Source organism: Chanodichthys erythropterus, chromosome 17, assembly GCF_024489055.1.
Source record: "Chanodichthys erythropterus isolate Z2021 chromosome 17, ASM2448905v1, whole genome shotgun sequence".
NCBI classification, from domain to species: Eukaryota; Metazoa; Chordata; class Actinopteri; order Cypriniformes; family Xenocyprididae; genus Chanodichthys; species Chanodichthys erythropterus.
Window position 1 is genome coordinate 40495717 of NC_090237.1, and position 106201 is coordinate 40601917.

At 42.0% G+C, this 106201-nt stretch overlaps 1 protein-coding gene across 2 annotated transcripts; it reads left to right on the top strand.

Moving 5' to 3' along the window:
* Positions 1 to 33421: 33421 nt before the first annotated feature.
* LOC137005455 (interferon-induced very large GTPase 1-like) lies at positions 33422 to 94269 on the top strand. Of its 2 annotated transcripts, XM_067366377.1 has the most exons (4): positions 33422 to 33526; positions 33918 to 34024; positions 87670 to 87755; positions 88058 to 94269. In XM_067366377.1, exons 2-4 carry the CDS (start codon positions 34012 to 34014, stop codon positions 92795 to 92797), a joined length of 4839 nt encoding a protein of 1612 aa, XP_067222478.1. In that variant the 5' UTR covers positions 33422 to 33526; positions 33918 to 34011; the 3' UTR covers positions 92798 to 94269. The 2 variants fall into 2 exon arrangements, with proteins under 2 accessions (XP_067222478.1, XP_067222479.1); XM_067366378.1 differs by lacking the exon at positions 33918 to 34024 and having other exon boundaries at positions 33473 to 33526.
* Positions 94270 to 106201: the final 11932 nt, after the last annotated feature.

Consider the following 106201-nt stretch of genomic DNA (forward strand, 5'->3'; position numbering starts at 1 on the left):
AATGAATTATTTTTACATTATAAGTAATTTACCTTGATAACCACAATTTTCAAAGTGTGTGAGTGTGAGAGAGAGTGAGAGAGATTTTCAATTTGTGAACACAGAGCAGGATAGAGTACAAGAGGAAAAAAAAGTCAACGACTTTATAACATCAGATTTATCAGAGATGCATCACAAGAAAAATGACAGATGACATCAAATACAGCATTTTACATTATAGTATGCCATGTGATACTGTAAACAGAGGAGTTACCATGATAGAGACTGCCACATTACTGTAGTTCACCCTTATAAAGGTTGACTGCAGTAGGCTATAAATTCAGTCATATGGTACTGTGAGAAAATTTACTGTATTGGAATCAAATTCAGCATTTTACATTACAGTATTGTTAGATCATAATCTCAATCATAGGTAGAATATTTGTAGTCTCAGTCATCAGTTAGAAACAGGCGCCTCAACCCCTGTGATGTGCGGCAGCAGCAGCGCGAGAGCAGAGAATGACCAAGCAGACACAGATCAAGTGCGGTACAAAGCATTCTCAGATTTATTCAGGAAGAAGGGTCATATATATAGACATAGGTCAAACAACAATCTCCAGGATGGCTTGAGCATCCAATCATACGTTTTAAGAATCAAACCTTACCATGTATGGCATTTAAAGAAATATAATAACAAATAAGAAAAGTATGTGTGCAAATGTGTGTGACACTCTCACTCGTAACCAGAAGTTGAAGACAGTGTGTCCAAGGACTACTACTTCTTGTTTTGTCTAGGTAGGTACATGAGCTGCACAATGGAAAAATCCCAAGACACAGAGAAAGTCAAAAAGTGAAGCCCAAGAAACAAGAAATTATTTAAAGATATGTGCTATGTGATACTGTAAACGGATTACCATGGTGGAGACTATTACTCACCCTCCATCTGTAAAGATCAACTACAGTATTAATTCAGTCATATGGTACAATGAGAACATTTACTGTATTGGCAGCAATCTCTGTTCTACACAAAACCTCATGACTGTATCATACTTCACACCTTTTGATAACACACTGAATAGATATTATTACAAACATTATGGCAATATTATATCTCGGTGATTAAACGAAATGTTATCATTACATATCACAATGATCTTGTGATTTGAAACAGTGATTATGTAGAATGAAAATATGTACAACTAGAATGAAAGCATCAAGTTTTGAAAGAATGACTAACTGTTACTAGTGTGATCAGTCTTGAAAGAGTTTTGAAAGAGTTTTGAAAATGTACACCTTGTGAAAATAGTACCAAAGCGAATATATATAAAAAAAAAAAAAACTTTAGATGCTACATTTGCATTTAGAGTTCAGTGCTGTTGTACTCGAGTCTGGACTCGAGACGTTTTTCTATTGTCTCGGACTTGTCTTGGACTCATTGCATTTACACTCAGACTTGTTCACTGGTCTCGACTGAGTCCAACAATATGCTTTTTGCTGATATGAACATGTTATTTAGCGATAGACAACGAAACGTGCCTGGTGGATCCAAAATGGTCAATATTCATATTCATCCATTTATTCATATTTTATGTTAATCATTTATGGACGTTATCATTTATCAGATTTCAACATTTTTGTTGACAATTGAAATATATGAAGTAGAGAAGTTCATTTTGGATGTTTTTTTTCCTGACTGACAGCAGATGCCTTTTAACCAATCATTATCTGTTAACCGAAAAGATTAGAAGGTTGTATTAGAATTAAACTATAATGGATGAGTGTCTGTGACCCATTAAAATACCACAAAGGTTTAGTTTTACATGTGCAAATAGCAGCATAAAGCAGCATTTTTTATTTTTATTTTATAAAATAGCATATTATGTTTGATGTTCATTTGTAAACAATACATATTTTACATTTCTGAATGTTAAAATATGACATACACAACTTACCTGTTTTTTTCTCTCAAAAACACAATTTTGACTGATATGTGTAGCATATATTACTTTACTTTTAAAATTACTTAAATTGTTTACTACAGGTATTAATCAGTCAAAAGTCTTACTGTCATTTAATTAAGGTCATCCCTAATATTAAATTTTTTTTTTTTTTTTTTTTTTTTTGAACGGGCACTTTAATTGAACCAACTGAAGCTTTTCAATGAAATAATCAACATAAAACTGAGTTTTGATCCAAAATAAAGGCAAGGTTTTAAAGGTTGTAAAGGCAACCAAACAGGTGTTGCACTTTACCATCTAACAGAGGACCAGTGTCCTTTTGTGTAATGAAATCACTATAACATGCACATGCTGCTGCTTCTGAATTGTACCATGTACACTTTAACTTGTATGGAATTGGGCATTGAATGATGAATAAAAAATGCTAACCTAAAATGGTAAATTAACTTATTTTGTTCAAGTCAAAAATAATTTTTAACATCAATAAACCAATCATGGTCAATAAACCAATGTACATACATCAGTATATACCAACAAAACAAAGTTTTATGGGTTAAATCAAGCAGAAATAGCACTTTAAGGTAACAATTGCAATAATTGTTACATTATATAATCAATAGTCATTCTGTTAAACAAATTGACCCCTGTTAGATGGTTAAGTGGGACAACTGTTTGATTGCTTTGACATTTCTTTCCATCACATACACACTGTAAAGATTTGGGAGGTCAGATCTCAAAATTTTATGTTGACTTGCTGCATTGCTGTAAAATTGTTATTTGGCTTAATTAACTTTTATTTTCAGGTTAACTTTAAATTTAAGTTGAACCAACTGTTTAATGTTTAGATGCAATGATCAACATAAAACTTTTTGAATTTTGATCTTCTAACAGCAGGCTTTATGTATTGTCTGCTTTTTACAATTTAGATAAACTAAATATTATCAGATTATCTCTGAGGACATGAGTACATTATCACTGATGTTCAGCAACATCTAATTGTTTTGATAGTATTTTGATAGATCAGATTCTGAAAATATTTCAATATGATATTTCTGAAGAAATATAGCAAATTGATGTCTTATTTAATGTAATGTTATGTTTGGTTTTGAACTTAAGTTGAACAGTTTTGAAAAGAGCATGTATGTATAGACAGGGCCTAAAATTAATACTTGCCAACCGCCAAATGTGAGTAAAAATTGGTGTTGGTGAGCGTATAAAATGGTGTCACATGCCAGTTGGCTGGTAACATTTTTATGAATTCTAACAAAGCATGAACGTGAACAAACATAAGCAACAATTGGGACAGTTGACGGGCCAGCACTGCATCATCAAGAGAGTTTAAGCCTTGACCATTTAAATATTCAAGTGCAAGAAGGCACAAAAGGGAGCTCATTTTGTGTGCTGTGAGGAAAGTTTTGTGTGCGCAAACAAGCGCATGCCCAAAAATCAGCATCTCTTGACAGCCCACAAATATTAAACTGAGCTGTCTTTCATGACATTTTGCTCTTAAGTGGACAAATTAATAAAAAAAAAAAAAAAAAAGCGAGTTGGAAATTGAGCCTATTTTCAAAAAAAGTGGAGTGTTTCTTTTAGTCACCGGCCATAGGCAGATGTGGCACAAAGTTAGTTTTAGGCCCTGTATATAGTTTTGGCAGTGGTTGTGTCTAAGGGAAAGATGTATTCATGTAGTTTAAAAGATTGAACACATTATTACGACATTGAATAAGACAGAAATTTGCAACATTTCTACCGTAAAGCATATTGGAATATATTCCAAAAACTAAAAAAACTATCAAAAAAGGGAAAATATTTGCTGTAACACAGACATGGACCATGTAACAAATTGCAGTGAATTCTGAACAGCAGAAAACAGCAAAAAATATTGTATAATGCCTGTCGATAGTCTTTTTAAGTCTGTGTTTTATGAGTGACAAAGTGTGTTTGTTGGGTGTTCTGGAATGATGACTTGATTTGAGAAATTAATTATGTGTTTTGGTAGTTTCAGTGCATTTGAATATGAAATTAACTGCTATGGAGCTAAAAAGTTTGTTTGGTGAACTGGGTGAATAAGACACTACAAATTCTGTAGTGTTACAGTGCTGCAAAAATGACAGTTTCTTTATGAAATAGCAACAATGTTTCTTTATGAAATAGCAGACATGGTAGCATACATATTTTTTGAAAAAGCTCCAAATCAACTTCATGGTTTGGATGCAAACTAAAAACTTAATGAGTCAAACAAACTTTTTTTTGTTTAAGAGACCATTTAAAACTGTAGTCTAAAATTTGAATGGTTTGGCCATAACTCATTATCCTTGATATTTTAATGTCATGTGTATTCAGGATTGGGTTTGGATTGTGTTTGCTGCACAACCCCCACTGCTGATCTACATTTCAATACAGGAAGGCTTCTCACAGGTGAAGTACAGACAAACGAGCTCACTAGCTACCAATACTGTTACCAATGGTGTGCAGTCTGTACGTGTCACCTGTTTTTAAGATTTAGGGGGGTAACAACAATTACAGAACAAAAATAACATTACAACCCACATGGAAAGAACCTATATGTGGATATATGCGCATATATGAAACCTATATGCAGTGTATATGTACATATATACTGCATATATGCACATATATGATAATATATATGCTGCATATATGCGCATATATAATGCATATATGCTATATATATGCTATATATATGCTGCATATATGCGTATATATACTGCATATATTTGTATATATGCCACATATAGGCAAAATTGAGGTGCATATACAGCTCTGGAAAAAATTAAGAGACCACTGCAAAATTATCAGTTTCTCTGGTTTTACTATTTAAAGGTATGTGTTTGGGTAAAATTACCATTTTTGTATTATTCTATAAACTACTAACAACATTTTTCCCAATTTCCAAATAAAAATATTGTAATTTAGAGCATTTATTTGCCGAAAGCAACAACTGGTCAAAATAACAAAAAAGATGCAGTGTTGTCAGACCTCGAATAATGGAAATAAAATAAGTTCATATTCATTTTTAAACAACAAAATACTAATGTTTTAACTTAGGAAGAGTTCAGAAATCAATATTTGGTGGAATAAACTTGATTTCGAATCACAGCTTTCATGTGTCTTGGCATGCTCTCCACCAGACTTTCACATTGATGTTGGGTGACTTTATGCCACTCCTGGTGCAAAAATTCACGCAGCTCGGATTTGTTTGATGGCTTGTGACCATCCATCTTCCTCTTGATCACATTCCAGAGGTTTTCAATGGGATTCAGGTCTGGAGATTGGGCTGGCCATGACAGGGTCTTGATCTGGTGGTCCTCCATCCACACCTTGATTGACCTGGTTGTGTGGCATGGAGCATTGTCCTGCTGGAAAAACCAGTCCTCAGAGTTGGGGAACATTGTCAGAGCAGAAGGAAGTTTTCTTCCAGGACAACCTTGTACATGGTTTGATTCATGCGTCCTTCACAAAGACAAATCTGCCCGATTCCAGCCTTGCTGAAGCACCCCCAGATCATCACTGATCCTCCACCAAATTTCACAGTGGGTGCGAGACACTGTGGCTTGTAGGCCTCTCCAGGCCTCCGTCTAACCATTAGACGACCAGGTGTTGGACAAAGCTGAAAATTGGACTCATCAGAGAAGATGACCTTACTCCAGTCCTCTACAGTCCAATCCTTATGGTCTCTTGCAAACTTTAGCCTGGCTCTTCTTTGCTTCTCATTGATGAAGGGCTTTTTTCTAGCATTGCATGACTTCAGCCCTGCCCCTAGGAGCCTGTTTCGAACAGTCATCGCCGTGCACTTCACCCCAGCTGCCTTTTGCCATTCTTTTTGTAGGTCACTTGATGTCATCCTACGGTTGTTGAGTGACATTCGAATGAGTTGGCGGTCATTCCGGTCAGTGGAGAGTCGTTTTCGCCCTCTGCCGGTCTGTAGCTTTGTTGTCCCCAATGTCTGCTGCTTGACCTTGTTCTTATGAACCGCCGTCTTTGAAATTTTAAGGAAGGAAGCAACCCGACGCTCACTGTATCCCTCTGCCAGTAAAGCCAGAATTGAACCCTTCTTTTCCTCACTTAAAACTTTCCTTTTAAACTTTTTTGGCATGGTCAATAGTTATCTTTTGATTCCAATTACTTTTTAAGTACTACTAGCACTGTTTTTGTCATCCAGCTGGTCCCACTGCAAGAGGGTAGTGATGACCACAGTGTTTTTTTATACTTTTCCTTATTAAATAAGATTTGGTTAAGGTGATCACCCTAATCAGCACCTCATTCAGTAGAATGAGGTGTGCCTGTGTTGGAATTCAACAGACATTGGAATGGAATGGCTTCCATACTTGTAGAGATGCTAATTTAAGAAAAAATTGCAGTGGTCTCTTAATTTTTTCCAGAGCTGTATGTGCATATACAGGAAATATAGGTCTCCTGTATTGCTTCTTCATATCCACATATAAGCCCTATACATACAAGATATGTCTTCTATATAGCTAATGGCAGGATCTGGTCATTTTGTAGCTCATATCTCATTTTTGACTGCCATACAAGATGCCTAGCTCATATTTTCTATTATCAAGGCAAAAACTAAGAATTAACGAAAAAAATTATGCAAGAACTTATGTATGTGCGAATGTAGCAGTTATGTATTTAGACAATTATTTTGTGATTCCACTTGCCATGACCATATTTGGGGTTTCCTGCCGCCATGCTGACTTGGGTGTTGACGCACTTTGCTGCTTCCCAGTCTGCATGAGACATCACAGCGGTAGGTCCCACATGGAAAGAACCTATATGTGGATATATGCGCATGTATGAAACCTATATGCAGTGTATATGCGCATATATGCTGCATATATGCGTATATATGCCACATATAGGCAAAATTGAGGTGCATATAAGCCCTATACATACAAGATATGTCTTCTATATAGCTAATGGCAGGATCTGGTCATTTTGTAGCTCATATCTCATTTTTGACTGTCATACATGATGCCTAGCTCATATTTTCTATTATCAAGGCAAAAACTAAGAATTAACGAAAAAAGTTATGCAAGAACTTATGTATGTGTGAACACGTGAAATTGGTCCCACATGGAAAAAACCTATATAAACATATATGTTTCAATATAGGTTTTGATATAGGTTTTGCATATATGTGACATATATAAAATTGGCCATTTTCCTATATTATATGTACATATATGTGAATATTATGTATGTGTTCATATATGTGTACATATATGTGTATATATTTGTGTACATATATGTACCTATAATATAGGAAAACGGCCAATTTTATATATGTCACATATATGCAAAACCTATATCAAAACCTATATTGAAACATATATGTTTATATAGGTTTTTTCCATGTGGGTTTACAGGTTCTTTATAAGGTAGTGGTGCTATATCGCACCTTAACCACCCCAAAGAACCGCTGAAGAACCAATTTTTTTTAGAGTGTAGTTAAATTCCATAACATGCCAATTAAATGTTATACCAATTTCACGTGTTCACTTCGCACATACATAAGTTCTTGCATAATTTTTTTTCATTAATTCTTAGTTTTTGCCTTGATAATAGAAAATATGAGCTAGGCATCATGTATAACAGTCAAAAATGAGATATGAGCTACAAAATGACCAGATCCTGCCATTAGCTATATACAAAACATATCTTGTATGTATAGGGCTTATATGTGGATATGAAGAAGCAATACAGGAGACCTATATTTCCTGTATATGCACATACTGTATATGCACCTCAATTTTGCCTATATGTGGCATATATACGCATATATGCAGTATATATAGGGCATATATGCAGCATATATGCAGTATATATACGCATATATGCAGCATATATATTATCATATATGTGTATATATGCAGCATATATGTGCATATACACTGCATATAGGTTACATATATGCGCATATATCCACATATAGGTTCTTTCCATGTGGGCTATAATACAATTAGTCCCGAAATTGACCTTTGCATAGACCCGCCCCCCTTTAGTTACTGTTTCTTTGCCAGACAAGCCATAGCGCTGTCACGCCACACATCATGATCTCACAGAATGAAAAATACACTGTCAACACATCAACAGACAAGACAGAGCAGGTTACTTTTGGTATGAAACAAAGTCTCAGCTTTTAAATTTTGTAATTTTTTAAAGAAATTCAAACAATAAATACCGTTTTATGGCTCATTAATGTGTTGTGACAGATCACTGCATTTCAGTTCAAGCAGCATGTGAACCGATCATCTCTTCCTACTAGTAATAAACATGAATTAAAATCAGTACACACCATTTCTTAAGTTAACTGACGTTAATTTATTAATTCTCTTGTATGGTTTGTTTGTTAGACAAACTCAGTGTCATGTTTCACGTCAGTGAATAAATACATAATGACATAAAATGCTTGTCTGTGTCATGATCACCAGTGAGAGTGCCCTATCAGCCACTAGAGGGCACTCCATCTTGGACTCTTGTTTTCACCCCTTGGACTACAATACCCATACTCACTCCTGGACTCATTATCTCATTGTCTTTGCACCCAGCTGTTTTGTGTTTGTTCATTAGTGTCTGTCTATTTAATCAAGGATCCAGCAGCAGAAGACTCCGGTCATCAGTGGGGGCTGAGGAGGCTCAGGCCCTTTTGGCAACTCTCCGCCAGAGGAGAATGGGAGTGCGGGTATTTGTCCAGAAGTTCTGGTCACGGGCGGAGGGGTATGATCTCTCTGATACGGTCCTCAAAGACACAATTAATAACTGTCTGGATAAACCTCTGCCGCAGTGGGAGATGGAGCTGGTAAGGGGGTTAAACTTTTGGAATTTCTCCAATTACCTGCATCTGCGAGGGAATGGGCTGCTTCGACTACCTCCAGAGCCCGCTCCAGCCCGTGACTCCGCTCCAGTCCGTAAGCCCGCTCCAGCCCGTGTGTCCTTTCCAAGGCCTGCTCCAGCCCATGAGTGCGTCCCAGCCCGTGAATCCGCTTCAGAGGCCTCAGAGGAGGTTGGCACTGAGTCTCCGCTTCACACTCGTAAAAGGAGGAGGAGGAGAAAGGCTTTAGTCATCCCTCAAGGCCTGGAGGCTTTCCCAGAGCCCGCTCCAGCCAGTGAGTCTGCTCCAGTCAGTGAGTCCGCTCCAGCACAGCATGCTCTCCCTATCAGTCCGGTGATGGCCAAGAGGGCTGTCCTCACGTTCTATGTTTTGGCGGTCTTGCATGCCTGGAGGATGCTCTCAGAGCAGCCCCAGCCTGAACACGCTGCCATCCCGGAGCAGCCCGAGCCCGCTGCCGCCTCGGAGCAGCCTGAGCCCGCTGCCGTCCCAGAGCAGTTCCAGCCTGAGCCCGCTGCCGTCCCAGAGCAGTTCCAGCCTGAGCCCGCTGCCGTCCCAGAGCAGTTCCAGCCTGAGCCCGCTGCCGTCCCAGAGCAGTTCCAGCCTGAGCCCGCTGCCGTCCCAGAGGAGTTCCAGCCTGAGCCCGCTGCCGTCCCAGAGCAGTCCCAGCCTGAGCCCGTGGCGTCCCAGAGCTGTCCGCTCTCCCTGATACGGCCACGAAAGCCGTCATCGAGCTGTCCGCTCTCCCTGATACGGCCACGGAGGCCGTCATCGAGCTGTCCGCTCTCCCTGATACGGCCACGGAGGCCGTCACCGAGCTGTCCGCTCTCCCTGATACGGCCACGGAGGCCGTCACCGAGCTGTCCGCTCTCCCTGATACGGCCACGGAGGCCGTCACCGAGCTGTCCGCTCTCCCTGATACGGCCACGGAGGCCGTCACCGAGCTGTCCGCTCTCCCTGATACGGCCACGGAGGCCGCCACCGAGCTGTCCGCTCTCCCTGATACGGCCACGGAGGCCGTCACCGAGCTGTCCGCTCTCCCTGATTCGGCAACGGAGGCCGTCACCGAGCTGTCCGCTCTCCCTGATACGGCCACGGAGGCCGTCACCGAGCTGTCCGCTCTCCCTGATACGGCCACGGAGGCCGTCACCGAGCTGTCCACTCTCCCTGATACGGCCACGGAGGCCGTCACCGAGCTGCCCGCTCTCCCTGATATGGCCACGAAGCACCCTTGGCCAGCCCTGTCGCCGCCGTCCAAGCCTACTGCCCTGCCGCCGTCCAAGCCTTCTGTCCTGCCGCCACCGCCCAGATCTTCTGTCCTGCCGCCATCATCCAAGCCTTCTGCCCTGCCGCCACTGCCCAGGCCGTCTGAACTGTTGGAACCAGCCTGGTCAGTTCCTCCAGCACCACCCTGACACTCAGCCAGGACTCCAGACCCGCTGGAACCAGCCTGGTCTGTTCCTCCAGCACCGCCCTGGCACTCAGCCAGGATTCCAGACCTGCTGGAACCAGCCTGGTCAGTTCCTCCAGCTCCACCCTGGCACTCAGCCAGGACTCCAGAACCACTGGAACCAGCCTGTTCTGTTCCTCCAGCACCGCCCTGGCTATCAGTTGGGCACCCTGGATCTGGCCCACCATCCCTCCCCCGATCCTCCTCCTGTCCACCTCCCTCCTGAGTTTTGGTGTTGTTGTTTTGTCTGGTGGAGCGTCTGGTAGTCGCTCCTTTGAGGGGGGGTAATGTCATGATCACCAGTGAGAGTGCCCTATCAGCCACTAGAGGGCACTCCATCTTGGACTCTTGTTTTCACCCCTTGGACTACAATACCCATACTCACTCCTGGACTCATTATCTCATTGTCTTTGCACCCAGCTGTTTTGTGTTTGTTCATTAGTGTCTGTCTATTTAATCTCAGTTGTTTCTGTCCTCAGTTGTGGTTTGTTGTATTGTTACGTGCACCGTTGTATCTCTGGCCTTTTGTTTATGTGGACTGATATTCTGGATTTTGACCCCTGCCTGTTTTGGATTTACGATTGTGGATTGCCCAAATAAATGCTGCAATTCGACCTTTTACATCTTGTTCTTGTGCACCCATGACAGTCTGACTTAATGGACTGCTGGTAGAATTTTTAAGTGATAACTTTTCAGTGATTAAAGCGTTCTTCTGTGTGGACTGTGCACGAGCGCCAAGAGAGCACAGTTGCATGCCACTGATAACAGCAGCAACATCAACGAATGCTCAGCATGATTTCAAAAACAACACATATCAGTACTGTATTAATGGCAGTTTGGCCTTAATTATTGGCTTATTCTGGTCAATAAACTTGAATATCACTCAATAAGTGCCATAATTAATGAGGATTTAGCTTTCACTTTAGAATAGGGGGTCAAATTGCCTTTATTAGTACTGTATTAATGGCAGTTTAGCCATAATTATTGGCTTATTCTGCTCAATAAACTTGAATATCACTCAATAAGTGCCATAATAGAGTACCTCAGGGATGACGTGTTTTTGTAGGCCAACCCAGAAGTTAGCGGCGCATGGGTTCCCTCAATCGAAAGCCTATGCATTTTCCCCATAGACTTTTGGAAAATCATAAAAAATAAGCTCTGTGTTTAAAAAAGGGTTATGACACTTACATGTTTTGTCTATGAAGATAATCTTTTCAAGTTAACACAACATTTATACATTTTGAAGCCTAAATAAAGTCGTCAGATATAAAAAGCTAACAGTAGGCTATGAACGGACTACAGCACACCATGGTTGCGGATCAACGTCACCACCACCAAGCTTCCTCAAACTTTATTTAAAAAACAACTTTATTTAAAAACATGCTGGCTGATTATGATCTGTGCTATGTGTGAATACTTATCCACTTTTTCATGAGAAATGCTGTCCAAATGTCCTGTTTGTCATTACGTCGTCTAACGTCCCTGCCAAAGGAAGTAGTCCATTTTAGCAACTTGTTAGCAACTGCCGTTTTTAAGACACAATAAAGGTTTAAAAATCACAAGTGGGTTATAACTGGTGTGTTTTATGTCATAGATCAAAACATGAAAATATTTAGAGGCTATGTTAACCACAGACCTTATTTCAGGTGATTTAGCAAAAACCCATTCAAAAAACCCATTGACTTCGAGACGATGGAAATGGAAGTCTTAAAATGCTAACTCGCTTCTGGGTTTCACCTACAAAAACACGTCATCCCTGAGGTACTCTATTAATGAGGATTTAACTTTCACTTTGGGGGTCAAATTGTCTTTATACTATTTTAGCAGTTTATAACTGTCATGTCTTGTTTTGGTGTTTCATGTTCACGTTTCTTGGTTTATGTTATAGTTATGCTTTGTTTCATTGCTTTGTTTGTTTTCCTTGTTTTGCCATGTGTGTTGTCATGTGATTCCCTTTGCCCTCATGTGATTATGTCATGTGCTTCCCCTGTCTCATGTGTCATGTTCTCATTGGTTGTTCTAGTCATGTGATTTCAGTTCTGTCCTGTCATTGGTTCTTCCAAGCCAAGCCAAGCCAAGCCAAGCCTCTACCTACACTTGCCTCCAGTGGACTTTCATCGGTTACAGAAAGCTAGACCGACCATGAATACTCTCTTGAGCCTACGTCAAGGTGAACGTTTGATTGAGGACTAGGGCCGGGATTTTTGTGATGCGTGCCATTGTGTCGATTTTAATGATGTGGCACTCAAAGACATTTTCCGCCATGGACTCAATGAACCTTTGCCTTCTCACTTGCCGGGTCCTCCCAAGCTGTTTCATGTTCACGTTTCTTGGTTTATGTTATAGTTATGCTTTTAATTCATTGCATTGTTTGTTTTCCTTGTTTTGCCATGTGTGTTGTGTCATGTGATTCCCTTTGCCTTCATGTGATCATGTCATGTGCTTCCCCTGTCTCATGTGTCATGTTCTCATTGGTTGTTCTAGTCATGTGATTTCAGTTCTGTCCTGGCATTGGTTCTTTGTCTTGATTTGTTCACAGGTGTTCCTTTTTTGTCATTAGTCTCTTTGTATAAATAGCCCTCATGTTTCATTGTTACCTGGTCTAGCTTTGTTGTTTGTATGTAACCTGCTAATGGTGAGTGATCTGTTTTCAAGTCACGCCACGCCACGCCACGCCACGCCACGCCACGCCACGCCACGCCACGCCACGCCACGCCACGCCACAATAACTGAAAACCATCAGTAATTAAACATAATAACTAGCTTATTGTTCAGTTAACTAAATACAATGGCACAGAAATATAATTACATCACTACACAAAAGTAATATATGACTTAAGTTGTAGATAATGACTAAAAATGTGTACATTCAGTTATTCATTAATTACTAGGTTAAATGTTTTGTTTATTTAATGCATTTCTTTCAAATGTTTAATAATTTGTAAATAATGGTTAATATGCCCTACTATATGTTAACTTAATTACTATTGTGTCCATGCTTAACTTATGCATAATTGTGAACAAGTAAATCATTAATTTCTAGTTTATTTATGCTTAACTAATGCATAATTCAGGACCCTTAAAATGTAAAGTTAATCATTAATTACTAGTGTGTTTATTCTTAACTAATGCTTCATTTTGAACATGTTAATCATTAATTAATGATTTAATAATGCATTATTCTGGACCCTTAAAATAAAGTGTTACCCTTTTTTCACCAGGGAATGTGCGTGTCCGTGGGTGGGGCTGTCTGGGTGTGGTAATGTGGGCTGGTGTGGCTACAGTGGCAAGGCTGAATTTTTGTCCCAGTCCGCCTCTGATCCCCCCCATTAAAACCGGTGTTCAGTGATAAAGCACTCTTCTGTGTGGACTGTGCACGAGCGCCAAGAGAGCACAGTTGCATGCCCCTGATAACAGCGGCAACATCAACGAACGCTCAGCATGATTTCAAAAACAACACATTCCAGTGCCAGATCACCTCTTATTTAACAAACGAATGAAATAAATGCTTTGCTATAGTCAACTGGTGATGTTTCATGTGTATTAGGTACATCCATGCCACGAGATGTTTCAAAAAGTGGTAGGGACAATATCGACCCTAGTGAAAAGTGGTGGGGATGTGTCCCACCTGTCCCACCCATAAATTACACCTATATATAATGCAACAAAGATTGCTAACGTCAACAGATTTAACTAACAGGCCTACCAATCTCTGTCTAAATATAAAATAATGTTGTTCTAAAGTCATTTTACCCTCCTGTCAGTCAGTTTCAGTTTTCAAGGACTTTCAGTTTGTTTTCTATTGTCACATTTTCTGTCTGTTTTTTTTGTTTTTTTTTGTTGTTTTTTTTTAGGTTTTTTTTCCATAATGTACCAAACAAATAATACAAGAACAACCTTAATAACATAAAAAACAAATAAATAAATAAAAAGGAAAAGAGGAGGGGGTAATAATAATCAAGACATAACTACAGGTTCAGTACATCAAATTATTACAACAAAATGAAGCGCAATATTGCTACATTAATCGGCCTTGAGGAAATCCAGGAAGGGCTGCCACGTGGTTTTGAATAGACGATGCGATTTAAATTCAATGGAACGTATGTCCTCTAGTTGTATGACGTGAAACAGTTCACACAGCCAAGCTTTAAAACATGGAGGGTCTGAGGATTTCCAGTTTAAACGAATTATTTTTTTTAGCAAGAATCATGCCCATCATTAGTGATATTTGCTGGAAGATTGGAAAATTTTTCAGTGTCTGAAGATCCCAGAGTTGCAATTCCATGGTCCGGCTTAAGCTCATTTTGGAAAACTTTTGAGAAGTCCAATATAGCAGTCCAAAAATTAAACAATTTAGGACAAAACTAAAACATGTGTGACAAGGAAACCTTCTTCTGTTTTACATCTATCACAAATTGGTTTAGTTTTGGAGTAATATAATATGTGCACCACTTTAAATTGTATTAGCCTATATCTTGAATTTCTTGAACAATCTTGAATCTTCCTAAGACTTTCATTCCAAGTTTCATCAGATATTTCTTCATCAAAATCCTTGGCCCAGGCTTCTTTTATATACTGTGTGTTCACAGGCAGTTGGAAAACATTAACACAGCATGAAATCAAGTGTCTAGAGCTTGGACTCAATGAAAAACATTGGTCAAATACATTAAACTTTGGCTTGTTAATAAATTGTGGAATGACTGAACATAATGTCTCACTTGTAAATACAGAAAAAAATCAGAACCCGGGAGATTGAATGTAGATTGTAATTGACTAAAAGATGCAAATTTATCATCTACATAAAGGTCCCCAATACACCCCAAACCTTTACTTCCCTTTCAAGGGAATTCGCGTTGCGTCGAGAATGACGCTGTGGGAACGCTCTGCGTAATTGCGTCGTGAAGCACCTATGAAATCAGTCCAATGGCGTGACGGAAGGTGGGTGACGTCATGACCAGGAAACTATAAAGCAAACCCAGACCAAACAATGTTAGCTTCTGTGCCTTCAGCAAGCGCTCTATGTGAAATTGTCTCTGTCTATTTATTGTTGTTTGTCCACAAGCTTAAATTTATCTAGACAGGAGTATAATGGCGAGCAAACAGCAGTTTGTCATGTGTTTCTCCCTGCACTCGCTGGGATACACGTGATTTATGTGTTGTTTGTATGGGAGTGGAGCATGTGTGCACGTCAGCTCTCTTTTGGGCTGACAGAATTAAAAGCATTCATAAAAATGTCCCGAAGTGTAAGGAAAGCATGCACTATCAGGAGTTTTTAGGTCCGCTCCCGTTGGCTTTATTCTCGAGGGAATAAATGTCTAATGCAAGGCTCAGATCTCGCGTTTGCCGAGGCAACGCGTGGATTACGGTCTGCAATAAGAATATAGTGGCTCGGATCTCGCGTTTGCCGAGGCAGCGCGCAGATTACTGGTCTGCAATGAAGCATGGCTCGGATCTCGCGTTTGCCGAGGCAGCGCGTAGATTACGTGCCTGTAATGTATATATGTACTTTCGGAGGGAACTGAGCAGACGGGAGTTTCCCTTTCTCGCTTGTCCCTATGATCGCTTGCAAACTATTTCGAGCTACAATTCTTTTTGTGTTTAATATTTCAGCTAGGACATTCAGCATGTATTCTTGTGTGTTTGTTTACTGGCTGCATTTAATTTGAGAATGAAAATTTTAAATGTATATTCAGCCTTTCATCCAGACCGTTTTTACTTGTCTGTTTGATTTTGGCTACATTAAATTCTGAGGAATTAAATGTTAATTACTCATCTGTTTGGGGGAATCAGATGTATGTATTAATACACTATATTCAGCCTCTCATCCAGACCGTTTTTACTTGTCTGGTTGATATTTGGCTGCATTTAATTTTGAGAAATTAAATGACAATTACTCCTCTGATTTTGGGGAAATCAGATGCCTGTTTTACTCACTATTTTCTGCCTTTAGTCCAGACCGTGTTTACTTGTCTGGTTGATTTGGCTGCTTTTTAATTCTGAGGAATTGAATGGTGAATTCCCGGGGGGAAATGGATAACACCTCATTATACGGTGCCCATCTCCCTTTGGCGCTATTAGCTGAAGTCTCCTCTGGGTAAGACGAATCTGAGGATCATCGTTATCGCGAAGAAGGCTTCGGTGAAGAGGTTCTGATATCAGTGGTGTCAGACCTCTGAGGGCATCCCCTCCGGGGTAAATGGGTTACACCTCACTTCACGGTGCCCATCTTCCTTCAGTGCCCTCAGGGGGCATTTCTGCCAACCCCACCACCTCGGTGCTTTGGGGCGCAGAGGTCCCCAGTGAGTTCTAGTTCGGTTGTTCCCTGCCGGTCTCCCGTTTCAGGGCACCGAATTGGCTACTCACGTTATGTCAGAGCCCAGTCTCGAGAGGCTGGTTCTCTTAGTACGAAGTCTTTTCGGGGTAAGATGGATCTGAGGACCGTCATTATCTTCAAAAAGGCTGTGAGAGGGCAGTCCCCTCCGGGGGGAAGTGTTCGACACCTCATGACACGGTGCTCATTTCCTTTCAGTGCCCTCAGGGGGCCATTCTGCCAATCCTGCCACCTTGTGTGCTTCGGGACGCAGTGGTCTCCACTGAGCCTATATCTCAGTGTCCGCCTGGAAATGTAGCCACACTGGGATGCTCGCCCCCTCTACGGAGGGTCTCACAGCAATCAATTTGGCTGTTCCCTGCCGGTTCGCCGCTTCAGGGCACCAAATTGGTTGCTTGAGTAATACCAGAGACCAGTCTTGAGAGGCTGGATCTCTTGGCCTCTGGGGCAATATGGTTAACACCTCACTATACGGTGCCCATTTCCCTTCAGTGCCATCAGGGGGCCATTCTGCCAACCCTGCCACCTTGTGTGCTTAGGGGCGCAGCGGTCTCCAGCAAGTTCTAGTTTCGGTTGTTCCCTGGCGGTCATCCACTTCAGGGCACCGAACTAGCTACTCGAGTTATGCCAGAGACCAGTCTTGATGGGCTGGTTCTCTTTGTATAAGTCTCCTGGTGATAAAATGGATCCGAGGACCATCATTATCTCCAAGAAGGCTGCGGGAGGGCAGTCCCCTCCGCGGGGAAGTGGTTTACACCTCATTACACGGTGCCCATTTTTCCCGTCGGTGCCCTCAGGGGGCCATTCTGCCAACCCTGTCACCTCGTGTGCTTCAGGGCGCAGCGGTCTCCAGTAAGCACATATCTCAGCGTCTGCCCAGAAACGTAGCGGCACTGGGATGCTTGCTCCCTCTGAGGAGGGTCTCAGAGCAAACAATTTGGCTGTTCCCTACCGGTTCGCCGTTTCAGGGCACCAAATTGGTCGCCTGAGTAATACCAGAGACCAGTCTCGAGAGGCTGGCTCTCTTGGCCTCAGAGGGAAAGTGGTTAACACCTCCTAATACGGTGCTCATTTCCCTTCAGGGCCATCAGGGAGCCTTTCTGCCAACCCTGCCACCTTGTGTGCTTCGGGGCGCAGCGGTCTCCAGCGAGTTCTAGTTTCGGTTGTTCCCTGCCGGTCATCTGCTTCAGGGCACCGAACTGGCTACTCAAAAACTCCGGAGGCCAGTCTCGAGAGACTGGTTCCCTTAGTAGATTTTTGACAGCATGAAAGACTGCCAATATATATCAATGGGTCCTGCACTTGGGGGTTCCTGTCCTCAGTGGTAGGCCCTGAGCAGGCTTTGGTTATGGAACAGGAGATAAACTCTGCTAGGGAAGAGGATCTTTAAGATGTGTTCATCATCCTCATCATATTTTATTGTTCCATAAAAGGATGGGGGGTTGTGTCCAGTTTTTGATCTGTGCGCTGAGGCGATTCGGGACATAATCAGATCCGAGGACTTGGTTTGTCACGATAGATCTCTGGACGCATACTCCCATATTCCATCCTTCCTTTCGGCCTAGTCTTGTCACCCTGTGTTTCTGGCTCAAAGTGTGAGCAGATGGCGGATAGGCATTGAGATGTCATCCTTGCCGCATGAAAGTATGGGGGGTTAAGGCTGAGTGCAACGAAAAGTGTGCTTTCTCCATTTCAGAGGACCACTTTTCAGGCGTGGTGTGGGATTAGATGACGATGCAGGCATCATTTTGATCCACAAAGCTTAAGCAAGATAACTAGGCCAGTCACTCACTCTCAGACAGTTGCGAGACTGTTTGGTCTGATGGCAGCTGCGTCCAACGGGATACCTTTTGGCCAGCTGTACATAAGACCTTTGCAGTAGTGGCTCAAGACCAAGGGGTTTCCTTGAGGGGCAACCCATTCCGCATGATTAAGTTTTACGCGCAGGTGCTTCGTACTTTGGTTTTGTGGAAGAGGTCTTGGTTCTTGTCCCAGGGTCCTGTGCTTGGGAGCTCCTTGTCGTCGCGTAACGCTTACGACAGATGCTTCCCTCACGGGCTGGGGAGCGATCATGGATGGTCGCTCAGAGTCTGTGGATGGGTTATCATTTCTCCAGGCACCTGCCTGTTGATGATGACTCAGGCTCTACATCCCTGGGCACCAGATTTAGGGAGTAGACATCCTGTCGAGACAGGGGCTGAGGCCTGGGGAATGGAGACTCCACCCTGGGGTGGTGGAGCTCATATCGAGGTGCAGACTTGGCTGAGGCTGTGTCTGTACACGGTTTCCCTGATCGTTCTACTCTCGGGAGTTCTGGAGAGCAGAGTTATGGATATGGGTTTGGCCTCTGAGGAGGCCCAACTCGTAGACTCAGGTCTCTCAACTGAGGTTGTAAGACCATGCTAACTCCAGAGCTCCCTGCACAAGGAAACTGGTAGAATCATCAGCGGGATCCAGTTACTGCCCGGCTGGTAAGGGCTGGAATTCTGCAGAATCGATTCTCTGCAGGGTTATCCCCCTCCACTCTAAGGGTTTACGTGGCGGCCTAGCTGCTTACCACGCACCTTTGGGTGGTGTCTTTGGGGAGAAACCCCTTGGTGTTTCCTGTGTGGTGCGTCGGATCAGGAGTATGGCGGCTTTGGAAGCCTTTTTATAGGGGTATCCCTACAAGAGGTCTGTGATGCGGCGGGCTGGTCCTTTCCACACACATTCTTCAGGTTTTACTACCTAGATTTGGGCTTCACCCCTGGGTCCCAGTTGCTTTGTCTTAGTTGTGCTCGCCTGTTTTCACACAAGACAGGCACTGGTCAGTATGGCTGCGTGGGTATAAACGTTCCCACAGCGTCATTCTCGACGCAACGCGAGTTCCCTTGAAAGGGAACGTCTCGGTTACGACTGTAACCTTAGTTCCCTGAAGAGAACGTTGCGTCGCCCTGCCATACTTCCGGCATGCCTGTGATCGACTTGCTTCGGGCTATCAGAAGCTAACATTGTTTGGTCTGGGTTTGCTTTATAGTTTCCTGGTCATGACGTCACCCACCTTCCGTCACGCCATTGGACTGATTTCATAGGTGCTTCACGACGCAATTACGCAGAGCGTTCCCACAGCGTCATTCTCGACGCAACGTCTCGTTCCCTCTTCAGGGAACTAAGGTTACAGTCGTAACCGAGACGTTTTCCAGTCAGTAAAACCTCAGTCTAGCTGAGATGGCTTAAACAAATGATTATTAGCAATGGGTGTAAGGGCAGAGACGTCAGGTGATTTGAGGTATTTCCTTATTTGATTTAGTATTCTTATTGAATTTTTAATTATCAAATTATTAGGGGCCAAGCACCGAAGGTGCGGAGGCACCTATTGTTATTGTTGGCGTTCCGTACGCTTCTTCTTCTTCTTCTTCTTCTTCTTCTTCTTCTTCCGCTCTTAAAGCCTATGGCAGCCCATAGAACCGCTTGCGGGAAAGTTGTGAAATTTGGCACACAATTAGAGGACAGTCTGATCTATGTCCATAGCAAATTTGGAGTCTCTAACTCAATCCCTCTAGCGCCACCAGCTGTCCAAAGTTGCACTTATGTTTATGTTAATAACTTTTGAACCGTAAGGGCTAGAAACAAAATTCCTTTTTTCCTCTGATTCCTTGGCTCAAGCCGAATCGATTGCATCCTATGACGTCATTTTCCGTCATGAAAATTTTTCTGCCATTTTGAATTTTCTGAAAAACCTACTTTTTCGAACTCCTCCTAGGCCGTTACTCCGATTTTCACGAAAATTGAACCAGATCATCTTCAGACCATGATGACAAAAAGTTATGGAATTCAAGTCGATTCCTCAAAGCGTTTTCAAAAAACACACGAACGAATTGTACGTAGCGCTTGCAAAAATAGAAGTAAGGCTGTATCTCCGCAACACTTTATCGTATTCAGACCAAACTTGGTACATGTCATCACAAGCATGACCTGAGGCACCATGCAGTGTTTCGGCACAGCGCCACCTACAGGTGCGGAGATATGAAAAATGGATATTTTTGCTTATAACTTCTGATGAGTTTGTCCAAAAATCATAAATTTGGTCTTGTTAGATTCAGGGCATCATGGCGAGTCGAATGATATCCAATTTTCCCATATCGGCCATTTAGGCCGTCGGCCATTTTGAATTTTGTGCAAAAATGCTGTATTTTACGAATGCATTAGCGTATTGTTATGAAACTCGCTAATAACTCGCTAAAAAATGCTAATAACTTTTGACTATATTAACCGATTGTAATGAAACTGGTTAATATAGTCAAAACATAGATATCAAATTTGCCATAGTCAGCTAAACTTCCTGTCCGCCATATTGTTTTTCTTTAAAAACCTACTTTTTCGAACTCCTCCTAGACCGTTGCTCTGATTTTCACCAAAATCGAACCGTATCATCTTCAGACCATGCCGACAAAAAGTTATGGATTTCAAGTTGATACATCAAACAGTTTTCATATACCGAAGCAATGAATTTGAGGCATGATGTAAAACACACTCTTGAAGCTGTATCTCTGCACTGCTTTATCATATTCAGACCAAACTTGGTACATGTCATCACAAGCATGACCTGAGGCATCATGCAGTGTTTCGGAGCAGCGCCACCTACTGGAGTGGAGATATGAAAAATGAATATTTTTGCTTATAACTTCTGATAGGTTTGACCAAAAATCATAAATTTGGTTTTGTTAGATTCGGGGCATCATGTTGAGTCGAATGATATCCAATTTTTCCATATCGGCCATTTTGGCCATCATCCAATTTGAATTTTGTGCTAAAACACTGTACTTTACGAACGCATTAGCATATTGATACAAAACTCGGTATGGGTCATCAGCACAATGCCCTGAAGGAGCCTGACAAGTTTCGGACCAGCGCCACCTTGTGGTCAAAAGTTATTATGAAATTTACAAAAATGTTAATAACTTTTGTCTATATTAATCAATTGTAATTAAACTGGTCTCAGTAGATTCCTTGGGTCATACCGAGAACATGGATATAAAATTTGCTATAGTCGGCTGAACTTCCTGTCCGCCGTATTGTTTTTCTTTAAAAACCTACTTTTTCGAACTCCTCCTAGACCGTTGCTCCGATTTTCACCAAAATCGAACCGTATCATCTTCAGACCATGCTGACAAAAAGTTATGGATTTCAAGTCGATAAGTCAAACCGTTTTCGCATACCAGAGCAACGAATTTGAGGCATGATGCAAAAATGACTCTTGAAGCTGTATCTCTGCTATGCTTTATCATATTCAGACCAAACTTGGTATGTGTCATCACAAGCATGACCTGAGGCATCATACAATGTTTCAGCACAGCGCCACCTACTGGAGTGGAGATATGAAAAATGGCTGTTTTTGCTTATAACTTCTGATGGGTTTGACCAAAATTCATAAATTTGGTATGGTTCATCAGGACAATGCCCTGAAGGAGCCTGAGAAGTTTCGGACCAGCACCACCTTGTGGTCAAAAGTTATAACAAAATTTACAAAAATGCTAATAACTTTTGTCTATATTAACCAATTGTAATGAAACTGGTCTCAGTAGATTCCTTGGGTCATGCTGAGAACAAAGATATCAAATTTGCCATAGTCAGCTGAAATTCCTGTCCGCCATATTGTTTTACTTTAAAAACCTACTTTTTCGAACTCCTCCTAGACCGTTGCTCCGATTTTCACCAAAATTGAACCGTATCATCTTCAGACCATGCCGACAAAAAGTTATGGATTTCAAGTTGATAAGTCAAACCGTTTTCGTATACCAGAGCAAAACATTTGAGATATGATGCAAAAATGACTCTTGAAGCTGTATCTCTGCAATGCTTTATCATATTCAGACCAAACTTGGTACGTGTCATCACAAGCATGACCTGAGGCATCATACAGTGTTTCGGCGCAGCGCCACCTACTGGAGTGGAGATATGAATAATGGCTATTTTTGCTTATAACTTCTGATGGGTTTGACCAAAATTCATAAATTTGGTATGGGTCATCAGGACAATGCCCTGAAGGAGCCTGAGAAGTTTCGGACCAGCGCCACCTTGTGGTCAAAAGTTATAACAAAATTGACAAAAATGCTAATAACTTTTTTTTCTAATTGCTCACTGCTGCTGTTGGTCTGATGCTCCCAGCCATGTTGGCTGGCTTCTTCTGCCGTTTTTGTGCTTGGCCCCGTAATGGCTGCTTGCAGCTATATTTCTTCTTCTTCTTCTTCCGCTCTTGAAGTCTATGGCAGCCCATAGAACCGCTTGCGGGAAAGTTGTGAAATTTGGCACACAGTCAGAGGACAGTCTGACCTTTGTCCATAGCAAATTTGGAGTCTCTAACTCAATCCCTCTAGCGCCACCAGCTGTCCAAAGTTGCACTTATGTTTATGTTAATAACTTTTGAACCATAAGGGCTAGAAACACATTTCTTTTTTCCTCTTATTCCTTGGCTCAAGACGAATCGAACGCACTATATGACGTCATTTTCCGTCATGAAAATTTTTCCGCCATTTTGAATTTTCTGAAAAACTTACTTTTTCGAACTCCTCCTAGGCCGTTACTCCGATTTTCATGAAAATTGAATCAGATCATCTTCAGACCATGCTGACAAAAAGTTATGGAATTCAAGTTGATTCCTCAAACCGTTTTCGAAAAAGTAACGAACGAATTGTACGTAGTGCTTGCGAAAACAGAAGTAAGGCTGTATCTCCGCAACGCTTTATCGTATTCAGACCAAACTTGGTACATGTCATCACAATCATGACCTGAGGTACCATGCAGTGTTTCGGCGCAGCGCCACCTACTGGTGCGGAGATATGAAAAATGGGTATTTTTGCTTATAACTTCTGATGGGTTTGTCCAAAAATCATAAATTTGGTCTCGTTGGATTCGGGGAATCATGCCGAGTCGAATGATATCCAATTTTCCCAATTTGGCCATTTTGGCCGTCGGCCATTTTGAATTTTGTGCTAAAATGCTGTATTTTACGAACGCATTAGCGTATCATTATAAAACTCGGTATGGGTCATCAGCACAATGCCCTGAAGGAGCCTGAGAAGTTTCGGCACAGCGCCACCTTGTGGTGAAAAGTTATAACAAAATTTACAAAAATGCTAATAACTTTTGACTGTATTCACCAATTGTAATGAAACTGGTCTCAGTAGATTTCTTGGGTCATGCTGGGAACATAGATATCAAATATGCCATAGTCATCTGAACTTCCTGTCCGCCATATTGTTTTTCTTTAAAAACCTACTTTTTCGAACTCCTCCTAGACCGTTGCTCCGATTTTCACAAAAATCGAACCATATCATCATCAGACAATTCCGACAAAAATGTATGGATTTCAAGTCGATACGTCAAACTGTTTTCGTATAACGGAGCAATGAATTTGAGGCATGATGCAAAACACACTCTTGAAGCTGTATCTCTCCACTGCTTTATCGTATTCAGACCAAACTTGGTACATGTCATCACAAGCATGACCTGAGGCATCATGCAGTGTTTCAGTGCAGCGCCTCCTACTGGAGAGGAGATATGAAAAATGAATATTTTTGCTTATAACTTCTGATGGGTTTGACCAAAATTCATAAATAGGCATGGGTCATCACGACAAAGCCCTGAAGGAGCCTGAGAAGTTTCGGACCGGCGCCACCTTGTGGTCAAAAGTTATAACAAAATTTACAAAAATGCTAATAACTTTTGACTGTATTAACTGATTGTAATTAAACTGGTCTCAGTAGATTCCCTGGGTCATGCTGAGAACATAGATATCAAAATTGCCATAGTCAGCTGAACTTCCTGTCCGAAATATTGTTTTTCTTTGAAAACCTACTTTTTCGAACTCCTCCTAGACCGTTGCTCCGATTTTCACCAAAATTGAACCGTATCATCTTCAGACCATGTCAACAAAAAGTTATGGATTTAAAGTCGATAAGTCAAACCATTTTCGTATACCAGAGCAAAGAATTTGAGGCATGATGCAAAAACGACTCTTGAAGCTGTATCTCTGAAATGCTTTGACATATTGACACCAAACTTTGCAAATGTCATTGTCACCTCACTCTGACCATACCACATTAATTTGGTCACAGCGCCACCTATTGGCCGAAAGTGATGAACCAGTAAATCATAATTTTTGATCATTTTTCAGCTCTTTTGCCTAAAATCATCTTAATAGGTCTTTAATTGTTCACGGCCGTGTTGGCTGGCTTTTTGTGCCGCTTTTGTGCTTGGCCCCGTAATTGCTGCTTGCAGCTATATTTCTTCTTCTTCTTCTTCTTCTTCTGCTCTTGAAGTCTATGGCAACCCATAGAACCGTTTGCGGGAAAGTTGTGAAATTTTGCACACAGTTAGAGGACAGTCTGACCTATGTCCATAGCAAATTTGGAGTCTCTAACTCAATCCCTCTAGCGCCACCAGCTGTCCAAAGTTGCACTTATGTTTATGTTAATAACTTTTGAACCATAAGGGCTAGAAACAAATTTTTTTCCTCTGATTCCTTGGCTCAAGCCGAATCGATTGCACCCTATGACGTCATTTTCCGTCATGAAAATTTTTCCGCCATTTTGAATTTTCTGAAAAACGTACTTTTTCGAACTCCTCCTAGGCCGTTACTCAGATTTTCATGAAAATTGAATCAGATCATCTTCAGACCATGCTGACAAAAAGTTATGGAATTCAAGTCGATTCCTCAAACCGTTTTCGGATAACTCGCAAACGAATTGTACGTAGTGCTTGCGAAAACAGAAGTGAGGCTGTATCTCCGCAACACTTTATCGTATTCAGACCAAACTTGGTAACTGTCATCACAAGCATGACCTGAGGCAACATGTAGCGTTTCGGCGCAGCGCCACCTAGTGGTGTGGAGATATAAATATAAATATAAATCATAAATTTGGTCTCGTTGGATTCAGAGCATCATGCCGAGTCGAATGATACCCAATTTTTCCATATCAGACATTTTGGCCGTCGGCCATTTTGAATTTTGTGCTAAAATGCTGTATTTTACGAATGCATTAGCGTATCTTTACAAAACTCGGTACAGGTCATCAGCACAATGCCCTGAAGGAGCCTTAAAAGTTTCAGACCAGCACCACCTTGTGGTCAAAAGTTATAACAAAATTTACGAAAATGCTAATAACTTTTGATTATATCAACCGAATGTAATGAAACTGGACTCAGTTGATTCCTTGGGTCATGCTGAGAACATTGATATCAAATTTGCCATAGTCAGCTGAACTTCCTGTCTGCATATTGTTTTTCTTTAAAAACCTACTTTTTCGAACTCCTCCTAGACCGTTGCTCCGATTTTCACCAAAATTGAACCGTATCATCTTCAGACCATGCCGACAAAAAGTTATGGATTTCAAGTCGATAAGTCAAACCGTTTTTGTATACCGGAGCAATGAATTTGAGGCATGATGCATAAACGACTCTTGAAGCTGTATCTCTACAATGCTTTGGCATATTCAGACCAAACTTTGTACGTGTCATCACAAGCATGACCTGAGGCATTATACAGTGTTTCGGCGCAGCGCCACCTACTGGAGTGGAGATATAAATTTTTTTTATTTTTGCTTATAACTTCTGATGAGTTTGACCAAAATTCATAAATTTGGTATGGGTCATCAGGACAATGCCCTGAAGGAGCCTGAGAAGTTTCGGACCAGCGCCACCTTGTGGTCAAAAGTTATAACAAAATTGACAAAAATGATAATAACTTTTGACTGTATAAACTGATTGAAATGAAACTGGTCTCAATCTCTGCAATGCTTTGACATATTGACACCAAACTTTGTAAATGTCATTGTCACCTCACTCTGACCATACCACATTAATTTGGTCACAGCGCCACCTATTGGCCGAAAGTTATGAACCAGTAAATCATAATTTTTGATCATTTTTCAGCTCTTTTACCTAAAATGATCTTAATAGGTCTTTAATTGTTCACGGCCGTGTTGGCTGGCTTTTTTTGCCGCTTTTGTGCTTGGCCCCGTAATTGCTGCTTGCAGCTATATTTCCTTATTGGTTTTGATGTAGGAGAAGTTTTGGAAAAAAGTAAAACTGGGATGTTAGAGAGATTGTCTCCATCCTAAGCCACAAAGGATCAGTCACAAAGAAAATCTGGCCCGGAATACCCCTCTGCCAATAAAGTAGAGCCCTGGCATTGGCAGCCCAATAGTACAATTTAAACACTGGGAGGCCTAGGCCCCCCAGCTGGGTAGGTTTCTGTAAGTGGATTTTCGTTATTCAGGGAACCTTATAGCCCCAAATAAATGGTATAATGAGTGAATCCAAGAGTTTAAAGAAAGATATAGGTAAATAGATGGGCAAATTTTGAAAAAGATAAAGGAACTGAGGCAAAATAACCATTTTAATTGCATTAATTTTACCAACCATTGATAAAGGAAGGAGCCTCCACCTGTCTATATTCTCTTTCAGGTTTTCAGTCCTAGCTAAAAAATTCAGTTTGAATATATGCTTAGGGTTCTTAGGAATTACAAGACCAAGATACGTAATGTGGTCTTCAACTATTTTGAAAGGTAAAGAGCCAACTTGGCTAGAATTATTATGCCTAGAAAGTGACATTCTCCGACCCTCCACCCCTACGGCTCCATTGGGCTCCGCCTTCCCTCAGACTCCGCCTCGGCCCTCAGTCGTTCCAGCTCCACCTCAGCCCTCCGGTACACTGCTGCCTCGGGGGGCCGTCACGAGGACGTCGTCGCGAACTCAGGGGTCATCGGCATCACTCCGCTCCTTCGGCTCTCTGTCTTCTCCTAAGGGTCCCTCTTCATCGGCGGCGCTGCTTCCACGCCTCCCCAAGGTGGTTTGGAACGCTTCACCACCTCGGCTCCTCCCTTCAGCAACGCCGCCTTGGGTCGCCGTCCTGGTTGTGGCCTGGAGCAACATCTGGTCTACTCTACTCAAGGCCATTCACTGGACTTCACCACCATCGGCACCTCCCTGGACTTCACCACCTGTACTTCCCTGGATTTCTCCTCCATCAGCACCTCCCTGGACTCCTGCACTTCGCCTCCTCCCAGATAGCCGTCCGCCTCCCGAACCGCCTCTTACACCATCAGCACCATCCATTTCTTCTTCCCCTCTCCACGGCGCGAGGACGCGCCTTTCCGGGAGGGGGCGATATGTTACATGTGCACTCTGTTTCGGACTCACTCTGGACTTGTTGTTGTTCTATTTCCTGCCACTAGTCATTCGTCATAGCAACTAATCATCACACCCAGCTGTTCCTTATCACCCTGCTTGTTATCCCTTGTATATAAGCCTTTTGTCCACAAATGCCTGCTAAAGAAGAATAGGCAATCCAGGAACTAACCGAACTAACAGAGGCCAGAGATCGCTAACTATGGCTATTCAAAACACTAGACAATAAATACACGATTGAAACGATGTATGCATGTATTGACTGAATTTGCATCTGAATAGCGCTCCCTCCATGGGCGTGGCCGCATTAGCGGATAATGAGCTGAATCATGGACTTCTGACATGGCTCTCTTTTCATACAGATTACATAAACACAGAATATTTGTTTTCGATTTGACTTACACGATTTAAAACCTGACATTTCAACGTTTTTTAGACATAAGTCTAATTTTTTTGTGAATAGTATTCACTAAGTTACAGTTCATTTTCTGAGAACTATCAGATTGGAGTTCGTTCAGAGGGAGACGAGAGATCACGCATTATGTTAGTTTTCTTTATTTTACAAAAAGCACAAAATTTTGTTGTTACTCTGAGTGTACACAAATAAAAGAAGATATTTCATAGATTAAAATGGTGTATAACTCTTGATTGTATGTGCAACATTGACGGAGTATTTTGAGTCTCTTTCACACTAGTTAGAAAAAAAAAGCGGTGATCACGCCGGCGTGACCGCCGACCCGAGGGAGTTAACATTGTTATCTGTAAAGGGCCAAGCCAACCTCAGATCATGACATATCTGCCATGTGAATCGGTAGTCATTGAATCAAGTTGAAATGAAATTCCCTTCTGAAATAGAATTGCTACCCCCCTTGCTTTACTACTAAATGGGGCCTGATATACCTGGGATATCCAGCTAGCCCTAAGCTTGCATTCTTGTCCAGCTGCTATATGTGTTTCCTGAAGGAATATGATATCTGCCTTCAGAGATTTTAGATAACTAAACACTTTACCTCTCTTGATGGGGTGGCCAAGCCCTTTAACATTCCAAGATGCTAAAGTTAAAGTATAATTTCCTTTAGTCAGGTCAAGTCAAGTCACCTTTATTTATATTGCGCTTATTACAATGCAGATTGTGTCAAAGCAGCTTTACATTGATAAGTGGTACATAATTTTTGCTGCACAGCAGCTCTTTAAGAATAGTTGTCAATGCAGGCAGATCAAAGCACTATTGAATAAATGTCAAGAATACTGTTGAATATCAAATGTCAAGTCAAATGTCAAGTGTCCCCAACTAAGCAAGCCAAAGGCGACAGCAGCAAGGAACCCAAACTCCAACAGGTGACATCAGGTAGCAAACAAGTGGCAAATAGGTGTTAAAATGGAGAAAAAAACCTTGGGAGAAACCAGGCTTAGCCAGGGGGCCAGTTCTCCTCTGGCGAACAGTGCTTTGTTACGAATCAGGTTGCTATCATAAGTCTGATAGGATCACAACAATCAAAGTATTTATTTCAGTTCCATCCAGTTGAGGATCGTATTCATCACGCTGGTATGGACGGTCTGTTGAGGAACTGTGGCACTGGCTGTCGTGTTGATGATGTCTTCACAATGGATAATCTAGTTGACTCGATCTCTGCTGATACTTCAGGGCTGCGTTGTGGTCATGTCAAGGTGCAGGTCCTTGGTCTCAGCTGGATACGGCCCGGATCCGGTTGACTACGGTAAACCTCGGGATAAACAGAAACAGTATTAGCGTAGATGCCATTCTTTTTCTGATGTAACGGGTACATCTGGTGTTATAGGAAGTGTTTCCGGTTCCGGCTGACCTAATTTATGCAGCCTAATAATCCTTTAACGGATTTGAAAATATAAATATATAATGTGTTATGTGTATGCCAGGTTAAAGAGATGCGTTTTTAGTCTACATTTAAACTGACAGAGTGTGTCTGCATCCCGAACAATGCTAGGAAGATTGTTGCAGAGTTTGGGTGCCAAATAGGAGAAGGATCTACTGCCTGCGGTTGATTTTGATATTCTAGGTATTATCAGCTGGCCTGAATTCTGAGATCACAATAAACGTGAATGATTATAATGATTTAAGAGCTCGCTCAGGTACTGGGGAGCTAAGCCATTTAGGCCCAATCCCAATTCTACCCCTTACCCCTTCCCCTTTCCCCTTCCCCTTTGTTTCGCGCGTTCAAGTGAAGGGGTAGGGGTGTCCCAATTCTCATTTGGTTGGAGGGGAAGGGGTAGGGGGAAGGGCCAGGCAGCCCTTCAAACGAAGATTTTTCGGGACCACACTTCAGACGAAGGGGTATGATAAATTTCCAACATGGCCGACCGAGCGAGCTGAGAGACCCATAAATGTAAGTATTTTTTTTACGGTAAACAGTATTTTAGTAATAAATAATCACTTGTTTTATGTTGCCTTTAATCTTGTGTTCATATACGGTTATGTTCTTCGAAAAAAGATTTGTTAAAATTGCTATGAAAAAAGTTTGCTAATGTTTTTTACTTTATGATAGTTCCACAACATATTTTTTTTATATTTTATTAAAAAACCCGCGTTAATTTGACAACATAAATTCAAATCCGGTGGCAGCTAACTTTTCTTTTTGCCGCATGCCTGATTAATATATTGTTTTGTTGTGGTTACGGCCATAAATACATGTACGTTACATGATATAACAAAAAGTGCATTCAGTTTGCGTGCTTATTCATCAGTATTGTATGTTCTGTATCAACCAGGGACTCCTGAGGAAACACACAGGCTCGTCTCCTTTGTCTTATGCGAAGAACTGAAGACAAATGCAAAAAAATAGCTGTCGCCCAAGCAACAGAGATCACTACAGCTATCGATGGCATCTTAAAAGGGCAATTCACACCGCACCAACAAACAATTTTTTAAAACTAATTATTAAAAACGAAACTGAAGGTAAACCTGCGTTGCTCTCATAGTGGTTAACGTTACCTCTCTCTTTTGGTGAAGTGGAGCAGCTGCTCTTGCTCAATGGCACGGATTGCACTGTGGACTATTGTACCTTTTGTATATTTTATTTTTTTAACAGCATTTTATTTTTTATAATGAACAAGCTGCGATGTCAGGTTTCCACTGCTTTGTTGTGTGTGCGTGAGCCGGGGCGCGATCAAACAGCTGTCTTTGCAGGGGACTTGCTTCATCGTCATGGCAACGTTTCACACCGCGCAGACATTCCACGACCCAACAAACGCCGATTAAACATGTTCAGTCGGGTGAAAACCGACTCTGACCAAAGCCAACAGACCCCAACAGGGGTATCACACCGATCCAACAAACTCCAACAGACGAGTTTGTTGGCTGTTGTCGGTGCGGTGTGAATTGGCCTTTAGAAGTGTGTGATAAACATCGGCGCATCTATGACGTAGGAGCTAGCGACGACTTATGATGACATGTAACGGACACATCATCATAAGTAGTGGTGTCCCATTTCTTAGGGGAACAGGGGTAAGGGTAAGGGGAAGGGGTATAAAATAGAATTGGGATTGGGCCTTAGTGCTTTGTAAGTAATTAGCAAGATTTTAAAATCTATATGATGTTTAACAGGAAGCCAATGCAGTGATGACAGAACTGGGCTAATATGGTCATACTTCCTAGTTCTAGTAAGAACTCTAGTTGCTGCATTTTGTACGAGCTGTAGTTTATTTATCAAGCGGGAGGAACAACCACCCAGTAGAGCATTACCGTAATCTAGCCTTGAGGTCATGAACGCATGAACTAACTGTTCTGCATTCTTCATTGAGAGCATATGTCGTAGTTTAAATATATTTTTAAGATGGAAGAAAGCGGTTTTACAGATGCTAGTAACATGGCCTTCAAATGAAAGATTGGTATCAAAGAGCACACCCAGGTTCCTAGCTGACAACGAAGACTTAACAGAGCAGCCATCAAGTGTTAGACAGAGTTCTAGATGATTGCGTGAAGTAGTTTTCGGTCCAAAAATTAGAATCTCTGTTTTTTCTGAATTTAGTAGTAGGAAATTACTGGTTATCCAGTTTTTTATATCAGCTATACATTCTGTTCAATTTAGTGAATTTGTGAGTTTCGTCAGGGCGTGAAGAAATATAGAGCTGAGTATCATCAGCGTAACAATGAAAACTAACGCCATGCTTCCTAATGATATCTCCCAACGGTAGCATGTACAGAGTGAAAAGCAACAGTCCTAGTACTGAGCCTTGCAGTACATTTTTAACTTGCGATTGATATGACATCTCATCGTTTACTACTACAAACTGATAACGGTCAGATAAGTATGATTTGAACCATGCCAATGCAATTCCACTAATGCCAACATAGTTTTCGAGTCTATTTAGAAGAATATTGTGATCAATAGTGTCAAATGCAGCACTAAGATCCTATAGATTTGAGATCTTCAGAGTCTGGCCAGGCTCTTCTCCAGAGCGTCGATGTCAACGTCTATATATATATATTATATATATATATATATATGTGTGTGTGTATTTATATATATATATATATATATATATATATATATATATATATATATATATATATATATGTGTGTGTATTTATATATATATATATATATATATATATATATATATATATACAGCTATGGAAAAAATTAAGAGACCATTCCAAGTTCAGAAATCAATGTTAAGTGGTCTCTTAATTTTTTCCATAGCTGTATATATATATACACCATAGCTCTGGGATCAAAAACATCGACCTGGACTACCTTACTCCTTTTGCCTCATCCTGCATTAAAAACGTAGGTGTTTTTTGGGACCAGAACCTCACATTTGAAAAACAAATAAACTCTGTAATTAGTTCTTGTTTTTTTCTAAGATTAGATCCTCACTCTCCGAAAAAACCTTACAGATTGCGATCCATGCGCTTATTACATCTCGCTTGGATTACTGCAATTCTCTTTATTATGGTATGTCCAAATCTTCTATTGCCCGTCTTCAACTAGTGCAAAATGCTGCTGCAAAATTTCTCAAAAGAAAACGCAAATTTGATCATGTTACCCCAATTTTAAAATCATTGCACTGGTTACCTGTACACTTTAGAATTGAATTTAAAATTCTTCTTTTTGTTTTTAAATCGTTAAATAAACAGTCACCAAGCTATCTGTCTAGGCTACTCCACCCTTACAATCCCACTTGAAATCTGAGATCTGGTGATAAGAGAGTTCTCTGTGTCCCCAGATCGCGATTAAAGCAGAGAGGTGATAGAGCCTTTGCTATCGCTGGCCCCAGGCTGTGTAACAGTCTACCAGCCTATATCAGATCGGCACAGTCTATAACTATTTTTAAATCTTCTCTTAAAACTTACTTTTTTTCTATAGCTTTTAATTCAGTATGAGTATTTTGTGTGAATGTATGTATCACTTTCTATTTTCTTTTGTTTTTTTTCCTTCACCTTATTGTTCAGCACTTTGGTCAGCCATGCTTGCTGTTTTTAAATTAAGTTATATAAATAAACTAACCTTGAACCTTGATATATATATATATATATATATATATATATATATATATATATATATATATATATATATATATATGTGTGTGTGTGTGTGTGTGTGTATGTATATATACACACACACACACACACACACACACACATATTTTATATATTTCTTCAAATGATAGCAACCAATTAGAATGGTCAAAAATGTATCAAAGAACAGTCAAGTAAGGTAAGGAAGTCTATCAAGCACCATTTGAAAGCGGAATTTCCTTTTCTGACACATGCTCACAGGAGCAGATGGTGTGAGAAGAAGAAGGTAAGATAATTTGCTTTAGTAATCTTATTTAAAATGACAAACTTTACACACAAAAAATATATGTTTGTGTATGAAGGTGTAGAGAAGCCTTTTGTCAGGTTTTATGAAGTTTTTTTTATTTTATTTTGCATGATCAGAAATTCAGTTTTTTTTATTTTCGTTTCCTCAGGGCAACATTGTATAAGGGGTACTTTTCAAGGATGTCTTTGCTGACAATGTGTTTGGATGTTATCACATATTATCACATGTATTAGTCCGCAATATAAGCTCTAAATATATTGTGTATATAATATAATGTGTGCAGAACAGAATGCCACTGAAAGTTCTCTTACAGAAAAGTTTTTGTCAGACTGAAAGACTTTGTGGTCAGCTGCTGTTTTCTCATTTACAGAGGAAGTTCAACGTTAGCAGAACCTTCCTGTTCAGATTGACTGAGTGCATAAACAAATTATTTGCAGCAGCATGGAAAGAACCTTTTGAACATAATGGAACAAACAGGTATATATTTCAATTATACGTCATCTTTAATTATGATATTTTATTTTTATCTTTTTGTCTTGTGCCTTTAGCTTTTCCTCTTGAATTACATCACAGTATGTCACAGGACAATTTCAAATGAATGTGAAGATAATTTGCATCTCAAAACCATATTAATCTAAGCATTTATCTTTTTATATTTTTATTATCTTTAAATATCTCAAAATAACATCCATTCAAACAAACAGGGAAGGGAAGGGAAGGGAAGGGAAGGGAAGGGAAGGGAAGGGAAGGGAAGGGAAGGGAAGGGAAGGGAAGGGAAGGGAAGGGAAGGGAAGCAACAGACATATCAATAATTTTATAATTAAAAAAAAAAAAAACTTTATAAGTATACAGTGTCTGAATTTTGGTGCGGGTATTGCACATAATTGTACTCATTCTCGCAGGTTTTTCAGGAAATTACTGCAAATGTTTATTAGTACATTAATCAACACAGATTATCACATCAAATCAGTAATTTGAAAACTTTCTTGTGAGAAGTTTCTCTATTCTCTATATCAAAATAAGCAAATAGCTTCTGTCCTCAAAAGACATGACTATAAATGTGAGCTGCGAACTGCGAGCTGCGAACTCTCTTGCAAGAGACTGTTTCTTTGCGCTTATACCAACAATTCACACGCAAACTGCCTATATAGAGTTTGCCCATTCAAAATTGATTTTTTTTTTTTTTACTTAAATGGTCAAATACACACAAAAGAAAATGCATCAAGTGACCAGAGGTCCATTCTTCATAGGTTGCTTAATTTATCTGAGATGTTTCGACAGATGCCAGATCTTCTAATCGTGATATCTGATCTCTGGCTGATTTGGTTGATTAAAATATCTGGATTAATTTGTCTGAGATTATTGCACATTCTTGTGTTAATTGGAATGAGCATATATATATATATTAATACTCAAAACCATGATCAGCAATGCAGCGATTGGCAGGTGGCAAGTCAAGCAACGTAATGGCATCATATTAAAAGCAAAGCATCACACACCTGATTAAAAAATGAATGGACCTTTATCCACCTTATTATTCAGTTAAGAGCAATTTGTAAGGCCATTTGTAATTTTAATGTGTCTGGCTTCCAGGGTTGTTCGCTTCCGGTTATTTTTAGCTTTACAAAACAGCTTGTTTCCTTATGCTGCTTGATATTGCAACCTGGTATTTCTTAACATACCATTTTAACCCTCTGTGGTCTAGGCTACAATAAAATGTGAGGAACATGTATGTACATGTTTGTGTTTTTGAAGGAATAACGTTTATGCGTGGTTATTAGGGGTGTCACAAGATCTTGCGAGACTAAATTGTGACGAGATTTCTCGTCGAGGTGAAAAGCAGTCTCGTGATAGTTTAAGGGTGAAATTACGATATAATATGCCACCGTTACATTTACATTATGCCTCCTGTCAGACACAGACGAGGACACAGATGAGGTAAGTGACGGCTGGGAACGACGGCGGCGACGGGGTCTACCACGGCCTCGAGGAGCGGGACGGTCGGGATGTTCATGGTGGAATTCGGTAAGTAGACTGGGGTCAAGGATATCCTGGCGGTTGACCCAGCATCGCTCCTCTGGGCCGTAGTTCTCCCAGTCCACTAGGTACTCCAGTTGGGACCCACGTCGCCACGAGTCAAGGATAGCTCTCACCCGGTAGATGTTGGTGTATTCATCGATGGCAGGAGGAGGAGGTACGGCATCATCACCAGGTTCTGTGGAATGAGGAGACAAAGGGTCAGTGAAGGGTTTGAGAAGAGAAACATGGAACGATGAGATGCGGTACTGTGCTGGGAGTTGGAGACGGTAGGTCACTTCATTCAGCTGCCTCTCGATGGTGAATGGTCCGATGTACCGGGGACTCAGCTTACGGCAAGGCAGCCGGAGGCGGATGTCCCGAGTGGAGAGCCAGACTTGTTGTCCTGGTTGATATTGAGGAGTGGGTCGTCGGCGGGCGTCAGCTTGCTCCTTGTGCCTCCGGACTGCCTGCTGGAGGTGCACGTGAGCTGAGTCCCAGACCCTCTCGCTCTGTCGGAACCAGTGATCTACCGCTGGGATCTCCGAGGGCTCACCCGACCATGGAAACAAGGGAGGTTTGTATCCTAACACACACTGGAACTGGGTGAGCTCTGTGGTGGACTGCTGGAGGGAATTCTGGGTGTATTCGGCCAAGGGCAGATACTGGCTCCAACAGTCCTGGTTACGGTGACAGTAGACCCTCAGGAACCTCCCGATTTCTTGGATTTTCCGCTCAGTCTGGCCGTTGGTCTGAGGGTGGTATCCTGACGAGAGGCTGACGGATACCCCTAGGAGGCGGAAGAATGCGGTCCAGACTCGGGAGATGAACTGTGGTCCGTGGTCAGAAACAATGTCTTCAGGTAAACCGAAGTGGCGGAAGACGTTGTGAAAGAGTGCCTCTGCCGTTTCAAAGGCCGTTGGTAGTCCTTTGAGAGGAATGAGCTTACAGGATTTCGAGAATCTATCCACCACAACGAGTATACAGGTGAATCCTTGAGAGGAAGGAAGATCTGTCATAAAGTCTATTCCAATGTGGGTCCAGGGTCGTTTTGGGATGGGCAGAGGCACAAGCTTTCCCTCAGGTAATCTCCTAGGGGTATCCGCGATGGCACAGACTGAGCAACCCTTGATGTACCGGGAGATGTCCTGAAGCATGGATGGCCACCAGTAACGTTGTTGAAGGAGCGAGAGGGTCCTTCTCCTGCCTGGGTGTCCAGAGCCCGGAGATGAGTGAGCTAAATCCAAGAGGGTGATACGGTGCTGAGGTGGTACGTATATCCTACCCTCTGGACCTCCCGGCGGAGCAGGTTGGAGGAGGTTCTCTTGTTGGATCTGTTGGTTGATGGTCCACTGGATTGGGCTTACGATCATGGCTGGAGGGAGGATAGGCTCTGGAGGTTCAGGATCGGGATCTGCTTGATGAAGACAAGATAGAGCATCGGCACGGTTGTTCTGATCTCCTGGACGGTAGGTGACTTTGAAGTTGAATCTGGTGAAGAATAAGGCCCATCGGGCTTGGCGATGGTTGAGTCTCTTTGCGTCTCGTAGATATTCAAGGTTGTGGTGGTCAGTGATAACTTCAAACGGTTCCTTTGCTCCCTCCAGCCAATGTCGCCACTCCTCCAATGCGAGCTTGATCGCCAGGAGCTCACGATTGCCAATGTCGTAATTCTGCTCCGCCGGGGGTAGCTTCTTGGAATAGAAGGCGCATGGATGGAGTCGTGGAGGATTCCCCTGCTGCTGGGACAGTACCGCTCCGACCCCGGTGGAAGAGGCATCTACCTCGACGATGAACTGACGGTTTGGATCGGGATGGACCAGGATCGGAGCGGACTTGAAGGCGAGTTTCAACTGATGGAAGGCGTTCGTGGCCATGGGGTTCCAGGACAGAGACTTGGGCCGGTTACGGAGAAGAGAGGTGAGTGGTGAACTGAGCATGCTGTAGTTGTTGATGAAACGGCGGTAGAAGTTAGCAAAGCCCAGGAATCTCTGAAGCTCCTTAATGGTGTTGGGTTGTTTCCAGTGAGTGATGGCTTCCACCTTCCCCTGGTCCATCTTCACACCATGCACTCCTCAAGTCCAGTTTTGAGAAAATGGTGGCTCCACGTAATTGTTCCAGGGCAGCTGGGACCAGAGGAAGGGGATAGCTGAACTTAACTGTCTGTGAATTGAGATGGCGATAGTCAATACACGGCCGCAAGCCTCCGTCCTTTTTGGCCACGAAGAAGAAACTCGATGCGGCAGGGGAAGTCGATGGTCGTATGAATTCCTGCTGAAGAGCCTCTTGGACGTACTCCTCCATGGCCTTCTGCTCCAGGATGGACAAGGGGTATACTCTTCCCTTTGGTAACGTGGCCCCAGGCAGGAGGTCGATGGCGCAGTCCCATGGCCGATGAGGTGGAAGTTGAGTTGCCAACCGCTTACTGAAGACATCCTGGAACGCCCGATAAGCTGAAGGAATGGTTACTTGGACTTGGGTTTCTGGACTTTCAACTGAGGTAGATTGGATCAGTAGTGGTGGTTCTCTGGATGAAGAAGACGATTGAAGAACTTTTACAGGTAAGGTGATGCAGTGTTCATGGCAGTTCTTACCCCACTTGAGGATTTCACCAGTTGGCCAATGGATGTGAGGTTGGTGTTGGTTTAACCATGGGCGTCCCAGGATAATGTCAGCGGTTGACTCCTCCAGCACCATAAATGTGATGTCCTCCACATGCAAGTGACCGACGCGAAGGATAAGTGTGGGGGAGAAGTAACGGATGTATGGTCGTTATTTCCAGGTTGACGGGGCTGCGTTGACGTTTGGCATTCAGGAGATTGAGGGTTTGTTGGCTGATGAAGTTCCCCGCCGACCCGGAGTCGAGGAGGGCTTGTACTGAAACAGAAGATTGACCATGTCTTAGGTTCACCCAGGTTTTAGTTAAGCGTGCTGTTTGACGAGGTAATTGAATGGTACTCACCGCTGGACGAGGAGGTCGAACTGGACAGGTGGGTAGTTGATGTCCATCTCCCCCACAATACAAACACAACCTTAAGTTGATGCGGCGTTGTCGTTCTGAGGTGGTGAGATGGTATGTATCAACTTGCATGGGTTCAGGTGCTGGAGGCGCGACAGATGGTGAGACGGGCGGAGGATTTACAGCGGGAGCGGTGTGACTGCAAGCAGCGAGTCGTTGGGAAACCCGGATGGATTTTTGGATAAGATTCTCTAACCCCAGGGAATCTTCATATACCACGATCCATTGTTTAACTTCTTCACGTAATCCATGACGAAAAGCTGTGATGAGAGCGGTTTCATTCCAACCGCTTATATAAGCGAGGGTGCGGAAGCGCATGGCATATGAACTTACAGTTTTGTTCCTTTCTTGGCGAATGTTGAATAGCTGATCGTGAATGGATAAATCAGCTGTCTGCTGGCCGAAGACTTCCTTTAACTGGGAACAGAATGAAGATACAGAACCAAGGATCGCAGAATTAGCTTCCCATAATGATTGGGCCCATTGCAGGGCTTTACCTGATAATAGATTAATGATGAACGCCACCCGGCTTCTTTCGGTGGTGAACAGATGAGCATTGGCTTCCAGGAAAAGAGAGCATTGTAGTAGGAACCCGCTGCAATCCTCCGCCGCGCCGCTGTATGTCGCTGGTTTGGCCATGGGACTCGCAGGGGCAGCTGAAGTAGTGAGCGGTGGAGTAGGTGTTGATGATGACGGTGCGGTGGTTGTGGTATTTTGAAGGAGTGAGGACCGTACAGCGTTGACCAGTGCCAGGAAGGGATCCGTGGTGCGGTCCCTGCCTGTGCCTGAAGAGCTCTGCATCTGGTCTGGTCTTCTGTCAGACACAGACGAGGACACAGATGAGGTAAGTGCAACAGTGTTTATTAATAGAGGTTTCAGACACAGGTGAAGACACAGGTAAAGAATCTTGACACGTAGAACTGACGAATGGTATAACAATGAAAACTTTCCTTGGCAGATGACGATGGTGTCACAGATGATGACGGAGGACTCAGGACTGGAGATGTTCAGGTAAGACGAGGTCGAGTGACGTGTAGGGATCGGTGCAAGACCAGACAATGAGTGAATGGGACTGGCGTGCTTATATGTGGCTCTGGTGATGATGCACAGGTGTTCAGTATTCAGGTGATTGTGAACGAGTGGGCGTGGCGTAAGTGTTCGTGTCAGAAGGTGCAGATTGTGTAGCCGTGACACCTCCACTGTCTTTTTGCTTTTTATAGACATAAAAAACTATTTAATTCAGTTGGATAACGGTCGCCGCCGCTCCCTATTCACAGAGTACTTGCGATCGTGAAAATGAAAGTAAACGCGAGCACACATTCAAACGCGATTTCAATACCCCGCATTTGAAAGCGGCTCCCTGATGAATACAAATATCTCCTAATATGAAAGCTATGCTAGGCTGGGCTGTGTAGTTGTAAGCATCTCTCAGCTCTGTATCATGCTTAAAGAAAAATTTGGTCTCTATTTGCACTTTGAATATTGAGAGAGTGCTTTGATTATGGTTGCACTTATTGTTTGCACTTAATAAGACTAAAAGAAAACTTATGTATTTTTATGGTAACACTTTACAATAAGGTTTCATTAGTTAACGTTAGTTAACTTTACATGAACTAAGGAAGAACAATATTTCTACACTATTTTAGTTAATGTTAATTTCAACATTTACTAATACATTGTTAAAATCAAAAGTTGTATTTGTTAACATTACTTAATGCACTATCATAAACTAACCATGAATGACTATTTTTATGTTTAACTAACATTAACAAAGATTAATAAATACTGTAGCAAAGATATTGCTCATTGTTGATGTTGGTTAATACATTACTGTTAATAAATGAGACCTTATTGTAAAGTTTTACCATTTTTATTTATACTCTTTTTATTTCTACAAAATTTGTGGAAAGGAGTTCAGTTAGGAGGTCAAAAGTTGTAGAAGCTTATAAATCATGTACAGCAAGGTCTGAAGAGACTTGTATGAAGTTATACAGGAGAGAAGCCAGTCAGTTGAGTTTGCGGCAAAACGTTTTACAGTGCTTGAATATTGTTGTCTTTTACTGCATAGGATAATTCATACTCAGAAAGTAGAACTGAAATTACATTAATTACAAGATGACTAGTTAAAACATTTCAAATGCACCTGCAGAATATTTTTTTAATCATCTTTGAGGATTTCTTTAAAATAGTGTGTAAAAATCTCGTCTCGTGAACTCAATCTTGTGTCTCGTCTTGTGAGCTACCTGTCTTGTCACACCCCTAGTGGTTATTGAAAAAACAAAAAAAATTAAGTCACTGAAATAAGGCCAAAAAATATATATTAAATGTGTGTTCACAAGACTTCTGGGTATTGGAGGTTGTAGACTAGAGTTTTTGCTTCAAAATGATGTAAAATTATCCTGCCTACTCGTTCATATAAAACAATATATTGATTTAAATTTCGTAAGACACTTTTTGTCAAGAAACACAGTGTGTGTGGATACGTGAATCTTCATTAATAATGGTGTTATTTGCACCTGAGAAGACAAAGAACCACATAATGAGGCCTTTCAGTCAGGTAGGCTATGTGAAAAAAACCCTCTGTGATCATGCTGATGACAGGATTAATGTTCGCTCTTGAAAAAAAACATGATTTTTGTGATCTCAGGCATGCACATATTATTGCACATCATGTGAAGAAAATTTTGTATAGGCCTATGTTAAATAGTACCAGTCAAAAGATTGGAAGCATTACTAAAGTTTTTAAAAGAAGTCTCAAGTCTCTAACCAAATAATGGTTTTCTATTTTAATATACTTTAGAATATAATGTATTTCTGTGATGCAAAGCGTCTGAACATTCCTACCTCTAGGGCATTTCATATAGGCTACTATATTTGCTATATTATATAGCCTAAATGTTAATGTGCAGTTGACAAACTATACATCATTAAAAAGATCTAAGACTCAAGCTTCACATTTTGACTCTTAAAATCTTATATTGACCGTAATTTCTTAATATGCTTAAAAGCATGCACATTTACAGAACTATTGATGGATTCTCATATGTTTATGTCAATTTTCTATACAGAGGAGTAATATTTATTCTATATTTATTGTCATCACTATGAGCGCTGGATACTGTTTTCAATTCATACTTGCAGCCAAAGGGCGCTCTGTGCACATTTAGTCCACAAATTAATATAAAGAAGAACAGGCCATGTGACATTCCAGGAAATAACAGAGGCTTCCAGAGATCGCTATAATCATGGCTATAACATGCAGACACTTTTTAAGACAATAAATACATGTTTGTGACAATGTATACATGTATTGCCTCAGAATTTGTGTCTGAATAGCGCTCGTTCGGTGGGCGTGGCCGAATTAGCGGAGCTGAATCACAGGCGTCTCACATGAAATTTATCATATTAGATACATTTGTGTTAAAAGTTGTTATACTACTACTCTGCATTCCCTCGCCGGCTGCTATGAGACACTTGCCGACACTGCAGTGAGCTAGATCGATATTAGGCATGGAAAAACATGGTACTGGTGGTAAATCAATTAAACGAGATTTAAACAAGAAGCTATATAACATGATTATTTTTCTGTTGATGAATGAATCCAAACAGTTCCTCACCTGTCTAATAAAACATAATATATTAAAGCGTCTTTGGTGTTTCCATGGTTTCTACAAAATTAAACCAGAAACAGAGGGTAACGCAGGTATGATATCATTGACGGTCTGTGTCCTGGTTCAAATTGCTTATTCATCTGGATTTAAACATTCTTGGAAACATTTGGGATAATGTAAGTACACAAGTCAACAAAATATATAACACTGTTCTAGTGGTTTTTGGATATTTTAATCCATAAATCCTACTGTACATAGTGTGCCTTTAACTGGTTGCATATGTTAGATTTATTGATTGACTCAGGCGGAGAAAAGCTGCTGCTATCAAACATTGTTTACTTAATCAACTGAGTCAGTGTAATGGTGAAGGGATAGATCACATAGGCCAATTGATGGAAGGTTTGCGAAGAAATTTCATGCTCCCTTGTAAAAGTTTTTTTGTATTTTAAAAATACAAAAATACAGTAGTTTATTTTGATACATGGTGTGGTTGCTGTATTTTGTAGTTTATTTTGACACACTTCAAATTAATGGTATTTGGTATTTTATTTTAAAGGTGTCATGAACTGCGTTGGTTTATTGTTTTATAATGTTTTCTGGGGTGCACTATAATTTATAAATAAAAGGCATTTTACTACTTTATTCTTTATTCAAAAACTTTATTTTGTCCCAGATTGTCACGAATACAGCTTCTCCGGCGCATCCTCCGGACCACCGGAGGGAGCCATCCCCTGAATATTGACTATTCGTATCTGGACTCCATTTCCCATGGGCCCGCATTCCTGGGACTGATTACCCGTACACCTGCACCTCATCACACTCACACTATTTAAGACACACACACACACTCTCAGTCGCGAAGTCTTGATTTGCTGTAGTGATCATTTCTGAGCGTTTATTGTGGACTGAACTTCTGTTATTACCTGGACTGTATATCTCTGCTGAACCTTGCCGCCTGCCTCGACCCTTGCCTGTTTATCGACCTTGTGATTGTTAGCCGCCTGCCCAGCTTTTGCCCAGATTTCCACTGAATTATCTGCCCAGGCCAATCAACTGGCCATGCATCATCTCCAGCTCTCACACCTCACGTCCCTCACCGAAGAGCTGGTAAAAACTCTCCAGGGCCTGCGTCTCAACCCTGCCGAGATTTCCAATCCGGCACCTGCTGCTCCACCCACACCTCTGCACAGCAATCCACCGGCCATGAATCCTCGTCTGGCGCTTCCAGAGAAATTCGACGGCACACCAAGCAAATGTAAGGGATTCCTTTTGCAATGTTCATTATACGTGAACCAACAACCCACGCTATATTCCACGGAGGCCAGTCGAATTTCCTTCGTATGTTCATTGCTTACCGGGAGGGCGCTGGATTGGGCCACCGCCGTCTGGCAGGACGATGGTTCCGTATTCCCCACCTTTGCTAACTTCCTTCAACAATTCCGGGAGGTGTTTGAACACTCTGCAGGAGGTCTGAGTCCAGGCGATCAACTACTTTCACTCACTCAAGGTAACGCCACGGCGGCAGAGTATGCTTTGCAATTTCGCACACTGGATGCACAGACTAACTGGGTGGAGGATACATTAAAACTGCTGTTCCGCCGAGGACTCTCAATGGATTTACAGGCTGAACTTGCATGCCGAGACGAGGGCAGCTCTTTAAATTCATTCATTGATCTAACCATACACATTGACAACCTACTACGTACACGACGACCTGCTCGTCTATCCAGCCCGGATACCCCAGTCTCTGAGGCCATGCAACTTGGCTACACACCCATCAAACCCGATGAGAGAGAGAGAAGACGTCAGATGCACCTGTGCTTCTACTGCGGTCAAACTGGTCATCTTAAAGCTACCTGTCCAATCCGTCCCACACCATCCAGTTCCAAAGGGGTGAGTTCTCTACAACAGTACAACTACGCACCCCACTGCTTAAATTCCCGTACAACTCTATATTGATGAACAAACCATTTCCTCACACGCACTTCTGGATTCGGGGGCGGCTGGAAACTTTATATCTGACACCTTCATCAAAGAACACAACATTCCACTCATTGACTGTACTTCTTCATTGACAGTGGAAGCGTTAGACGGCAAACCCATCGGAGGAGGGATAATTACTCACATTACATCGACATTGAAGCTCCAAACCGGTCCCCTGCATCAAGAGTTCATCAGTTTCTATGTCATACACTCGCCTCAAAACCCCATTATCCTTGGTCTGCCTTGGCTTCGTTCACACAACCCACACATTTCATGGATGGAAGGAGAAATTATTCAATGGAGCCCGCACTGCCAGGAAAACTGCTTACGTTCTGTAAGGCCCATACCGCTACACTCAGTGAAAATAGAAGAGGGAATTCCCGAAGGACTGAACATTCCCCCTGAGTATTCTGATCTGGCGATAGCTTTTAGTAAACAGAAATCCACCGAATTACCTCCGCATCGCCCCAGCGACTGTGCCATCGATCTGCTACCTGGAATAACGCTCCCCAAGGGAAGGATTTTTCCCTTGTCACAGCCTGAAACTGCGGCCATGCAAACTTGCATAGAAGAGGAGCTAGCTAAGGGATTTATCCGTCCATCCACGTCACCCGCATCTGCGGGATTCTTTTTCGTCAAGAAGGACGGAGGGCTGAGACCATGCATTGATTACAGGGCTTTAAACGAAATGACAGTGAAATTTCGCTACCCCCTACCTCTCGTACCAGCAGCCCTTGAACAACTCAGACAGGCAAAATTCTTCACAAAACTTGATCTCCGATGTGCCTACAATCTCATTCGCATTCGAGAGGGGGACGAATGGAAAACTGCCTTCTCAACGACCACTGGACACTATGAGACCCTCGTTATGCCGTTCGGCCTGTCCAACAGTCCCGCTGTGTTCCAGTCCTACATCAATGACGTCTTCAGAGATATGCTGAATCGTTGGGTTATCGTATACATTGACGACATTCTGATTTATTCCGGTTCCATCGAAGAACACATCCAACATGTCAGGGCGGTTCTACAAAGATTGATCGATCATCATCTGTACGCCAAAGCAGAGAAGTGTGAGTTCCACCAAACCTCCACTACCTTTCTAGGTTACGTCATTAGTTCAGATGGAGTGGCCATGGATGACAACAAGGTGAGGGCTGTACTGGACTGGCCCAAACCACACACCCTGAAGGAACTGCAACGATTCCTGGGTTTCGCAAACTTTTACAGACGCTTTATTCGTAACTTCAGCTGTGTAGCAGCTCCCTTGACCGCCATGACCAAACGCTCATCCTCTCGTCTGTCTTGGTCTGAAGAAGCAATTCAAGCCTTCCAAGAACTAAAGAACCGTTTCACTACCGCTCCTATACTTCATCACCCAAACCCTGAACTTCCTTTTATAGTCGAGGTGGACGCTTCTAATACAGGCATCGGGGCTATCTTATCTCAACGGCAGGGCAACCCAGAGAAAATGTTCCCCTTGTGCTTTCTACTCACGTCAACTAACCGCTGCTGAGCGTAACTATGACGTAGGGGACAGAGAACTGTTAGCCATGAAGGCGGCACTGGAGGAGTGGCGTCATTGGCTGGAGGGAGCCAAGCATCCATTCACCGTACTCACTGACCACAAGAACCTAGAGTACCTCCGCACCGCAAAACGCCTGAATCCCCGCCAAGCACGCTGGGCCATGTTCTTCACTCGATTCCAGTTCCACGTCACCTATAGACCTGGTTCCAAAAACATTAAAGCAGACGCTCTATCACGCCAAACCGAAAACATTGATCAAGTTCAACCCGAAGAACGAATCATTCCTGAAACTCTTGTTCTTGCACCCATACAATGGGACATAATCACCGAAATCACACAAGCCAACGAACAAACCGCTCCACCCACTACCTGTCCACTGGACCGCAGCTATGTACCAGCACCTTTAAGAGATAGGGTTCTGCATCATGTCCATGACTCTCCCAGCTCTGGCCATCCTGGAGTCACTGCTACACTCAATCTACTTCAGAACCGATTCTGGTGGGAAACCATGCCTCAGGACACCACAAAATTCATCCAACAATGCACAGCCTGTCAAACATCAAAATCATCCCACCAAGCACCCGCTGGCTTATTACAACCCCTTCCCATTCCTCAACGCCCCTGGTCACACATCGCCATAGACTTTGTTACAGACTTACCACCTTCTCAGGGACACACCACCATTCGAACTGTAGTTGATCGATTCTCTAAAGCCTGCCGTCTGATTCCTCTTCCCAAACTACCCACAGCTCTCGAGACCGCGGAATTATTATGTAACTATGTGTTTCGTCTGTATGGATTACCTGAGGATATTGTGTCAGACAGGGGTCCCCAGTTCACGTCACGGGTTTGGTCTGCATTCTTTAAAAACCTCAATATAAACATCAGCCTCACTTCAGGCTACCACCCCGAATCGAATGGTCAAACGGAACGACTCAACCAAGAGCTCACACGATTTCTACGAACCTACTGTCAGAAACAACAATCTGAATGGAGTCGCTATCTGATGTGGGCAGAATATGCTCAGAACTCCCTACGGAAACCCGCTACGGGAATGACCCCCTTCCAGTGTGTCCTAGGCTTCCAACCACCCATGTTCCCCTGGTCGGGGGAACCATCTGAGCTTCCGGCAGTCAACTCCTGGATGCGGGGGAGTGAAGAGACCTGGAACTTGGCTCATCATCATCTTCAACGAGCGGTCAGGAGACAGGAGGAGCAGGCTAACCGTCATCACCGACCCAATCCTCAGTATGCCGTTGGTCAATGGGTCTGGTTGTCCACCCGGGACCTACGAATGAGACTCCCAAGCAAGAAACTCAGTCCCAGGTATGTCGGGCCTTTCCAAATTCTCAAACAAATTACCCCAGTATCATTCCGTCTAGATTTACCTGCTAATTATCGCATTTCTCCCACTTTTCATGCTTCCTTGCTGAAACCCTCCGGGGGTCCGAGAGGGGGGCCGGAGGAGGCTGAGGGTCCACATCCCCCACCACTGATGATCGAGGGCGAGGAGGCTTATCAAGTTCGAGGGCTACTCGATTCCCGGCGCCGGGGTCCGAGGCTCCAGTATCTCGTTGACTGGGAGGGGTACGGTCCAGAGGAGCGTTCCTGGGTCAACGCGAATGACATCCTGGACCCCACTCTTGTGGAAGAATTCCACCGGACGCATCCGGAGAGACCGGCCCCACGACCTCGTGGAAGGCCTCGGCGCCCGCCTCCTCGCATCAGGAGCCGCTCGCAGGGTGGGGGCTTTGTCACGAATACAGCTTCTCCGGCGCATCCTCCGGACCACCGGAGGGAGCCATCCCCTGAATATTGACTATTCGTATCTGGACTCCATTTCCCATAGGCCCGCATTCCTGGGACTGATTACCCGTACACCTGCACCTCATCACACTCACACTATTTAAGACACACACACACACACACACTCTCAGTCGCGAAGTCTTGATTTGCTGTAGTGATCATTTCTGAGCATTTATTGTGGACTGAACTTCTGTTATTACCTGGACTGTATATCTCTGCTGAACCTTGCCGCCTGCCTCGGCCCTTGCCTGTTTATCGACCTTGTGATTGTTAGCCGCCTGTCTTGGACTCTGCCTGTTACCTGTTTATGCCTGTTTGCTGCCAGCCACGACCCTTGCCTGTCCCCGACTACGGTATTGTTTCACTCCTGTCTGATACTAACGCTCTTAATAAAACTGCAAATGGATCCTCTGTCTTCCGACCCATCATTACACAGATGCGTGTTGCATACGCAAACAAATCTATGCGGACAGGTAGCTAACAGGATTCAGAAAAGTTCAGACACAGGAGTAAAGTGCGGGCTTTCCCCTTTTTTTTAAGCAATTAAGCAAATGCTCTCTTCGGCATAGAATGTAAAGGAAACAGAGAGAAGAGATTTCTTGTACAACCGCATGAAGAGAATCTGGAACACTGCAGTTATTTCTTGATTAACAATGAACCTAAGAGTCAGATGATTTGATCCAACCCCTTTATCAATGTTCTTTTTACACCAAACAGCCATAAGATGGTGCTAAGATATAACAAACAAATGTGTGCCATGACAAACATCATTTTATATTTTAGTAACTAAATTATTACTGTTTATCACATTGTGAAGTTCCTAAACGTAATTTAGGGAGGAGCGAGGCCATCTAATCTTTCAATCAACAGGCAGAGTATATAAGCAGCTGCTTACCTCTCTTCAGTCTCAGCTGTTCCAGCATCCGGTAGTGCCGTACTGAACAATGTCCGACACCACGGAAATTCCACCATCTCCCTTCAGATGACGAACTTTCCCCGAGACACCAACGGTCACACATATCTCATAGATCCAAACATGGATGCTCCTTCTGAGTGCTCATACAGACCACGTTCCGAATGACCACTCTCTCCTCCACCCTCAAGATCGCTCGTTTAACTGCGCCTCATCCATCTTCACAGACTTCATCTCTTCATTCTACCGCCACTAATACACTGATTCCATCTTTTTCAAATGGTCCACCAACAGCCTACGTTAAGTCCTCTCCAGCTCTGGAATTAATTTCTTCCGCAGATCATCAAAAGCTTTATTTCCAGTTCCAGCATGCCAACAAACACTTCAACATCTCATAAAAGCAAGACTCAGAAGTTTCTCTTCTGACCAGGTGCCCTGAACAAATATTTACAGCACGCTAATCCACAGGCCGCTGCCGCCACACGCACTTCCTTGTCCACCGTTTTTTTTTTCGCCTAGCTAGCAACAGCGGCCACAAAAACAGTCACGCTGCTTTTCCAGCTCTTCCCATATGCAGTTCCACTCCCCAGGCAAGAACCAACTATCCAAACTTACTCCTGTCTCCCGTACTGTACTTCCCTCTATGGATGGTGAAATGAAGCCTCTTGAATCTTGAAGCTTTTCTCTTATTGCTTCAGGAAAAGATTTGAAGCATCAGGAGTGTCAAAAACCATTTTAAAAAAATTATAACAGCCATAAACCAGATAGTGCAGCCAAAGAATATAGATGCACAGCTCAGTCATTCCATTAAGCAAATAAAAGCCTGACAGTGTTAAACATGTAATTTTCTGATAATATAATTTCTACCAGAAAGACTTGGGAAGCAAAGAAACGGTTGAATATGATTTATTAAACAGTTTGTAAATATCAAGGACAGGGTTGCCAACTTTGGGACTTTGGCTGGACTGAGACTTTGTAAAAATTTCAGTTTACGCGTGTGCGCAGAGAAAATGTTTGGTAACCCTAATTTTAAAAATCAAAGTCCATGTTTTAGTATCATTGGGGTGAAATATTTTGTTTTATTTTTTGTCAGTTTTGTTACCTGACAGGGGCGGATTTATATTTGTCCAAAGACACTTTTTAATTTTCTATTAATAGCTTTACTGACATGAAAGGAGCTTTTGTTGTCGTATTCTTGTTCAGAAAATGTAGATTATTTGACACTGTAATTTGTAAAAGTTTGTTGGATGTACCTCCGCTAGGGGGGTCCGGGGGGGCATGCCCCCCCCGGAAGAAAATTTTGTACATTTTAAGGTTAAATGCATCAATCTGGTGCACTTTGGAAACTCAAAATTAAGAGCTTCAACCCATGTACAGTATGCAAATTGAGCAAAGAAACAGCATTGACTTGTACCTGGGCATTAAAAAGGGTTCAAACATTTGTTTACAATACTTTTGTACTCATTTCTTTTTAAAAGATATATCCTTGAGCTTTTATTTTAATCACCAGATCACCAGCTGATCGCGTGCACAAATGCTTCTCTTTAAAACACGCAGCACAGAGAGACTGTATATATACTTAATTGCTGTCTTTTGCTGTTTTATAAAGGCACAAAGCCATATCAAAGTTTCGATTTTAGTTTGTTGGCAAACGTAGTATGTTTTCAATTTTCAGTTCATTATGAAACGGTGGCGGCAGCAGAGGGTCATTAATGGAAAACACTGAATTAATGTTTTTTTTTTTTTTTTTTTTTTTTTAAAATTAACTTTTTTTTAATTTTTTTTTTTTATTGAAACCAGTTACAAGCAAACAAACAAGGTACATAATCAAATCACAAAATAACATTACAATGATCAGCCATAGGTTGAGCATAGCCAATAACAAACATAGATCACAATAAAACAAACTGACAAAAAATAAATAAATAAATAAAAATAAAAAATAAATAAAATAATAATAAGTAAATTAATATATATATTACAATAAGTCAAAAGGGGCTTTATTTTAAATTAATTTATATCTGTCAGAGAAATCAATTTAAGGGCTTTTGTGTGTTTAACTAATTTTAAGGATTTGCACAAGAGTTTAACCTCATTCAACCACTGGTTGAAATTAGGACTAGATTTAAACCATCTGCACTTATGAATAAAAAACTTTCCAAGACATAACAAAAAATTACAAATAAACTCAAACTCTTTGTTTTTCAAAAAAATACCAAACCTAATTATCTGTACAGTAAAGGAAGGGAGTTCAACCTCCCTAGACCGTAACCAGTTTTGCATATCTCTCCAAAAAGGTTGCACCATCTCACAAAAACAGAACACATGTTCTAAATTTTCAATATTTGTTTCACAAAAAACACAATTATTCCCATCAAAATTAAATTTTAATCTTAAAAAATCATTGGTGGGATAAATCTCATTTAAAATTTTGAAATTCACTTCTTTCGCTTTAGGAGGGAGGGGAAAGGACAAATATTTTTTTCTTATTTTTTTAATTTCAGAGTTATCAAAATCCTTAAGTATATAATCCCGTTTAATAGGATGTGGATAATAAGCTTGTAAAATTAGTTTTCTAATGACTCTGTTTGTGCATTTTTTGTCACAAAAGTCACAACCTTCCAAGGAGAGCTGCCTCAATTCTGGGGATACCTTGGAAAACAAAATGTCTTCTCTAACCATTAATCTTACAGCAATTGGAATAGCTCTAATCATTCTATTGTAAATATTAACTGAGCACTGCAGTTGGTATTTCGCACAAAATTCTCTGTACAGTAACAAATTTCCATTAACATCTAAGAAATGGGCCACCGCCCAAATCCCTTTGGCTTTCCATTCCTCAAAATATACAGATTTTCTGCCGAACCTTATATATCTGTTATTCCAAACTGGAGTGTTGTGAGGAGTGAAGTTATTTTTGAACAATAGTTTCCAATACAGCAGCACTTGCTGATGAAAGGTTGAAAGTTTAACTGGTAGCGAGGTACACTCAAAGTCACAATGTGAAAAAAATTGTATTCCGCCCAATTTGCTAAAAATTGCATTGGGGACAATAAACCAAAAGGAGTTACTATTTTGAACAAAGGATTTTAACCACTTCAATTTCAAAACCCCATTCATAATGTCGAAATCAATCGCATTCACACCACCTTCCTCATAATTTTTAATCATATCATCCTTTCTTATATAGTGACATTTATTCCTCCAAATAAAATTAAAATTCACCCTATTTATTAATTTAATCATTCGTGTCGATATGGGCAGGGAGAAAGCTGGGTAGATTAATCTGGACAAACAATCCATTTTCGACAAAAGAACTCTTCCAAAGATTGAAAGATCCCTCTGCAGCCATCTATTTAGTATAGATTTACATTTATCTATGTTGTTCAACACATTATTACTCTCTATTGCTACTCTATCTTTAGAAATAATTATCCCTAAATATCTCTTGATTTGTATATTAAATAATGACTGTAAGGGGAAGTCATGTAATGTTAACATTTCACATTTTTTAAGATTCAAATGTAACCCAGAGGCCCTAGAAAACTGACTAACAGCATTTAAGGCTAGTGGAATTTGATGTTCATTTTTTAAAAACAACGTTGTGTCGTCAGCAAACTGACTGATAATTATTTGCCTATTCAACACTGTTAAACCTTCAATACCATTATTTTTTATCAATATAGATAAAAGCTCTGCCACCATTATGAATAGCAATGGTGAGCTACCACATCCTTGACGAATCCCCCTTTTAACTGGGAATCTTGTGCAGGTTCCATGACCAAGAGCTTCCGAGCTATTTATTCCATTATATAACATTTCAATTAAACTTATAAATCTTGCTCCAAAACCAAAATGTTGCAAAGTTTTCAAAATAAATGGATGTTCAACCACATCGAATGCTTTGTAAAAATCTAAAAAAATAAGAAATCCACTCCCTTGAACCACATCACTATAGTCCATTAGATCTAACACCAATCTAATATGAATTGACCTTCCTCCCATAAACCCAGATTGTGTTTCACTAATTATAGTAGAAATACCCTTTTTTAGCCTTGCAGCGATAGCCCCAGAAAAAATTTTATAATCTGTGTTAAGCAAAGTGATAGGCCTCAAATTGTCTAAAAATCTTTTATCTTTGCCACTTTTGGGAATCAATGTAATTAAGCCTTGTTTCATACTTTCTATCAGTTCTTTTCTTTCAATACATTCTAATAGGGAATTAAATAATAGTTTTCTTAGATCTTCCCAGAAAAATTTTTAAAAAAATGTTAGAGAGCCCATCTGTCCCTGGGGATTTATTTAAAGGCATTCTCTCCACCACTGAATCCAATTCTTCAATCTTAAGATCTAAATCACATAAGACTTTAAACGAGATCTCAATACGTGGAATATTGTTTTGAATTTTAGCAAACAAGAGATCTGACTCAACTGAGGAGAAATCTGAAGAATAAAGTTTTGAATAGAACTGGAACACTTCTTTTTCGATTCTTCTAAAATCCTTACATTCCTCTTCTAGGATCATTAAAGTACTTATACTAGAATTTCTTTGTTGTCTGCTTTTTTCTAAATTACTAAAATATGAAGAGTTCTTTTCGCCTTCCTCAATCCACTTGGCGCGGGATATTATATAAGCACCTTGTGCTCTCTCCAGATACAAATGATCTAATTTACATTGAAGCTCCATCACCTTCTCCTTTTCATAATTATTTAAAATTGGTTTGTTACAACACTGACTTATTTCACAAATTAAATTCCTTTCATATTCCCTTTTTTCTTTGTTTAGTTTCTTAGAGAAAGTAATAGAAAATTCCCTAATTTTAAATTTAAGAAATTCCCATTTACTTATATTACAATCAAAAGAATCATCTCTCTCTATAACCCTTATTAATTCTCTGATTTTATTGCAAAATTCTTCATTATTTAAAAGAAAGGCATTAAACTTCCAGTAACCTTTGTTTCTAAATTGCTTAAATTTAGGTTCTAACACAAGATCTATAAAGCAATGATCCGTTAGTGGAGCTTTAGACATTGTAGATTGTGAAGTATATTTTAAAATGTTGTCACTGACCATCCAATAATCAATTCTAGACTTGCTCTCCCCATTAGGCTTAAACCATGAAAAGCCTTCAACTTCAGGATTTAAATATCTCCAAACATCATTCAAATTGTTTTCTGTTTTCAAAAAATCCACACTAATATTAAACCGCCCTTTGTCAAGTCTAGGAGGCCATCGATCTTTCCATTCATCTGGAACCATGTTCCAGTCCCCTCCAACTAACACATTATCTGATGGGTATAAAACTTTGGTTTCTGAAATTATCATTGAAATATCTTCAACTAATTTTTTGTTTTGGGCTGCATTATTAAAGCCATAAATATGAATTAAAATAAAAAAAAGAACATCAATTTTAAGTACCACCATCAACCAATGTCCACTTTCATCAGCTTTATAAGTGATGACTTCTCCAGGAAATATATTGAAGCATATTGCCACTCCTCCAGAACGATTTGAACTGACTAAAAAATATCTTGTCACCCCATTGATTAGTCCAAAAAGAAGCATCCAAATCTGAAGAATGTGTCTCTTGTAGAAACACACAGTTAGCCTTTTGCCCTTTACAAAATAAAAAAACAGCTTTTCTTTTAACAATGTCCTTTAAGCCCCTAACATTCAGTGAACTAAAAATAATTTTGTCCTTAATCATCAACGTTAAAACAAACAAAAGACACAGATGAAGAGAACTAGTAAACCACAAATTGAACTACTACTAGTAACTCAGTCTCTGTGTGAACCGAAGCCTAAGATAGCGCTCCCGTGCCCCATTGAAAAGTTCCAACTACCTGACAATTCGAAACGTATCACTTCATCCGTCAACCTCGATCCGTCGTCCATCTATGAAACCGTATGGACCGCGAAAAAAAGCAAGTTTTCCTGCCCGCCTTGCTTGATCGATTTGAGGCCACAGCTTTCGTCGGTCTTCCAAATCCTCCCTTGGAAGCATCTCGGCGAATCGAATTCCTTCCGTCTTGCAGATAAGAGAAGCTTTTGTGCGACGCCAGATTTCATCTTTCACCCGCCTTTGAGTGAACAGCACGATGACATTTCTGTTTTTATTGTCCATCCTTCTCCCCAGCCTATGGACAATGTCAACAGCCTCATCCATTTTTGCGTTCATCTCCGGTGCAATTTTTTTTTTTTTTTTTTTTATAAATCTTTTTATTGAGGTTTTTTTACATATCAAATACAGAAAGACAAAAACACCATAACAAACAACGTACATCAGAGGGCATCATTTCTATTTCCATGCTAAGTCAATCAATTAAACATTCTCACCAAAGTAGTCTATGAAAGTTTGCCACATTGAATAAAATATTTCAGACTTCCCCCTTAACAAGTATTTAATTTTCTCCAATTTCAAATGACCCATTATATCTTTCATTAAGGCTGAGTGAGCAGGGGGCATTTTTTGTTTCCAACACAAGAGAATCAATCTCCGTGCTAACAAGGTCACAAAACAAACCATGCTGTTTTGGGTATCCGAAAGTTGTACATAGACAGGTTTCACACCAAAAAGAGCCCAAATTGGTTCTGGCTTAAGCTGTTTTTTCAAAATCTTGGAAAGGGTTTGAAATATAGTGTTCCAATAGGTCGTAATGTGAGGGCAATTCCAAAACATATGTGCAAGAGAGGCTGGCCCTTGTGAACATCTATCACAAGAAGGGCTAATGGAAGGAAACATCTTTGACAACTTTAATTTGGATAAGTGCAATCTGTGGAGCACCTTGAACTGCAAAAGACCATGTCTAATACAAACAGAGGTAGAATGAACATTTCTTTGGGCTTTTGACCATTGGTTGTCTGTAATAGACACTCCTAGGTCATCTTGCCAGGCTCTTTTCAAATGGTCCAATGTAGGTGTTGTTTCTTCTTGTGATAGCACATTGTGAATTTTAGCAATTAGCCCTCTTTGACATGGATTAGACAAAAACACTGTTTCCATTGCAGAATTTAGGGGCTGATTAGGGAAAGACGGAAATAAGCACTTAACAAAACTTCGGATCTGTAGGTATTTAAAGAAATCTTTATTTTCCAAACTGTATTTGCTCTGTAATTGTTTGAATGTGGGAAAAATATTTTCAATAAATAAATCTTTTAAACATCGAATACCTTTATACTCCCACTGAAGAAATGTCATATTTAAGACTGATGGAGGAAATGTATGATTATTAATCAATGGACTTAAAGCTGACGCATCCCTCCATCCATAATGCATCCTAATCTGGGACCAGATTTTAACTGAATGAGAAACTACTGGGTTCTCAGGTTTTTGTTTTGAAATTGGCAAAGCTGAATAAAGTAATGCTTTTAACGAGGTGGGATAACAGCTTTCACTCTCCATCCTACTCCAATCAGCCTCCTGAGTGGACAACCAAAACGACATTGAGCGGATATTACATGACCAGTAGTAACGTCGGAAACAGGGTAACCCCATTCCTCCCTGGCAAGTTGGTCTTTGCAAGAACATTTTCTTGATTCTAGGAGTTTTTCCATTCCATATAAAATATGACATGAGGGAATCTAGTTTACTAAAAAATGCTTTGGCTATCCAAATAGGAATACATTGGAACAAGAACAAAAACTTAGGCAGAACGTTCATTCTAATAATATTTATTCGACCTGCTAGTGAAAGTGGTAGATTTTTCCATGACTCTATATCCTTTTTCGTTTGATCATATAATTTCAAAAAGTTGTGCTTAAAGAGGCCGTTATATTCCTGCGTGATATTTATCCCAAGATATTTAAATTCAGTTGAAATTGAAAAAGGAAAGATATTAAACACATTAGTATTCATACGGGCTTTAGAATTAATTGGAAATAAGACACTTTTTGATAAGTTCAATTTGTAACCTGATACTGCTCCAAATTCTTTCAAAATTTCCATTATCACAGGAACAGATTTAACAGGGTTTGAAATGTATAGTAACAGGTCGTCCGCGTACAGAGAAACCTTATGTTCCGTTTTTCCCCTTTTAATCCCAATGAACTCCTCCGTTGCCCGTAATAAAAGAGCCAGGGGTTCAATGGCTATTGCAAAAAGTAATGGCGAGAGCGGGCAGCCCTGTCTAGTCGAGCGGCTGAGAGGGAAATAACTTGAATGCATATTGTTAGTCTGCACTGAAGCCTGGGGTTGGGCATATAATAATTTTACCAAAGATATAATTTTTGGGCCAAATCCGAACTTTGACAGGGTCGAAAAGAGATAATCCCATTCGACCCTGTCAAAAGCTTTCTCCGCATCCAAGGAAAGTAAAATTTCAGGGTGTAGATTTTTTTTATCTTGAGTGTGAATTATATTTAGTAATCTTCTAATATTAAAAAACAACTGTCTGTTTTTGATAAACCCAGTTTGGTCCTGTGAAATGATTGTCGGTAAGATTGTTTCCAGCCGTGTAGCTACAATTTTTGCAAGTATTTTATTGTCCACGTTGAGTAAGCTCACCGGTCTATAAGACGCGGGGTCTAAAGGATCCTTGTCTTTTTTGTGAATAAGAGAAATGCTTGCATGGTAAAATGTTGGAGGTAGAGAGCCCCTATGTAAGGCTTCATTAAATACATCTAACAGCAATATCGAGATCTGCTCTTTAAAGGCTTTGTAAAATTCTGAAGTGTAGCCGTCTGGACCAGGCGCTTTAGAATTTTGCATACTGTTTATAACTTGTTCAATTTCTTGCTTTGTTATGGGTTTTTCCAGTTGTTCTAGATTTTCTAAACTAATTGTTGGAATAGACATTTTATCAAAAAACATATCTATGAATGTGGGGTTTTTCTTGGATTCTGAAGTATATAGTTTTTTATAGAAACATTTAAATGTATCATTTATCCCCTGTAGGTCTCTTGTAACTTGGCCTGAATCTGTGCGGATTTCCGTAATCATCCTTGATGCAGTTTGTTTTTTAATTTGTTGAGCCAAAATCTTACCCATTTTTTCCCCTTGTTCATAATATCTATGCCTTGCTTTGGTCAGCATTTTAACTGTTCTGGAAGTGTATACTAATTCCAGTTCGGTCTGCAAAGCCAGCTTTTTCTTATGTAGAGTTACTGAGGGGCTAGATGAATGTTGTCTGTCCGTTTCTATTATTTCTTTTTTTAGTTGAGTTTCTTTTTCCCTTTGTTGCTTGTTTTTCAGGCTTTTCCATGAGATTATCTGGCCTCTAATGAATGCCTTTAGCGCTTCCCAGAGGGTGGATTTTGTGACATCTGGAGTGTCATTAAATGATAAATACAAATTTATGTGCTTTTTTATTTCTTCTATTCCTTCTTTGCTTGATAGTATGCTGTTATCAAACCTCCAGGTCTTCGATGTTTGATTATATCCGAAAGTTAAATGCAGAGTTAGAGGACTATGATCTGACAACATTAATGTTTCATAATTGCAATGTTTCGTTTGTTGAAGGAGTTTACTATCTATTAAAAAGTAATCTATTCTGGTATAAGTCTGATGAACTTGGGAATAATAAGAATATTGCCGTGTATTGGGGTGCAGGGTTCTCCATGGATCTATTATTTTATAAGTATTCATGAATTTCTTAACACTTTTTGCCATTTTAGTCACAGTAACCGGTCTCCGTGATGACCTATCCAGGTCAGAATCAAGCACTAAATTAAAATCTCCCCCAATTATCAGTTGATGAGAGTCCATGTCAGGTATTTTTAATAACAATAATAAATTAAAAATAAATTGTTCGTCATCAACGTTGGGCGCATATATATTTACTAATGTGATCAAATTATCATAAAGTTTACCCGTGACTATGATGAATCTGCCTTGAGAGTCTGGAATTATCTTTGAAGCAATAAACGGTACTGTTTTTTTTAATTAATATTGCTGTACCCCTACTCTTTGCACCGAAGTTAGAGTGAAATATCTGTCCAATCCATTTATTGCGTAATCTGTTGTGATCTTGATTTTTCAAGTGCGTTTCTTGTAGAAAGCAAATATCCATATCTAGTTTTTTCAAATGTGCTAAAATATTACACCGTTTTATGGTTCCATTAAGCCCTTTGCAATTCCAAGTCACAAATTTGACCAAGTTGTGCGGAGTTGTTTTAGCCAACATGGTGTTATATTTAATTAATGCATGGTAGTGAAAACTATCTTGTGTGACATCCTCTGAAGTAGAACAAAGACTGAACATATGAACTTTTTCAACATCCCTAAACTAAACGTGCTAGGGTAAAAACAAAGAACAGAAAAGATCTTCATAAAGATCCCTACGTTCCTAATCCCTAAGTCCGTGGACACTCGACTTACCCACTTAACTCCTAAAGTTGTAAACTATATACTCCTGGGTCAGATCTCTTGTAGTTGTGGCACCCTCTTATTGAATAAAAGTAAACACAAATCAAATCTAATATAGTAATTAAATTCAACTCCTAAGCCCCTTCCCTAAACTTGAAATTTAAATCAGTTTGTGTCCAATACGCATAGAAACTAGATAAATAACAAATAAATAAATGACAAACAAAACTTTAAAAGGGTAGGAGGGAGAAAGAAAAAAAAATAAATAAATAAATACAGTAAAATAAATATACATATGCATATACCCACATACACCCATGCATTCACACACATACTTGTTGTATAATTGTTTACCTAATTGTTCTACCCCCTCATTTTCTCTCTATCAACTTTACTCCAATATCCTCTAAATTAAACATGTGTTACATGTGTCCAAAGAGAACTGCCTTTTAGTATGTTTTCCTTGGTGGCATCACCATTGTCTGTTGAAAGGAATATTCAAATACCTTTAATCCTCTACTCCCTGTGCAGTTGTCGGGGCCTGGGTTTTGATAAAGTTTTCAGCTGCCCGTGGGTCAGTGAACGAATGTTTGGTATTGCCCATCGTTATGATCAACTTTGCCGGGTAGTACAGACTGTAGGGTATTCCCGCGTTGCGTAGTTTCACCTTAATCGGGTTGAAAGAAGCTCGCAGCTTGCTGATCTCTGGACTCATATCCGGAAAAATATGTACAGGTGATCCTTTGTAAAATAGGTTGCCTTTGCTCCTGGATAGTTGCAGAATCTTCTCCCTGTCGGTGTAGTAGTGTAGGCGAGCTATCATCGCTCTTGGACGCTCTCCTGCTCGGGGTTTAGGGGCTAGGGTTCTGTGAGCTCGATCTATCAGGATTGGTGATTCAAAGTTTTCTTCACCGAGCACATCTGAAAAAAACTCTGCTATGAAGCGGCTTGGGTTCCCTTCCTCCATCCCTTCGCTAATTCCCACCACGCGTAGGTTTTGCCTGCGACTTCTGTTCTCCAGGTCCATGTATTTTTCCTGTAGTTTATTGTAGTCCTTCTGTAAGGTTGCGTGTGCTTTGTCCATGGCGGTTATTCTATCCGAAACATCACAGAGAGATCTTTCCATCTCTCTCTGTGTGTCTGCCGTTTCAGTATGGGCTCTGTGCAATGTTTCTATTTTCTGTGAAAGTTCGTTTCGGAGCGTGTTGATGTCCGCTTTAGCTTCCTCCCGTAGCGATGTGATGTCTTTGCGTATATCTTGATGCATAATCTCGATTTCCGCTTTTATATCATTCTTTAAATTTTCGCGGTAAGCACGTAGTTCACTTCGAAATATTCCTACAGAAAGAGGCGTTTCTTCTTCCGCCATCATGCCTTCATCTCGTGAGCAGGCCAGAGCTTCACCATCTGGAGCAGTGTTAGCGTCAGCCTGTGCTGCAATAGCATTCGCAGTGCCGGTTGAGGCCTTGTTAGCAGAGTCGTTAGCCGGAGTAGTGCCAACCGGTGCGGGTGTGGTTTGTAGAGTTTTTTGTGTGTATTTCCGAGTGCCCTTCATATCAAATATTGTCCTAAATTATTTTTATAGATAAATTACAGACAAAGGGCGATGCTCGTTGACCCAGGATACTTAAATTGTTGAAACTTTAGCGGAGCTGCCTAACTTCGTTGCTCACTCCATTCGGCCGGAAGCGGAAGTCCTCTCCGGTGCAATTTTACTGAGTAACTGGATGACATGTGATCTGATATCTTCATCTTTTTTTTTTTCTATGCCTTTGATACGGAGACACCACCTCATCCTATATCTTTCTTGTTCTCTCACTCTCTCGTTAAGATCACAGTTGTCTTTGCGCAGATGTTCATTTTGTGTCTCCAAGTCCTTTACTCTTTTCTTTCACTCATTTACCTCTTCCGTGTTGAACTGAATCGCCTTCGTTAAGCTTGCAATCATTGCGCTACTCTGCTTGGCTTGTTCACTCAAATCCGCCAACTTCTCGTCCACCCTCTTTTCCAGATTTAAAATTGCATCCAGAATGGTTTCATTAGAAATCTCATTCTTCTCTCTTTCGGCTGTTGGCTTAACCCTGCCGGAGTTTTACATGGCGTCGAAGGAAGGGAGCCAGCACCTTGTTCTCTTTTATTTAGCACAGTAACCTCCATCGTGTAGTCATGCTCCGTTTCTCTGGCCTCATCTTTCTTTTCGATATTAGGTGACAAATCTTTTCCTTTGGGGTCTAATTTCAACTTGGCAGGTTTAATCAGTTTTTGTGCAGACATCTTGACATAAGCTGTTGGAATTACTCTCTTTAATCAAACTTTTGGGAACAACTATCACGAGCCTCGGAAAACACGACTGCTCAACCCGCCATCTTAGCACCGCCCACACTGAATGAATGTATAGCTGGTAAATGTGCTAAAGTTGTCATATGTTATATAACAAAACGTATATAACGTACTCGGTTACTTACGTAACCTCGGTTCCCTGAGAAATAAGGGAATGAGTATTGTTAAGATTTTTAAGTATTATGCTCTCATTTGTATTTGTAACTTATTTTCCCAGCTTTGTTTTTTCCCCCTGTAACAGGCATTCCAATCACAGTGCGAGAATATATGTCATGTGACCTAATTATTGATTGAATGATTACACGTGCTTATGTTTAATAAAAGTGTGCCAGTCAGAGCGACTGGGGTATGGGAAAGAGTACACAGTTGTTTGCGTCTTATTTGCGCGTACTCTGTTAACAGGTTATGGGCCCAGATAACGTAATATAGTGATATGGCGTGAAGGTCGCAATGGTTACTGCATGCACCTGAGTTTAACCCGAGACAAGGCCTACTTACAACATGAGTAGAAGGGAAAAGGAAGCGACCACAACAAGCCGCTGGTCAAGACTTGTCTTCGACGGTGATGAAAAGAATTATGAGTTATGGGAGACGAAATTTTTGGGCCACCTTTGTTTACAAGGATTGAAAGAGACTATTTTAAATGAACCTTCTGACGAAGATGAGGAAGATACAGCGAAAAACGCCGAAGCCTACGCGGAGCTTATACAGTTTCTGGACGATAAAAGTTTATCGTTGGTCATGAGAGAAGCAGCAGACGACGGACGAGAGGCGCTGAAGATTCTGCGTGAATATTATGCTGGCAAGGGGAAGCCCCGGGTAATAAGTTTGTATACAGAGCTAACTTCGCTGCAGAAGTCGCCCAGTGAGAGTGTTACGGAATATGTCATCAGAGCTGAGACTGCAATCACTGCTTTGAGAAATGCAGATGAGAATCTGAGCGACTGACTTTTAATAGCAATGGTTCTGAAAGGACTTCCAGAGACATTTAAGCCATTTTCTATTCATGTTACTCAGACCGATGATAAAATGACTTTTGCCGAATTTAAGACAAGACTCCAAAGTTATGAGGACATTGAAAATATGCAAACAACTGCATCCGGGGACAACGTAATGAAAGCAAGAGCGCAGCCTGGAACGAAAACCGCTTCAACTGATTGTGGGGCTACAAGTGACATTGTCTGCTACAGGTGTGGGACAAAAGGCCACAAAGCAAGGGCATGCCAACGTAAACAGTGGTGCAGTCAGTGTAAAAGTACCACTCACCGCGATGCAACCTGCAGACGGAGAAAGCAGAGAGACAACGTGAGAAAAGTTTCCGAGGACGCTGGTGACCAAGAGTATGCTTTTCGGGCAAGCGACGCCGAGGTATGGGCTCATGATGTCAGAAGGAGAGGCCTAATGGTGGATGCGGGTGCAACTTCACACATCATCACGGACATCGAGAAGTTCCAGAGGTTCGACAGCAGTTTCCAGGCCAGCACACACTGCGTGGAATTGGCTGATGGCACTCGGTGCAACGGGGTCGCCAAACACCGAGGGGACACGGAAGTATGTTCGATTGACAGCAGAGGATGACGCTTCAAAGCAATGCTACGAAAAGCGCTATACATCCCAACATATCCTCAAGACATCTTCTCTGTAAAGGCAGCCACCTCGAACGGAGCAACGGTGATCTTCAGAGAAGGGAAGAACGTTCTGCTACATAGAGACGGTACCAAATTCCCCATACATGTGCATAACAAACTGTACTATTTGCACACAATAGACAATGAATGTGGTGACCAATGTAAGAAGTGTTATGACTTGCAGACGTGGCATGAGATATTAGGTCATTGCAATTATGAAGATATAATTAAACTAGAGAAGGTTGTTGATGGTATGGAAATTAAGAGTAGAGGTGATAAAACTATCCCACTTTGTGAAATTTGTACACAAGGAAAGTTTGTTCAAACTAGGAACAGAGGGCCAGATGCAAGAGCAAAAGCACCTCTAGAAATGGTACACACAGCCGGGCCTATAGACCCAGTGTCCAGAGATGGTCATAGGTATGCGTTATCTTTCACAGATGATTATTCTAGTGCTTGGTTTGTATATTTCTTGAAAAATAAGAGTGATACAGTGACAGCCACAGAAAAATTCTTTGCTGACATGGCTCCATATGGAAAGGTGAAGTGCATTAGGTCTGACAATGGTACAGAGTTCACAGGAAGAGAGTACCAAGCATTATTAAGTAGAAGTGGTATCAGCACCATATTCTCCACACCAAAACGGCACAGCTGAACGAAATTGGAGAACTTTATTTGACATGGCTAGGTGCATGCTAATAGAAAGTGGATTACCAAAAATGTTGTGGACCTATGCAGTCCAAACAGCTGCTGTAGTAAGAAACAGATGTTTCAACAATCGAACTAAACAGACAGCTTACTTCATGTTAACAGGCAAACAACCTAACATTTCTAGAATGCAGAAATTCGGATTAGCATGTTATGCTTACAGACATGACAAAGGAAAGTTTGACTCAAGGTGTGAGAAAGGTATTTTTGTCGGTTACGACAAGAATAGTCCAGCATACATGATCTACTATCCTACTAGCAAGAAAATACAGAGAAACAGACTAGTTGAGTTTGTACCCAAAAAGAGTATTGAGGCAGACATATCAATTGATGATGATGATTTTGGGGTCATGTATAATCCTAGAGAATCCAGAAAAAGCCCTGAAGTAAATTTGCAAAGTACACAGGAACAGGTCACAGTAAAAGAACCAGAAGTGTGCAATAACCAAACACACAAAGATGAAGATGAACCTGAACAAAGGAGAAATCCTGCCAGGGAGAGGAAAAGACCAGGTTACTTAGATGATTATGTTTGTGGTTTTGAAGGTGATGTAACTGACATTGATCATTGTTACAGACTTGTATGTAATGTACCCCAAACATACAGAGAAGCTGTTGCATCAGTGAACGTGAATGACTGGGTTAAAGCTATGGATGAGGAGATGCAATCATTAAAAGAGAATGTGACCTTTACCCTGACCAATCTACCTGAAGCTAAAGAATTAGTGGGGGGTAAATGGGTTTATGCAATTAAGAAGAATAGTGATGGATCAGACAAATACAAAGCACGATATGCTGCCAAAGGGTACAGTCAAGAGAGAGGTGTGAACTATGATGAGACTTTTTCTCCAACTGCCAGTATGACTAGCATCAGAGTGTTGATACAAAAAGCAGTGCAGGAAAATTTGATTGTTCATCAGATGGATGTGAAGACGGCATATTTACATGCACCAATAGAATGTGAAATATATATTGAACAGCCAGAGGGTTACGAAGTAAAATCTCAAGGCAATGAAAAACTGGTGTATAAACTGGAGAAATCACTGTATGGACTTAAACAGTCAGGCAGGAATTGGAACAGAATGTTGCATGAGTATTTATGTGAAATCAAGTTTGTTCAAAACCCAGCTGATCATTGTGTTTACACAAAGGTTACAGAAACTGAGAAAGTTTTCATTATCATATGGGTTGATGACTTGATTATTGCTGCCAGTGATATGGATGTGCTAAAAAAATGTGAAAGAGATGCTCCTGTCAAAATTTAAAATGAAGGACTTGGGGAAGTTGACACATTTTCTTGGCATTGATTATGTACAAGATGTTGATTGTGTTAAAATGTCACAACATGGATATATTGAGAAAATACTTGAGAGATTTGACATGAAAAATTGTAAATCCAGAGCTACCCCATGCGAACAAAAACTAGATTATCCTGATGATGCTGAGATAATGAATGATGTCAGAAAATACAGGGAGGCAGTAGGTAGCTTGATCTACCTGGCAACATGTACAAGACCAGACTTAAGTTTTGTAGTAAGTAAACTGTCACAATACTTTACGATGCCAACCATAGAACAGTGGAATACTGTCAAGCATGTTTTAAGATATTTGAAAGGCACCCAACACAAAGAACTGTGCTACAGAAAAGGAGCAAATGAGAACTTGATACATGCATATAGTGACGCGAATTGGGCAGCTGATGTAAGTGATAGACAAAGCACTACGGGTTACTGCATTAGCTTAAACAAAAATGGTCCATTGGTCTCATGGAAGACCAAAAGGCAGCCTACTGTTGCACTGTCCACTTGTGAAGCTGAGTATATGGCTTTAGCCGCAACTGTACAGGAGTGTTTATACTTGCAACAATTGCTAGAAAACATTGATGGTATGAAGTATGATTCTAGAGTCTATGAAGACAATCAGGGTGCTATAGCCTTAGCAAAAAATCCTGTGCATAGACAGAGATGTAAACATGTGGACATTAAATACCATTTTGTAAGATCGATGATAAATGAAGGCAGAATTAGTCTGGAGTACTGTCCAACTGATGATATGGTTGCAGATGTACTAACAAAACCAGCAACAAAGCTTAAGTTAATGAAATGTTATTTGTTTATGTTTGGTGTATGAATTGTGTACTTATGTTAGAATGATGAAATGAGAAATCAAGTTCGATCAAGTGGGGGTGTTAAGATTTTTAAGTATTATGCTCTCATTTGTATTTGTAACTTATTTTCCCAGCTTTGTTTTTTCCCCCTGTAACAGGCATTCCAATCACAGTGCGAGTATATGTCATGTGACCTAATCATTGATTGAATGATTACACGTGCTTATGTTTAATAAAAGTGTGCCAGTCAGAGCGACTGGGGTATGGGAAAGAGTACACAGTTGTTTGCGTCTTATTTGCGCGTACTCGTTAACATGATGTTAACATAGCGTTGCAAACGCTATGAGAAAACTCCTTTTCTCGAGAAAATAACGGCCATGGTGTGTAAAGCAGAAGCAAAAAAAAAACTGAGTTTGTTTTCCGTGAGAGTTGTGGCGTGTCGGAGATAGGGATGGCGTCTCACACTCACATGAGTGTGCAGGCGTCAGGCCTGTCGCTCCGGCATGGGATTAGGTGTGTGACTCAGGCAGGAGTGCCTGTAGAAGATGTGTTACTGGACGTAGCAGAACGTGTGGGCCATGAGAATATCGTCTCGGCGTCTAGGATGAACAAGGCAGTAGTGATATTTTTGAAAGAAGAAAATCTGGTCCATGGTTTGATCGAGAGAGGGATTTCGGTAAGTTGCTCATTTGTTCCTGTTCAACCTTTAGTTTCAGTCACGACGAAGGTGACTGTTTCTAACGTTCCGACTTTTATTCCGGACGCCGACATTGAGCGAGAGCTTTCTCGATTTGGAAAACTTGCCAGTGGAATTAGAACGATTTCACTTGGTTGTAAAAATGCCGCTTTAAAACATATGTTGTCGTTTAGGCGACAGTGTACATACTACTTTACTGTACATAATACTTTAGACAAAACGAAGGAAAATGAAGTGCAAAAGAGTAATGTACCAAATGAAGTAGTAGCAGTGAATAATGATGATCAGAATGTGGATTCAAATTTGAAGGAAGGAATGATAATAAAAGATTCGTTCCCTAATAATGGAAAAGATACAGAGGAAGGTTCTGGTAGTAAGACAAAACGGGGAAAAATGAAGAAAGTTAATGTTGTAACCAGGCCTGGACTGGTAATCTGGCATACCGGGCAAATGCCCGGTGGGCCGACGCACTTGAGGGCGGGGCCGCTATATGATATGATTTTTTTTAATAAACATAAAATTGTCCAACGACCGGCCCATAAAGCAGGGACAGCGGCCCATTAGTTCATTTTCCATACTGACACTGGGCTGGCCCAATCACATCTCTTAACAGATTCCACCCCGTCCCCTCTGTTTCGCCAGAACATCCGTGGATTAGGAGGATGGAGAAACAAAAGTGCAAGTGCAAGGGGGGTGCGGAGAAGTTGCGGGCAAAAAAATAAAAAAAAAAATAAAAAAAATGTAGAGGTTGATGCCTCAACGTGCAAAAATTACAGGCATGTTTAGTGCGGTTACTATAGCTTCAGTTTCCAAACTTACAGTACCTGACGTGCAAAAACAGGTGAACATAGAAGAACATGGAGGAGACCTGTAAGGCAGAAGAGCAGTGAAGCCAATGAGGGACAGAGTAAGCAGGAGTATAATAGAAGCGGTAAGCAGGGTAGTTACATGATTAACAGCGATGGACTCATGATGCGACGACGACGATGATGCTTAAATGAATGAATATTATAAGACAACATAATCGTCGTCGTTATTATAAAGTCAGACTGTCACCTATACTGCACTGGTCACTCAGTCAGCTAAAGTCAAATAGCACAGCAAAAGTTGTTTTGCACTGTTTTTTGTAGCAGTGCCCTTGTAGCTATCAGAGTTCACTAATGCAGTAACGGCCCTTCTCATAGAAAAACCTGAAATGATGCAATTTGATTTTTCAAAAAAAAAAAAAAATTCAGGTTATTATTATAATGTAATATTACTGATGATGTGTTTATTTCACAACGAGACTATAGGTGTCTAGCTGTTAGTCGTGATGATGGTCTACTAGATCTCACTTTTCGGCTATAAAAAGTTATGTTTTGTAGCTCTTGTACCCTATTACTCTGGTATGAACACTTGGTTGTTTATGGCAAGTGAATAGCATTCTTATCATTTTATTAGGACGTTTTTTGTGAGTAATTTGGTAGTATAGTTTTCTTTTTCATTGTTTTTAATGGGGAGTATCTAAACAATGAGAGGTAAATGTTTGATTCTTAAACAGGGGTTTGTGCTGTTAAAACAAAGTATATTTGTAATTGTAAATTATAGTTTTTCTGCTGTCTGTTTCATTGAAATTTTTTTTTTTTTTTTAATTCTTTATAGAATTATCAGTATTCTACATCCACGTTCTAAGGGTTAGATTTTATATCATGGAGCACATTGTCCATCTAGAAATCCTACTCTTACTAAGTGTACTTTTAAAAACTTTACCAAATAATTGTAATACTCTGGTGGGTGGTGTCCGACCGATTGTGGTGGGCCGGTCTGAACAAAAATGCCAGGGCCATTTTTTTGTCCCAGTCCAGCCCTGGTTGTAACTGATGCGACTGTTGAGAGAAGTAGTGTGGTACAGGGGTCTGAGCAGAGTGATACTGTGGAGAGTTCAGACTCAGTGAATACAGGCCAGACGGATGATGACCCAATCGGTTTGAAAGGTGAAGTTTTGGAAAGAGGAAGGATAGTATCTTTGATTAAGAAGGTGCAATCAGTAATGGTTGATGAGGAAGTGGATGATGATGATGATGATGACGATGATGATGATAATGGTGGTGGGTTGTCTGATTTTTCAGACGTGTCAGATGTTTCGCAAAAAAGTTGTGAGCAGGTTTACTCACTAGATGAAATGAATAAATTCTTGGATGAAACCTTTGGAAAATCTGTTGATGTGCGGAATTACTTTTCTGATCTGAAGAGGATTGAGACTTCTGTTCGTCATTGGCAGAGGAAGGTTGGAGAAGACGAACTCAGTCAGACAAAAAGAGATTTCGTTTAAAAAAGTTTCTTGCAAAATTGCGAAGGGATAAAACACCTTTAAAACGTAAATTTAAATAATTGAATCAATGGTTTATACATCACACTGGATGACTTTACTACACTCTTTATTTCTTTCTGTTTCTCTTTTCTATCTCTTTATATTTTCTATGGAGATGATAAGGGTAGTCACTTTAAATATTAACGGAGGGAGAGACAAGAGCAAGAGAGCTTTGGTAGCTGAATTAATAAATATTAAGAATGTAAATGTTTCTTTTTTGCAAGAAACACATACAGATTGTAAAAATGAAGTAGAGTGGTGTAGATGGTGGGAGGGGGAGAGCGTCTTCAGTCACGGGTCAAATTTGAGTGCTGGAGTAGCCATTCTTTTTTCAAAGAATTTGAACTTTAAAATTTTGTTAACTGAAGAAATAGAAAAGGGTAGAGTTTTAATGGTTACTGGAGAAATAAATGATTTAAAATGTTGTTTCATAAATGTTTATGCTCCGAACAATGGATCAGATCGTGTGGAATTGTTTAGGAAGTTGCAGAGTGCATTAAGAAAATGTGATAATAATTCTTGCATAATTATGGGTGGGGATTGGAATTGCACCACAAATTTTCTTTTAGACAGGAACAGAATATTATTAAAGAGTTTGAGTTAATGGATGTGTGGAGGAATATGAATAAGAGAATTAGACCGTATACATGGGTTAAAATACTAGACTCTAATGTAACTGGAGCAAGATTAGATAGAATATATATAAGTAAAACAAGTATGAATAGAGTTTCTAATGCTAATATTTTCCCTAATGGTTTTTCGGATCATCATACTGCAACCATTGATTTTAACATTACTGCTTTAGACCGCCCCAGGTTTTATTGGCATTTTAATACAAAATTGCTGCAGGATAGGTCTTTTTGTAAAAAATTTGGTGATTTTTTTGGAAATTGTGGAAGTTGAATAAAGGTAATTTTGAAAAAATACACAATGGTGGGAGGTGGGGAAAACGCAGATAAAGGTCTTTTGTCAATTTTTCCTACAATACTACTGTGTGTGTTAAAAAAAAAATTGAGCAGTTGGAGAAAGAAATTATTGGTATGGAAAATGTGATGGATGTAAATGTTTTGGGTGTATCCAATGATTTAAGGAATAAGAAATTTGAATTAAGATCTATTTTAGAGGAAAGAGCAAAGGGCGCTTTGATTAGAGCAAGAATTTCTTCTATTAAAGACATGGACTCTCCCACTTCTTACTTTTTTAACCTGGAGCGGAAAGCTGCACAACAAAAGCGTATTCTTCATCTGCGTAAGGAAAATGGAACATTAACTTCGAACCCAACAGAAATGAGGAAAATAGCAATGGACTTTTATGCTGATTTGTATGGTAATACTGACTGTGACTCTGAGAATATGGCAAAATTATTACAAGGACTTCCAAAGTTGCAACCTGGGGATAAGAAAAAGCTTGACACCATGTTCAACTTTAATGAACTTTCAGAAGCAGTTCAGCAACTCTCCACAGGGCGTGCGCCAGGAATAGATGGTGTAGCGATGTACAGTTATTAATCAATTTATGGATGAAATATGAATATCATAATTCAGAAAGCTTTATGACGTTCATATATCGACCCAACGGGGAATTAAACATATATAGTGAATTAACTACAATGAATTATAATCAATCACATATATGATTAGTTCTGGTTGAATAATTATGTGGAAAACTATCAGTTCGTCCACCGAAACGGAAAATTATCCACAATTATCATGACAGAAATGTTATTCTCGGGCCGGGAGACTAACTTTCTATCATAGCCTTCAAATATAGAGCAAGGATATTAGAATCAGAACGTTAAAGTTTCTCGGTTGTTGCTAAAATGAGCAAGTGAACAAAAAGCATGGATAAAATGAGTTTAATATACGAAACGGGTAATACACAGGTTATACGGCTAAATGGACACAAGTAAATACAAATACATACAAAGTAGAGGGAAAGGCAGAAACGAAAGAGATGATCAAAGCAGGTCAAATTGCAACAGTTCACCTTTAAGAGCCAGCAAGGAAACTCAGTATTTAAGATCGTAAAAATGTTATACTTGCATAGGTTAGTCAGGGTGCTTGGAGTTTCGGAGCGCTCGGTTTGATAGTTGCTTCTTCTTCCGGAGGTTGTTTCGGCGAAGTTTCAAACGAAGGTTTAACTGTTGTAATATGACCGGAAAATAAAGAAGAGAGTCCGTCTTGACGGCAGGAACTCGTGCAGAAAACTTGTGCCACCAAAAGACGCATGTCATGGTGTTTTAAAGACAACGGACCAGAACGCCTTCTTGATAACGTCCTCCAATGCTAGCGTTGCAATTTGGCGGGTTTCCACATTCCTTTGTCCTGTCTCCCGAATAAATTTATGGTATGTTGAATCAGTGCATTTTCTTCATAGTGTTATTAAACATTGAACGATGCATTTGGCAGAAATGTAACGTACATGAGTGAATAGCTCTGATTCACAGCTTTACGGAGAGATCAAACTCGACAGGTGTCTCTCGTCATATAAAGAAGATACACTTTACACTCTATTACTATCGTTTAACATGAAAACCAACCTACTACAGTCAATTCTACGATTCTACACTAGTAACACATACATGCAGCGAGCACTACAATGGCAGGTACATTCATATTTGCAGGTATAATATTTGTGTATACAGTCTTTGTATGTGTGTGTGTGTCTGTGGGTGCGTGCGTGTATTTTCTCTTTTTATGACCGTTTGGAATTCGGGCCTGTCTTTCGAAACCCGATCTGTGGCGTTCGCATCTCCTTTGAAGTCACGGAGGAGAGGTTAGGGGACTTATCGAAACAGTCATAAAAAAAAGTCTTGTGATCCATTAGTGTCTGCCGGGCCGGAATCGATGTAAGATTTACAAACCAAAGTTCCGTGAATTGAGGCTTAAACACAGTTTATGGTGGGACCTGCTCATCCTTGAGACTGTGCAGACCCTACAATGGTTTACCTGCTGAATTTTATAAGACTTTTTGGGCTGTTTTAGGTGAAGATTTTTATGAAGTGTGTTGCGAATGTTTTGAAAAGGGAATGTTGCCAACTAGCTGTCAGAGGGCGGTGATCTCCCTTTTACCCAAAAATGGAGACTTAGGTTTTTTAAAAAATTGGCGCCCTATTTCTTTGATGTGCTCGGACTATAAAATATTGGCTAAAGTTTTAGCCAATAGGTTAAAAAAATATTTACATATTGTGGTCAAAGGAGAGCAAACATATTGTATTCCGGGTCGCTCAATTATGGACTATCTGTTTTTAATAAGAGATGTTATTGATGTGTCTTGTAATGAAAATTGTGACGTTGGATTTTTGTCTATTGATCAGGAGAAAGCTTTTGACCGGGTGGGTCATGAGTATATTTTTAGAGTCTTGGAATCATTTGGGTTTGGGAATTGTTTTATTTCATGGATCCAACTGTTGTACAAAGGGGCTTCAATTATGCTTAAAATGGGGAATGGTTTGACTTATCCTTTGCCGGTGAAAAGAGGTATTCGACAGGGGTGCCCTCTCTCAGGGCAACTTTACAGCCTAGCAATTGAGCCCCTGTTATGCAAATTAAGAACTGGATTAAAGGGTTTCATGGTTCCAGGTGATCCAAGGGAGCTGAGATATGTTGTATCGGCTTATGCCGATAATGTAACTATTTTTGTTACTGGGCAAGGGGATATGAAAACATTACGTGAGAGTTTGGATATTTATGGAAAAGCATCTTCGGCCAAAGTTAATTGGGAAAAAAGTTATGGTTTTACTGTGGGCCAGTGGGAAAATGGTGGGTTACCGTTACTTCCTGGGGGATTGCATTGGGGCAGGGAAGGTATAAAAATTCTTGGAGTGTTTTTAGGAGTAGAAAACTATAGAAAGAAGAACTGGGAGGGTTTGCTGGAGAAGGTGTCCGCTAAGTTGTCTAAATGGAAATGGCTATTGCCAGAGCTATCCTACAGGGGTAGAGTTTTGGTTACGAATAACCTGGCCGCCTCCATGTTATGGCACAGATTCAACGTTTTAGAGCCACCGGATGATATTGTTAAAAGTATCCAGAGAAAATTGGTGGAGTTCTTTTGGTCAGGACAGCATTGGATTCCTGCGCCAGCTCTATATCTTCCAACTCATGAGGGGGGACAAAGTCTGATTGACATAAGGAGCAGGATCCACACCTTTCGATTACAGGCAGTGAAGAGACTGTTGTATGAGGAGGACGTGGGGTGGATAAATGTGGCATGCGCTCTGTTGAGAAGAACATCGAATCTGGGATATGACAAGCAGCTATTTTTACTGAAAGTTAATGAGCTGGATTTGAATCATTTGACTTCTTTCTACCAATCCATGCTTAAAGTGTGGAGTATGACTTTTTCTGTGAGTAGAGAGATTTTGCGACCACAGGACTGGATTATGGGAGAACCACTGTTTCATAATTCTTTGATACAAACGAACATTTTGTCTTCAAGCAGTGTGAGGAACTGTTTGGTTAAAGCAGGATGTACAAAGATTGAACATCTAAGGGATGACAGTGGGTGGAGGACGGCAGATTCAATTCAGCACAAGACAGGAATACGTTCTTTACGTCTCTTGGATCAGATGTTGGAGGAAGTACGCTCAGCACTGCCTGGAGCCTGCAGAGAAGCACTGGGAACGCTTTCGCAGGGATGGAGCTATAGTTTTCCAGCAATTCGGGTCTCTGCTGCACAGGAAAGTCCGGATAATGAATTTACTTTTGTGTCCTTTAAAACTCCACAGTTGGGATTATTTCAAGACATTTGTAAAAAGGCATTATACATTGTGTGTGTTAAAGTGTCTCATCAAACTGCTTTGAGAAGAGTTAAAACATGGAGGTGGACAGAAGTGTTCGGGCCAGGCTTCAGAGGATGCTGGAGATCTCTGTACAAGCCTCCTATTGAGAAACGTACAGCAGATTTACAGTGGAGACTGATGTATGGTATAATAGCTACGAACAGACACGTGGCACATCTGAATCCAGAAGTAGGGAGGGAATGTCCTTTTTGCAGAACGGAAGAAACGGTTGAACATTTGTTTATCCAGTGTGAGAGGTTAAGAGGTCTTTTTTATTTTTTAGAGGTTTGTTTTGAAAGTATGGGTGAGGAATTTTCCTATAAAGTTTTTATTAGTGGTCCAAAGTATAAAGTCAGTGATCGAAGAAAAGTGGTTTTGTTAAATTACTTTTTGGGAACAGCCAAGATGGCAATTTGGAGGACACAGAAAAATAAAATCTTGGGAACTGGTTCAATTGATGCAGAGAGAGTTCTGAAGGGGATGGTGGCTGCTCGAATTAAAATTGAGTTTGCTTATTTCAAATTAGTTAATAATATTATAGAATATATATAGATATTATAGATTTTTTGTGTGAGGTCGGGGAGGATAAAATGTTGGTTTTAAAGATGTAATGAAAGGGCTGTATTCTGTATTGATTGTTTTTATTTTATTTTTTAATTATTTACAGTTTTGTAGATAATTTTTTTTAATGGAATATTGGAATGAAATATGATGAATGATCAAATAAATATGGGTTAAGCCTCTCTCTCTCTCTCTCTCTCTCTCTCTCTGCGCTCGGGCTGAAAATTTCATATTTTGGTATGAACATTAACCCGCCAGTGTGGCGGATAGCCTTTTGAGATTTGCTCGCCAAATGGAAAATCTACCCGCGCTTGGCGGGTGTTAATTTCGGACCCTACATGAGACTATTTTTATTGAGCAATTTAGCTAGCCCACATCATAACGCACGTCAGACAACATTTGCAACTATAGTTGAAGTCTGTAACTTAGTCTCGGCACACAGACTGATTAGGCAAGGCTACGTCTGTAGTGTCAAGGCTCACCATTTTATTATTTGCTTACCTTGATTGTCTTCCAAACTTTCACACGTGCCGACTCCGAACCTATGCTCCGAACTCTCTCTGAACTTCTCACACGCAACTGACCTATCAGGTGCAAGGTTTTCAGCCAATCAACGATCAGAGAATACTGCAGTGAGAACATTGTAGGGAGATGTAACAGCTGTGAGCCTTAAACTCCTCTCCTGTCATTAATACGCTGTGGTCTAGTCATCAACAGAAAATTAACGGATTGAGAGGGGAGAAAAATGGATTTTGGCGTGACATTTCTTGCGTGAGCGTGAGATTGAGAGTTGGCAACCCTGCAAGGATAAATGATCAAGTTCTTTGGCGTAGGCCCCATCCATAGTACAATACGGAGGGTAGCAGACATTTGCAGATCCTGCCTTAAGATGAAGGCAGGGGTGGAGCCCAAGAGAACTGAGAATGTAAAGAAAATACGCACCATTTGAAGGATTCTTTGAATGCGTTCATTAATATTACCAAAGAGAAAGAAATAATGAATACACAGACATTGATAAATGTTAAATCATTAACAGGAAGAATTGTTATGCAATAGCTTTTCTTTTTACCATAGCTTTAAGGATGTAAAGAATGCCACATAGGCCGTAACATTGCCACTTTAGGTCGAGCATGAAAGCCAAATAGGATGACAGCGTATAAACATGTCATGTAGGTCATGTTTGATGGGCCATAATAGGCCATAGTGAGGAGAAGACAGAATGGATGAATGAGATGCCCTGATAAGCTGAATAAAGCAAGCCATATCGATGTAAATAGTAGGAATAGAAACTGCCGCCGTTACTAGGAGTTTGTCTTAATAGTATACTTACCACAGAAGATTTAAATATAGGATTTTATGATAAGCTATAACCTTACCTAATGCTTGTTATAAACATAGCCTTGGTAATCCTAGATTAAACACAAAAGAATACCAGTGATGTGAATCGTGATTTGATGCTAATGGTCAGAAAGACACGTTAGTCTGTGATACTAGAAGACTGCATATGAGGACCATGGTCCATAGAGTTAGCGTTCGCTTGACCCTGAGTGAGTATAGGGAAATCATAACGAGTGATATTGAATCATATGAAAACCCCACCACCAGTAGTTTGCATTAGTAATGTGCTAGTATTAAATTATGACAAATAAATGGCATACATAATTAATAAGCATTGACTGATAAAGATATGGTGTGAGAGGCTGTTAATCTGATTAACACGGAAAGACCACGTACCTTGAAAAGTCAATATAGGCCAATTTGTGAAGACCTTGGAGTTACATAAAACAGACTTACCTGGTGGCCATGACAGGTTTAATTATATGAAGAGCTAAGAAAGGCCTTTGTGTAGAACCACGATATCCCATTTGATGCAAATTGAAAACCATTTAATGTGAGGTAATAAGCCATTTGATGTGATGGCAACAGTTTGCCCAGTGACTACGATCTGCCCTATGGCAACAATAGCCATGTAGTATTAAAGTCAGGATAAGCTATTTTAAGCAAGGCAAGGATAGGCATTTAATGTGATGAGACTATAGACCATTTAATGTTATGGCAACGATATGCCCTGTAAAGCTGAGAGTCATGATAGCCCCTTTTATGTGATGGCAACTATAAACCATTAATGTTATGGCAACACTATGCCATGTAAAGCTTGTAAAGTTATGATGGCCATCAAATGTGAATGCAGCGAGAGGCCATTTAATGCAAAGCAATGATAGGCAATTTGATGAGATGTCAACAGTATGCCCAATAGCTACGATATGCCTATAATACTAAGAGTCATGATAAGCTATCTAAAGCAAAGGCAACGATGGGCAATTTAGCGTGATAGTGTGATATATTCCATGTAATGCAAAAGTCATGGGGGCCATTCCAAGCAAAGCAACAATATGCCATGTTACGCGAAAACCATGATTAGCTGTTATATGTAAAGGCCACGAAAGGCCCATTATGAATACCGATGAAAGGTCACGTTAAGCCAATGATATAAAGGTACGCATTTGTGAAGACCAAAGCTGATGATAAAGTAGAAAACGATGACACCACCATTAGTAGCTAGCAAGCAATAATCAACGTAACTTGATTATTACTATGAGTGAATGATTTTTAAGTAAATAATGAAAAGGTGTATATATATATTTTCTAAAGGAAAGACTCATTCAATATGCTTGAGCATGACTCCCGCTCACGGCTAGATAGAACTAAGCAGACAGAACTTTGTCTAACTGTCAGAACCTGCTAAGAGAACCCCCAAAGAAATTAACCAGATCAGCATGACATAAGTACAAGAATACTTAATGCATGGCACAGATAAAGATTGAGAAACCTTGTCATAGAATGCCCTTGCAAAAGGGAAGCGCTTTACTTGATAATGCTCTACTAGCTAACCTTAGCTGGCTGAACCTGGCTTAAGCTTGCAAACCTTTGCAAAAGTATAACACCACGAGCATTGTTCTCCAATACCTTAGTAAAGAGATAAGAGTTACTCGGAAGTACCCTGCACAGAAGAAGGGGCACAATGAGCACATGTTTAGGTCCTGTCAGTTTACACACTATTTTCTGTGTGCACACGTGAATGACGAATCGCTTTCACTTTGCATCGATTTATGTCAAAATATCCTTGTACACACAGTGCATATGCTTAGGTAACATGAAGAAGAAAAGTATCGTTATAGGAGATCCACGCATTCGATCTTAAAGTTACAGCAGGCTTGCTGCTGTCTGTGTCATGCATGTTAACGACAAAGTAAGAAGAAATAACTTTGCAGCTTTAGAGACGATATGTAAAATTAAACCACTTGCTCCGTGTAATATTTTCATTGTACACTTTATGTAAATTGCGTACATACATTATCCTAAATATTACCAAGATTTGTAAATTCAGAGAAAGTCACAAATTTAAAATAATGCCAGTCCACTGTCACCCTTCAGTGACGTAATAACTGCAATTCTGCATTATCCCTGGATTCTTCTTGTACTGCATAGTAACAAGTCCCTTTAATACTAGTCATTTCACTCTGCGGCCATTTTTGAAATGCCTCTCGGGCATGCATGTGCAACCATAGACAGTAAAAGAAATGGACACAGCGACCCCATTGAAACTCAATTGAGACAAGTGAAGCCCATTTTTAACGATTTTTAGCACTTCCATTTCTGACGCGCAGACTCACACTAAGCTTGATGACGTCGGGGAGTTCTTTGGCGTGAGTGAGCAGGAGTAAGTATTCTGTTTAATTATTTTGTATAGTATTTTAAAGTTTTGAATTTGAATTTTTTATTGGGCTTCTCTCTTGACGTCTCCCCGATTGCCTGCGAGCTTCTCCTCCTGTCTGTACGGTAATTTCTCTACTGTGCGACAGAGAGTCGAGTGGTTATGACGCAATCGTTAGCCTATTTTTACAAAAACTGTTTCTACGGGGCCATAATGTAACATAGAAGGTAATTGAGCCCTTTATACATTGTCGTGTATCTTTAGAAATAAATAATGGACAAATGGAGTCTTTAAACGCCTCAGATGTAAAGTTATTCGCTGTCAAAGTGACGCCAAAATGAATGGGAGTCAATGGGATGCTAATGCAAGTGAAGTTCTGCTACAAGATGGCGGCACGTGGCCGACTTCAACTTCCGGTTGACTTTCTTCCCGCTTGAGTGCAACTCCTATCTCTTTGGGGAAACACTAAATTCTCCAAATGCGCATGCGCAGACCTAAATGCGCGTCTCATGCCTCATTTCGGAATCAAGCGTCTGACCGTTTCTATGGGAACCAGAGCTTCTAACGGCTGGTGCGGTGACGCGATGACTTTACGCGATGACGCCACCTTGTATTTACCGGAATCTTGAAATGACAACACGTGACGTTATATTCGGAGCTGTTCATGTCCTTTTGGTCCTTGGACTGGGAATTATGCGTTTCCATGGCACCACTATCAATACCTAAATGAATCTGCAGTGGTCAGGTGGTACATCGGCCACGTGGTACAATCTGGGAGCTTTCAGAAAACTCCCAGCTTACAAGCTGTAATTACGAGCTCTACGAGGACATGAACACTTTTTACAAGTTAGAATCTTGTAACTACAGGAATTACGAGGCCGCGTGAATGCACCTTTATATAGAGGGTATGCACGTGACGTCACCATCCACCGTTGGTGCCACTCGGGGGGCTCGCACACCGGACGCCAAGCTCAGCTCCTCGCCACGTCTTTATAATTCGAACGCATTGTTTTCTATGAGTGTACGCACACCGGCGGCGACATTCGGCGTCTGTCCGCGGCGCCCAGCTACGGCTCAGAAAAAAAATATAAAACAATGTGTTCGAATTTGAAAGACGTGACGCGGCACTGAGCTTCGCGTCCGGTGTGCGAGCCCCCCGAGCGGCATCATTAGTTTTCAGCGTGAATGTCGCGAAAAACACAAAAAACACATCCAAAACATGAAAGACCTTTGTGATTGACTGTGCAAATAGCTTTTATACAAACCCTGAGGTATATATTTAAAAACTGCAGAAAGCAACAGGGAAAAAAGCAAATGGATCACTGCAATTCACATAAACAGCTGGACTCCAGCAGAGAAACATGTTTTAGTTATCATTTTGTGTTATCAAATTGTTGGATTTTGAGGTAAAATCCAATTAGTAAAGTCCAATTAGTTTGACAACTCATCAATTAATTCTTTTCCATCTTATATTCTGCATAATTGGGTGTTTTTCAATAAACAACACTGACAAAAACTATACTATAAAACTATATATGTTTTAGGGCTGGACAATATGACGATATAACATTGGTATAAGTGATTACGTGGATTTAAACCTACCTATATTGTAGTTATATAAAATATATTTCACAGGCAGATTTGCTTTATGTGTCTACCAGCTGTCGAAATCAGTCACATATAAATGTCAGGAAACACGACTCCTGGCTGCATGTCAATATCCATGGATTAGGTTTATTTGACAAGTTGTAAGGAACAAATTAAATTCCAACCTCGCCCTCTCCCAGCTGAGAGCAATCCTTTCTTGTTCTCCCGCCCTGACCAGCGTCCCTCAGCAGATGCGAGCGACCTCGTCTCATTTGGCGGATCCGACGAAGAGCCCCTCTTCGACTCTGTGTCTATGGCAGCCTCTGAGCCAGAAGCCTGGGTTGGCGAGTCGGACGACCCCGCCCCCCTGCCTTCCTTGGAGCCCATCAACCACGGTACGCGCATGGACGCCGAGCTCTTCCGTGTCCTGTCCAAGGCCGTCGAAGACCTCAACCTCGACTGGGCCCCTCCAGAGGAGCCATCGCGGAGCCGCCTGGACGAGTGGTTCCTCCCATATCGTCGTCAGGCCCCTCGCCAGCGCTCCGCTCCCTTCTTCCCAGGAGTCAACGAGGAGCTCACGAAGTTGTGGCGCGCCCCTTACTCTGCCCGCTTGCATACTTCGCACCGCTCAGCCCTCACCTCTGTGGACGGCTCTGAAGAAAAAGGCTACGAGCATCTGCCGCCCCTGGATGAAGCAGTGGCCGCTCACCTCTGTCCTCCCGCGGCTGTAGGATGGAAGACGAACAGAGCCCTCCCGTCCAAACCCTGCAGGACAACCTCCGCCCCGGCAGGAAGGGCCTACGCTACACTCCATGGCCATCTTCCAAGTATTCCAGGCCAAACTCCTCCGCTCATTGGACGAGCACTGATGCGCCTGCGGGCCACGAAAGCCACGGCCCAGGCCATTGGCAGATCCATGGCCAGCTTCGTTGTGCTGGAGCGCCACCTGTGGCTAAACCTGACGGAAATTAAGGATCAGGACAAGACGGCCTTCTTGGATGCCCCTGTCTCCCCGTCAGGACTCTTTGGGCCAGCAGTGGAGGGTTACACGGAGCATTTCACAGCTGCACAGAAGTCGTCTCAGGCCATGAGACACTTCTTACCCAAGCGCTCAAGCTCTGCGTCTGCTTCTAGCCGCCCCAGGCCTGCGCCGGCTCAGCAGACGAAGCCCGCTCCCTCGGCTTCCCAGGCAGCGCCACCCAAGGAGCACCGCCAGCGCTCGCACCCTTCTAAGCGCCCATCCTTCCCAAGACGTCAGGGACCCCGGCCCAGGATTGCGCTGGACCCGGCGACTCCAAAGTCATCCTGATCTGCTAAGGAAGAGGACTGGGACATGTCCCGCCTCGGCCGGACCACCCCAGAAGCTTCTTCGTGCAAATTCCCCTCCGCCTCGTTCATTTCTGGGCGCGGGAATAACACAGCTTGCTGTCACAGGGCCCACAAGTATTGTGCCCCCCCCAACCGCCGTTTTCACAGCGACCATATTTTTAAATATTTCACAAAAGAGCAAATTTCCTCTTCCATCCCTCCCGGTGTCCGGCCCGCCCTCTCTCGGGCCGTCACCAGACGTAATCCTCCCTCTTGCCACACGGGCCGAGGCTTGGAAAGCCATCCCCGGGGTGTCAAGATGGATTCTAAAAGTCGTAACCCAGGGCTACTCGCTCCAGTTCACCAGAAGACCTCCGATTTGGAGGAGTCATCCAGACCGTGGTACAAGCAGACAACGTTCACGTTCTCCGAGCCGAGGTCTTAACTTTACTCAGGAAAGGGGCTATAGAAACAGTCCCCTTTCCAGAGAGCGAGTCGGGCTTTTACAGCCGTTACTTTCTGGTACCCAAGAAAGATGGCGGTCTCAGACCCATTTTGGACCTCAGGTTGTTGAACCTTTCCCTTATGAAGCGAAAGTTCAAAGTCCTGACGCTGAAACAAATTCTCGCGCAGATTTGCCACGAGGATTGGTTTTGCTCGCTGGATCTGAAAGACGCTTACTTTTACATCCAGATAGCCCCCCATCACAGGCGATTCTTGAGATTCGCATTCGAGGGTGTGGCTTGTCAGTACACGGTCCTCCCCTTCGGGCTCTCCCTGGCCCCCCGCACTTTCACGATGTGCATGAATGCGGCTCTTTCCCCTCTGAGACAGATGGGAATACAAGTTTTGAATTATCTCGACGACTGGCTCATCCTGGCCAGCTCGCGTTCGGAACTAGAACACCACAGATCCGTGCTCCTCAGCCACTTACAGTGCCTGGGTCTCAGGGTCAACCTAGCCAAGAGCTCACTACTCCCCACTCAACGAATTTCATTCCTGGGTGCAGTGTTTGACTCGCTCCGCATGACGGCCGTAGTCTCACCAGAGCGCGCTCTGGCCATTCAGCAGCTCGCATCAAGAACAAGGCCTACCTCCCTCTGAAGCTCTTCCAGAGGTTGCTAGGGCTCATGGCTTCTGCCTCCCCAGTGCTCCAGCTCGGCCTGCTTCGCATGCTGCCCCTGCAGTTCTGGCTGAAAAACCGGGTCCCTCCTTACGCTTTGCGTCACGGGCGCCTTCGCCTCAAGGTCAATCAGGCCTGTTTGATGGCTCTGAAACCTTGGATGAACCCTACTTGGTTCACTCTAGGAGTACCCCTACAGGCAGTAAGACGAAGGACGGTTCTCTCGACAGACGCATCCAACTCAGGTTGGGGCGCCCTGTGCGAGGGCAGCCCGGCTTTCGGCTCGTGGACACACAAGGAAAGCCACCTTCACATCAACTGCCTCAAATTATTGGCAGTGATACGAGCCTTCCAAGCCTTCCATTCTCGTCTGATGGATCGCCACGTCCTAGTCCAATCGGACAGTATGACAGTGGTCTCATATATAAATCGCCAGGGGGGTCTTTCGTCCAGCCGCTTATGCGCTTTGGTGAAACGCCTTCTGAAATGGGCTTCCCCAAGTGTTTGCTCACTCAAAGCGACTCATACCTGGGAAAAGCAATCTGGGAGCAGACATGCTGTCTCGGAACAACATCCCCTCGGACGGGTGGATGCTCCACCCCCAGACTGTTCAAACCATATGAGGCAAAGAGGTCCACCTCTGCTTTCCCGAAGAACTCCCATGAGACAACTCTCATTGCCCAACTTATTTTTCAAGAAGGACGACGCATTGGCCCACATCTGGCCCAATACCCTTCTTTACGCCTTTCCTCCGATCGCACTGATCCCTCAGGTCGTCGGACGGATCAGAGAGGACAGACACAAAGTTCTGTTGGTGGCCCCACCCTGGAGGAGCCAGGTTTGGACCTCTGAGCTGTTTTGGCTTTCCACAAAAGCCCCATGGCCAATTCCCCTGAGACGGGATCTCCTCTCTCAGGCGAACAGAACAATCTGGCACCCACAGACGGAGCTTTGGGCTCTACATCTGTGGATCCTCAACGGGAGCCGTCTGACCTCCCCAGGAATGTGCTAGATACCATTTTACAGGCAAGAGCTCCGTCCACGAGACGTCTCTACTCCCAAAAGTGGTCAGTCTTTGCTAGCTGGTGTTCTACACGCAGCATAGACCCGGAGGAATGCGAAGTATCTTCCATACTAACCCCTCCAAGAGCGACTGGACTCGGGACGAGCCCCTTCCACGCTCCAAGGTTTACGTAGCAGCCATTGCGGCATTTCACTCGCCCATTGCTGGACAATCTGTAGGGGGGAACGACTTGATTATTAAGTTTCTGAGGGGTTCTAGGCGATTGCATCCTCCTCGTCCCCTCACCGTTCCCCCCTGGGACCTCTCTTTGGTCCTCAGGGCTCTTAAAGGTTCTGCTTTTGAGCCATTAAGTCTAGCAGGCCTCAAGCCCTTAACGTTTAAAACCGCCCTGCTACTTGCATTGGCATCGGTTAAACGCGTTGGCGATCTGCAGGCACTCTCTGTGAGCCCTGCATGCCTTGAATTCGGGCCTAACGACTCTATGGTCGTGCTTAAACCAAGGGTTGGCTACGTTCCCAAGGTGCTCTCTACGCCGTTCAGAGCACAAGTGATCTTACTCTCTGCGCTTCCCCGTTCATCGGATGAGCCAGAGCTAGAATCACTATGCCCCGTTAGGGCTTTGCGCGTCTACATCGAGCGATCACAGCCCTTCCGGCAATCTGATCAGCTATTTGTTTGTTTTGGTGGCTGCAACAAAGGGTCTCCGGTCTCGAAACAGCGTCTATCACAATGGATCGTTGCCGCCATAGCCCTTTCTTACTCCTCTGCAGGCGCTACATGCCCCATTGGAGTTAGAGCCCATTCCACTAGAGGCATGGCTTCATCATGGGCCTGGTCCAGTGGAGTCTCTATCAAGACATTTGTGAGGCGGCCGGCTGGTCCTCTCCGTCCGCTTTCGTCAGATTCTACCAGTTGGACGTTCCGACCTTGCATGCTCGGGTCCTTTCAGTGTAAAATTGCGGGCCCTTAATATTCCGCTTTTTGCACATTCTTTCTCACAAAGAATGGCCTTCTCAGCTGCCATAGTTGCAACTCTTGCGTCATCACAACGGGGTGTTCAACGCACCACCGTTTCCGTTTAAAAAACGTTTTGCAACGTTTTGTCTGGGTTGAACGCAGCCCAGGAATTATATACTCAGGTGACATGTAATGATTGGTTAGATAATGAGCAATGACGTGAATTAGAGTCTTCCAGGTAGAACTTCCGCTAAAGCTCCCATTTCCATACTAATGTGTCACAATAAATTAAATATAACAAGTATAATAACAGAGTTGTTTGATGCAAGTAAATTGTGTACTAATTATTTTATGGGTTTATACAGTTTTTTTTTATGGCAGAATATACAATCACGTATACAATCATCAGGCTATAGGTTTTTATATATATAAAATGTTAGTAAATGGACTTTAAATTCCATACACCTGTAGAGTAGTGGTCTGGGTTCAAACTTTCCGAAACACACAACATTCATGTGACTGGAAAGAAAGTTGAGACGTTTTTCATTTATCACCACTCCTCTGAAAACATATGCACTCCGGCACAAAGCTTCATGAGAATTGCGCTGTGTACTTTATACATGATTTGAAGCTTCAGTTTCATATGTAACATTACTAATTCCTTCTGGTTTTTCAGTTCTTTTCAATCTTTTTCATGATAACCCATGCACCAGGATGCCCTCACAGATGGTTACTTTTCTCTCACCCCCAAACTAACCTACTCAGAAAGCGGATCCTAGCGTGAGGCTGCCTCCAGTAGCTCAAACAAATATGATAATTAATCATAATTAGTTATAATTAATTTTAAATATTTGGATCAGTTAATAAAATTAACTTAATGTGATAAAATTAATATGACAATCAATCAACCTGTTTGGCCAGCAAACACTCAGTATTGATTGTCTATCAATTTTTCAAGACAGAGAAATAACGCATTCATAGCACGTAGCTGTGATCAAATTATCAGGGACATTGGGTTTATAAGCAGGTCAGAATCAACTTGCAAGAGTGTGCTCACAAGTTTTATTTAACTAAATCACAACCATGTAACTAAACTAACAAACACATAACATACACGCAAATCACACACGTACATGGGTAAAAATGAGCAAAGATAGAGTTGGATTGGAAGTGAGACAGGAGATGGAGCTATGGGAAAAAGTCAAAAACAATCTGGAACAGACCATCAGTTTTCTCAGTAATAAAGCACCTTTACTAACAAAGTTCGTTCACAAATTAGTGTTTAAAGGTACGATATTTGCAAAATGCCTTTAGGTTGAGTAGCATTGGATTTGCAGGCTGAGGAGAAATCCTTGATGATTCGGTCTGAAGTTGTAGTCAGTATCTTCTGGCTGGGTTGCAGAACAGGCCTGCAGCAAAGGGGGTCTCTTCAGTCGTCCAAGAAGCAAGAGAGAGAGAGAGAGGGAGGGGCATTGTGCCCTGGCTTTTAACCTCTGGTCAAAGTCACACCTCTTAGGGTTGACCTAACCAATGAAAATGTTGTATTTCCGGGTGACAACATTCCTCCTGTCAGGGCTTTTATGACTGAGCAAAATAAACTGGCTGAGTTGTTGAAGAAGAACTATTAAAAAAAAATTGTAATACTGATGTGTTGCACAGGGATCAACATATCGCATACACAAGCATTTAAATCTTCTCGATACGAACCCATAGACACTAAACATGGCATAATTGAAGTTACCTTAAATGTATCATCAAACATGTGAATACAATACTGAGTACAATGCAACAAACAGTAACAATGGATACCATTTCCTGGGGATTTGTATGTTAATTTATAGAACAGTCTGTCTATAATTTAATGCAGAGAAGTCTGTTTTCTGTGGGAAAGATGCAGGAAAGATACAGGTATTCTGTGTGTCTCTTTGTCTCTGATCTTCCATGTGGCAAATCACATTCTTTGGCGCAACAACTTGTAACTGAGAACTTCTCGGAGGATGGGGGACAGACCCCAGAGTGAGCTTTAAACAATTATTGGTTAACTATAAGAAATAATTGTCTGATTTGTCTCAGTCGTTACACCTGTTCCTTGTTTACCCCTGTGTATTTAAGTCCTTGGTTTACTTTTTTCAGTTGTCCATTCTATGTTGTGTATTGTGGTATTTTACGTTCTATAGTTTTCTTAGTGTTTTTAGTTCTGTTAATAAATTCTATACTGCTGTGAATATATCTTTTTTTTTTTTCTCATCTTTATTGCAACCAAGTGTGACAGTAACACCCCCGGACTTTCTGATTTTCATAGACTTTGATTGAGAAGAAAATTGTGAGATCATACTGTATCTCTGGATCAGAAAATCTTGTGTGGTCACAATATTTCACAGTGGAATAACTGGCCACAAGAGCATGTGGGTTTAATTAGGGTTAATTATGTAGGGAAAACACCCTAGGAAGTAAAATTAGCTCAAATGAAATATTTAGGGAATTATAAAGAGTTGTTTAGATTACGACCGAGCAACTGATTCGTCCAGCGTTCATTTGCTCGAGCCGTAATAAGCTCTTGTAACGGATATAAATATCCAACAATCGTGAAAACACTGATTAGAGCACGGTAACTTGATCACAGTTTAAGACATTAAATCATAAAGCACATAATACAAGACACTTTCCTTTTAAAATCTACAAGAGATTTTATTTATTCTAACACAAACTAATCTAACACAAAGGCACGCACACACACACACACACACACACACACATTCATACGCGTTGCAGTAAGAAGGAAATGGGAGAGAAAGAGTTTTGAAAGAGAGAGAGAGAGAGAGAGTATCTGATTAACCGAATTCCTATCAATGCATTTCAAGGACAAGAACGAACCATGAATCATTCATTTATGCACCAGTTCAGTTTTGGTCTGGAGGTACTTGCTTGCGTTGACTTAAAGGTGAATTTCCCTCGTCGTGCAGAGAGGGGTTTCCCAAGTCGATGATTGGTCCAGATCAGGTCCGTGTGGAACAATGAAGGAAGTCTCTTTGTCGCTGGAGTTGAAGCGGCAAAAGTCGTTGGTTGAACTTTGCGGCGAAACGTAGGACACAAGACTTTCAGCGGTAAAGGAAAATTAAGTAAAGAAAAGTGAGTGAAGGTTGGATGGCTTGAATGAGCGGCTGGTCTGTTCTTCTTGTTACTCCATTGTTCTTGGTACTCTGGTCATGGTTTCTCTTACCAGAACTAACCAACTCCAGTTCGTTTACTAACCAACTTCTCTCCATTCACTATCTTGCAATATGATCATTTAAACTTAGTTGTTTGTCACACCTCTGAGGAGTCTTGGCCAATCAGACATTGTCCTGTTTCAAGAGGGCCTTCCTCTGCCCCCAATAAAACATAAGTGTCACATCCCGGTCTGTCTCTGCTTTAGCAGAGTGCCATTTTAACATAATTGCTGTTAAATGGGATACAATACATTTTAAACAGATTTCATTCAAGTCAGAATATAGGAAAGGGAGAAAGAATCAAATTAAGTCCAAATAAGGCATACTTCCAGTCATTCAGTCAAGAGTTAACGCATTTACACGAATTGTGAGTGTTCTAAAGCCTAACTGTTTACAGGTAGTACTTGTGGACACATAATGCAAAATGTATGTAGTTAAAAGATGTTTGATAAGTCCGTTAAAATTGTTGGAACAATTTTGAAGAAGATTTATTTGTTCAACAGTCTCTTTGGCTCTCCTGTGAAGTAAGGAAACAAAAGGGTCTGGATTGTCTCTCTGTCTTCTTGGGTGACCCTTTGGTATGTCGCTTCTGCTATCAGCAAGCATGTGTCGTAAAAGTAATCAGCCTGGCTTTATCTGCAGACGGACCGGAGCCGGAACCTCAATTCTGAATTAGAATTATGTTTTGAAAGAATCATCTAAATGATTCATTTGTCTGGTTCGTCCACAGTTCTTACAATTACAATTAAAATGGTAAATCTCTAGTCAAAATCAGAAACACATGTTAAAATAGATGTCTGTCTTGGCTGAAAACTTGTGATCAGATCAATCATGATTGATGTCATTAACAGGTGTAAACACAGAGCAAAGAGAAGGATATGAAAGAGAGAAGGATGAGATGAAGAAGGTCTGCAAAGAAACAGATGATTCAGTTCAGGTGAGTGTTCAGAGAAAACTGGAGAGCACTGAATTCTTACATTTAGTATAAAATCACATTTAAGAAATCCAATAATATCTTTATGATCTGCAGTTAAACAGTGTTTTGACAGAATGCATGGAAAACAAGGCTTTGATTATTTGCAACTATACGTTTGCCAATGACTTTCCTCATCTATATTTATTATGAATAAAATGTAAAAAAAATAAATAAAAAAAAATCTAATTATATGACAGTTCTGTTTAAATCAGCAATGAAAACACTGGATAAAAAAATGTTGTACTCTTTTGTTTAATTAACAGAGGGATGGTGGAACAGTAGCAGCAGATCAACACCTACAGCCGGAAGAGAATGAACCAGAAAAAATAAAGAATCTATTTCAGAGACTTCATCTTGAAGGCAGGAACCACAATAAACTTAGAGCTGCTGATGTTCTTCAGATAACTGAACATTCATTACAGTCCCATGAGTCTTGTGCTGAAGAGGAGCTGGTTCAAACTTTCCTACAAAAACTACTGATGATGGACTACAGAGCAAGATACATTAATGTTAAAGATACCAATAAACAGGATCCGATACAACAAAGAGATACTGTCTCGTCTGAAGATGAGGATGATATTTTTGATTATGTTTCCCCTTTGTCAAACAAAGGAACAAGCCAATCGGACCATATTCACCCGATGGATGTTCAGATGGCTGTGTTTCATTGTGCTGATGGTTTCCTGAAGCAGCTGATGGTCACTAAACTGTCCCAGTGTCAGTACGCTCTGCCTCTGCTTGTTCCTGATCCATTCACACAACAGATTGAGTTTCCTCTCTGGACATTCAGACAAATCCACAAGAGCTGGAAGATGAGAAACAATGACAATGAGATCATCAGTCAAACCCAGTCAGTCTACAAGGCACAAACTCCAATGGTGTTTTTCTTCAGGTTTGGCTCTGTGTCCTCATCCAAGTCTCAGCTGATGAACAGCCTGATCAATAAGAAACACGACACGTTCTTCCACAGGAACTGCCCAGGCAGCAGCAGAACCAGAGTCCTGATGGATGGAGTGGTGGAGATCGCCTGGTTCTGCCCCTCTGGGAAAAACACGGATAAATTCACAGACTGTGTTGCGTTCTGTAATCTACATGGTGATGCAGGAGACCATGAGAAACAGCTGCAGATCCTCACTGAAATGAGCTCAGTCAATGTTGTTCTTCTAACACGAATGGACAGGAATGACAGACATGCCACAAAGTTCCAAAACCTGTTCAAAATCAGAAAGCCACTCATTTGTCTTTTTACTGAGGATGAATCTACTGTAACTGAGATGAAGAAAGACAAATTCAACATAGGTTTGAAAGACAGAAATCAGTCAGATGTATCTGAAGAACTCAGAAGAACTATAAACGATTGTCTCTCAAAATCATCTTCCTCTTTCAGACTTGAAGATGTGTCCAAACAGTCAGGCATCAGAGTAGATGAAGAAGATGATGAAGACTGCAAGAGAGGAAGAGAAGCAGCAGAACAGATTAAGAGTTTACTGAAGAAGAAAGATCTGACGAAAATCAAAGACTCGTTTCTGCCTCATCAGGGGAAACTGTGGCATCAGTGGAGTCAGAAGAACAAAGAATTACATCGACCTCAAGGAGATGAGATAGTAAGGGAAATAAGTAGAATACAAACAGAGATGAAGAAAATCCGTGAACAGCAGCATGAATCTGACATCAGTGAGTTCATGAAGCTCTTTAATTATCAACTGTTCTCACAAACTAAACATAAAAATATGTTTTTCCTCAAATGGCTCCAAGTCTTCTTGGATGAATACACCTCAACTGACCTTTCTGCTCTACATCATAAGTATGATGAAAAGTGGTCAACAGTTGTAGAACTGAAAAAAAACCTGGCTGAAAAACCTGAAAAACTCAAAGCTGAACAAGCAGAACTTGAGAGAATATCTGAGGAACTTGAAGCTGCAACCTTTGGTTTGGAGCACATCATGAGGGAGGTTGGTCAGATCTATGAATCATGTTCATCTGTGAAGAAGAACAAGAAAGACCTGCAATTTGAATTCTCTTCTCTCCCGAGTCTTGCAGCAGAGATGATGATCTCTGGATTTCCACTGGAGCTAATGGATGGAGATGCTGCTCATGTTCCTGTGATCTGGATCTCTGCTGTTCTTGATGAACTCAGCCAGAAATTGGGAGACCAGAGTGTCTTTGTGCTGTCAGTTTTAGGGGTTCAGAGCTCTGGGAAATCCACCATGCTGAATGCCATGTTTGGACTCCAGTTTGCTGTCAGTGCTGGCAGATGCACCAGAGGAGCCTTCATGCAGCTGGTCAGAGTGTCAGACGAGATGAAAACACAGATGAAGATCGACTATATTCTGGTTGTTGATACTGAAGGTCTTCGTGCTCTAGAATTGGCTGGAAGATCAACAAGACATCATGACAATGAACTGGCCACATTTGTTGAAGGACTTGGAAATCTAACCTTGATCAACATCTTTGGAGAAAACCCATCTGAGATGCAGGACATTCTTCAGATTGTTGTTCAGGCCTTCCTGAGGATGAAGAAGGTCAGACTGAATCCCAGCTGTGTTTTTGTGCATCAGAACGTTTCAGACATCACAGCTGGAGAGAAAAACATGGAGGGAAGGAGACGACTGCAGGAGAAACTGGATGAGATGACAAAACTCGCTGCTAAAGAGGAAGTCTATGATGCAGAATGTTTCAGTGATGTCATTAGATTTGATGTTCAGAAAGATGTGAAGTATTTCACTCAGCTCTGGGAGGGCAGCCCACCCATGGCTCCACCAAACCCAAACTACTGTGACAATGTTCAAGAACTGAAGGAATCTATTATGGCTCATGCCTCAAAATCAGATGGAGTGACACTGAAACATATAAAAGATCGTGTTAAAGATCTCTGGGAGGCTTTACTGAATGAACGATTTGTCTTCAGCTTCAGAAATTCTCTGGAGATTTCAGTTTACAGGAAACTGGAGACCCAATACAGCAAGTGGTCCTGGAGTCTTCGCAGTGCCATGATGGAAACTGAGAACAAACTACACAACAAAATAGAGAATGAAACAATTCATGAGGTTGAGGAATCTGATCTTCAAAGAGAACTGAAGAAGACAAGTGAAGAAGTGAAAAAATCAATGTCTGAATTCTTTGAGAAAGACAATGATAAAGATACACTGATTCAATGGAAAATATCATTTGAAATTAAAATCAAAGAGCTTCAGGAGAACATTGTGAGAGAAACAAAGAAGAAATTAAATGAGTTTCTTAAGCAGCAAGACCTGAAGAAAAAGATTGATGCTCAGAGGACACAACATGAAAACACTCTCTATGAAAAGAGCAAAGAACTCGCCTTAAAACTCAAAGACAACAGAAATGATGAAGAAAGGCTGAAGAAAGAGTTTGATTTGTTCTGGGAACAGAGTGTGACGAAGATCATCACAGACACTCCTCCAATCGGAGAAATTAATGTAATGAGAGATGTGAGAGGGATCCTCAATGACGTCTATGGAAGTGTTCCTGTAGACCACTGGAAGAGCAGGGATATTTTCACTGTGCAAAGTTATTCAGATTATGTACAGGTTAAAAAAAATAGTGTTGTAAATCAAGTTAAAGGGATGCTTGGTTATGGTCCTCTATCTAAAGAGGATGAAGCTCAAATAAGATCATTAGTCACAGATGTTGTTCAGCAGACAGACAGAATGATTCAATCATTTAACATTTCAAAGATGGGCTACAACAAAAGCTTCATTCAACAACTCATAGATTACATCAAGACAAGAGTAACAGAACATGAGGATGGACGAGTGAATATATATGTATTCAAGAATGAATTCTTCATGGATTTGGTTTGTTCTGTCTGTAAGAGAGCAAACAAGATGATCACTGACCAACACATGCTGTTCAGAGACGCCAATGATCCTGAAATATATGTTGAGAAGAAGAGAGAAGAGTACTATAGTATTTTCCAGAAGTACTGTCATGGAGCAACATCAACTGCTATTTATGGGGAGATCATCTGCCAGAAACTGAAAGAGCCCGTTGAGCAGAGTGTCTACATGGAGACTGCCAGAGGTTTAGCAGATGAAATTAGATCAAACTGTCCATCACTGAATGGAAACAGATCAAATCTGGAGAAACACATCCTGAAGACACTGGCAGAAGAGGAGGATTTTGACAAATACATGAACTACATTCTTAACCCCAGAGATCACTTCAAGAGTTTCATCAGAGATGAAGTCAAGCGGTACATCACAGAGAAGTTCAGTGTCAGTGTTTTACCCAAGATGAAGGAGAACACAGAACTCCTGCAGCAGAAGATCATGAAAGCAGCACATGAATCCACTGAACATGTTCAAGTGAAGCAAGGAGATGTTGGTTTGTGGTTGAAGAGTTTCACAGAGCAGCTCTCAGATGAGCTGATCTTCTCTGAAAAAGACCTCAGTGGTGTCAAACATGATGATGTTGATGATTTCAAACTCCTAGAAGATGTGATGAGAAAAGAGCTTACTGCTATAATGTCTGTTTTGAATCTAAATCTGATGGCAAAGACATTTCCAGTAAAGCTGCACAATAAGTTCAGGCCAGATGAACTTCTGATTGATCACTTCTGTCAGTGCTGTTGGGTTCAGTGTCCATTCTGTGGAGCCATCTGCACTAACACCATAGAAAACCATGATGAAGATCACAATGTTCCTTTCCACAGAGTGGATGGACTCTATGGAGGGTATTACTATCAAACAGAGAATCTCAGTGCAGATTTTTGTACAACTTCAGTGACAACTGGTAAACGTTTTCTTGTGTCAGATGAGTGGTTTCCATTCAATGATTACAGAAGAGCAGGAGGAGTTTATGCTAAGTGGAGCATCACCCCTGACCTCTCTGAGCTGCCCTACTGGAAGTGGTTTGTGTGCAGATTCCAGAAAGATCTGGAAACACATTATAATAAAACATTCCAGGGTCATGGTGAGATTCCAGAGGAATGGAGAAAGTACAGAAAAGAAGATGCTATTCAGAGTCTGGAACACTTTTAATAATTAGCTGACATATAAGAACAAATAAGAACCCCCCGTTTTAAACCACTTATTGGCAGAACAATCTAAAATATAAACAGTTGCCCCCTACATAAATAGTCTCTAAAGCAGTGTCTGAAATTGGACACTTGTTCACACATTTTATTGTCTTATTTTTAGAGCTGCTTTACACTTGAATTGAATTTTGTTGCATCATTGAACATTACCTGGTGGATGGAACAGTTCAGACAGAGTAAATATGCTTTCCATTGGGACGATTGAAATCTTGGTTACACAGCAAACACAAATGTGCTCCGGTCCTGAGACACTACAGCACAGAGTGAATCACATGTATGAGTCAGTGTGGACCACAAAACATATTTGACCCTTTTGAATTCTACACAGAATTCTGTATTTTAAAGCACATAAAACATCACAAATGCTTAGAAAGCCTCAAGTTTTTCAAACTACGAAAGCTTCACCTTTACTAAAAATCATCACTTTTTATTTCTTTTTTAAAAATTTCATAAAATGAGGCTATCTCAAGCTGTCAAATGTATTTTTTTGTGATGTAAAAAAAATGCTACTGGCTTCGATATGCCCTGTTCTGACTTCCTGTTTCAGTCAGAAATGAGTAAAAGCTTTGAGTAAAACTGTTCTTAACAAGCCACTTCACATTAATTTTAAGTGGAAAAAACAGCAAAGCATTTTATTGATTGAGCAAAAATATAAGGCAAGGCAAGTTTAATTATATAGCACATTTTATACACAATGGTAAAAAAATAAGTGCTTTATATAGAAAAGGAGTTAAAATAATCATAAAATAATTGTAACATATACATAAGGAATAAAAATATCATGCCTGGGAAATAAAAATAACAATCATATTTAACTAAAGTCTGACTGAATTAATATCTAACTGCCCGAGTCACTAAGTTGGACATAAAGAGAAAAAATAAAAAAAATGGATGAAAAAAAAAAGAGTAGTTAAGAGTAAAAAGATTATACACAGATCAAACAAATGAATCAGTTATTAAACATTTAAACATCTGTTATCGAATACCTAAACCATTATCTGCATCTTTAACAAATATATCATCACCATGCACTTATTTACTTATACAGTATACTACTTATATATGCTTGTATAAGCTTGTTTCCACCACTGAATTAAAAAGGTAGCCTATTTTTTTTTTTCTTAGAATTGCAAGATGTAAGGTCACAATTGCAAAAAATAAAAAATTTAATAATAATAATAATAAAAGATTTGTGAAATAAAAAGTTGCAAATACCTTTTTATTTTATTCCATGGTGGAAACATTTTTCTTTTATTACATGGCTTTCTGAAACTGCTTGGTTAATTGTGCAGTTTATCTCTGACATTTCTGAATAATATAATCACAGTAAGTAACTCTTATCTGATTGCTGTCTGTTGAGTCATAATTCCTATTGCATGTATCACTCTGAAATCTCTACAAGTACAGTAATAAAATACATTTAATCTCAAATGATTCACTTCCATTGATTTATTTGGCAAGAATTCTTGTATTGTGATGTGATGGTGTGATAATGATCAATGATATCACTTGTAAAGGGATAGTTCACCCAAAAATGTAAATTCTGTCAGTTACTCTTCCTCATGCCATCCCAAAACTGGTTGACTTGCTTCTGTGAAACACAAAAGATGTTTTGAAGAATACTGAGGTGCAAACACCAAAAAAAAAAACGCAAGGCACAGTCAGACTGAGTTGACTGAAGAGGCAGCAGCAATGCAGCAAAACTGTCATAAATGTCACAAAAGAGAGAGAAAAGCAGAGAAAAGAAGAAAACCAAATAAAGAGGAAAAAAAAGCAAGATAAACGTATGTTTCATGTAAACTAAACTAAATTCACGTAAATTAAACTAGGTTATGCTGCGAGCTAACATTAGCTGGCTAGTTAATTAACATAGCTTTGTTAGCATAGCTTCTTGTTTTAGGTAAGTTCATGTTTCATCCGTAAATAGCTTTGGCATCTTAATATATTATACAGGGATGTGATATGATGACTGAAATTGTGAAATGGCCTTAAACAATTACTAAATAAACTACAAAATGTTATATTTTTTAATACATTTATCTCACGCACGGATTGCTGTGAATGATATTGAATCAAAGTTCATTTAGAGCTTGTGATGATTTAATGTAAATGAATTAAAGGATTAGTTCACTTTCAAATAAAATGTTCCTGATAATTTACTCACCCCCATGTCATCCAACATGGGTAACACTTTAGAATAATGGTCCGTCATTAATAAGTAACTATGCAGTAATGCAGGACTAATGAGTAATACTACATTAACACTTCAGCTACTACTATTAACTAAATCTGGGTTCACACTGTGCGATTTATAACAGTCCTTTACGATTGTTGCTTGTCAGACTGTACGAACATGATCCTCATGTCACACTGTGGGATCTCAGCTGTCATTTATGTCAGACTGTACGATAGTCAGGATGCGTTATAAACGGACGCGCACATGAAAACTTGTCCAGAGTTTTACATCATCAACCCACACACATTTGGTGACAGTGAGCTGCATTAAACATGCGACTGAAATGGTGGAAATTGATCACGGCTTGTCTTAAAAAACAAAGACAATTTGACATTCGTCGTAGGAGAAGACGAATTCGTCGTAGACTGTGTGCCAAATCTTCTGAAACTGCCAGAATTTCGTCCTGAGGTAAAATTTGATCACAACGGTCATTAACTATCTGTCGGTGAACATGTCAAACTAGCGATCAAAGACTACAGATTTTAGGCTAGGATTATAGGAATCTTTTAGGATTTGCAAAATTTGTCTCAAACTACCAATATCGCACAGTGTGAACCAGCCTTAATATAGAAACAAGCTTAACTAATCAGTAAGTAATCTCAAATTTAGAAGATAGTTCATTATTAGTGTTGTGAATGGGAGACTCAGGCTGGAGATCCAAGTGCAGCGTTTTATTAAAGTAGAGTGGTCGTACAGGCAGGGTCAAAACAGGAACAAACAGGAACAGTGAGGAACAGGCAGAATCGTAGTCAAGGGACAGGCAATGATCAGGACAGGCAGCAATGGGTCAAAAACAGGGAACAGGCGGTAACGGCAACAAGTCGGAATTGCAACAACAGTTAAACAAGACTTTGCAGTGAGGTGGTGTGTGTGAAAGTCCTTTATAGTCCTGGTAATGATGTGCAGCTGGGTGTGGTGATCAGTGTGGAGTGCTAGGCTGTATGTGGCAACAGGTGATTGGTGGAGTGAGTGCATGTGATAGGTAGGGAGGATTGTGGGAAGTGTAGTCCGGGAACTGACAAGAGCAGACTGTGATCATGACATAACGCCCCCCTCCCGGAAGGCGCGTCCTCGCGGTGTAAACGGAACAGCTAGGGAGGGGGGGTGGGTGCATTGGAGATCTAAATGGTAGCTGGGAACGGATCTCCAATGCAGGTTCCAGGACTTTGGGCAACCACGGAAGGTCAGGAGCCTTGGGTGGCCCCGGCGGGTCCGGAACCTCGGGCAGCCACGGCGGGTCAGGAGCCTCGGGCAGCCACGGCGGGTCAGGAGCCTCGGGCAGCCACGGCGGGTCAGGAGACTCGGGCAGCCACGGCGGGTCAGGAGACTCGGGCAGCCACGGCGGGTCAGGAGACTCGGGCAGCCACGGCGGGTCAGGAGCCTCGGGTAGCCACGGCGGGTCAGGAGCCTCGGGCAGCCACGGTGGGTCCAGTGGCTTGGGCTGCCATGACAGGTCATATGGCTCGGGCAGCCACAGCAGGTCAGGGGTGTCAGGGAGCCACGGCAGGTCAGGTGGCTCAGGCGTCCACGGCAGGTCAGGTGGCTCAGGCGGCCACGGCGGAACATAGTCCATAGTTGATCCCAGCGGGTCAGAGTCCATTAGTGGCCATAATAAATTGTAGTCCAGAGGTGGCCATAACAGTTCAAAGGCCCATGCCACCAGTGGTCGGGCAAGGACCCCACCCACAAGCTCCCCACCCTCAGGTATACTGCCCCCCCCAAAAAAGTTCTTGGGGATTTCCGCGGGGTCCGTTGCAGGTTCCTGGGCAAGAAGTTCGAGTGGAGCCGGCAGGGCCAGGCGTGTGGGTGAAGCTGGCAGGGCAAGATACTTGAGTGGCGCTGACAGCGCAAGGCGTTTGAGCGGCGCCGGCAGGGCTGGAAGCTTGGATGGCGCTGGCAGAGCGAGGAGCTCAGTAGATGCCGGCAGGGCGAGGAGTTCAGGTGGCGCCGGCAGGGCAAGGAGCACAGGTGGCGCCGGCAGTGCAAGGAGCACAGGTGGCGCCGGCAGGGTAAGGAGCACAGGTGGCGCCAGCAGGGCAAGGCGCTTGGGCGGAGCAGGAGAGACCACTGGAATGGTCTCCAGGTCCACAGCGGCCTCTTGAAGGGCGTCTGTGTCTTGAGGAGAGGAGGAAGCCTTCTTCCTCCTCCTCCTCCTCCTCTTCTGAGGGTGAGGTGATGGTTCACTGGTTGGAGCGGATTCTGGAGCGGACTCAGTGGCTGGAACGCCCCCTGCATCCTTACGCACCGAGGGGGCGGCCATCTTGCCCGTGGGCACTGGCAAAGCAGCCATATTGTCCATCGCATCCAGGGCGCTTGAGTCCATGGCAATCGGTGAGCTTGAGAGCGTTGCAACCGGCGAACTTGAGAGCGTTGCAACCGGCGAACTTGAGAGCGTTGCAACCGGCGAACTTGAGTACGAAGTGGCCACTGGGCTTGAGAGCGAAGCGGCCGGCAGGCTTGAGTGCGAAGCGGCCGGCAGGCTTGAGTGCGAAGCGGCCGGCAGGCTTGAGTGCGAAGCGGCCGGCAGGCTTGAGTGCGAAGCGGCCGGCAGGCTTGAGTGCGAAGCGGCCGGCAGGCTTGAGTGCGAAGCGGCCGGCAGGCTTGAGTGCGAAGCGACCGGCTGGCTTGAGAGCGAAGCGGCCACCGGGTTTGAGAGCGAAGCGGCCGGCGGAGACTTGAGTGCGGAGAGCGAAGCGGCCACCGGTCTTGAGAGCGAAGCGGCCACCGGGCTTGAGAGCGAAGCGGCCGACGGAGACTTGGGGATGCCAGCTGCTCGGACTGAAATCAACGATGGATCGGTCACACTGGAACGCAACCCTCTCCGCTCCCGGACTGATCTAGGCGTGACGTTGCTCTGGGCGATCAGCGGAGACGTGATGAGGCGTTGTAGCATCCGCCATTTTAGGTGCGCAGTCTGTAGTGGCCGCCATTGTGGTTCAGCGTGGCGTCGCGTTCCTCCGCGACCCCCACAGTAAAAGTTGAACCAACTGTGAGCAGGGCAAAGTCCAGGAATTCCATAAACGATCCTCGGGGACCATTGGTAAGTAAATAATCCTTTAATGCTTCATTTAATCCATAAACAAAGAAGTCTATGAGGGCATAGTCTGGCAGATCAGATAAGTGAGCAAACTCCAGAAACTTTTGAATATGTGCCTCAAGGGTACTGCTACCTTGATGTAGGTTGACGAGACACCATGCTGGGTCCATGCTGAGGCTGGAAACGCTTGTGGAAGCTGCTGGATCGTAGATGGCGAAGTCTTCTGTTGTGAATGGGAGACTTAGGCTGGAGATCCAAGTGCAGCGTTTTATTAAAGTAGAGTGGTCGTACAGGCAGGGTCAAAACAGGAACAAACAGGAACAGTGAGGAACAGGCAGAATCGTAGTCAAGGGACAGGCAACGATCAGGACAGGCAGCAATGGGTCAAAAACAGGGAACAGGCAGACAGGGAATACAGAAAAACGCTCGGAATTGCAACAACAGTTAAACAAGACTTCGCGGTGAGGTGGTGTGTGTGAAAGTCCTTTATAGTCCTGGTAATGATGTGCAGCTGGGTGTGGTGATCAGTGTGGAGTGCTAGGCTGTATGTGGCAGCAGGTGATTGGTGGAGTGAGTGCATGTGATAGGTAGGGAGGATTGTGGGAAGTGTAGTCCGGGAACTGACAAGAGCAGACTGTGATCATGACAATTAGCTAATCAATAATTACCTTATGAGATTGGCATCATTAATAACTAATAGGTAACTATGACAAATTATAAAGAATTACTAATTAATTACTAATCACAACAATAACGTGTCTGAAATGTGAGGAATTGTCTTTTTTTTTACTCTCAGCATGATCATGAACTGCATAATTACTCAAGTGTTACATAGTGTCACGATCACGTCTGTTCCTGTCACATCCCGGACTACATTACCCATAATCCTCTCTGCCTATCACCTGCACTCACTCCACCAATCACTATCACTAATCACCACACCCAGCTGCAGCTCATTACACGGACTATAAAGGACTCATACACACATCACCTCACCGCTAGGTCTTGTTTTCACTTGTGTTACACTTCCAAGCGTTTCTCCTGTCTCTCTGTCTGTTCCGGTTCCCGTTACTGATCCCCGTCTGGTTCTACTGCTCTGTGATTGATCACTGCCTGCCTTTTGACTACTGCCTGTTATCTGACTACGATTCTGCTTAGCCCTTGCTGTTCCTGTTTACCCCAGCTTAGACCCTGCCTGTACGACCACACTCAACATTTAATAAAGCTTTGCAATTGGTCTCCCATTCATAACACATAGTCACTATGCAGGAACTACTAGTGATCTGGACCTTTATTTTAAAGTGAAAAAGATGTTTTACACTTTAAAATAATGGTCCAGATCAGTTATTCGTCAGTTAGTTAATAGTTATTAATGATGCTAATCTCATTCTGTAATTATATTGATTAGCTAATAAGGAACTATCTTAGTCCTAAATTTGATATTACTTACTGGTTAGTTAAGCTTGTTTCTATATTAGTTATTAGTAGTAGCTGAAGTGTTAATGTAGTACTACTCATTAATTCTGCATTACTTCCTGCATAGTTACTTATTAATGGCGGACTATTATTCTAAAGTGTTACCCCAAGATGTTCATGTCTTTCTTTCTTCAGTCGAAAAGAAATGAAGGTTTTTGATGAAAACATTCCAGGATTATTCTCCATATAGTGGACTTCAATGCCCTCCAAACGGCTGAAGGTCCAAATGTCAGTTTCAGTGCAGCTTCAAAGAGCTTTAAATGATACCAGACGAGGAATAAGAGTCTAATCTAGAGAAACCATCGCTCATTTTCTAAAAATTTTTTAAATGTATATGCTTTATAAACACAAATCATCGCCGTGCACTGCTTCCGCCAAAACCGCATTTCCGTATTCTTCAAAAAGTTTACGCTGTATGTCCTACGCCTTCTCTATTCTACTTTTGGAACGAACACAGCGGCAGTTCAATTTTTTCCATAATTAGAATAGGGAAGGCGTAGGACATACAACTTTTTGAAGAATACACCAAGCCTGGGCGATCCTTCCTCCTAATCACCTGTTTTCATGGTGACACAAGGACGAGATTTGCCAAGTGTTAACCGTTCCTGCTATGTCCCTGATCGTGGTCGGGGATGACAGGGGAGACTTTCACTGCTCCAGGGCCGAAGTAGCTTTCCTATTTAAACTTCAGGGTTAACTCCCTTTCCCTTTGTTCAGCGGCTATAGTGAGTAAACAAATTACAACTTGATTTGGTCCGAAGATTTTATTGTTTTCAAAGTTGAACGGCGATCAACAATACAGCCTCAACATGACAGCGCTCCGGTCGCAACAACACGTTCTTTTTTTTCCCCTTTCCCTCTTCTCTCCAAAACAAAACCGAAAACTGCTATTAAAGGGCCCGCACCATTTTACAACACTACCCCCACTCTGGATGGCAATTGTTTAACTTAATGCCACTCCAGCATTTGTTTTAACATGCACATTTTACATTAAAAGTCCATGCATGGGGTTAAGGCAGTCCCTCTTGTACAGTCCAAGTCTCTAGTCAGTCATTTACACCACCTAGGCGACCGGAGCCTATAAGAACAATTCAAAACAAAATATCCATGTTTACAGAAACTTTTTTTTTCTATGAAATAACTCTTTAACTTCAATCACTAACATAAACAGTGTACTATAAGCATTTCTGACAACCTTTATCTCTGGAACGGTCTATAAACCTGATCAACTCAGTGAGCTACCCATTCACCAAACCTGTCAGGAGGTCTCAGTCTGCGTTTCGGCCTATGATGCCGTTGGGGAAGTGGTTCTGTTGTACCACCCCCACTGTCCTGAGCATCCTCGGTGGAAGAAGAGTCCATGTCGAGAGAAAATTCGTTGGCAGTAGCGCTCCCTGCTGGATCTAGAGTGTTGCTGGATGATCTTTCCTCTTCTGCGTTGGAAAATAGGCCAGACAGCTCCAGGTCTGCAGTATCCATGTCAATGACTGGGGGTGGCACCTCCACCGGTGCCCAGGTCCCGGCCAGCTCCTTCGCCCAAGTGTTGTCCAGTGGTTCGCGACTATGATAGGGTTTCAATTGATCATGATGAACTACCTTTGCTTTAGTGTTTGGCCCCTTTTGTATGCGATACACCAGATCATCCAGCTGACCCAGGATGAAGAATGGCCCCTCGTATGATGGAAGGAATTTCCTGACTTTGTTCTTGGCCCTCCGTGTGCCCTTAATGAGGTACCACACAGCATCTCCGACTTCAAACCTTGTGCGGCAGCAACTCTTGTCATACTGTCTCTTTGCACGTTCCACTGACTCACCAAGCACATCTCTGGCAACCTGATGTGCCAGCTCAAGGCGTTGTCGGAGGTGTAGGACATACTCAGGGGCAGTAGAAACTACGTCAGAGTGAGGGGGTAAACCGGCTACCAGGTCCACTGGTTCACTCACCTCCCGTCCGAAAATCATATAATTAGGGGTGAGGTGAGTAGCACTGTGCTTTGTTGCTCTGTAGGCCATAACTGCATAAGGAATCATAAGATCCCAATCCCAGTGGCAGCGTTCAGCTGTTGTTGCCAAGATCTGTTTTAGAGTGGAATTGAATCGTTCCACCTGGCCATCTGACTGTGGCCGAAATGGTGCGGTGTGTGTCTTTTCAATGCCAAACAGCGAGCACATTTTCTGGAACACTTCAGACTCAAAATTTCGCCCTTGGTCGCTGTGCAATACCTGTGGCGCCCCATAACGACACACCCACTCTGAAGCAAGAACTTCAGCCACGGTTTCAGCTTTATCATTAGCCAGGGGAAAGGCTTCCACCCATTTCGTGAAGTAGTCCTGTATCACTAGTACATAAGACTTCTGTCGCTCCGTCTCATTCAGTGGCCCCATAATGTCCAGTGCAACACGTTCCATAGGGGCTCCTACTCTGACGCTTCCAAGAGGAGCCTGTGGTGTCTTACGGGGCCTAGCCATGGACGAACAACTTAAACAGGTTTGACAACAGAGGGCGACATCCTCTCTCATCCGATACCAGTAGTATCGAGTCTGGAGCCGTGCCACTGTGCGCTCGACTCCAAAATGTCCGCCAATCGGTCCGTCATGCATCTGCTTCATGACTGCAGGCTGGTAAACACGGGGTAACACTATTTGTGGGTAAAACTGGACATCATCCAAGCAATAGAACCGCCTGACCAAAACGCCATCTCGGATGTAGAGCCGCCTCCACTGGCTCCAATATGTTTTTGTGGCTGGACTGTAAGGCGCGATAGTAGCCCATGTTGGCCGCTCTCCACTAGTCTCTATCCACGCCCTGATAGGCGCAATGTCTGGATCAGTCTTTTGAGCCTCCTGTAACTCCTCTGGGGACCAGCCACAAAAGAATATGTCCTCATTAGTCTTAGTCACACAGATTTTTTCACAGGTTACCCCCACTGGACTCTTCATTATTGGGGCTAGTTGCCCCTCTACCTCCACTGGACTCTGCAGCTCCTTGCTGACAACAGAGTCCAAACTGCACTGCACAGCGTGGTGACAAAAGCGCTTGGGTTGAGAAGCGAGGCCTGGAAACTTACAAGGGCAGGACTGACGGCACGACTGTCTAGAGAGGCTATCTGCATTACTGTGGAACCGACCAGGGCGGTGAATGATCTCAAAATCATACTCCCCAAGCCTTTCCAACCACCTGGCAAGCTGACCTTCAGGTTCCCTCATCTTGGTGAGCCAACGAAGACTGCTGTGATCAGAACGTACAGTAAAATGACGTCCCAGGAGGTACTGTCGGAAATGTGAGACGAATTCCACCACAGCCAGTAGCTCCCGTCGTGTAGTACAATAATTCTGTTCGGTTTTGGACAACTTACGGCTTCCGTATGCCAATACACACTCCCTCCCTTGCTGTACTTGTGATAGGACGGCGCCAATGCCGACATTGCTGGCATCAGTGTCCAGCATCATTTCTCCCTCATCCAATGGGTAACTCAGGACTGGTGTGGTAGTTAGTAGTTGTTTAAGCTTATCAAAAGCCTTTTGACATTCTTCAGTCCACTGGAAACGGGCATATTTCCTGGTCAGGGCATGGAGTGGCTCCGCTATCGTGGCGAAATCTTTCACAAATCTTCGATAATAGGACGCCAGACCAAGGAATTGACGAACCTCCTGAACAGATGTGGGTGTAGGCCACTCCTGTACTTTTTGTATCTTAGCAGGGTCTGTAGTTACTCCCTGTTCAGAGACAATGTGACCCAGGTAAGCTACCTGGCGGCGAAAGAGACAGCATTTTGCAGGCTTCAGTTTTAAATTAGCATACTGCAACCTATCAAAAACTTGACCCAGACGATGCAGCATCTCCGGCACATCACGACCCAGCACAATTATGTCATCCAAGTACACGAGGCATGTCTCCCACTGAAGGCCAGCTAACACCCGGTCCATTAGCCTCTGGAAGGTTGCAGGAGCGTTACACAATCCAAAAGGCATGACGTTCCATTCAAACAGCCCATTCCTGGTACAGAAGGCTGCAGCTCGACGGGCGCGTGGTGTCAGCTCAACCTGCCAATAACCTGAGGCGAGATCTAATGTACTAAACCATTTAGCAGTGGAGAGGGTGTCAAGTGTGTCCTGGATCCGGGGCAATGGGTACGCATCCTTGATGGTACAGTCATTTAAAGCACGATAATCCACACAGAGACGGTAAGTGCCATCCTTTTTACGTACCATCACTATGGGTGAGGCCCAGCTGCTATGGCTGCGACGGGCCAAACCAACCTCCAGGCTCTGCTTTACTTGTTTGTCAGCATCCTGCTGCTTTTCTCGTGCCATCCGACGTGGAGGTTGCTTGACAGCAGCTCCTGACTGAGTCATGATATCATGTTGCACCAGGCTTGTTCGGCCCAAATCACCGGGTCCAGTCGAAAATAGACTGCCATAGGAGCGCAACAATTGGGACAGCTGGAGCTGTTCGTCTGGGTTAAGTTCAATTGCACTCTGTTCATACAGCTCTTGCAAATGCTGGGGAATGGTAGGTTGGCCCGACATTTGGGCACTGGCTGTGGTATTGGCAGGTTCCAAGGCCTCAGCCGGTTGGAGGAAACCCGCGATAGCTCCCCTCCTAATAGTTACAGCTGTATTTCCAGGATTAAAAATGCGAAGAGGAACACCTTTGAAGGGCTGGGCTTCCACCAGCACACGAGCAACCAGTACCTTATATTTTTCCACGAAGCCCCTAGTAGGGCTCAACATCACTTCTCCTCTTATGTGGTCCTTAAGATGGGTGTTGCCTCTGACTACATATTCCAATCCAGCCTCAACCACTACCGTCCTGGCCACTCTCACTGCCCGTGTCTTTGATGTGCCCATAACTTGGAAGTAGGGTACTTCCTCTCCAAAGAGTGTGATACAGTTATTTCCGAAATCAAGACGAGCTTGAGCTTGAACGAGAAACGGATGACCCAAGAGTGCCTCTTCACTCGCAACGTCAGCCACCAAAAAGTGTACATTTACTTGCCGGTTGTTTATCTGGACTGGAACATAAACTTCACCGATTACTGGAATATCACCAGGTCCAACACCTAGTAGTGTCTTCACTACTGATGGCTGAAGTGGGGTCCTTGCGTCGGGGTGGATGGCATCGTAAAGTTGTAAGGGCAACACACTTTTTCGTGCTCCGCTGTCTAAAACGGCACAGATATCTAGTCCATGGATGGTCAGATGAATACTCATTTCCTGACTGTGAGTTTTAAAATGAATCGCAGTGGGCTCTGAGCTGTTGTGGGCAACAGCCGAAGATTGACCCCTGGTTGCTTTCCTAGGTGAAGGGCAATTTCTCTTCATATGGCCGATCCCTGTACAGTTATGACAACGAATTTCTTCCCACCTAATGTCCTTATAGCCTCTCCGTGAGGCTAACATGCGCTGGCGTTCAGGTACAGTTGGTTTAAAACCCACTGCTGGGGTGGTCCCTACAACCTCTGCTTCCCCTCTTTCAACTCCTTCTCTCACCACAGCAGTACGGGGCTTCCGTTCAGACAGGCCATGTACACCTGCATGCGTGAGGCTGGTGACGTGTGACGCTGCTCGCTTGGTGGTTTCATAACGGCGGGCAATGTCATAGGCTTGGGCTAGTGTGAGTGGTCGCTTCTCTAATAACTTCTGTACGATCTCCGTATCCCCAATAGCATGAGTGAAAACTTCTACACCTATGCCGTCTTGCTCTCTTTCAGTCCTATCACTATAGGCCACTGACACCTTCTCATATATGTCATCCCTTAATAAATGGAGAGATTCCCCTGGTTTACGAACACGTTGTCTCAACTCAATGGCTACTGCAGCAGCATGCTCTGAAGAGGGACCATAGGCAATTTCGACTTCCTCTACCAAACGGCTGTAGTTCCACTGAGCCGACCGTGGATTCCTATGGACTATTGCCCCAGCTGCACCCATCAAGCAGAACTTTAACTGAATGGCCTTGGTCTCTTCAGTCCAATGGTTCGCCTTGGCACAGCTCTCAAACCGGTGAAGGAACTCCCTCCACGGGGTGGTACCATCGTATTGGCCAGGGCGCAGAGTGGGGACTCTCTCTCTAGAGTCATAGTCATCCTCACTCTCAGAGGAAGCCTGATAGTATATGGAACGTGGTCGCCGCACGTGTGATTTATGTGGCTCATAAATGGGGAGAGAATGTTCTACTGGCTTGGTGGCACTATCACATCGCTGCAATGGATGAGCATATTTAATATGCTTAAGTGAATTACAGCACGGGGTGTGCAACTGTGAGCTGGGCATAGGAGTGCTATGAATGAAATCCCCTACATAAGCAGAAGTAAAGGGGTTTGTACTTGGAGTTGCCACAGTGGCAGTAAATGGCTTTGCCAACGTGCAGCTGCCAGGATGATATATGTGGGAGCATGGTTCTTTACATCGCACATCTGCCCAACAGCCTCTTTCAACATCAACTTTAAATGGATTAGTGTCTGATAATTTCAATGGCTGAATGGGTATGTAACAGGTTTCACTTGCATTTGCATCCATCTGTCCATCACACGAAAAAGGGTTATAATGCCCCTCATTTTCGTTTCTTATTTGCAAACAGTCAGTTTTTATTTCAG

Excerpts from the sequence above, each read along its gene's own strand:
- LOC137005455 (XM_067366377.1), top strand. Across the intron at positions 87,756-88,057 it reads AAACAGATGATTCAGTTCAG|AGGGATGGTGGAACAGTAGC; the intron begins GTGAGTGTTCAG and ends TTTAATTAACAG.